Source organism: Gossypium arboreum, chromosome 7, assembly GCF_025698485.1.
Source record: "Gossypium arboreum isolate Shixiya-1 chromosome 7, ASM2569848v2, whole genome shotgun sequence".
Lineage (NCBI taxonomy): Eukaryota > Viridiplantae > Streptophyta > Magnoliopsida > Malvales > Malvaceae > Gossypium > Gossypium arboreum.
This window is the reverse complement of record NC_069076.1, coordinates 96,001,464-96,145,642: the sequence shown is the minus strand read 5'-3', so window position 1 is coordinate 96,145,642 and position 144,179 is coordinate 96,001,464. Positions and strand designations below refer to the sequence as shown.

The window sequence follows — 144,179 nt, the reverse complement described above, 5'->3', positions numbered from 1 at the left end:
TTGTTGGTTTTTAAAGATTGTTAAAAAATATATTAGTGAAGACTTCATGTGGAAGAATCAAATGAAGCAACGATCAAATTTGGACTTTAAAAACAATTAAAATTACATCAATTTAAATATCTAATGATTAAAGTAATTTGACTTTGAGAAGATGTTTACGAGTATGAAGTATAATTAAAAACCTTTTTAAGTGGTTATTTTAGAGAGATTAGTGATTGCCTTTTTTGTGTTATATATTGTAGAACTTGTTTAAGTTGGAGGTGAGAGTTAGAGAGCAATTTGGAAGTGTCTTTTGAGTGCCAAATTTGTAAGTAAAATATACGAAGGAGACTTTGAACAAAGTTTTCTTGGAATTTGGCATTGTAACATAAAGATGGACTTTCAATTGATGGATTAATAGTTTTGATTCTTAATCCAATCAGTATACTAACATTGGTTACTTCTCTCCCCTTCTTTTACTCTATTTCTTGTGTCGAAACTATTTTTAATTTGAAAAATTGAAGTCGACCAAAAAACAAAAATGGAGTTGCCACCGATCTTTTTCAAGGTGTAATCGGATCACCTTGAAATTGATTATTTTAATAAAATATTTTGGTTTATTAAAACAATGATTTTGGGTCTACGAAATTCGAGGAAAAAAAGAAGGTTCAAGAATCGGTTACGCACGAGGAAGGATTAGCACCCTCGTAACGCCCAAAATTGTTACCAATTGACTAATTAATGTCCTAACGTTGAAAATTTGAAAAAAAATGTTAAAATACGATCCCTTTAAAAATGTATGAACAATTCGAGTTGGATTTTTAGGATTCCCTCGTCTCAAAGGAATAAAATACCACGTACAGCACGTTAGGATACGATATTTTAAGCCTCCAAAAACTGAGATCATCCCATTATTTCCAAAACACGCAACGAAATTTCGAAAAGGGTATTTGGTTATTTGGTTCAACGATAAATCGAAACCCAGCACGTTAGGGCACGATTCCTCGAATTTCCAAACACGAAACGTTGCCTTGTTTTGAGGAGTTTCCAAATAAACAATTATAAAACGGGCTCAAAATATATTCGTTTGATTTACTTAAGGGTAAAAAGCAATCGATATTGTGCGAAAATTTGGAATTTAAAATTCAATGAAATAACAAACATACAAGCATAGTATTGAACATGAGATGAGAATACGTGGCAATAATATTACATTGTACAAATACTAATATTAACATTTAAAGGCTAATGAATTAAAAGCAAATTTAAAGACATACTAACACAAATAACATGTGGCCATTTTTAAAACAACTAAACAATGATATAAAGGAAATGCAATTTAGAAACATCAATATGCAAACAATCAATCATATATATAAATCTTGAAGAAAGTAATTTACATGAAAGTTTGAACAGACCAAGAAAATAAAATAAAATAAGTAATGTATGAAATAATAATGTATAAATGAAATTTTAAAATAAATAATGAATATAAAAAAAGGTAAGTGATATACAAAATAATATGTCAATCTAAATAAATAATATACATGAAATGAGATAACTTAATATAAACAATATATACAAAATATATATATATTAATAATTTATGAAAGTGTTTGAAAAAACAAATGTATGTATATATATTTATGTACGAAAAGAAATAACATATAAATCTCTAAAGTATAGAATTACAAGAGAGAATTTTAAAATCAGTCAATCATATAACGAATCAATATAAATATATACCAAAAGGAAATAAAAAAACTTAACAATATATAATTAATTAAAACGGTACAAAATAACATGTTAAAATAATAAATGGAAAAAGATGAATAGTAAATAAATTATAAAGAATATAAAATATGAATTAAAACTTAATTGAAAAAAAGTTAAAATCAAAAGGATAATTTGTAAACCAAAAAAAAAAACTGTTAACACTAAAATGCGAGGTGCATAAACCAATAGGGATCAAAAAAGAAAATAAACCAAACCCCAAAAACGGATCATCTCAGCGCAGACTGAAATGAGCATACGTGTAAATTCCAGGGATAATTTAAAAGATTAAAGAAAGCATAAACATGGCTCGATCGAATGCTAGCGCGAAGGAGGGGGACTGATTGCGTAAATTTCCCATTTAGAGCCAAAACGCGGGTCCTGCCCCCACCATACGGCGTCATTCCACTCTTATCACTTAAAAACATTGCACCCCTTGTTTTTCAAAAGAAACCCTAAAATTTTGAGATCCCCCTCACTCTCTTCTCTGTTCTTCGCCGAAAGGCTAATGCCCCAAGCCTTCAATCGCCCGCTTGCGACCAGTGACACAAGGCCCTCCGGCGGTGCAAGCATGATGCATGGTAAGCCTCTTCTCCTCTCTCCTATCTTTAGTATGTGTCGTGGATTCGAATGAAAAGGGAGAAAAAAATGAAAAAGAAGAAAACGGAATAAAATTACAGTAAGTAATTCACATTCAAAATATTCTTTTAGTTGCTCTTTATTGATTTTTTACACTTTGTCTTTTAATCCGTATTTTATTTCTCTGAAGTAAAAGGGTAAAAAAAAAGGTTCGTTTATAATCGAAACTTGAAGACTTTATAGCCAAATACAAGCAGTTTCTTGCTATTCTTTTGCTCAAATCGCAGGTCGTGAAGGCGTGAAGGGGCGCACGGACGTGAGGCATGTGACGCTCGAGCTTAAGGTCGTGCTTGGCGTGCCAAAGTGGGACGAATGGAGACTGCGGTGCAAAAGGGTAGTCTAGGGTTTGCTGTTTCTAAAAAAAGATTTGGGCCATTGGGCTTGTGTAATCGGGCCTGTTTAATTTTAGTGATTTGGGTCTGTATTTTTGGGTCGGGCAAAATTTGGGTCTTACAGCTGCCCCTCTTTGCTCGTTGTTGTGTAACGAGAATGAAGCAAATACCACAAAAAGGCCAATTTTGCCTGGTCTTGCCACATCTCGACCTTTTTATGCTCATCTTCTTCAAGTAGCCCCATTCCAACCCATTGCATCTTCAGGGGTATAGGAATTGCGCTTTCAATCCACTATACATCCTCGATCTACTCTATTGCGACTTTAGGGAGATAAAACTTGTAATTTCAACCTGCTTCACATTTTGGGAAACAAGATTCGTTATATTTGATCTGCTCCACTGCTATCTCAAGGAAATATGGCTGGTGACTAAAATCTGCTCCATTGCCGATACATGGAGATAAGATTCACTGTCTTCAATCTGCTCTACTATTGCTTAGGGAGATAAGATCTGTAATTTTCAGTCTACTTCCTTGCTATCTCAGGAAGATAAGACTTGTATCTTCAACCTACTCTCTTGCTACTTCAGAGAGATAAGACTGGTGGCTAAAATTTACCCCATTGCCGATACATGGAGATAAGATTCACCGTCTTTGATCTGTTCCACTACTGCTTAGGGAGATAAGATCCATAATCTTCAGTCTGCTCCACTGCAACTTTAGGGAGATAAGACTTGTATCTTGAACCTGCTCCACTGCAACTTCAGGAAGATAAGGCTAGTGGCTTAAATCTGCTCCATTGCCGATACATGGAGATAAGATTTGTCGTCTTCGATCTGCTCTACTACTTCTTAGGGAGATAAAATCTGCAATTTTCAGTCTACTCCAGTGTAACTTCAGGGAGATAAAGCTGGTGGCTTAAATCTGCTCTATAGCCACTACATGGAGATAAGATTTGCTGTCTTCGATCTACTTCACTACTGCTTAAGGAGATAAGATCTGCAATTTTCAGTCTGCTCCACTGTAACTTTAGGGAGATACGACTTGTATCTTGAACCTACTCCACTGCAACTTCAAGGAGATAAGGCTTGTGGCTTAAATCTGCTTCATTGCCGCTACATGGAGATAAGATTTGCCCTCTTCGATCTGCTCCACTATTACTTAGGGAGATAAGATCTGCAATCATCAGCCAGTTCTACTACTGCTTAGGAAGATAAGGCTAGTGGCTTAAATCTGCTTCCCTACTACCTCGGGAAGATAAGATTCGCCGTCTTCGATTTGCTTCACTACTGCTTAGAGAGATAATATCTACAATCATCAGTCTGCTCCACTGCTGCTTAGGGAGATAAGGCTAGTGGTTTAAATCTACTTCCCTACTACCTCGGGAAGATAAGATTCACCATCTTCGATCTGTTCCACTACTGCTTAGGGAGATAAGATCTGCAATCTTCAACCTGCTTCACTACTGCTTAGGGAGATAAGACTAGTAGTTTAAATCTGCTTTCCTACTACCTTGGGAAGATAAGATTCGCCATCTTCGATCTGCTCTACTACTGCTTAGGGAGATAAGATCTGCAATTTTTACCGGTGTTGCTACACCGTCCTCTGGGGGACATGTCCTGTAGACTCAGTTTCATATGCCTATGTTTATGCCAAATGATTAGGATACTATGATCAGAATGAATCAGATGCTCCTAACCAAAATGCGTTATGAATGATATGAATGTAGAAATTTCATGAGAATGATTCCTTTTTAAATGCTTAAGGTGTCATCACTCGTTATTCATCAGAGTTTTATCACTGACGTATTATGTTTCCTTCTTTACTCAGCTAGTATCTTCGACAGAAAATCATCTTCTCCAATCCATCCCACTGCAACTCAGGGGTATAGGATTTGAATATTTCCATCAATTTGGTCTATTTCACCATTCCTCGAGTGTCATGACCAGATGTGTACACCCGATATTTGCATGAAAGAGGAATATCATTTCTCTTTTCTCAAGAATAATCCCTTTTATGCTTGGGTTGACCTTGCTCGTTTCTGTTATTGATGCTATATCTTGTCTTCTTGTTCAACCGATATCTTTGACTAAAAATTAAAAAAGATAATCTCAATTTGGACTCAAATATTTTTAACCCTTAAGTTGGGTAAGTTCTAAACAATAGTCCTAATTCAGGTTCCTACACTGTTTAGAAACTTCTAGAGTAATATGCAAAATTCCTTTTGTGAAAGTGTTATTAATCCATTAATCCTTATTTCAATACGAGTGCTTGAGAAAGATTATAAAGATAGACAAAATTGAAATTTATTAAGAACAAAATTCGAAAAGAATGGATTAATCAAAGAAAGCAAATATTGCCGAAATACAAAAATAGGAAAATGAAACAAATAAGATCCCTAGATATCGTAGCCTGAGCTTTTCCGTACGAACTCTTCGAGGACCATTTTGAGCTTATCATGTGCATGAAGATCTAAAGTACTTTGTTGATGCTTCAAAACGTAGCATACTTCCTATTCGTTAATTCAAGCAGAGCAAGACTACCACATGCCTCATTTTCGATCGAAATTTGAACTATTTTTTTCGGGTTTTCAATTCAAAAATACTTTGGTTTCAATGCGCCCTTTGCGGGTTTTCACCTTAGCCTCTTCTTTTAAGCGAAATACCTCTTAACTAAATTCGAATTCACTGGGTTAGACAGGCTCTTGCCGTCCATCTCAATTAATATCAATGCTCCTCTAGAAAAAGCCTTCTTTACTACATCAAGTCCTTCCCAGTTTGGCATCTATTTCCCTCTGAAATCTTTTTGCATAGGGAGGATCTGTTTCAATACCAAGTCCCCCTCACGGAATACTCTGGAGCGAACATTTTTGTTGTAAACTCGCATCATTCGCTTCTGGTACATTTGTCCATGACGAATAGCCTTCAACCTCTTTTTTCAATCAAGTTTAGCTGATTATACCGAAACTGGATCCATTCTGCTTCGTCTAGCTTCAACTTTAATAAAACCCAGAGAGAAGGAATTTTGACTTCAATGGGCAAATCTGCCTCCATCCTATAGACAAACGAGTAAGGTGTTGCCCTGGTAGAAGTTCTAACAGATGTCCGATAGGTATAGAGTGCAAATGGTAACCTTTCATGCCAATCCTTGTAGGTCTCAGTCATTTTCCCCACAATCTTTTTGATATTTTTATTAGTTGTCTCAACTGCACCATTCATTTTTGGGCGATATGGCGACGAGTTGTGGTGCTTAATTTTAAACTGTCTGCAGACCTCTACTATCACGTTATTATTCAAATTTAACGCGTTATCAAATATGATCCTCTCTGGTATGTCATATCGACATATGATCTCTTTCTTCAAGAACTTGCTGATCGCCGACTTTGTAACGTTGGCATATGAAGCAACCTCCACCCACTTGGTGAAGTAATCGATAACTACAAAGATGAAACGATGTCTGTCAGAAGCCCTCGGCAAAATCGGCCCAATGACGTCCATCCCCACATTGAGAAAGGCCACAGAGAAGACATAACATGAATAGGTGATAGAGGCACATGAATCTTATCTCCATAAATTTGGCACTTATGACATTTCTTGGCGTAACTGATGCAATCTCCTTCATCGTGGACCAGTAATACCCGAATCTCATGATTTGCCTGGCCATTGTGAACCCATTGGCATGAGTCTCACAGAGATCTTCATGTACTTCTTCTAGGATTTTCTTAGCCTCAACAGCGTCAACACATCTTAACAGCACCTGATCCCTCCTTCTTTTATATAAGATCTCTCCGTCTAAGATTCTCGGCCTCAAGTTTCTGGACATCGGCATCTAACCTCAAATGCATATTTTCCTCCTTCAATCGTTCTATCTTTTTCCCTAACTCCAGATTTCTCTTTTCGAAGTCCTGTTTTATGATTTCTAACTCAGAGGAGATTACTTGCAAATATTCTTCCATCAATCGAATGCCCTCTAAACTCGGCTCAGGGATATTATCATTAATCATTTTATTCAACCACCCATTGTATTCAAGAGTCGTCTTGAACCTATAGAAATCTCTTTAATCGAATCTATTTTCTTCCACGCATCAAAAATCTCTCAAACCTTCTTCTTGTAATTGTCATCCCCATACGAGAACTCACACTGAACTAGCCCATGTGTCATCGGTATAAATTGTCTTGATCTGTACTATCTTAAAACAAACAAAGAAATATTTTCAATGGCTCCTCAAATTTCAAGCAGAGGTACCCAATCAAAACTCCCACACCGATAGAGGATCTCATCGAAAACCAACCAAGGAGCTCTCCACTCAACATCCTTTTCTTGGAAATTTTGAAGGAGCGCGATCCAATTCTCTTCTGATATGTCATCTCTGTTGGGCGTGACTTTATCTCCTTTAACAGAGAGTAATTCTCAGAGAAAACTCGATAGGAAACTTTATCCACCTTCTAGAAATAGCTATGGAACCAAGCCGCCAGTAACTGCCCACACCCTATAAGTCTACCTTCACTTGCCCTCCGACATGCACTTAAAGATCTAAACGTCTCGGCTAGAATTTCCGACACCAGTGTGACCTATTTGTCAAGTCGATCAAATAAGTGAGCAACTGCTTCATCTATATGCCTTAAAGCTTTGGGGAAAATTACCAAACCATAAATACTTAAGGCGAAGACATCAACTTTCTTATTTATGTCTGGATGTGCTACAATCAGGTCCCTCAAACTCACCCAAAGAATGCATTTACCATCACATTTCTGCTGAATTCGGGCTGTAACCCACTGTTCACTCATCCCAATGATACTCATTAATTTCTTTACAAAAGTTGGAGCATTAGCAGCCTTAGAATAAGCTTTGTTGACTTGAACCATTGGAAAACGAAGCAAAGCTGTATACTCCTCCACAGTAGGCACCAAGTCCACCTTCCCGAAAGTGAAACAACTATATGCAGGGTTCCAAAATTGAGCCATAGCTCGGAACAAGTGCTTGTCTGCCTTGATATTGAGCAATTAGAGTAAGTCACTGAAATTTTGATAGAACAGTTACTTAGTCACATCATCCCAACGGGCCCATATATCCTTCAACTCTCGAAACTTATTTTGTGTCACACTGATACGAGTGAAGTCCCACAACTCCGACGTATATCCTTCAGCTAGGTTATCCCCTTTCTCAAGTTGCATCTTCTCTGACCACATACGGACAGTCGCATTATCCTCCACTTTATCAAGGAATTCACTTTCCATGACAAGCTTTCTAATTTAGTAACTGAACAGGAATCGACACCTCTTTAATATGAAATGGCATGCAATCATAACCACAACAAAACACAACAAGTTAGTATCGAATAATAAAAATCAAAGCAAATAGAAAATAATCAAACACCTATCTGGGTAATCGCTAGGGTTCAACATAGCTCTATCTAGGGCAGGCTCTTAGAGTTCACTATATATGGCTCGGTTCTAAGAAAGGGTATCTGAACTAACAGATTCCTCAACCCTCACCCATTATAGACTCATGTGGATCGAGTTCAGTTCAGGGGAATACATTTCCCTATGGCCATGCGGAGGTGAAAACCTCACGAAAGCATAGTTTCTCACTCCCACTTAAAAGGTGTGACCACAACGGTCATGCAATACAATGTAAAGGGATATAAAAACTCAAGACACAAAAACATGAATAAAATAATGAAAACCATAATACCAATGAAATGTAATGAAAGTATCGTATGTTAAAAACCAAAATTTTAATTTTCGACAAAAGGACAAAAAATAATCAATTTTACGGCTTGACTCTCTTATTGGTCCCAGTGGAGTCGCCAAGCTATCGAAACCATTTTTAATTTGAAAAACGGAAGTTGACTTAAAAACAAAAATTGAGTCGCCAGCGATCTTTTTCGAGGTGTAATCGGATCACCTTGAGATTGATCATTTTAATAAAATATTTTGATTTATTAAAATAATGATTTTGGGTCTACAAAATTCGAGGAAAAAAAGAAGGTTCGAGAGTCAGTTACGCACGAGGAAGGGTTAGCACCCTCGTAACGCCCAAAATTGCTACCAATTGACTAATTAATGTCCTAACGTTGAAAATTTGAAAAAATGTTAAAATACGATCCCTTTAAAAATGTATGAACAATTCAAGTAGACTTTTAGGATTCCCTTGTCTCAAAAGAATAAAATACCACGTCCAGCACGTTAGGATACGATATTTTAAGCCTCTAACAACTGAGATCATCCCATGATTTTCAAAACACGCAACGAAATTTTGAAAAAGGTATTCGGTTATTTGGTCCAACTATAAATCGAAACCCAACACGTTAGGGCACGATTCCTCGAATTTCTAAACACGAAATGTTACCTTGTTTTGAGGAGTTTCCAAATAAACAATTATAAAACCGGGTCAAAATATATTCGTTCGGTTTACTTTAGCGTAAAAAGCAATCGATATTGGGCGAAAATTTGGAATTTAAAATTCAATGAAATAAAAAACATACAAGCATAATATTGAACATGAGATGAAAATACGTGGCAATAATATTACATTGTACAAATACTAATATTAACATTTGAAAGCTAATGAATTAAAAGCAAATTTAAAGACATACTAACACAAATAACATGTGGCCAATTTTTAAAACAACTAAACAATGATATAAAGGAAATGCAATTTAGAAACATCAATATGCAAACAATCAATCATTTATATAAATCTTGAAGAAAGCAATTTACATGAAAGTTTGAAACAGACCAAGAAAATAAAATAAAATAAGTAATGTATGAAATAATAATTTATAAATGAAATTTTAAAATAAATAATGAATATAAAAAAAAGGTAAGTGATATACAAAATAATATGTCAATCTAAATAAATAATATACATGAAATGAGAGAACTTAATATAAACAATATATACAAAAAACAATATTAATAATATATGAAAGTGTTTGAAAAAACAAATGTATGTATATATATTTATGTACGAAAAGAAATAACATATAAATCTCTAAAGTATAGAATTACAAGAGAGAATTTTAAAATCAGTCAATCGTATAATGAATCAATGTAAAAATATACCAAAAGGAAATAAAAAACTTAACAAATATATAATTAATTACAACGGTACAAAATAAAATGTTAAAATAATATATGGAAAAAAATGAATAGTAAATAAATTATAAAGAATATAAAATATGAATTAAAACTTAATTGAAAAAATTTAAAATCAAAAGGATAATTTGTAAACAAAAAAAAACTGTTAAGACTAAAATGCGAGGTGCATAAACCAATAGGGATCAAAAAAGCAAATAAACCAAATCCCAAAACGGATCATCTCAGCCCGGACTGAAATGAGCATACATGCAAATTTCAGGGATAATTTAAAAGAATTAAAGAAAGCATACACACGGACCCTTCCTGCGGGTCAGGTAAACGCGCGAGTCCTCCCCCCACCATACGGCTTCGTTCCACTCTTATCACTTAAAAACATTGCACCCCTTGTTTTTTTAAAAGAAACCCTAAAATTTTGAGATCCCCCTCACTCTCCCCTCTGTTCTTTGCCGAAAGGCTAATGCCCCAAGCCTTCAACCGCCGGCTTGCGACCAGCGAAGCAAGGCCCTCCGACAGTGCAAGCACAATGCTCTGCAAGCCTCTTCTCCTCTCTCCTATCTTTAGTATGTGTCGTGGATTCGAATGAAAAGGGAGAAAAAAATGAAAAAGAGGAAAACAGAATAAAATTACAGTAAGTAATCACATTCGAAATATTCTTTTGGTTTCTCTCTATTGATTTTGTACGTTTTGTATTTTAATCCATATTCTATTTCTCTGAAATAAAAGGGTCCAAAAAAAAAAGGTTCATTTACAATCGAAACTTGAAGACTTTATAGCCAAATACAAGCAATTTCTTGCTATTCTTTTGCTCAAATCGCAGGTCGTGAAGACGTGGAGGGGTGCACGGACGTGGGGCGCGCGACGCGCGGCCTGGGGTCGTGCTTGGCGTGTCGACGTGGGACGAACGGAGATTGCGGCGCAAAGGGGTAGTCTATGGTTTGTTGTTTCTGAAAAAAGATTTGGGCCATTGGGCTTGTGTAATCGGGCCTGTTTAATTTAGTGATTTGAGTCTGTATTTTGGGTCTGTATTTTTGGGCCGGGTAAAATTCGGGTCTTACATCTTGTTTTAAAATAATAATTTGAAAATTTCCAGTTTAATAAGATCAAACTTTTTTAATTAATTGACGATTGCCCAACCAACAACGCCTTACAAACTAAATTTTAATTGGAAAATTTAAAATTTTAATTGAAATTCTTTTAGTATTTTTTTAAAGGTTAATTCATTCTATGAACGAAACCATATAATTCACAAAGAAAAAAAAATAGTAAACACTCATCATAGATAGTAAAGGATAAGCTCCATCAATACAATAAAGGTTTTAGCCTCAGCATCAATAGAACATTATGACACATTAATAATTGGCTTTGTCACAACTCAAGTACGACATATCTGGAGTGATTGCAAGCACTTAATATGATAAAAAAAATCAGTCTCGGTTGGTCTAAAGTAGCGAGCAAAAATCGACAAAAGAATCGAGCATTCACTAAACAAGAGAGGACGACAATAAAACCATCTCTAAAATCACTTGTAAAACTAAGACTACCTGCATAAGCAAGACTAAAAAACGTGCTACAAGAGCAGACAAAAACTTCTAAAATTGAAGACTTGTTAAACAATAAAAAAACAAAAAAAAAAATATAAAACTTGAGACAACACGAGTCTAAATCGACACGTGAAATAATTTTTTTTTCTTAAATACTTTTAAACTAAAAACAAATTAAGAAGTTGACGAACAGCCATCCACTTTCCAAGAAAAACTACTGGTGGCTGATGGAGTTTTAACGAACGACAGGCACCATCATTTGTCCATCACAACTTGTAAAGATAACAAAGATATTCACAAAATAGATCTACAAACTAAAAAGAGAGAATGCATAAATAGTGAATGAAAAGATAAAAAAAAAAAAAAGGTTGATTGGAAAGAAAATAGCCAGGCAATAGCCTCTTTTAATATTTTTTGAAATATGAAATGATTCGATATGAGAAATGAAAATTAGAATACAATTGAAAATTTTTTAGTCATATATATTAGTTTGAAAAAAATATTTAATAAATTAGTGGAATTAGGAAATTATTTATTGAAATAGTGGAAATTGGAGGAGCCTAGAGAAAACGTCATCTCTAAATGCCCACTTCCCCTTCCCTTAATTTTCAGTTTCATGCCTGCTCCATCTTATAAAAGATGATATATTGTCATAAATTATCCTTGAAAGTTCATCAAAATTTCAATATAGTCTATCCATTTGTAGGTCTAAAAGTAAATCATAACATTATCTTAAAATAATACTAGTAAATCTTAGATTTCCATGTTTTATAAATAACTGTATTTCATTACTTCAAATTTTAATGTCTTATAATAAATTTTAATTTAAATGAAGATATAGTTTAAATTTTTAAGTCAAAACAACAGTTTTTGAAATATAACTTTAAATTGAAGGAACGTATAGAAATTTGATAAATTTTAAGGACCATATTGAAAATTTTAAGATGAAACTAATAAAATTTTAAATATAATTTTGAACTGGATGACCTAAATCGAAAAGTTGATGAATTGTTAGTGATCATTTATAATATTCTTCAATTTTTAGACTATGGAGGGAAGTCAGTTCCTCAACCACCAAATTTCATTTTTATGAATAAAAAAGGGAATAACATCATACTTGATCACTGAAAATTCATTAACTTTTCAATTTAGCCCATTCACTTCAAAATTATCTTGAAAATTTTATTAGCTTCATCTTAAAATTTTCAATTCAGTCCCTAGTAATTATCAAATTTTTATATGTTCCTTCAATTTAAAATTATATTTAAAACTGTTATTTTAATTAATAATTATTATAACACTTTAAAAATTAAAGCAACGGAATACGATTATTTATAAAATATGAAAATCTAATATTTACTTGTTAAAGAAGTACAATTTTAAGATGAATTTTATGATTTACTTTTAAACCTACAAAATGGATAGACTATATTGAATTTATGAACTTTCAAGGATTATTTATACAGTATATCATCTTTTTATAAGATGGAGCAGGCATGAAACTGAAAATTGGGGAAGTCGGCATGTGAAGGTGCCGTTTTCTCTTAAGGGATACCAACTGTATAGTCGACTCCTACATATTTCAATAAATAATTTACTAACTTGACTAATTGGCAAATATTTTTCAAACTAATCTATATGTTGACCATTGAGGTACATAAGGAGAAGAAGATGGTAGTAGAATGGAGGAGAATAAAGTGAAGGCTGGTAAGGATTTAAACTTTTGAGAGAGTTAAGAGATAAGGAAGAGAGAGTGTCTACGTGAGTGTGTGAGTTGTTTGTATAGCTTTTTATGGTAAAAAGTGGGGCTAGATACGTGTCATAAAATCACTGACGTGGAAGTCTAATTTAATACTCTTGGCAATGATGGTGATGTAACGTCTTAAGATAAGATGTCTTAAGGCGATGAATAATCAATTATTTTAGCTCTCCATATAGTCTCAGTGGAGATGCCTTGTTCTGAAGTTCGTCAAGTTGATGTTCACAAATTAGACTTGAGATTCACGAATTAACTCTAAATTCGTGTTATCATTTATTATCATTGAAAAATACGTGTCAAAATTCTTTTATAAGTACTTTGTGAGTTCCGCAAAATTGACTACTCAAAGTATAACAATATATGGATTCACTACTTCTATAAAAGGTAATTTAATAAAGAGTAGTTTTCTCCCCCTTAAATCCTTGTTAAGGTTGTTTACCAAGTTGTTTAAGCGAACGTCAAAGACAATGGGCGAATTGATGAAGGTCAAATGATTGGTGAAGCCGAAGCCAAAGCCAAAGCCAAAGACACAGCCAGTGTGTGGTCGCGCCAACGGTAAACAGCTCATCTTTGTACGAAAGTCAGCAACGATTGTTTTTTTTTTTTGAAGCCTCTTTTACCTTGCTATGCCAAATTCCAACAAAACTTTGTTCGATAACCGAGTCCAAAGCCTCCTGTGGTTGTCCAATGGAGAAGGTCGATTAATATTTATAACACAATTAAATTGATTTTTGTAACTTTGATATGAATATATCATAATATGATTTTTTTAATATTTTAATATTTTAAATATAATCATATTATATAAAAATAATTTCAACATGAAAAGTTATGATATTTGGGATAATAGTGAAGACGGAGCTGTATGTAAATTTGTGGGGAATACTGGAAGTAATTAGGGCAAAGTTAAGAATTATGCAATGAAAAAGTTGACATAAAACTAAAAAGTTTTGAAAGACAAAAGTTAAAATTTTTTGTGTTAAAGTTACTTGAATAGTATTTTAAAAGGTGGTCAAAATTACAATCTCTGCCTACTCCTTTGACTACACCATTGGTAACCAACATAACAAGGGTCATTATTAGCAGAATAACCATAAAAAAAAAAAAAAACCATACTCTGACCATAAGGTGGTCTGGCTTCTAACCCTTGGTTAGGCTTGTTTGATTGGATATAGATATGGTTTCTACTTTGATTTTCACAAATGTCAATAATTGATGAGGTCGAAAGAGGTTCACACAATAATCTCAAGAGTTGAGAGTATTTGGAGAGTTATAGAGATATTCAGGTATAGCTTTGATAGTTTTAAGTATAAAGTACACCAATAATTATTTAATTTTAGTGCTAATAACAACATAATTACTCAACTTTCAATTTAATCACTAAACTTTATTAAAAATGACAAATTAATCACTAATAGAGATTTTCCGTTATAGAAGTAACAGACGTTAACTAGCTGCGATGGAACCCCAAGTCAGAACCCTAGCTGCTCGAAGAAAAAGAAGAAGAAAAAGAAGAAGAGAAGAAATGAAGATATCCACTGTTGATTTGAATTTTTTCTTTCATTTTCTCTGTTGATTTTCTCAGCATCTAAACAATGGAAAGTTTAGCCCTCTACGCCGCGGCTTCCTCTGGTTTCTCTTCAACCACTTCTTTTTTCCTAATCTCTTCTCTCATCTCCTCATTTTTGGCAGCCAGCTTTTTCTATTCCCTGCAATCCATTCCAGCCCTAAACTCTCGGCCAAACAAAAGTTGTACCTCGTGAGGGAGTTTGGTGCGATGCAGATAACAGCGGTTCTTGGGTTGCTTGTTATAACAAATTCTTGTTTTGGGATGTGCCAAGGTAGTAACACAAATGCAGGAGGAGATTTTGATTTTTGGAACAGGATTTCGGAGGAGCGCTTAGCAGAATGGGAATTAGAGGCAATGTTGGCGGTGTTGTTAGAACGACAAAGGTCTTCGAGGCGACGCTTCTCGATTTGCTTGGCTTACTCAGAAGCGTCAGTCATCTAGTGGATTAATATATGGAGATAACTCAAAAGATTGAAAATTCAACAAGATTAAAATAACAAAAAAATGAAAGGAAAAAAAATATGGTACTTTTATTGTGTTTTTTTTTTTTTTGGTATTTTGTGCTCTATTTGGTTACTGAGAAACTGAGAGGGGAAAATATAGTGGAATTAGAATAGTGTAAAAAGTGAAAGGAGGAAAACCTGAAAGGTTGAGAGAATGCTAGAAGAACGAGGGCTTTTTTTGTTTTTTTTTTAATTTGATTAAAGATGATTAAAGAAAGGAACCTAATAGATCTAATGTGACAAGTTAATTGACTATGCCAACTAGTTAATGAGTCACTCACTTACTCCGTTTTATAATAAAAAATATTAATGAGTAGTTGATTTATCACTTTTTGTAATGTTAATAACTAGTTTATTATCTTTTTAAAATTTAGTGAATGAGTTGAAAGTTAAATAATTGTTTCATTGTTAAAATTAAAATTGAATAATTATTGGTATAATTTATCCCAATTATAAATTAAATCGGAGACTTCTTGAATATAGGCAGATGCTGAATTTGGTGTGGCCCCTTTAGATGTTTTGTCGTCTAGAAGAGTTGAAGAGTGCTAGAGTAAAATCACGTAGTGCTATGCTAGGGTAAAATCATGTGAGAAGCACATAGGAATTGTCTGCCCACATATAAGCATGGTCTTTTTTGACAAAGCGATCGAGTTTACAAGATCTTCTTAAAGTGGTAAGTGTAACAAATATATATGTAAGAAAATTTTTATAATATGATGTATTCATGGGTGAAATCAGAAAATTATTTTAGGGAGTTGAAATTAAATTATAATTTTATAATAGAAGATATATAATTTTATTATTTTAAAATTATATTTTTATAATTTTAAAAATTAAATTAAATTTTTATATTTTTAAAAGGGTCAAAATATAATTTTAACTTTATTAATTTAAAATTTTAAAATTTTAATTTTTTTATTTTAGGATGCCGGCCCCTGTCAGTACCCCTAATTTTGCCACGGGATGTTTTGGTATATCCGATATTTTAAATACAATTATTTGTAAAAAGAAAAAAAAGTAACATAATAGAAGAAAAAGGATTACCAAGTCATTGCAATATGCAATTTTCATTCTTCCTTTTCTGGTATTTAATTTTGTTTTCAGAACTTACATACATGAACAAGAACAGTAGTTTCTAGATCCCAATACAAAACATTAGGATTTTAGAATAAAACGAAAAAGAAAAATGAAGTATCTGACAGAGAATTTGATTACACTGTAAAAAGGAAAAAGAAAAGCTTGATCTGTACCCCATGTATGCATGTATGTACCTTTATCTCTCGGAAGTTGCTTGGTTTTCAATTCAAGCAACATGAATGAATCTTGATTCTTGAATACAAATTATTATCTGTATGAACATATTTTTGTGTATTATGTGCAGTCTTTAGTTTGGTTTTTGGATCAATTTCTATGGCAGTCCTTCAATATTCTTCAGCTTCACACAATCATCTTCCTCTGCAATTTCAATCCCGTAAGAACATTTACCTTCCTGGTTGGTTTTGCAGCTATTGAAGAAGAAGCAACTCACAACAGTATCAAGAACAACGATTATGGAATATAAAAAAGCAATGAAAATCGCTTCCAAAGCCATTGAAAAGCAGTTGAAATCACCACAATTACTATAAGCTCTCACAACATGGTAATGGAACAGTGCTTCAATGGCTGCCATGGTTAGATTCAGAGGTAAAGCCAATGTCAAAGCGGTTGAAGTTCTTCCTTTTATAAGAACACAAACTTTTAGAATGGACAAATATCCACCAGATCCTTGGATTCCAGATGAAACCAATGCAAAATTGGAAATTAAAATGGTATTGGCCACAAGAACCGAATAAAGAACAGCCCCAAAAGCTGACATCAAAAGAATCCAATTTGGGGATGAAAATCCCAACCCATCAAGGAAATTGAACCCAAACAACAAAACAGAGAAAGCTGTGGCGTTGGCTGAGATGATTAAGAAGAAATTGCAGATTAGAGTTTCGAGGAGAGGTTTGTAAAGTGAAAGAACCCAAGAGAAAGAAGGTTGTTTGAAGCTTTTCCCATGGCGAAAACAACTGATTACGGAGGCTTTGGATAAGAGGAAGAAAGAGAAGGTGAAAGGGAGTGCAAAGACAGAGAAACAGATGGTTTGGGAAAGTTTGGAACTGAGAAATGTAAAGGAATCTGATGAATAAGGGAACCCAGAGGCCTGGAAAACAACACTGAGACGGCCATGGATTGATTGAAACAAGGAAGAAGATGGAACAAAGATTTGGGAGAGAAGAAGAGAAAGTGAGTAAGGGAAAGCAAGAAGTGCAGGAGTTAAAGTGAAATAATGATAATTTTGAAGGAATGTGAAGATTGATCTTCTCATAATCTTGGTTGATTTCTCCATTTGAATGATGAGGGATGAAGAAAACATGAAAGTATATGCAAACGTAGCCTCAACTATGCCCCCTTTTATTCAAGTTGGGTGTTAATAGAAATGAATAAGATTGGCCAACCCCTAAACACCAAATCAATTTGTAGAGGGGGAGAGACATTATTATTATTATTATAGAGGGTAAGTTGTTTGGACATTGTTTATAACAATGAGATTCTTTGGACTCATTGGGTTTTATTTTTTACCTTTGTAATCTCAATCACCTAATAAAACAACTCATGTGAAAAAAATAAAATATAAAAATTTGGTTGAAATTAGAAGTTTTCATGGGACCTTTTTTTAATTGCAAGTTTAACTTGATTTCATTTTATCAGAAACATCACATGTTTGAATGACTATTTTCTTAATATAAAATTAATCTTAAATTATACGTTAACCAAATCAAATGTAAACATATATATATATATATATAGCTTGGTTTTACTCCTTGTTAAAGAAAAAGTGTTGATTGCTTATTTAAAACTCATCACTCTATGCATCAATGCAAGTCTTCTTCTTATTTATACAATCTTCAATCATATGATATTTCATTCCTTTCATGTGCTCTCAATTCCTCAATCAACCTATAATTTCTTAACAATTATTAAGATTTCTGCCATTTTCAAAATTAATAAAAAATATTGAGCAAATATAAATTTGTCAAATATAGGAAAGGGTTTGAGAAATTTAAAGTAATAAAAAGTAGTACCTTACTTTAGGAAGATTAATTATTGGTTTGGTTCTATAGATTGTGTCTAATATAAATAAGTACTTGTAAAATTTAGTATTAAAAATCTTACACTTAATTTTTCGGTTTATTAAACAACATTTAGGTTTTTATTTTAAATTTACGATAATTTATCTAAAAAATTTATTACTAACTTTTATTTTTATTTATTTATAATTATAAAAAAATATTTAAATATTAAGATTAATTTAATATTTTATTACTTTTTAAAATAATAATATCCTTTTAAACTAGTTCAAACCTAACTTGAGATGAATTTAAATAAAAATAGGAATAATATTTGATACATTGTTGATGCATAAATCTTATACACCATACCATTAATGAATAATAACATGATACATTATCATTAAATTAAATAAAAAATGGAGGACTTGTAAATAAATACTAATAATTCCATTTAAACATAATTAAACACTAATCGTAACTATTATAGATAAATATTAATAACTCTAGCATTTAGGATATTGAGTTTTGAATTTAGAATTTAAGTTTTAGTGTTTAGAGTTTTAGCATTTATTTATAATTAATTATTATTTAATCATGTTTAAATAAAGTTATTAATATTTATATATAAGTCCTCCACTACCTTTTGTTTTATTTAATGGTGAGGTATTATGTATTATTTATCAACAATGAATGAGATTAAATATTCTCCCACAAAATAAAAAACTGTGGTGGTCATGTTTATTGAATTTGCTGTCAAGAGATTGATAATTTTCTCTTTTTTTTTTTTTGATAAAATAAATAATAATAATAACTATACAAAGAAAATGAAATCACCTAAACATTTAGTGTAAGGAAAAAGAAAAAATTGTTTCCCTACCTACAAAGTAGCCAAAGTATCTAAGCCGGCGTCGTTGCACAATCATGAACCTCCTCTATCCAATAAGTTACTTCATTTCTTCTAAATGAGCCACTTTGTTACTCCCTCTATCCACATGCATGAATTTACAAATTTCAAATTTTAGAGAATTTGATTTTTATTTTTTTTTATTTTTTGCATCAGCAATAATATTACTGATGGTTGAATGATCTTAGTTATTTGAGCTAAGGTTTCGAATCTCCTTTCACTATCACCTTGCGAAAACCCAATGAGAACTGCTTGGAGGCATGCCATTATCTTTAGCTGCCAAACAATCAGGTACATCCTTGAAAACTTGTACACTTGAGTGCAACACAAATGTCCCAATATCTCTAATCACTATACCTGCACTTGCTTGTTTCAAGGATTCTTTGAAACCCGCATCAAAATTGATTTTTATTAAACAGTCTTGCGGCGGTCTCTCTACTCATTGATTCTCAGTCCCGGGTAATTTCTCCTTCGAACATTCTAACTCCCTTTCATATGACTTCACCGTGGTCACAATGTGTTGCGCATCCTTCGGAACACCATCGTGAACTAACTTACTTCCCGATGACCAAATTGCCCAGATTCCAATTGATATATTCTTGCATTTTGATATATTATTGTTAGCAAATATGAGCATAAGCCAATCCTGTACCGCATAGTTTGATACTTTAGTAGGCCAGCTAATATCCAATGATCTCCACACATCTAATGCAGTATTACACTTTGCGACCACATGAGAGACATTGCAGACAAATTGATGAATATACCAACCTCTTGACATGGAGATTAGCCAAAGAAGGAACATAATTGTGAAAGAAATGCCAAACTGTAGAATAGGCATTTGCCATAATTTTCTATAAAAAGGCCTATAATAATTTGCTTGAGTAGTAGTAGAGGTGTAGATATACCCCCTTGAAAAAAAAGCTTGTATCCGCTCTGCCCACTATACTCTCCGATATACATTCCCTTTTCCACACCAAGCAATCCTCAATCCAATGTCACACAATAAGCACACAAAATTCTATATGTTTCCCTTTCAATAAAGAGGTTGAGTATCCAATCCTCCCTCCACATATGAGTATGATGATCAATAAGACTAGCTATCATATTCACCTCATCTGTAACCATTGATTCTTTTATCATTGTCCGAAAACCATGCATCATTCTAAATGGAGACAGTATGCCCTCCTCTCTAGTTCAAATTAAAAGAAGTATACTTGTTACATTGGTAGCATCACCCTCCTCTCTAGTTCGGACCATATAGGCTTGTGTAGGAGCTCTAGCTTCAAAATGTTGTGCCACAGAATCAGCTTCTTTTCCTTAACTACCCCTTGTAACTGAGCCACTATGGGTAATTCCTTGACCTCTAGCTGCAAAAGTAGATCTCTAAGTTGCGACAAGAGCATCACTATTATTTTTTGGGCAATCCCGAACTAAATGTTATAGGGATCGGCATCGGAAGCATGCTTTTATCTTTTTCCAGTATTCACTTATGTGCTTCTTTCCACAATGCTCACAATTCGGGATGCTCACAATTGGACCTATATTTCAACTAAGGAAGGATTGACACCTTTCAATCCTTTGAATTTCATTGCTCTATAATTACGCCCTCTTTTATCGAGGTTTGTTGAGTTGTAGCTATCGGTGCAGTTTGCGAAGTAGTGGGAGCACTTCTGCTATAATGCAGAGTAAATCCTCATCACTTCAACTCTCATGGTGAGGTCTATTATCTCTATTTCATCTAGCACCGACTTTATCAACATCGTGTGTAACACCCTTATGCCTTGCTCGACCCAAGGAACTTGATATAGGAATATTACATTTGGTGCCAAAGTGATTTTGACTAAACACTAATATATTTGAACATTAAAAAAAAATTATAATTTATATTTTAGTCCCTACTACTTGGAACATACTTGATCTTCCTAAGTACATTTCATTCTATTCAAAATATTGAAACATACCCTTTTGGCACTTAGAGATGTGATGAGATGAATGCTCATAACATCTATTACAACTCTTCAAAATCACTATACCTAATCTGCGCACAGAGAACAAACCATACGCTAAGCAAAAGCTCAGTGTTATTTCTATAATCCAAATTTAAAAAAAAAATATATAATATAATAATAGGCACAAATAAATTTATAAGGACATATTAATGTCTAGTATCATATCATAACTATCATTTTGCATTTATTAAATAATATCCTAATTCACACAATTGCTATATAAATGATTATTCACATATCAACCATATTTATTCGTACAACGGCATCAGTCAAGTAGTACTCAATTCATGAATACATCATTTCATACCGTACTTAATTCATGAGTATATAACTTATATATATTTCATGTATTGTCAACATGTTTCACATTCTATTTTCAATTCACTATATCACTTCCATTTCTCATATCATTTCATTTCAATATCAATTGTAAAACTTTATTATTCATTTACCCCTATTAATAAGACTCAGACTTGGACGGATACACGGATCCAACCAAAACACACCAGTTTTGCACCCAGTGCCTCATCGGATAATTCGAAGTAATGATTGACACCCAATGTCTCATCGACCATGCCAAAGTAAGTTGGTACCCAATACCTCATCAAATTTATCCGAAGTAATACACTCAGTGTCTCATCGACTTATAGTCGAAGTATCCCTGAACTCTTCCAATCATATGGCATGCTAACTATATCGACTCAACCCGATACAGTTAATAGGGTCTCCAATTACTTTTCAGACACAACCAATATTTAGTATTCCATTGTCGCAAAATTCACATTTCAATACTATTCAATAATTTCATCAATCACAAATTCATATAATCTCAATTCAATATCAAGATAATAATAAACAACACTCACCTTAATTACTTACCATACGCATTAATTTAAAATACAACAAATAAAAAATTTCTAAATTCGGATTATAGAAATACAAACCGTAATTCTCGAGCTACTCCTCGTTAATATTGTCTTTTCCTTTCTTAGTCAAGGTCTCCGGCACAACATTAGCTACAGAAATTAAAACAATTTAAAATTATTAATACACACAATTTCACATTGAATATTTAAATTTTTATTCAACTTTTGCTCACATTTTAATTTAATCCTTAATCAAAACTAACTTTATTTTATTTAAAACTAATTTCATATTTTCATTCAACTCCCACTTTAGACTAATTTCAACCTTCAAATTTCACCATAAACCCTAATTTTAAAATTCTTTCAATTTAGTCCCTATTACTCAAAACTTATGATTTATTTTATACTTTAATTATAATATAATAATATTTTCTTAAATAATAAGTAAGTATATATAATTATTATATGTATAATATTGTTACACATGTAATTTACTATAGCCATACAATTGTAAATTTTATAGTTTATTTGCTTAATTAGTCCCTTTACTTTTCTCTATTCTATTATTAAGCTTTCACACTTTTTTCAATTTAATCTTTATACCTAATTAACCTTAATTTAAAAAAATTCACCTAACTAAAACCTAATTAACTACACTACTAATTGTCGTAAATATTTTTAAATAAATATTTACGAATTCGTTTTTCGAAAATGGAGACCCGAAAATACATTTTCCGATACCCGTGACTATCGGGTCACTACAACGTGTGCCTCGATCTCTACCCGATTCTCACCCTCAATGGAGTGATCACTGCTGTTGATTCCTTCTTCAACAGCATTTCTCGATTCCTAAGACATTTTCAACTATAAATCAGCTATAAATCGACATCCAAACCTATACTCAAACTCGACCTGACCTTAGCATGTACCTCTAGATTCAATTTCGAGTGATTTAGTTTGAGAGTCAATTAAAGTTGTTGCTCTAGTACCACTAAACGTAATCGTTGGAAAATATCATGTTTGAAAATGATTTTCTATCACAACGAAAAAAATAAAAATTTGAAAATTGAGTCAGTTTGTGACATTTATAGCAATAAACTTTTTTCTAAAAAGTACATGTGCTTTGTACGAGACGGATCCTAGATGTTTTCGGCTTTCAACCGCACGATCTTCTTTGCTATTCTTGTATCACAAATTGCTTCGACTTTGGACTCGAACAATCACGAATCAAACACAGAACCAAAAATAATTTTATTACTTTCAGTAGGAAAGTAAATCTCTTTCTATAGTAACTAGTAGAATTGTTATTTCCAGAAATTAGAATTTATACTAAGAAATAAATTCTGAATCTTTTTGGGCAAAATAACATTATCTCAAAGTTGTATATTTTTAACTCTACCAGTGTCATTTATTTATAGGGAGAGGTTGGAGAATCCTGGTTGAATTAGTAGAATACTAAATAATACTTATTTGATAGAAAAATAAGTTTCCTAGTTCTACTAAGAGAGAGTGACAGTTAACCATAGTTAATTATACTAAGGTTGTCACCCCTCATACTTATTATAAGGGGTTTTGGGCCTTCCTAATCTTGTAACCCAACATTTTATGGTTTAATTCAACTCCATACATGTTTTTCTATTTCTCAAAATAAATATTATTTACTAAATAAATTAATTTTTCAATTAAATAATTTTTGAACCAATTCTAATTTCGTTAAAGTCATGACAACTTTATCGTAAAGAATCTATAAGAAAATATATATGATTTCGACATCCAACGGATTCACAATGACCAATTAATTTAATTTAATTTTTGAACTTCAATTATTTACTTAAATAAGAAATACTATAAAATGTTTTATCTTTTTATATAAAATTAAAAAATAATATAAACATAATAAGATTTAATTTTAACATCTCAACTTTATTATTTTAACTAAAGACATTATAATTTTTATAAATATATTTATTATGTAATTATAAATGTGTTATAATGTGTCATAATTATAATGAATTTAACGTAATAAGGGAAGACAAGGTTGAGGTGGGTTTGGAACCGACGATTTGGCTTAGGTCCATGGGTCCCAAGCTGTTGAGGTTGGTGCGCTGTCGTTTTGACTGTTGGTTAGTTAGGAAGGATTCATATCCTCACAATTCAAATAATAACAATCATTTATTATTATTATTATTATTATTATTATTATTATTATTGGTATTGGTATTAATTATTTAAGATTTTAAGCTTAAAAGAGTAGCTGTTTTAAGTTGGAAGGAATATATATTGAAAGGAGAAGTATTAAGTGACTTTCTAACTACAAACTTATATAAGCATTGGTTATGAAGTCCATTTCTTAATCATAAAATTAAAATAAAAGAAAATTCAGTTTTCAAGTTTTCATTTAAGGCGAATCTAGAAAATATTTTTAGGAGATGTCAAAATTAAATTATAATTTTTACGTTAGTAAAATTGTAATTTCACCATTTTAATAGCCTATATCATTATAATTTTAAAAGATTAAATCAAATTTTTATTACTTTTAGGAGGGTCAAAGTGTAATTTTACTTTTACTAATATAAAAATTTTTAAATTTTAAAAGACTTAAATAGAAAATTTTCATTTAGGGGCCTAGGGACTAGCTACACCCTTGCGATGCATATACTAATTGTATGTATTACTCAATTATATTATATAATTACCTTATAATTTATTTTTATTTTTAAGACTAATGATTATGAAAATAAAACATAATAATATATAAATTAAATCGAATAATTTTTGAGAATCATGTTTTATCACAAATCATCATAAATCAAAACCATGATAAAATAAAGTTTACTATCATTGAATAGTAATGCAACTCTAAAATGGCCTTTCGAATGACATTCCTCGGAGGTAATTTTGAGAAAAGTAGATTAAATTTCAAAATTAAAAGTATAGAAATTAATTTATAGCATATTTTAAATAATATATATTCAACAGATCTTCACTTTTCTAGTTGATATAAAATTCAAGGATTTCAGGGTAACAATCTATGTAGGTTATGTAGCAATCCCTATTTTTGAGTATAAAATTTAAATAAGAAAACAAAACACAATTAGGAAATTAAGCTACATAATATTAGTGAATGAGATTAGTTGGAAATTACTCGATAGATGAAGTTAAACTATGGGCTCAAATTAAGCTCTAAAAGATACATAACTCTAAAATAAAGCAAGAAATGTGATAATAGATAATAGAGTATCAAGAAATCACTTTTGCCAAAACTATTTAATAAAAGTTGAATCAATTTTTTCAAACTTAGAATTTATTTGTTGCAATTATCCTTCAAATAGATTGACTTTTTTTATAAGTTGAAAATTTGGGTTTGTTACTCAACTAGTTTGAGAGTGGACTTATAAATAATGTCTTGAAATATGGAAATTTTTCTTAAAATTTTACCATAATTTTTATAACAACAATGCCAAAGTAAGAGATTCGTTGAAAACCGAGAAAGAGTTTTCAATTGAATTGTAGCAATTTAATAAATTTATTTGTACAATTAGCTAAAGAAAAGGGGCATCAACCATCTAAATCCTTTCATTCTTTTTGTACGGATTCACAAAGTCTTTTGCTTCAAATATTTTATTAAATAATTGAACAACCAAGTTTTATTTTTATTTTTTTATTTATATAAATAATTAAAATATAAAGCTCAGTTTGGTTTCAGAAACTAGAGACCATTTTTTATTTTTAAATAAAAAATAAAACAATTTAGTTTAAAATTTTAAAAATAATTTTTTAAACAGAAATTAAAATACGTGTAAATTAGATTTCATTGTTCTCACTAAAAATGTTTTATAAAACGAAAAAAAAGTTATACACTACTGTAAGTCAATCTCTCTCCTTTAAAAATGTATATGAAAATTTGTTGCAACAAAAGGTGACAACAATAAGATGAAAAGAAGAGAAGTCCCTAGCTTGTGAGGATAAAGAACTTGAGAAGAGCATATAACATGAAAGTTGATACAAACCATGAAAATTAATTAGTGATTCATAAGGATTATTTTATTTGCTGACCGAATTATTAGAAGCAAGACGCATCAAATGAAATCTTTTTGTTAAAGCCTTCATTTCTAACTAATTTAACTTGGCTCTAAATATACAAGAAGGAAGTTTATTGGATGAAAACTTTCAATTTGGGGCAAAACTTTTACATTTTCACAACTTTCATTTTTTATTTTGTTATTATTTCTAGTAAATTTTGATATATTTCCCTCCTTTTTAGAAACATTTCTTGTGGGAACATTTTCGTGAAAATTTATTCACTTTCAATTTTTAAGAAATCTATTTTTCGGCCTCTCATATTTTATTAAAAAAAGTGAACAATTCTTCAAAATCGTATTGAAAAAAGTTATCCACATATCCACTTTAATGAAAAATCTGAAAAATATCTAAAATTAGTGTTTACTTAGTCATTTCTAGGGATTTTCTTTTTGAAAAAAATCTTGATTAGTTGTACTTTTCCAAAGAAAAGTCCAAGGGGCCCTTTGGCATGAACACAAGTTTTGAAAGACTTGCATGAGCTTAAGTTTTTAAGATCCTGGCATGAGCACGAATTTTTGAAAGTCTGGCACCAACATAATTTTAAAAGCCTCTCACAAGCATAGTATTGGCATGAACAAGCTTTTAATACGTGGAGCAGAAATTTATTTTTCAAAATTTTATATCTCATGAGTGTGGAGAAGCATGACATACTGTTTTGTTGATACACCCCTAAACTAGAGGTAACTATAACCACTTGGATGATTGAATTTCGAATTTGACAATATTCGACTTTTATATTAGATTCAACTGAATTTTTTATTTATTTAATTCTAAGACCAAATTTGATTTTTCATTTCATTTTTAAGAATTAAATCGAATTTTAAACATTTTATTTAGGTACTAAATTGAATTTGCTGAAAATGTGCCGCGATTTCAACTCCAATGCCCGTTGCTCCAACTTTCAGGCCACAAGTACAGCCCAAATCTAATTTAGGTTCAAGGTCGTCCACGTTGAGCCTCAAGTTTCCATGTTTTAGATTGGATTCTTTTCTATGATATATCAGCCGCACTACCTATGCCTTTGGTTTCCTTGGATTTTTAGCTTACTCTTTATTAGTTGTTATTATTAGTCACATGTATTAATTATATAATTTTGGAAATAAAAATTAAAATACAATTTTAAAAGACTTTTTGTTATAAAATAAAGAATAGAGTATACAACAAGAGAAATAGATTTATTTACAGTGTTTTTTCAAACCTATATTTATAGATATAAAAATATAAATGAAATAAAATTCTACTTCTAATAAACATTAGAGTCCTAAAGTATGTCAAACTTATTATCTTAATAGACATCCACTTCATAATAATAAAATATTTAAACATTCTTTCGGATATCTATAAATAGATAATGTGACTTGTTAAAACTTGATTAAGATAAAAAAAAAAATTTGTGGGAAAAATTTTTTTGTGAAGAAAAAAGAATTTAAATATCTATAATATGCATATCATGCTGGTTCTTTAGAAACTTTATCAAGAAAGCCCAATGGAGCAAAACTTTGGTTAAGGGGAAAAAGACTACAACGTGTATTTACTTTCCCTCATAACAATATCACATAATATATCACATTCTCTTTATTCAATCTTGAATACTAGTTGTTCAAATGATCACTTGAACGAATTTGCTAAATGTGTGAATCGTCATTCTTTTAGAAGTCATGAATGAGAAAGAATTTTGTGAAATATATTTTTATCTCTTTAGGAGTTCTAACAATAATTAATTAATCATAGCAAACTTTGATCATAGTCTTTCTATAATAATACATGTTAGAGCTATGTGATCCAAATCCCATTTGATTGGCGTGAAAAGTTCAAGGTGCGACTTGCTTGTTAAAGAAATAAAATAAAAATGCAAAATTAGGGATTTGTGGGGGCAAAAGTCCGAAGGCTGAAATCCACCACTACTCGCAATACAGATGTTGATTAAAAAAAAAGTTCGTTTAACCTTAAAAATTACGCGTAGCTGAAAACTTCTTGTATTATTATTTTTCAACATTAGTGAATTTCTCCTCCTCTACTTGTGATTTTTCCCGATAAGGGTTTTCCACGTAAAAGTTGTGTTATTATTTTTCTTTCTTATTGCTTTGCGATCATTCCTATTGCCATTATCAACGTATAGTATAACAATACATATATGTCCAAACCAAATCAATAAATATTTATGTAACGACCCGAAAGTCGGGGTTGTTGAAAAACATACTCCTGGGACCCCACCTTAGTGTGTCGGGTTTTTAAAATATATATATTGTTTAATATTATAATGATTGGAGTTCTTTTTATAAGTTAATTTAATAGTAAAGTAGTAATTCTAATTGATAGGATTAAATTAATTATGAGAAAGAAATAACTACAAGGACTAATTGAGTAAATAATCTAATTTTATGTTAGACAAAGAGAGTTAGTGGATATGTATGAAACTAATTTGACCTATGGATGATATCACTAATAATTATAATAGGATAGCTAATATTTATATATGTGTGTAAAAGAAATAATAAATAAAAGGAAAGAAAATAAAGTAATGAATATAATAATAATAATAGAAATAAAGGGAGAGTAGGTGAAAATAAGGAGAAAAGTAGGGTAAAAGTTTTCAATTCATTTTGCTGCCGAATATTTGAGGAATAAAAGCAAAAATGTGCTCAGCCATGGGGGTTTAATATTTGTGTAAAATTGTAAGTTTTGGTTATTTTTGCATTAAGTTATGTTTTTGAAGTTATAATGTTATGAGTGAGTTTACCCATGTGGAAATTTTGAGAGTGAATAGAGATTTTGAGAGTTGCCATGGATGAGAAAAGTGAAGGTTTGAGGTTATTTTGTTGAATAATAAATGTTTTTTATATGAAGATTTGAGTATAAATTTTGTAGACTAAGTGTGAAAAATAAAATAGAATAAAATAAATAAAAATAAAGAACACATAAATTTTACGTGGAAACCCTTTCGGGAAAAAAATCACAGGAGGAGGAGAAGAAAATTTACTATGTCGAAAATTTTTACTCAAATACAAGAGGAATAGACTATGTCTATTTATAGGCTTGCAAAGCCATATTCTAGTAGGATTGAAACACCTTATCCTAATCAATATAAAATAGATGGAGTTTAATAAGGTTTAAAACCTTATTCTAAAATAAAATAAAAGAAGTCTAGTTCTATATGGATTTTACTTTTATTTTATTTTCCATCGTATTTTATTTAAATAAGAATTTGGGTCACTTAATTCTAACAATCTCCACCTTGACACAAATTCTCAATGAACAAGTTCTTCATCGCGAACTTTCAATAAACAAGTTCTTCACCTCTTCCAAAAACCCTTAAGGGTTTAACTTCAACAATGAACACCAACCAAGTCTAAGCAATGCTCAAACTTGGTTATAGGAAGTGACTTAGTCATCATATCTGCAGGATTTTCATGAGTGCTAATTTTGCTCACAACAATATCACCACGAGCAATAATATCACGAACAAAATGATACCGAATATCAATGTGTTTTGTTCTCTCATGAAACATTTGATCTTTTGTAAGAAAGATGGCACTGATTGTCACAAAATCATCGTGCTGATTTGAAGGTCTTCATTGAGTTCACTAAATAGTCCCTTCAACCAAATAGCTTCTTTACAAGCCTCAGAATCGCCATGTACTCAACCCGGTGGTAGACAAAGCGATCGTAGTTTGCAAAGTGGCTTTCCAACTAATTGCACAACCTCCGATTGTAAAGACGTAACTCGTGAGAGATCTTCTTCTATCAAGGTCTCCAGCAAAATCAGCATCAACATACCCTATAACTCCATCTTTAGTTCTTCCAAACTGTAAGCAAACATTAGTAGTGCCTCGTAAGTATCTTAAAATCTCTTGAATCGCTTTCCAGTGTTCTTTACCGAGATTCGCCATGTATCTACTAACTGCTTGATGCATATGATAAATCGGGCGTGAACAAACCATAGCATACATGAGAGATCCCTCTGCACTAGAGTATGGAACATGTGACATGTACTCAATCTCATTATCGATTGAGGAGATAAGGCCGATGAAAGTCCGAAATGGGTCGCTAAAGGAGTACTAACAGCTTAGCACTCTGCATATTGAACTCCGCAAAGAACTTTCTCAATGTACCCTTCCGACTTAGGTACAATTTACTTGCTTTTCTATCTCGAGAATCTCCATACCAAGTATCTTCTTTGCTGGTCCTAAATCTTTCATCTCAAATTCTTCACTTAGTTGGGCTTTAACCTTTCTTATCTCTCTTTATCTTTTCTTGCTATCAACATGTCATCAACATAAAGAAGTAGATACACAAAAGAACCATCAACATTTTTCTTAAAGTAGACACAACTGTCAAAACTACTTCTTTTGAAATCATGAGAAGTCATAAAGGAATCAACCTCTTGTACCCTTGTCTTGGTGATCTGTTTCAAACCGTAAAGGGACTTTTTCACAAGCAAACATAGTCCTCTTTTTTCGAGACTATAAAACCCTCTGGTTGTTGCATGTAAATATCTTTCTCAAGTTCTCCATGCAAAATGCGGTTTTACATCTAACTGCTCAAGCTCCAAATCATGCATGGCCACAATACCAAGCAAAGCTCGAATCGAACTATGCTTAACAACTGAGAGAAGACATCTGTGAAGTCCACTCGGAATTTGATGTAACCCTTTGCAACAAGCCTTGCTTTATATCCGGGTTCTTCAACTCCTGAGTCCCTTCTTTCTTTTAAACACCCATTTACAACGAACGACCTTTTTACCTTTAGGAAGTTTTACAAGATCCCATGTTCTGTTTTTGTGGAGTGATTCCATCTCCTCTTGCATAGCAAACATCCACTTTTCGAGTCTTCACACTAATCGCCTCGAATAATTAAATGGCTCTTGATTCGCATCTATATCTTCAGCCACATTTAAAGCATAAGCAACTAGATCAACCTCGGCATACTTCTTTGGAGGTTTAATTTCTCTTCTTGTCCTGTTTTTGGCGATAGAGTATTGCGGTGAAGAAGCAACTCTATTCTTAATTTTGTCTTGGCTTGAGGAGTTGATTCGTATTAATCGATGCTCCACCGCTTTTGGTTTTCTTTATTGGAAGAGTCTTTAAGAGATAAGTTAGGTAGCATAGCGGTTTCATCAAAACAACATCTCTGCTAATCACAACTTTTCTATTTTCAGGACACCATAACTTATAGCCTTTTACACCAGCTTTATAACCAAGAAAAACGCATTTAATGGATCTCGGTTCCAATTTTCCATTATCAACATGAGCATACGCAGGACACCCAAAAATCTTTAAATCAGAATAATTAGCGGGATTACGGACCATACCTCTTGTGGAGTCTTTTTCTCAATGGCAAGCGGATGGAGATCGGTTGATCAAAAACATGCAGAGAGGTCGCTCTGCCCAAAATGACTTGTAAGTTGGCATTTGACAACATACATCGAACCTTCTCCATGATCGTTCTGTTCATTCGTTCGCAACGCCGTTTTTTTGTGGAGTATGACGAATCGTCAAGTGTCTCATGATCCCTTCGACTTGCACAATCTATTAAACTCATCGAGCGAACTCTAAGCCATTATGCATGCGGAGGTATTTTATCATTTTTTCCGTCTGTTTTTCAATCATAATTTTCCAAGACTTAAATGTGGAAAACACATCGCTTTTCGCTTCGGAAGAATGCCCAAACTTTTTCGAAAAATCATCAATAAAGGTTAGCATATAATTAGCTCCACCTCTCGAAGGCACTCTGGACGGCCCCAGATCGAATGGATATACTCCAATGTTTCCTTCGTGTTATGGATTCCTCTAGTGAATCGAACTCTCTTTGCTTCCCAAAAACACAATGCTCACGAAATTCGGTTTGCAAATTCCTTGCCCATTAAGAAGTCCTCTTTGCTTAATTTCGCCATGCCTTTCTCACTCATATGCCCTAGGCGCATATGCCAAAGTTTAGTAATATCATCATCGACAAAGAAGAGGAAGCGGCAATTGCATCACCGATATGATGAGAACCACAGTAAAACATATAACTTGGCAATCTTTCTTTGCCCTTTCATCACAACAAGGACCCTTTGAAATCTTTAAAACCCCACTTTCACCGTGTATCATGCACTTTTGAATCAAGAGTACTCAACGAAATTAAATTTCTTTTCAATTCGGAACATGCCGCACGTCACTAAGTGTTCGACAACTCCATCAAACATCTTAACTTTAATTGTTCCAACACCTGCGATTTTACATGAAGCATTATTTCCCATCAAAACAACACCTTGAGACATTGTTTCATAAGTTGTAAACCAATCCCGATTGGGACTCATGTGGAAGGTGCAACTGAATCAAGTATCCACTCTCGCTTACTTTAGAATCATTGATGAAGCAACTAGAAGTTCACCATCATTGTACTCTTCTACAACATCGACTTCACCGAAATTTTTCGTTGTTTTCCTTTTGATTCGCACCTCCCTTTTAATCTTATTTTGTAGCTTATAGCACTTTCAGATTTAATGTGCCCTTTCTTCTTGCGAAGTTGCAAGTTTTACCTCTGTTTGAAGATTTCGATCTACCCTTAGATTTACCACGAGGATTCCGTTCCTGTGTTCTACCACGATCATCATCAACATTCCGGTCTTGTCTCCCACGAACAATGAGACCCTCTCCCTGAGAGTTGGGTTTAACCACAAGATGCTTCATCTTATCATACGAGGTTAAAGAATCATAAACCTCATCAACTGTGAGAGACTCATGGCTATATAAAATCGTGTCTCTAAAGGTTGAATAAGACGGGGGCAACGAACAAAGTAGAATCAACCCTAGATCTTCCTTATCATACTGAACCTCCATGGCCTCCAAGTTTGAGAGAATTTCTTTAAACACTGTTAAGTGTTCGTGTACAAAGCACCTTCCTCCAAACGATGAGCATAAAGACGCCGCTTCATATGCAACTTGCTTGTTAGAGTTTTCGACATACATATTTGTTCTAGCCTCTTCCATAATGCGTGGCGGTTTTCTCTTTCATCACATCCCGCAAAATTTCGTTGGACAAATGCGGATGTAATTGTGTTAATGCCTTTCGATCATTACGCTTCTTCTCTTCATCTGTTAATGTCGAAGGCATCTTATCTATCCTAGCAGGGCATCCTCTAGATCCATCTGCAAGAAGCGCTTGCATCTTAATTTGCCACAACGCAAATCTGGTGTTGCGATCCAACAATGAATTTCATACTTCAAAGACGCCATTACCGTGATCGAGATGAATAACCCTAAGCTCGATACCAATTTGTGAAAAATAAAATAGAATAAAATAAATAAAATAAAGAACACATAAATTTTACGTGAAACCCTTTCGGAAAAAAACCAGGCAGAGGAGAAGAAAATTTACTATGTCGAAAAATTTTACTCAAATACAAGAGGAATAGACTATGTCTATTTATAGGCTTGCAAAGCCATATTCTAGTAGGATTGAAACACCTTATCCTAATCAATATAAAATAGATGGAGTTTAATAAGGTTTAAAAACCTTATTCTAAAATAAAATAAAAGAAGTCTAGTTCTATATGGATTTTGCTTTTATTTTATTTTCCATCGTATTTTATTTAAATAAGAATTTGGGTCACTTAATTCTAACACTAAGTTTGTAACACCCCTATCCCGTAACCGCCGCCGGAATAGGACGAGGCGTTACCAGAAAATTTGGAAGCAGATCAAAATAGTAAAATTTTGAACATTTTTTTTTCGTGAATAAAGATTATTCATTTAATTAAATTTCTAAACACAAACAAAGATCAAACTTATAACTTATAAAAGTAGACTTCCAAAGGATGCCATATTCGCATGGCTTATAAACAATAATTATGATATCATTCTAGTATAATCTATCCTATACATGCCATAAGCTAAATCCAAATCACAAGGTTTCCATAATAGTAGATAGTGTGATGAAGTGTTGACGATCCCCGAGCTGGTAATCAGAGTCCACAATCTATAAAACAAAGACAAAAGACAAATGGAGTAAGCTTACATAAGCTTAGTAAGTCTTAAGTAAAACGATAATTTTGCATAATCAAATTCAATTATCATTTATCACTCGATTTTTTTCTAATCAATGAAGTCGCTCTAGAGCTCCATAACGAACTATAATTTCAATAACCACATCATTTAGTTACCACAAAGTATTTCATGATAATGACCAAAATGGTCAAATATTCGTATGCTCACAAGGCACACTTAGCTCATAATTACACTCCAATCTAAATGCCTCTATTATAGTTTAATCGAATACATTCTTATGGCATAACACATTGGCCAAATGTATCATAGTCACATGGACTGTGGTCACATTTGCATTCATACACTTATTCACATATGCATCGCTTTGTATACTTTTGATCTAATCCGAATTGAAAATCACATACAAGTACCTGATACATACTTGGCCAACTTAATGTACTGAACATCTCTAACTGTCGTTTCATTACTAAGCCTCATCGTCTTAAACCTTGCAGAAACCCCGTTTAACAATATAAAGAGATCTCACCATTCCGTCATATAGTTCAAACCTCATGCACGCATATATAGTTTATCTATTTCTTCCAATTTTGATTTACATAGTCTTTCGCATCTAGAAACCTCATATCTACTTCTAATTCAATCAATCAAACTAAAACAGAATACTTTTACCACGTTTAGTTTCCATATTTAGAAGCACATAGTAATATCATAATCTATCATGAATAGATTCATAGAGTCACTACTCATTTAGCATAACATATACTCTTTCAATAATCATAATCACTTGCTCAAACGTACTCGTTTCATGCACATACATGAATATATATATATAAAAAAACTTAATTCCTTATTTCATAATCGCATTAAAACTTTCGAGTATTTCAAGGTGGCATGTATTGAATTACAGTATGGGTACGCAAAGAACCAAACATAAACCTTATCACATATACGTAGGTTGACAAAATACAATCCTTCCCTTGCATTTGTACATCTAGCCGAATACAATTTATTCTCAATTTATAAGGCCTTTTTGGCCGAATATGCTCAATTACATATATAAATCTCAGCTCATACTTTTCTTTACTTAAAGCTCATACGATAAATTTAAATCAAATACTTTTTCATACTAACAACCATTGACCGAATAGATTATTCCCTTATTCAAAGATATAATAATCATTCCCACAGATGTATTGTTCTTTAATATTAATAATTCACCGAATCGTTGGCCGAATGTACACGAGTACATACATGAAAGCTTAGTATATACTACATTATACAAGTATACCAAGACTGATTAGGTCATCCTCATTTTCGCAATATAATAATCAATCACATATACGTTTTTCTTGAATGCTAGTGATTCACTTTAAGGTAAACTTACAAATGAGGAGGTAATATGTATCTGAACATCTTAAATGTATAGTACTTACTTGATGGTAGCTCACTGCGAACATTCAAGATCATAATCTTACTTAATTCACCAACATTAAGCTGCGGGACTTTAAACCGGATACAATCCCAAAGATGAAGCCAGTGGTCTCTAACCGGATACAATCTCAGACAATTCATTTAATATATATTTATATTTTTACTAACTTTGGCCTCATTAAATATCTAATATTGCACACTTTTCACAATTGGTCATTCGGCCTTATCACATATTCACTTACACATATATCACATTAACCATTCGGCCTTATCTCATGTATGCACTTTCACAGTCATCACATTGGCCATTCAGCCTTATCACATATACGCACTTTCACATTCATCACATTGACCATTCGGCCTTATCACATATACGCACTTTCACATTCATCACATTGACCATTCGATCTTAAGCTAGATATTACGCCTTGTCATTTTATTTCGTCTTAGGTACAAAATCACATTAGTAAATTGATTCAAATACGTAAAATTTTCCATTCGGCCTTAGAACATATCATGGCCACATCATATTTTTCAATTTAGCCATTTCTATAATAGTATCCATTAATCAAAACTCAAAATAGGTTTAATTACTTAGAGACTTACCTCGAATGTCGTCGAACGACTACGGATCGGCTATTTGGTTAGTTTAGCTTTTCCCCTATCCTAATTAGGCTCCTTAAGCTCTTGAGCTTAATCTAAAACAAATTTAACTTATTAAAATCCCATTGTGCTTGCTTATGGCCGAATACCACAAGAAATTTAATAGGCCATATAACTACTTTTAGCTCAATATAAAATAATCGTACACATCTTTAATCACCTTAAACAAATTACTAAGTATTATAGAAAATTAAAGCATACTCGTCGTTAGCCTTATTCGCCATCTCAATACGTTCTAAGTGACCATATGTATATATCGTCTATACTAAAGTGCTTTACATTAATAACACCATATCAACAATGTATAATGCCAACCCTTTAAACCAATTATCCATACAAATATTATTTGTACATATTTCCTTACCTAAATTTCACATTCGGCAACCACTTAATCAACTTAACAAATTTTCTATACTTCAAAACCACAAGTAAATATCATAATTTGTATCATTACATCGATTAAACTAAATCATGCATTAGCTTTTAGCACATTCGGCAATTAAAGAGACAACCCAATTAACATTCAAACCTTTTTAAATTTAGATTTCCCAAGGCCGAATATCACATAAAAACCTTTAATACACATGCAAAGTTTACACTTTAACTAATTATACATATACTAATAAACGGAATATTATTTAAACAACCATTTGAATAATTCTTTATCACATGTTCACAACCGGCATAACCATGTTACAAATTCAATACATAAAAATCTTCTTATCCAAGGCTATATTTGACCTATATGTATTTTCTTTACAACCATTCATCAACAATTAAGCACATGTTTAATGGCGAATGCACTTACCTCTTACTCATCCTTAATGAATTTTTTTTATCAAGTTTCCATTTCCACTTAACTACGAACCATTTAAAACAATCAATATTTTACACATTGCGAATGTATATATATATATATATATATATATATTCATCAAACTCATAATTTCACAAGCTTAGCCTCATTTAATGACTACTTGTTCATCAAGACATTAAACACATCATGCATAACATACAAAGCATCCTTAGCCAAAAAAATACTATCACAAAACTTCCTTGGCGAATGTCATCTTTTTCCATTAACTAGATTTTGCCATGGGCTTGCTTCAATACTTGAGACCACTCAAATAAATATTCAAACTTAATCCTTCATTTCATTTCTCATTTTAGCACATATTCGGCTAATATATAAATATATGCTATCAATTTAATTACAATTATAAATTTTCAACTCAAACTCATTCTTTACCTCGTCTTTCACCTTAATTCAAATTCGGCAAGTATATAAACATATATTAGCAATTTAATTATAGCATTCCACAATTAAGCACAAGTTTCATACTTCACTTTAATTTTCGCATACAATTTGCTCATTTTAATCACCTATAACCTCACTTAACAAAATTGCTAAAACCACATGCACTCATTTAACCACCTTTTTATTCATCAAGGCAATTAACACTCAATTTATAACATATTGCAAATTCACGGCCGAATGCATCAATATTTTAATAAACAATAATTTAGTTCAATTCCCCATTCAATTCCTCATTCGGCATCCGTATAATTACAATCTAACATTTAAAATATAATTTCCAAGAACTTGGCACAACCTTACTTTGCACTTTAATAACCGAATGAAATTTTACTCAAACTTGCCCCTGATAGCAAATTTAATTAGTCTATCCTCATCCATAAACACTTATCATCAAAACATCCACAATCTAATCCTTGAAGCCATGACCGAATGCTTTATGAAATAAATTCACAAAAATTAACATATGGGTCATGTTGTGAGCTTCAAAACTAACAACATTTCACAAAAATTAAAAATAAAATACATGAAATCTCACCTTAATTCCCAACACCAAGTGACCGAGTGCCTTTGGTGTTCTTTCCTTTCTTTCTTGCTTAGTTACGGCAATAAGAGAAAACAAAGAGAAAAGTTTCTTGGTTTTATCATCATTCTTTTTATTTAATTCATGTTTTCAAATTATAAACTATTAAATATTATTTACTAAATATAATATACACATAATGCCAAAATCATAACATCATTATCATCCACTAATGTTAAAAGTGGGCCATTTGACATGCAAGTCCACAACTTTAGTAATTTAACATTTCAATCACTTGGACATTTGCCTATCATATTTTTAAAGTTTCTCAAATATGTCCTTTTTAGCTAATTTCACATCCAAATGACAAAATTAAAACATGAAATTTTTACACATACTTATTCACAAATAATAAGCATAGAATATAACAATTAATTATTTTTGTGACTCGATTTTGTGGTCCCGAAACCACTTTCCGACTAGGGTCAAATTAGGGGTGTCACAAAGTTGGTCATATTGTGAGTGATTTTATTGGTAATAGTCCCTAGAGATTTAAATGTAGTAAACTCAAAGAGACATAGTTAAATAGTTAAGATTTTTGGTAAAAAAATAGTGGATTGATTTGGATGGGTTATATTTGGTTGGAATACTTTTAAGTTAAATGTAAATGGGGATGATTGAATGTGGTTAAATTCTATGTTGGTATTAAGGATCAAATTCAACAAGTGATTAAATGTTGGGACAATGTTTATAATAATAGTAGAATAATGTGATTGTATAAATGTAATTATTAAATTGATGGAATAACATTTATTGAATGAAATTATGAACTTTGTTAAGGAACAAATCAATCAGACGTGAATCGAGAAAAAACGAAGGTAACAGAGTAGCTATCGGCCTCATAAATACGACTATTTTGTTAAGGTAAGTTCGTAGACTCGAACTTGATTTTACTTCTAATTACTATTTAGATTAAGAAATGTTAAATTTGTTTATGATATAAAATGTATCTGTGTTGTTGAATAATAGTTAAGAAAATAAGTGATGAAAAACGCTAAAGTAAACAATGGTATAATCATCAATGTGTTCGACTAGCGCTAGGCGCAACCTTCGTCAGCTTGTCTGACTAGTGCTGGGCACATAACTGTCGGTTAATCTTACTAGCATTGGGTGCAATTATCGTTGGTTTATCCAACTAGAGCTGAGCTCATAATTATTATCGTCGATATATCCAACTAGCACTAGGTGCAAATATTGTTGGTTAATCCAACTAGAGTTAAGCTCATCTTCATTACTGTTTGTTAATCCGGTTAGCGCTAGGCGCAACCCCTTTTTGCAGTTTACCGCTAGGCACTGGGTGCCACATCGTTAATTGATTTCATGATAAAGTTACCTGAATTATTAAGAGAATTGAAATCTTATTTGACTAAGTTAAAATTTCATATTAAGAGAGGTTGTTTATCTAATAATGGAACCTATTAATGATAATTTGATTTACATGTTGCAGGTTAGATATATATAGTAGAATTGGACTCGGCATCTAATGAGAATTCCATACTCAAAGTTGGTGACGTTTCTTCTTTTTTTTTGTGTGTGTTTTGGCATGTACTTAGGATGCAATTTAATGATAGTGTCCTTTTTGTTTAATGAATACTAAAGTCTTTTTTTTTTTTTGCAAGTGTTTATAATTGTAAATACTTGTTGTCATTTTATACCATGTCAAAAGTGATGTTTGCTTAAATGAGTTGAATATGAATGATAAATGAAGAATGTGCATTTAGCAAATTTAATGTTGTATATGATGATAATACATGTTTTAAGTCTATTTTTGGATTGGTTTGAATATCTATTATTTCATGGTCTTATGCATATAGTTGAAATTAGGTTGGTATCTAATTGGATGAGAAATAATGCTTGGAAAATAGCCTATTGTTGTCCACACGGACGTGTGTCTCAACTGTGTGTGACACATGGTCATGCACACTGGAGTGTGGTTTGGCCGTGTGTCCTCTGTATCCTTAGAATGTAGAAACAGAATACTCAGGTAGTTTCACACGGGCAATGACATGGGCGTGTGACTTGGCCGTGTGGCCTCTGCACCTAAATTGTGAATTTTATATTGTTCAAACGGCCTAACACACGGGCTTGTAGTTGGCCGTGTGACCCAAGTCAGAGAGTTACACCGGTATGGACACGGTCTAGGGCACGGGCCGTGTGCCTCACATTGAATGTCCACACGGCCTGGCCACAAGGGCATATGTCCTCTGGTCCTTTGAAAAATTTACATGTTTTCCGAAAAATTTCCTGAGTATCTGGTTTAAACCCGAACTAATTTTAATGATCATTTTGGGTCTTGAGGGCTTGTAATTGAGATTATATGAATGTTTATTAATGCAAATTTTAATTGAATGAGGAATGTTTATGAATGTTCGATTGATTGAGTTGTAAGTCTGGTAATGCTTCGTAACCCTGTTTCGACGACAAATACGGGTTTAGGGTGTTACAATTTATGCAAAGGTATTGAATAATTTTTTGAGAATTTCTATATGCTTCCATCATTCTAAATTCTTCAAGATTTTAATATAAACTTTACTGTATAATGATTCATATATAGGTTGTAACAACAAACATTAGATGCATACCAAGTCTTTTATGAACTACCAGACTAATAAGATATCTAAAGGTTTGCATCCACTACAAAAGAATATTATAATTTATATTTAACATGTGAAAAGCTGGAACTTAATTATAAATTATTTTAGCCTTAATTATATATGTCCAATGGGTCCCACGCTAGCTCATTCAAACCATAAATGAATTGCATATAGAACCAAATCGATAAAAATAAATGGAAATGATGAAGTAAGAGAAATGGGTCATATTCACAAATAAATACATTTTCTCGCTAAATACGAAATGACTTGAAAATTAATTTAAGTTTTTTAAATTTATTATTTAATTAATTATAATTAAATAATTGAAATTGAAAATTAAATTAAATTAATTAGTCATTATGAAAATGTTGAATAAGGAAATTAAATATATTTTCTCATAGATTCTTTTATGGTCAAGTCGTCATAATTTTAATGGAATTAGAATTGGCTTGAGAAAATTATTTAATTAGTAATTAATTTATTTAATTTAATTAATTAAAATAAATTAATAATATTTTATTTTAAAAATAGAAAACAAATATTGTGTTGAATTAAATTATAAAGTGTTGGGTCAAAATTTCAGTAAGCATATATAAATAGACCCAATGCATGAGAGGCACAAATTCCTCTCATAAACAAGTGAGGGGCAACAATACTAGTGTTATTAACTAGGGTGTGTTGCCCACCTCTCCCCTAGTTAAACTAGGGGAGTACTTTCGATTTAAATAATAATATTTATTTAAGTCTCATTCAACCAGGATTTTTTTATCTCTCCCTATAAATAGATGACAACAATTGACCTGAAATTATAAATTTTCATCGTTATTCTGCCAGAAAATAATGATAATTTATTAATTAGGAATAAATTATACTTTCTAGGAATTATGATACTTATCAGTTTCTATAGAGGGAGTTACTTTCCTACTGAAAATAATAAAATTGATTCTTGTTTTATGTTGGTTCATGTTGCTCGAGCCCACACTCAGCGCAATTCGAGGCACAAGGATAGTTGAGAAGGTTGTTCGCTTGAAAGCCAGGATCGACTCTAATCCATGTCGCACAAAGCACAAGTACTATTTGGTAAAAAACTTATTGCTATAAATATTACAAACCGACTCGATTTTCAAAATTCTAAACTTTCATTGTAACTAAAAACCATTTTCTTAACTGGATTTTCCAACAATTTCAATAACAACATTATAAGCAAGAACATTATCAACAATTTTCTCATTTTAATTCCATATTTTCTCATATTAACATAACTTATCGAGATCTCTTTAGTTTCATCATTTTTATTTTCACTTTCAGGTACCTAAATTTTTTCTTGAACTTTATAATTAGTTATGTCGTGGGTCTCTTCAGGAGCCCTCTCCTCCACTATATGACTATCTTGAATTTTTGCTCCTCTCTTTTTGTGAGGATTTTTATCTTTGGAACCAATCAATCTACTATGCTTCAAGCATGCTTTATTGTCATTTACTTTAATAAGTTGTCCTACTGGGACTTCAATTCCTATCAAAACACTAGTTGGTATATAACATTTAATTATTCTAATCAGGTTGGTAAATGCATCTGGAAGTTTATTTGTAAAATAAATTATCTGCTGAACTTCTAGTTCACATTGCTTTGTACAAGGATGTTAGATAATGATAATTCATTCCAAGCATTTTATTAATTCAACTTTTTATTCTCTCCCTCTAATATTGGAAAATGTATCTCATAATAATTGACAATTAATGTCATAACTAAATCTCCAATTAATAGCTTAACAATATTTAATAATATAAGAAGACTCATATTAATGTACATTCTCAACCTCTTATGATGACTCATCTTTGTGCATTGTTGTGGAGCAATTGGAACAAAGATCGCACATATGAAAATTTTAAGATGGGAAACATTTAGCTCCTAACTAAAAGCCAATTGTAATGAGGAGTATTTATAACTTAATGGCTTAATATATACAAGTTTTGTAGCACATAAATGAACATAACCTTATATTGACTTGATGGGATAAGGCTGTTGAACCCACATGGTGTTTGGTGACCAACAACTTCGTGTTCCTGATGAAATTTAGGAGACTCGGGTGACTGATGGTTTGCACTTGTCTCGATAGTCATTCTAGAAGGGAGACTTATGGACAACCTCTCGATTTGCTAGTGGTTGGTTTACTGTTTAGGCGTCTTTCTGATTTACTAGTGATTGGTTTACTATTTAGGCTCCTTCCATCATGCCACGTGTCCTGGCACAGATAGAGATATAACAACATTCCCCCCATTCAAGTCAAGAAATGGTTATAAAGTGGCCTTCCTTGAGATGTTTTGATCTGTTAGCTCTAGATGGTGGTCTTGTTTTGTGGTGAAACATTATATCGAAACCTTTCAGATTTTCCATGAATGTACTCTAAGGACTATGTTCCTTGGGAGTTGTGATAATTGTGAACAATAACTTTTTGAAACAAGTGGCGAGTTTCCATTAGATGTCTTTTGTTCTTCAAAATGATGTGTTTTGGGAGATAAATCTATATATTCTCTAGATTTTCTTTTTATTGACGTTTCAGTTTTTCTCATATTGGGACTTAACTCAGCAGTGAGCTACTTATTTTGAAGCAGCATTCTTGCTAAAAAATTGCTCTTCCAAATGTTGCAGCTTTTCTAGGTTTCCAAGTCATCGGGTTGAGGATTTTATGCTTGTTGGTGAGAACCTTGTTCCACTAGGACAAGAATCATGGTTGGAGGTTGTGTGGCTGTGAGGCAAGTTACAACCTCTTGCGAACAACAAGATATGTTGTCAAAAAGCCCAAGGGAGCTACATTAGACTACTATTGAGTTGTTGTCGAAACTAGGGGAGTCAAGGCAGTTGAAGGGGTAGTTCCTATTAGTGCATTGAGAATGACAGGGTTGGAAGCCAATGGATCTTTCAAAGCTTTCACCAACTACTCCAAAGTGGGGAGGAGGATGCTTGTATACTGTAAAGGGGTTTCTACAAGGGTGGAAGAGGAAAAAATTTGAGTGGCATTCAAGCCAATGGAAACTCTTGAAATGGGTCGGATAAAAGTGTTGGATGGAGTGGAGGAGTTGATCTGACTGGTTGGTTTGGTCAGTAAGGGTGCCACTTTGGGATTGTGAAGCCATGTTATCCACGTTTACCACACAAATTGTTGATACTGTGATGCAACAAGGAAGGAGTATGGAGAAGAGAGTGGTGGTTCTACAGAAGTTAGTTCACCCAGTCAGGGCTGAGAGCCGAATATTATGAAGAATAAAGGTGAGGAGAGTATAAAAGCTGAGAGTTGAAGGTAAGTTGACAAAGTGTAGGCTTGGTAAAGTTGATCCCTTCTTCATCGTTCCTAGAGGTATTTATAGGCAAGGGTCACGTGTAAGATGGTGTTAACATGTTAGACCTTGTCATTTAATCATCATTACGGGACACGTAGGGGGATGTCTTCAATAGGAAGAGGATGTCTGTGATGGGACAAACCTTGTCATTCAGTTTGGCTTGATGGAATAAGGCAAATAAGCCTATGCGGTGTTTGGTGACCAAGAACTTCATATTCCCGATAAATGTTAGGGGATTCGAGTGACAGATCACTCGCACTTATCTAGATGGTTACTTCGAAAGGAAGGCTTATGGCTGACCTCTCGGTTTACTGTTTGGGCGTCCTTCTATCTTGCCACATGTCCTGAGAGGGATGGAGTATAAGAAATCTCAAATTTGATCCCTTTATCCTTAATAAAATAATATTAGAAAAATGGAAATAAAAATTCAAATTTCAAAATCCATCGGCGGCCAATGATGATAAGGTCGATAGAGAAACTGCCTTAACCTTTTTCTTTCAGTTGTTCATTCCATTACTACCTTACTTAATTAAGCCAAGTTTAAATAAATATACACGATGTTGTTATTATACTTAAACTCCATCCAAATCTAACTTTGAATCCCACCAAATTCCATGGTTACTTCTCTTACGGTTGTCAAAGTTGGAATTACAATGGAACAACAAGGTAATGTTTTTATATTTATATATTTATATATTATTTACGTTACCATTAAAATAATAATATTTGAATAACTATCGGGATTAATTTTACATAATCCCAACTTAAACCAGAAATTAAATATAAAGAAAAGGGAGGTCAAACTCGTATTTAATTGATGCATATTATATAGTATATTTGATGCCTTGCTTTTATGTTTTTAGAAGGAAATCGTTCCAATTTCAATTAAATAATTTATTAAAAATTATAAAAAATTTGAAGAAATTTAAATATTGGTTCAAGTAATTTTTGTCTCGATTTAATTAATTTGGAATGATTAGTTCAAAATCGATCCAATCCTCTTATTTAAATTGATATATTAAATGATTCTCGTTCTAATTATTTCTCATAATCAATTCAATCCAATTCTAATTATTATGATGGTATGTTATTTAATTATTTTATATATTATATCAAAGCCAAATTTAATGGATGCATGGACCTTATCCCGAGCACAAAGGAGTAGAAGCTAAAGTAATCTTCAACTCTTTCAAGTTAAAATGTGGATATTATCCATGGAACGTGCCTGCCTATTTATTATTCAGCCAACACCCCGTACAAACCACTCATTCTTTCGCCAAACTCAAATTATTTTCTTACATATTCAATTTTAATTTTAATTTTAATTTTAATATTTTATTATCTATATTATATATAACATATAGTCTCACGTATTAACCAGATACTAACTTAGTTAAGTAATGATTAAAACTCTATCTTTTTTATAAATTAATATTATTTTTAGGGTAAACTATATTAGTAATCACCTTATTATATATTTTTTATCATCTAACTATGAAAAGTTACAAAATTATCATTTAACTATTTAATTTTATCTTTTTGGTCACCAGTTGGTTGACGTAAAAATAGAAACACTGAAAAATCTAATATAATTAGGTGACTAAAAAGATAAAATTAAATAGTTGAATGAGCGTTTTGTAATTTTTCATAATTGAGAAATAAAAAAACATAATTGAGTGACTATTTTTAACTTTTTATAGCTAGGTTATAAAAAAACATAGTGGGGTAATTACTAATATAGTTTACTCTATTTTTTGTGGTTTTTTTCTTTTTATATTTCATATAAAATCTAAAAAAACATTTTAAATCAACATACAATGAAATTTAAAGACAAGCCATTATAATTTACAAAAAACTTAACTTTTGACAAAAAATAGCTTAACTTTATCCATTCAACCAAACTGTAATTTATTTTTAGTATAAAATTTTTAGGATAATATCAAATATTGTACCCGTATTTTCATAACATGTTTAATGTGATACTTGAACTATTAATTTTTTATTATTTGGTACATATACTTTCATAAAATGTCCAATAAAATACCTATACTTTGAAAATATCTAATATGGTAACTTAACTATAGATTTGTACATTATTATGGTAATTGGAGTCAACACCATTAGTGAATTCTAAACCACCAATTAAAATTCAACATGTGGAAACTTTTCTTTTTTAAATCATCAATTCTACATAGATAATATATCTTTAGGTGAAAAACTAAATAAAACAAAAGATTAAACTAAATTTAAATTTTTAAAACAAATAATTAAACCTAAACCACATATAGTTAATAAAAACAATACTAAATTTATGTAAGTAAAAAGTCATATTTTCCGTTAAAGTAAATGCTAAAATCATTCTCCAAAGAGTTTCTCATTTGAAATCAAGTTTCTTTCATATGACACCTTAATTGTAGAAATTTGATCTTAATTTTCTTCAAAATTTCTTTCAAAACTTTACTTTCTTAACTTAATGAACCCAAACATTTCAAATGCAAAATTTGAAAAATCTCATGATAATCAAAATCAAGTTATTCAACCTCTCATTCAAGCTCAATTAATTATACAAGAGCAGGGGCGAAGCCAGGGGGCTGGCATGGGCTCCGGTCTCCCCTAAAATATAAATTTACTCTTTTGGCCCTTAAAATTTTTTAAAATTTTTAAATTAGTAAATGTAAAATTACACTTTGCCCCCTTAAAATTATAAAAATTCGATTTAATCCTTTACAAGTTATAAAGATATATACTACAAAAAATTAAAATTTTATCTGGACTCCCCTAAAATTTTATTCTGGCTTCGCCCTGTACAAGAGACATAAATTTTAGGAAACTTTACCTTGTATGAATTTGAGAAATTTTGGAAAATTTAAAGCTTTTAAAATTTTGAAGAAAGTTTGAGTTAAAAATTGCTAGGCTAAACCTAATACTATTTTGCTCTTTAAATCTCCTTTTAAGAAAATCTCAACCAAACAAATTGATTTTTTAAAAGTTATTTATGTTTTTTAGGTTTAGTTATTTTTAAAATTTAATTTAATTCTATTCCATTTTTTTATTTTTATTTTACATAATGTTATATTATTCACGTGGAATGATGATTAGGAAAAAATTCACGTGTCAAATCTTCATTGATTGGTTTAACATTTACTAAATGTGTTAACTTCAAATACCATAATAATATACATATTGATATTTCAGATATCACATTAAATTTCTTTGAAATTATAAGTGTCACGTTAGACATTTTATGAAAGTACAAGTATCAAATAATATACAAATTGATAGTTCAAGTACCATATTAGACATTTTATGAAAGTATAAGTACCAAATAATATACAAATTGATAGTTCGGTATCATATTAGACATTTTATGAAAGTATAAGTACCAAATAATATACAATTTGATAGTTCGGTATCATATTAGACATTTTCAAGTATTAATACTATATTGAAGATTTTATGAAAACACAAGTACCAAAAATGACATTATCTCAAATTTTTATAAATATGTTTGTTTAATGGCACTAACTTTGGGTCACCCTGAATCTAGGGCGATTGGGATTTGATTTAGGGATCAGAATAAATTGAATATTTATAATTTCTATAATTTTGAATTTGAATCTGTATCATTACTTTAAAAATATGATATATATTATATAACTTGTTATATATTTCATTCTGTTAAATATATTAATCTATTAAAGTAATAAAAAAATAATGGTTAAAATGATCGATTGAGTCTTAATTTAATTGATATTGATATTATTGCTAGTGTAAGAGGACGTGAGTTTAAATGTGCTAAAGCACATTATTCTCATGTTCAAGGGGTGGGAAGAGGCTATGTGTAGTTTCTAGGCACTCTATCAAAAAAAAAAAGATATGATACGAACCCATAATGCGATTAATGTTGGAAAAAAAATAGAATGAAATTTAAAAATAGATTTGAAATTTCAAATATTCAAACCCATTATTTAAAAAAATTTAAATAAAGAATATTTAAATGCAAATAGTAAATAAAATATTAACATCCAAATCCGTAAAAAAGATTGGTTTATAATTTTAACCAAAAAAAAAAAAAGAAAAGAAAAAACGATGGGAGTAGATCATGGTTACGTGCTGTGAGTACAAATAAAAAAACAAATGACATAAGTTGAGTTAATAAAATAGTTAGGAAGTTCGTTTTAGTGATTGAGTTTAGAATCTTTAGTCGTCGACTAATCAGTCCCCAATTATTTTTGTAAGCAACCAACGTATTGTTTAAGAAGATATGAAAGCGGAACATATTAAAAGCAAAAGCCGAAAAGCCATATTTATTTAAGCTCTTGTTTTGGCATTTGGTGTTTGTTATAATGGTGGTCTTATTAGCCTCGACGGTTGCCGATCTTCACACTTTTTCCCTCTTTCCACCAATATTACCACGCTTTCCTTGCTTTGTTTATGTTACAACTTTTTGGTAAAAATCTTCTTTGCTCCCTCTTAATTTCAATATTGAGCAAGTTGGTCATTCTTAGAATGATCGTAGCAGTTTAATTCTTGTCAATTTTAAAAGTGAATAATTAAGGATAATTAATCACGATGTTAATGTTATCCATGAATTGTATATAATTTTGATTTATATGATAACAAATTTAGCCATTAATGTTTACATGTTCTATTAATTTGGTCATGATTTAACAAATTTAACCTGTAACATTTATACATTATGGTAAATCTGAATCAAATTGATAGAATATGTGAATTTTGAGTGCTAAATTTGTTATTATACCAATCAAACTTATATACAATTGATGAAAAAATACTAAAGTCGTGATTAATTATTTTAAGTTGTTCATTTTCAAAATTGATAGGGATTAAATTGCTTTGTTTTTTTTCTTTTTCATTTTTTTTGAAAGAAATCAATTTGCTCCATAGAGAGGCCTTTTCACCAAACATTTTGTAAGGAATTAACATAAAATTTCAATATTTTTACCCAAATTAACTAACCAAATAAATTTAAAGGAGAACCAATATATAATTTATACATAATAAATTTTGAATCTATACGCTTAAAATTCCATAATCAATTTTTGTCAACATAATTAGTTTCATTAGTTAATATTTTGAAATATATGAGAGGATATATCCTTTTTTAGTTACATCAACTTAATATATTTTAAAATTTGAATTGGTGTTTAGAAGTTTTTTTTTTTTTTGGTAAAGGGTAGTACTTAAATTATTAATTTTGTTTCATTTTATCAAGAAAATGTATGCATCTAATAATCATATGTCATGTGTTACATTCTTAATTGGTATTATTTTTTTAATAAATTGAGACAAAATTTGGTAGTTTACGTAGTTGATATAAATGCGAAATTTTAGTCTTTTGAACCTTTTAATTTTGATAGTTAAATTCCTTTATCCAAGATAAATAGCTTATTTATCATTATGTATTCATTTATCTCTTTTATTTATGTATCTTTGGTTCTGTAAGTTTTATCATTATATTTTACGCCACACTTATACTATAAACATGTGATTTAAGTGATCAACAAGAAAATATAACAACAAAAGTTATTTTCTCCATTAATTTTTGTTCTTTTTATATTTATTGCTAATTTTTTATTTTATAATATGTTATTAACATGATTATGATCAAATATAAATAATTCATGAAATACTTCACCTCAGTATTTGAATGAAAAGATGATAGTGAAAGATTTAATTTCAATATTATAGATTTTAATTATTTTGTTGATCTTGGAACTTATAATTGTATAAGCAAGAACAAAATTTAGTGAGTAGTTTCGATATATTAGATATATCTTTTAATTAAGATATGAAATTAATTATTACAAGTTGATCCAATGTGTATGCGATATTTTAATTAATATTTCCACCTAAAACTAGCATTATAAGAAAATAAATAAATTTAGAAAAATACCATAATTATTTTGAATAATCTGTTTTAAAATTAAACCAAAACTTATTTAGTATACCGGTCAAAATTGAAATTTAACTTTGTTTTAATGTACCAATAACTCAAAAGACGTTTTAGTCTCTAAGATCCTTTTATATTAAAAAGTTAAAGATATTAATATTTGAATTAACTAATAATATTAAAATTTAAAAGATAATGATTAAATATCAAATTTAAGTATAATAGAGGATAGAAACTAAAATTTAAAAAAAAAATCATACCAGCCTTCCTTTTATATTTTATTAAATCAAATGACAAATAATTGGTTTATGCATGCGTAGATTTTTTAGTTATGTTCCTTTGTTATATTTAAATTTATGATTTAGTACATATAATTTAATTTAACATCTATATTTTGAAATTGAATTTTTTTCTTAAAAATATTTATTCTAACTTCTCATATTGAAATATTTTGATGAGAAGATTTTCACGTAATCATTTTATCCTGAATTATTATGGCTAACGTTATAAAATATAATATATGAACGAAATTAAATTCAAAATTAGACATAATAGAGGAAATAAGAAAGAGATTTGACTATTGTAAAACAAAAAATCTAGTAAAAATAATTAGCAACTGTCTAGAGAAGAAGCTTTTCAACTTTCGGCATATACATCAAACAAATCCTATTCAAACTAAATTCCATTGGTTGGATTCATCAAAATTTTAAAGTCTAAAAATATAATTATATATACAGTTAATTTTCTCTCTAACAATCCTATTTATCTCCTTAGTTTTCTCTATTATAAAAAGGTGATTATTATATATCTATAATAGTATATTGTTATAGAGAGATAATCGTTGTGAGTTTACAATAAAATTTATATCGTGAATTTTTATCAAATAAATAAAGTGAGAATTATATTAAAAAAGAAAGGAATGAAATCAACAAAATTGAAAGATGTATAACATGTGAATATATTATTACTTTTATGCATCTTTTATTTTATATTATTTCATATGATTAATTATAAAGTCCTTAAATCTAACAAGTTAAATTAATCAATATGAGTTATCAAATTAAATTAATTAATTTATCATGAGTTACTAAATTGAAGTAATTAATTTATAAGTTTATGATATTCTAAATTCATGGTAGAATATTTAATCATATAACTTAATAATTTATTGAATTGATATTTTTTGATGAATTATTGAATTGATATTTTAATTCCACTAATTGAAGATAATTTTCATTTAACAAAATATGGTTAATAGATTTCTTCACGTGGAATTTAATCATTTTATTGAAAAATATTTTAATTAATATTTTCATTTAATAAATGATAATTAATAGGCTTACTTATATGAAATAGTTATAATTTTAGTTAAAAGTTTAGACCTTATACGGTTATAAAAACTAATTTAATAAAGAACATACTTGATGTTGTTATTATAAGAGAAAAGTTGTTATAGAGGGTTAAATAATACATAAAAAAATGGTTCTTCTAAAAACTTGGCTGTGATAGCAGGTGACTGTTATAGAGAGAGCTAACTATAGTATCTTCAAATAACTGTTTATTATTTTAAAAATGATATTTATTTTATTATTATAAAATAGAAAATTAAAAATAAATATTAGTTCAATTCAAATCGTTTTAATAAATTTTCAACAAGTGGTGGAATAAATGGTAGTAGATTTTTCCTTAGTCATTTGAATCAAGTTCGAATATTAAAATCATCATAGTTAGAAGATTTTCACCGAATACTATTTCTGCTTAAGTAAGATTAATCTTATACTGTAAATTAGATTATGACATTTATGATTATACCAAAATAATAATAATTTAACTTCAAAACCAAATGAAGTATATTAATTATAAGACATAATAACTTATTTGGCCCTTCAATTTTACAAAAAATTATTGTAGCCATCCATTTAATTTTTTACCTTTTTTAGTCTTTAAACTTACATTGTTTGTTAAATCAAACCAAAAATGGATGGAAAAGAACGTTAACATTACTAATATACATCCATGTAGCAGTCCACTTATATACCACGTTTGTAATTAATTAACTTTTTAAAATTTAAAATATAAAAAAATTTATACTTTTTAGGTTTTAAATTTTTAAAATTAAAAATTAATTAATTGTTGATGTGAGTCAAAAAGTTAACAAATTAATTTCTCTATTCATTTTAAATGGTTTGAGAAACTATCGTAAATTTAAAAATATAAAATTAATGGACAAATAAATCATAATATCTAAATACAAATTAAACCAAATTCAATAAAAGGGAGAATTACGCCATTTTATTTTGCGAATTACGCCACTTACACGACAGTGGATTTGAAATGAATGGGTATAAAATTTAAGATTCTATCTTTGTAGTCATAAACCTCTTCTACCTTTCCAACGGTAATTACTTGCAACAAAAATAAAAAATGATTGATGGTATTTTCATCCGAAATTGGATGGATAGGCTTTTGGACCTTCATAAACCTTTGCTTTTTACATTTTTGTGTAATTGAATCGGATCTAAGTGGTGCATGTGCAGCCACCACTGACAAAAATCAGGGGTGTAGATCACGCGCTACAGAATCGCGTTTTCTCTCTCTCACCTACTGCTTGCGTCCACACAATATACAGAGCGCAATCAACTCAAGAGTAATAAAAAATTACCCAATCAAATACTCCCAAGTGTACAAATCCTTTTAGTATACATAGTTGATTCTTCTGTGGATCCACCAATCAAATGATAAGACTAAAACACTGGATTGAATCTCCTTTACATATAAAAGCCGGCCCTTAGTCAAGAAGATTCTTTCTGAAATGAAAAATGCCGGGGCTGGGTTACTGAAGAACTCTCAACCTCTTAAAAAAAAAAAAAAAAAACAGAGAAGATTTTATACTTAGAAAAACGAAACGCGATGCAGTGGAATTTCTCTTTGGATTTGGTTAAATTTGAGTTTCCCTGTTGATACGTAATTTTTTTCCGTATATTTCCTTTTTGTTTCGTGACAATGTCCGGCGAAACGGCATCGTCTTCCGGAATCATCTTGGAAGGAATTGATGATGTGGAGGACTACGTTTGGGTGAGTACTTTTTGTAGTTCTTGTGATTGTTTGGATGCTGAGAAAATGTAGGAAAAAGAGTATGAATACTGAGTACCATTGCATTTTTTTTTGTTTTTTCAATGATTTAATTTAATTTTGATCTAATCAGAAAATTTTTAGTTACTTTCTTTATTAAGGACTGAATTTAGGGTTACAAAGCAAGTTAAAATTTACTTACTATTTTGAGTTTGAACAACAGCGCGTAAAATCTTAGTATTAAACGAAGTTGATCCCTTTTTTTGAGGTCTAAAAATCTACGTGTATATTTTCTGTTGTGTTATTGTTCTAAAAGTTTTTATACTTTTACTTTTTAGAAATTAGAGAGCTAAGAGTGAAAGAAATAATGAACTTTTAGTTTCCTCCATTTTCTTGGAGATCAAACAGTTGTATTCTTTTCTTTTTCATTTAGTCCGTTAAAATTGTTTGTTTTGATTGTGGTTATCTTAGATTTGTTTGGTAGCTTGACAACTATATGTGAAAAGAACACAAATTGTATCTGTCTTATTTATTTGTTTCCTCTTTTACTGTCTGTTTGGTTGCTGAAAATTCCTATGAAACTGGCATGGTAATTGAAATTTCGTTTATTTACTCTATGAATATGTTACTGTCAACTGGAAATATGTTTTAACATTATTAACACATTAAATTTTGGTAAAAAAAAAAAAAAAGGTTTATTATAGGTTACAATGGCTGTAATGACTGCGTCATAGCCAAAAAAAAAAAAAAAGTGATGATCTGCTCCTTTGATGTTTGCATTTGGTTGGCAGACCTTGATAAATATAGGAGTTGAGGTTTTAGTTTTATCTATGTGTTCTCATACAATTTATGAAAATTATACTGTAGGTATTGTGCATATTTGCAGAGAGTTTTTGGTTTTAGGACTATATTTGCGAATTAAATTAACATTGACTGACATGTAGGCCAATGAAGGAGTGGGGTTTTGGGACCGATATCGTCATGTTTATGATCATGTGGAGAATGGAAATCAAGCATTCCGAGAGAATCGTTTTGAAGAGGTTAAATTTCTCTTTGCTTAATGACTCATTTTATTTTAATTTCTTTCTTCCATCCTGTTGATGGTTAATTAAATTTATTTCATCTGGCATGGTTGTTTCCTTCTTTGAGTTTCTTTGCATTTTAAACTAAAAGATATCTCCAGTAAGGTACTTTTATCTCTTCAGTTCTTGACAGTGGACATGCAAAACCAAATAGTTTGAACTTTGAAGGGCTTTCATGTAGTTTTGCATGTCTTTGGGTATGATTGTTGAAATATGGACTTGTGCCTGTATCTTGTTGTGAATGTCTCACGTCTCTAAAGTTACAAGTTGCTGCTATAGAAAATATAGATTTTCTAAATTTTCATAAAGAAGATTTGTAGAATTGCTTGGACTAGAATCTTTAACTTGTGACTATCTAGCATTGTTATTTCTATGTTGGATTTTTTTTTTTTTTTTTGGATTTGAGTTTCATTTAGATCTCTGGTTACATAAACTGCAGATATGTTAAGCACCATGGGTTGGCTTCTATTTTTCTTCCATTAGGCTTCTTTCTTATCATCATTTGGAATAAAAATCTGCATATATATGACATTAAAAGTTTGCTCATGAAGTGCCCTCAGTGTTGTTGACTAAAACAACAATAGCTAAGTTTTAATAAGAATTATATCTCTCTTTACTTCTTATTGTTGTTGTTGTTGTTGTTGTTGTTGTTGTTATTATTATTAGTATTCCTTTTCTGACAATAGTGCACTTCATATAGGCAATCAACAATTACACAAGGGCCAGTAACATGAAACCTGGTGATCCTATTATTCTTGGTAACAGAAGTGCTGCCTACATGAGGTTAGGTTTTTTCAATGGTTATTATCACTGTGTTCCAGAGAAGTCTACATAAATAGATACATTATACAAGAATAAGCATGTATATACATTTCCCTTTTATTTTTATCCGATATTGTTTGGCATTCTTTTAACAAGTTGTGTCCTACCTACTCAATCACGGTTGAGAATGCAGGATTAGTCTATTTCTGAAACACAGATCTCCGACAGCTTCTGAATATAGACCATTGAGTGGGCTGGATATGACCACACTAGCTGAAGTATGCCTGTTGCATTTCTTTTGGTATTTTGGATTATATCACCATTACGGACAGTTTGAAAGAGTGGAACTTTTTGGCATGTATTTCAGCTTGCTCTTAAGGATGCTGAGAAGCTAATGAGCTTGCAGAATGATGCAGTGAGGTCCTACATCCTAAAGGCCAATGCTCTCATTTTGGTAATTGATAGATTGCATTATTATTTTTTCGGGGACAAGATGTATAAAAAAGTGTCCAGGATAAAGTCATAAGGGCCTCTTCTTTACATCTCGTTATACTTAATTTACACATGCATACACATATATGCCTATTCTGTCTTGGTTTCTGCAGCATTTTATTTTTGTTTTGACCATGTAGTTTAGACATGCACATACGGGAATGTCCAGGCTAAAAGTCCTATGGGCCTCTATATTTTCTTCTAATTTGCTTAACTTATGCTGTCTATGTTTTCTCAGCAATTGGTGTTTTTACCATGTAGTTGGAAAGATACGAGATGGCACGGGATATTATTCTTTCTGGCCTTCAAGTTGATCCTTCCAGGTAGTTTACAATATATTTAAATTTGACATCTATTGACTAGAAATTTTACTTGCGATTCTGAATGAAAATTTTCCTGGTAATGCATAGTAATATTCTCCAGGCTTCTCTTCGGAACTTAGAGAGAATGCCATCCAGTTTGATTCGGACTAGAGGCCATGATCGGCTGGAACGTACTGATGACTTTGATTGCACACTTTGTCTGAAGTTACTATATGACCCTATAACTACACCCTGTGGGCATTCTTTCTGTCGTTCATGTTTATTTCAGACAATGGATCGTAGTGAGTATTTGCAGTTGTTGATTATGAATCTATCAGTACTTTTTTTATGACCATTCTATATTACTTGACGTTGTACTAAAATGATAGGCAACAAATGTCCATTGTGCCGAACAGTGCTCTTCATTAGTCCTAGAACATGTGCTATCAGGTAAGCTGCTCCCCTGCAGTTATTGATTGAAGTGCCTTTGTTAGAATAATGAAAAGGAACCATGAACTCCTTCTGATGCTGTTTGCAGCTAGCTCATGTAATTTGTTGAGAAGCAACCATTAATGCTTCTATGTAATGACTAGTTTAATATTTCCCTTTTATGTGGAGGCTGCTGTTCTTCTCATATATTTAATTACTGGTCATATCCGCATAAGGTGTCAATACAGCTTTACCAAAGTTTCTATTTGTTTGACTATTATTAATAATTTTTTATAGTGTAACACTAAACAACATAATACAAAGAATCTTCCCTCAAGAATATGCTGAAAGGAGGTCAGAGCAGGACAGTCTGATAAATTTTGGTAATGATCTGATTCCTCTTTTTGTCATGGATGTTATCATCCCTTGTCAGAAGTTTCCGCTTCACATATTTGAACCACGCTACAGACTTATGGTGAGTTTCATAGACTTTCTAATCTTAACTGTTTATTATAATTTCAAGAAAAATGGGCATGTTACCATGTTGGTAGTGCAAAATGTCTTTGATGCATATGAGCCATTTGGCAGAGTTACCTTTGTTCTAAATTTAAGTTGTGTTGTGTTTGCTAGCAAGTTCTGTCTGTCTCACAACCATTGCCTCTTTCCTTTTAACATGTTTTGGCAATTTTAAAGATATGAGAAAAACTCTGAATGTAACCATTTGGAAGGAAAAAATTTGTCAAAAATTATATAATATTTAATATGGCAAGGCTTACTGCCTAGTTAGCCTGGTAGTAGTTTCTTTATGATATATTTAATTGTTCTGTTTTTCTAGTTTCCTCTGGAGGAAAGCAATAGCCTTCTGTCTAGGTAGATGCTCAACTTAGTAATAAGCTGTATGAGTGTTTTGGTTAGCGGAAGTATAAGTTAGCAATTTTAATCACAAGGTCATTTGAAGATGATTTAGTTCCTGTGCCTAGGGGTTGCTTTTGGATTTGGATTTACTTTTATTTGCTTGGAAACAGGTCAGGAGAATAATGGAAGGGAATCACAGGATGGGAATGGTGGGCTCTTTTCTTTTTGGTTCTTTCTTGTTGTTAAGGCATGTTGGATGGCCAAAACTTCCTCACATTTTTTTCCCTATGTTTTGTTGGTCCATTATATTTGTAGGTCATCCGTGATCCTGCTACAGATGCAATTGCTGATTTTGCTTGTGAAGTGGAGATCACAGAGTAGGTGGCTTGTAGGCCTTTTTTTATTCTTATTATAATGACCCTTGCTACATTCGTTATGCTGGAGAATATTTTGTTTTTTTAACCTCATGCTCTTGTCACATGCTCTAAATATGTAGGTGTGAACCTCTTCCTGATGGACGCTTTGTTTTGGAGGTGAAGCATTTTCAACTTTTGTTTGCCTTTGATTCAAAGACATATTTTCTGCATTATGTGTACATACAACTTTTATTTATGTACATTCCTCCATCCCAAAATCTTGTTCACCTTGGTAAGGAATAAATTTTAAAAATAATAAAATTAAGTCCATAAATAAGATGTTAATTCTAGCTTGGTTGTAGATGGGGTTTTATGTTGTCCACAATAGGAGAAATGTTTAAAAGTTGTTAAATAAATGTTTCATGACTCCTCATTGTGGACAAGTAATTTTTGGATATATGAGCAAATAATGCTGTATTAGTTTTCATGCATCTAAAAGAGAGCATCACTTCAAATCGGATGACTGCGCTTGTATATTGGCTGCTTACTAGCTTTGGTTCAGTTATCAAGTTCTTAAAATTGAAGTTCCTTCTGTTTTTAGTTCTTACTTCTGCATCGTGACAAACTTTTTTCTTCTAAATTCATAAGAGTATTTACTTATATAATTACGATAAGCCATTTCCTTCCTTTTGATGCGTTCTACGAGTCACTTTCCTTTCATTTGATGTAACAATAACCATAGCCAATTAGCCATTGCACATTTGCCAGGATTTATGTGGGGAATCATGGAATCTGCTGATTGTTTTGGAAAGCTAAGCTACAATTGTGTTTTACTAGATACAAACTTCTGTAGCCTCTACAACTTTCCCAACAAGGGTGAAAAATTTTGATTGCTTCTATTTGAAGGGTGCTTGGAAGCATAAACTATATTCTAGTTTGGCTCTAATGGATATATTCACCAAGGAAATACATGGAGTTTTACATATTACAGCCTGCTTTAGAAATTTCTGCAGGTCAAAACACTTCCTATGTTGCTTTTTGACAGCTAGATTAGATAGTCATGTCCTACAACAGCAGACTTGTCTCCTAGAATTGTCTTTTCATTTTTATAACACATTACTACTATAGATTTAGGCGTACTAGATCATTAAGGTCTTTTAGTGATGAGAATCAGAAAGAAATCGTGATTCTTTTTTTGTTCCAAAGATAGATCGAATAATATATTTGTATCTTTCTGATTCTCTAGATTATTTAGGTAGTAGCTGAGCCTGTAAAATTAAGCTTTTTGTTCTTTTGCAAAACGATTGATGGTTCAGTCTTGTGACAGAACAGTCTCCTCTTCCATGCTTATGTTGGATGATTGGATCTGAACTCTTTAGAAGTTTCTTGCTCTTAATAAATGTTCATATTATATTCTGGCAAAAAGAAATGATACAAGCATATTCATATTTATATAAACCAAATGGTATGCAGATTGAAAGTCGACGGAGATTTCGCATCCTCAGATCCTGGGATCAAGATGGGTTAGTTTTCTCATCATTGGGTCATGTATATTGCATGCCTTTAATCAAAATTTCCAATTTTCATGCCTACTTGAATTTGTTGTCAGACTTCATACGTTTGCAATGTTTAAATGCAGATATCGCATGGCAGAGGTTGAGTGGGTACAAGACATTCCACCAAGAGACGCAACTGATAGAGAAGATGTAATATTATCTCTGTTCTTGTTTCCCACCTGTATTATTTTATCTAATTAGTTTCTGAAATGATAAAATGAAGAAAGAATATTAAATTACAGAAAACAATAGACTGCAAGAGGTGAAATTTTCCTCTTTTCAGTTTGCTCTTTTTACATTAGGGAAGCATCTTGGGAGGAATAGTAGCCACTTTTTACCTCCAAAGGTGTGTGGATTTGTATTTAATAGAGCTTGTAAGTAAGGTAGCAGTGCAATTGTTCGCCATCTTCTTTTCAGTAGCCTCATGGTGAGACAGTTGTGGTCTTAGTTCATGGTAGTGGTTGGTTTAGGGCTTGGAATGGTTGATGCTTATACATACCGAATTAAAGTGGTAGATGACATTTGCTCCCAAATCCAAGTAACATAGAAGAGCATCTGCTGGGGGATAGAGTATTGCTTAGCAAAGCTTTTAGATACATGAATTAATAACTGTTTGATGCCTTATTTTAACTCTTCACTATTTGAAAGTAAATATATTTTTCATATTGATTTGTTACTACTGGTTTTAGGATGAGGTCATGTCATTTTATGCATTAAATTATGATAACCTTTAATGTCTCGATACAAACACACTCACCTTGTGTTATTCATATTGGATTTATATTTTAAACTATGTATATAATCAGAATCAGTGAAACGTTCTTTGATACTTGCAGTTGCAGGAGTTAACAAATAATGCAGCAGCACATGCTCGATCATGGTTAAGTACAGTAAAAGCATCAACACGTGGTAAAACTCTTTTCATATAATATTTTTAGAATTAAAAATCCTAAATCAATTTGTCATTTCATTATTGTTAGTTCTCCAGTACAATCCATTTAAATACAAATTTATGGGAAATTGGGCTATGGTCTTTTGTCATTTTCTACCCCGTTTTTTGTGGCAATTTATGCGATCTTTTACCTTCTTATCATGTATTAAGATGGGCAAAAGTTCAAATACTTGTGTCAAAATTAAGATTTAGTTTTTTTTTTTTTTTAATGATGCTTTTATCTATGCAATGCGTGTCTGATTTGGATATGCTTAATCTTTTCCGTGATTTCTATGTATTTGGAGGGTTCTTGAGGATCATATCTTAGTACCCTTATCGAAGTGACATAGGTTTTCACCTTGTTGATAATCCACTTTCTTCGGAGTTTTTAAGTGATGTTTGAAATGTTATGGTTAAAAGATTTTTCTTTATTATTACTGCAAGTTGATTTGAATTACTTGACACAGATCGAAGAAAGCTTGAGGCAATTTATAATGTCGAAGCAATGATGCCCAATCCACAAGATCCAGAGCGGTTCAGTTTCTGGGTAAGTTCTTTCTCCCATCAAACATTCTTTTAGATAATTATGGTTTAGGATTTAGTTACAATTTAAGGTAACTTATACCACTGGTGCAGCTGGCGACTTTGTCTAATCGGAGGCCTTCAGAGAGATTAGAACTCCTTCGAATCAGAGACACAGCAGAGGTAATGATTTTCAACTATAAATCTTATATGGTAAAACCAGGTTTGCTTTACTAAATTTTGTATATTTGGAAAATGAGGATATGCATTTGAAAAATTGATGCATGATGGTTTTGGTAAATTAGTTGTTCCGCTCCCTTACATTTAAATTTCTTTGAAGTTGTTAAGACGGGCTAACCAGTTAAATTCTTTTAAATCTTGCAGAGGATAAGGAGGGGTCTAATATACCTGGGAGCAGAATCACCCGGTTGTAGAGTACAATAAGTCAGTTGTAATTTTCTATCAATACATTTCGCACAATATTCTACCTTATTAATTTAAATTCCATTCAATATTCTTTGGGGCCGCATAATAAAAGATGGTGTGTGGAGCCCTTCTTTTTTGTTGTAAAATCACTATATTTTGAACCCAATTTCACTAATATCAGTTGTAGTAAAAATAATAGTATGATGATTATTTGTCTACTTTTAAACTCTTAACAATAAGTTCTAATTTTGTATCTGTTGAGAATGTAACTCTAAGCTGTCATCAATCTTCTTCACACCACTTACGCTGCGGTTTTGCTGAAGCAAAACGATTATCGAATGCGTAGAATTGGATATAATTATGTTTTTTGGAATTCGACAAATGATGTTATCTATAGTAGTTCGGTTCGGTTCAATTACTAGTTTTATATTATGTGTATAGTTGTAGATTTATTTCATATTCTCCTATAGATCACTTTAAATTCTTTTACTTTTTGAATTTTTGAAATTTAAATTTTGATGTAAATGATAGTCGTTATTTCGTTGACTGAATTTTTAGTTGAGTAATAATTTGAAAATAATAAACTCACATGGCATTACATTTATAATTATATATTTGTTGTATCAGATTTTAGAAATAATAAAATTTAACTGAATGAATTTAATAGTTATCATTAATATTAAAAATTTTGAAAAGTATATAGGGACTAAAATGGTTAAATTAAAGTTCAAAGACTAAATTCATAACTTTCATGAAAGTACAGTGACTAATAGCAGAATTTAAAACAAATTTATATAAATTTCAAAAGTAAAAAATTATTTAAAAATTATAAAATTCGATTCAATCGGTCGGTTCAACCAATTTTTATCCCAATTCAATTGGTTCATACCGATTTATGGTTCAACTGATTCTTTCATTTATTCCAAATTAATATATTGATATATTCTCAGCTCAATTAATTCATCTAGTGAATCCAATTCAATTTCCATAACTATGACTAATTGAGTCAATTTTTAATTTTTAGAAAATTAAATCTATCATAATTGAATTTTTTCGGGTTATAGAAAAAAAAAAGAAGAAATGTAGTTAATATGGAATATTGTTGGTTCAAATTCATCATAATTCAATTTTATTGGTTGAAATTGATTTCTTTCATTGGTGTTTTAGATTTTTAAAATATATTTTTATATAATATAAAATTATATTCTATATTATAAAAATTATAAATTAAATTAAAATCTATGGGTGATTACATTAAAATTTTTGTTGATTTAGTAACACCATCAACTATACTAGTTTAAATAATTCATGCGAAATAGATTCGGTTTAATGTCTTAGAAGTAGAAGCTTACTACAAATGAAGAGTTCCTTTGCCCCCAAGTTTAAGTGTTCCATGCATCCATAGACACCACCTCCTAAGTCATTAATAGCATCGTGATGTCAGATTCTAAATTTTGTAGCTCGAGATATGATCATTTTCGTAAAGTAGTGTAATTTCTTACACACAGTTTGATTTTGATCACAAATCAACTACTCCAACTTCTAAAATTCGGTCAAAACACATTCTGGTACTAAATTATTGATATTTATTATTCTTAACTAACCGAATTGATCTTGATTTGTTTAAGCTTTTAAATTAATTAGCTTTTAGGAAGCCTAACAAACAACCTAATTTAAGGTTTCTAAAACCGATTTTAAGGTTTAAGAAGTCCAAAAGTCGTCACGAAGTTCAAAAAAAAAAACTTTAACAATATTAATAGTTGGACTTGAATTTTGAAATTTGAAAAGTAAAATGTTAGAAATACAAAGACTATAAGCATATTTTGTAACATTCCAAAATCCCTTGGTTGTAAACAATGTGATAGATTCTTAGTGAAATAATGTATAAGATTAATAAAAGTGAAGGTTGTTGGATACCCAAAGAAGTGGAATCAAGAAGTATGACATGAAACATTAATTTAAGATAGGGACGAATCATAAAAACATGAAAAGTGTTGTGGTCTTATTGTAAATATTCAAAATTTATGGGGTAAAAAATATAAATATGGAAAAGTTAAAAATACCAAGAGTGTAAATACCCCAAATAAGGGGAAAGACTAAAGGGTAAAATAATTTGAGAATTAGGACTAAATTGAATAAGTAGAAAAATAAGAGGGACTAAATTGCAACTTTACCAAAAGCGAGAAATGACACAAAAGTGAATATTGAGATATTACAAGGACCAAATAATCATTTCTCAATCAAGATAATTAGCATGAATTATCATAATAATAATTGGTGAAAATGGTATCAAAATATAATTTGTTAGAGTATTTTATTATTATTTAATTAATAAATATATTTTTATAGAAACATGAAGAATTTTCTTCTTTATCCCAACGTCACCATCATTATAAATAGAAAGGAAACTTTGTCTTTCTTACAATTTGGTTCCTTGTCATGTAATCCCACTATTTCTCTCAAATTTCTTGGAAATTTCCATAGTAGAGGAAAAATGAATTAGAGACTCTAGAAAATATGTTCATCAATTTAAAAGTAAGAAATTAGTAGATGAGAGTGAAAAAAAAGTGGAAGAAAAGGGAAGAAAAGAAAAAGGGAAGAAAATTCTTGATAAAAGAGGTAAACTTTCATATAAACTTTATTTGTATTTCAAAGAATTGAGTTAGATTTGTTGTTGATTGGAATGTATGATATGTAGATTTAATCAAAATACTAGAGATAGAAAATATTTTTAAAATGAATGATATATAAAGACATTAAGGTTATATGAGAAAAAAAGAGATGATTTGTATCATGAGAAATTTTAAGGTAAAGAAATGACCATGTTATTAACATAGTAATTTATATGACTAAATTGAGTGATAATTAAAACTATAATGATTATATACATTCAATTGAAAGTTAATACAAAGAACCATGGATAAGTAAATATTTTCACTAAAACAGTTTTTGGATAGCAACCGTAGCTCAATTTTGAGAATTAACTAAAAATTTCAAAAATTGAGTTAGAGGTTGAACCAAATATGAAACAAAATCCTATTTAGTCTAGTTTTGTATAGAAGAAACAATGTAAACAGTGGAATTGTAGATTATGAGATAAATAAATTTAAGTGAGATAATATCAAATTGATTTCGGGTTCTCCTGTTCTGGATTTGAAAAGTTGGTAAAAATTGTACAAAAATATTTAAGAGATGAAATTTGGAGATAAAATTTATATGTTTAAAATCTTAATGAAACTATTTTCAAGAGAAACAAGCAGAAACATTATAGGAATTATGTACTGAAAGATAAATAATTTTTAGTGTTGAAGAGTCAGAGCTGCCTAGCAGTAGAACAGGGGAAGAAGTGAAGAAAAGAACTATATTAATTGGCATATGTGAAAATTTTGAAATTTTTATGGTAAAAATCTTGTTGAGCCTAGTTTAAAAACAATAAGCAAATCTTAATTTTGAATTCTATAGGCTAATATATAAATAATTTAGTGATGTTACTCAAGTAGACAAATATGTTTGTAATTATTTAAAGAATAATTAATATTACATATAGGTATGCTATACTAGAAGCCAAATGTTCTTATATATATACATGTACATATAGGATGTGAAATGGAAAGGAGGAGGAGGAGGAAAATAATAGAAGAGTTGTAATGCTAAGAAGTTGATATAAATGATGAAATTGCTAATATGTAAGAGAAGTTTAAATGAAATTGTCGGGACATTAAGTGAGTAATTGTTATATGATGATTTAAAAAGTATTTGTTAATAAATATATGTATTATATGGGTTTAAGTTGATTGGTACATGTGTTGGATTATGTGATTGTTAGAATTAAGTGACTCGAATCCTTATTTAAGTAAAATACGGTGGTAAAATAAAATAAAAGAAGAATCCATATAGAATTACACTTCTTTTATTTTATTTTAGAATAAGGTTTTTAAACCTTATTAAATTCTATCTATTTAATATTGATTAGAATAATGTGTTTCAGTCTTACTAGAATATGGCTTTACAAGCCTATAAATAGACATAGTCTATTCCTCTTGTATTGGAATTCGAATTCGACATAGTGAATTTTCTTCTCCTCTGCCCGTGGTTTTTTCCCGAAAGGGTTTCCACGTAAAAATCTGTGTGTTTTTATTTTATTTTATTTTATTTTTTCACAAATTGGTTACAGAGTTTCTGGGTTGTTCATCTCGATCACGGTAATGGCGTCTTTAAAGTATGAAATTTCGCTGTTGGATTGTAACACCAGATTTGCGTTGTGGCAAATTAAGATGTAAGCAATTTTTGCACAGATGGATCTGGAGGATGTCCTGCTAGGGATAGATAAAATGCCTTCGACATTAACAGATGAAGAGAAGAAGCGTAATGATCGAAAGGCGTTAACACAATTACATCTGTATTTGTCCAACGAAATTTTGCAGGATGTGATGAAAGAGAAGACCGCCGCTGCATTATAGAAGAGGCTAGAACAATTATGTATGTCGAAAACTCTAACAAGCAAGTTGCATATGAAGCAACGTCTTTATGCTCATCGTTTGGAGGAAAGTGCGTCTGTACACCAACACTTAACAGTGTTTAAAGAAATTCTCTCAAACTTGGAGGCCATGGAGGTTCAGTATGATAAGGAATATCTAGGGTTGATTCTACTTTGTTCGTTGCCCCCGTCTTATTCAACCTTTAGAGACACGATTTTATATAGCCGCGAGTCTCTCACAGTTGATGAGGTTTATGATTTTTTGACCTCGTATGATAAGATGAAGCATCTTGTGGTTAAACTCGACTCTCAGGGAGAGGGTCTCATTGTTCGTGGGATACAAGATCGGAATGCTGATGATGATCGTGGAAGGACACAGGAACGGAATCCTCACGGTAAATCTAAGGGTAGATCAAAATCTTCAACAAAGGTAAAACTTGTAACTTTTGCAAGAATAAAGGGCACATTAAATCTGAGTGCTATAAGCTACAAAATAAGATTAAAAGAGAGGCTGCAAATCAAAAGGGAAAACAACTAAAAAATTCCGGTGAAGCTGATGTTGTAGAAGACTACAGCGATGGTGAACTTCTAGCCGCTTCTGTCAATGATTCTAAAGTAAGCGAGGAGTGGATACTTGATTCAGGCTGCACCTTCCACATTAATTTCTGTGAGCACTGTGTTTTTGGAAAGCAAAAGAGAGTTCGATTCACTAAAGGAATCCATAACACGAAGGGAACATTAGAGTATATTCATTTTGATCTGTAGGGGCCATCCAGAGTGCCTTCGAGAGGTGGAGCTATTTTTCCAGAAAAGTTTGGGCGTTCTTCCTGAAGCAGAAAAGCGATGTGTTTTCCGCATTTAAGTCTTGAAAAATTATGATTGAAAAACAGACGGGAAAATAGATAAAATACCTCCGCATAGACAATGGCTTAGAGTTTTGTTCATATGAGTTTAATAGATTGTGCAAGTCAGAAGGGATCATGCGACACTTGACAGTTTGTCATACTCCACAGCAAAACGGCGTTGCAGAACGAATGAACAGAACGATCATGAAGAAGGTTCGATGTATGTTTTCAAATGCCAACTTACCAAAATCATTTTGGGCAGAAGCAGCCTCTACTGCATGTTTTTTGATCAACCGATCTCTATCAGTTGCCATTGAGAAAAAGACTCCACAAGAGGTATGGTCTGGTAATCCTGCTAATTATTCTGATTTAAAGATCTTTAGGTGTCCTGCGTATACTCATGTTGATAATGGAAAATCGGAACCGAGATCCATTAAATGCGTTTTTCTTGGTTATAAAGCTGGTGTAAAAGGGTATAAGTTATGGTGTCCTGAAAATAGAAAAGTTGTGATTAGCAGAGATGTTGTTTTTGATGAAACTGCTATGCTACCTAACTTATCTCTTAAAGACTCTTCCAATAAAGAAAATCAAAAGCGGTGGAGCATCGATTAATCTGAGTCAACTCCTCAAGCCAGAACAAAAATTGAGAATAGAGTTGCTTCTTCACCACAATACTTTATCTCCAAAAACAGAACTAGAAGAGAAATTAAACCTCCAAAGAAGTATACCGAGGCTGATCTAGTTGCTTATGCTTTAAATATGGCTGAAGATATAGATGCGAATCAAGAGCCATATAATTATTCTGAGGTGGTTAGCTGAGAAGACTCAGAAAAGTTGATGTTTGCTACGCAAGAAGAGATGGAATCACTCCACAAAAACAGAACATGGGACCTTGTGAAACTTCTTAAAGGTAAAAAGACTGTTCGTTGTAAATGAGTGTTTAAAAAGAAAGAAGGGACTCCAGGAGTTGAAGAACCCAGATATAAAGCAAAGCTTGTTACAAAGGGTTACAGATCAAATTCCGAGTGGACTTCTGATGTGTTCTCCCGGTTGTTAAGCATAGTTCGATTCGAGCTTTGCTTGGTATTGTGGCCATGCATGATTTGGAGCTTGAGCAGTTAGATGTAAAAACTGCATTTCTGCATGAAAAACTTGAGGAGGATATTTACATGCAACAACCAGAGGGTTTTATAGTCTCAAAAAAAGAGGACTATGTTTGCTTGCTGAAAAAGTCCCTTTACGGTTTGAAATAGTCACCAAGACAGTGGTAGAAGAGGTTTGATTCATTTATGACTTCTCATGATTTCAAAAGAAGTTGTTTTGACAGTTGTGTTTACTTTAAGAAAAACAGTGATGGTTCTTTTGTGTATCTACTTCTTTATGTTGATGACATGTTGATAGTAGCAAAAGATAAATGAGAGATAAGAAAGGTAAAAATCCAACTAAGTAAAGAATTTGAGATGAAAGATTTAGGACCAGTAAAGAAGATACTTGGAATGGAGATTCTCAGAGATAGAAAAACAAGTAAATTGTACCTAAGTCAGAAAGGGTACATTGAGAAAGTTCTTTGCAGGTTCAATATGCAGAGTGCTAAGCCTGTTAGTACTCCTTTAGCAACCCATTTCAAACTTTCATCAGTTTTGTCTCCATAATCAGATGATGAGATTGAGTATATGTCACATGTTCCATACTCTAGTGCAGTGGGATCTCTCATGTATGCTATGGTTTGTTCACGTCCAGATTTATCATATGAAGTCAGTGTAGTTAGCAGATACATGGCGAATCCCGGTAAAAAACACTGGAAAGCAATTCAGTGGAGTCTAAGATACTTACGAGGTACTACTGATGTTTGCTTACAGTTTGGAAGAACTAGAGATGGAGTCATTGGGTATGTTGATGCTAATTTTGCTGGAGACCTTGATAAAAGAAGATCTCTCACAGGTTATGTCTTTACAATCGAAGGTTATGCAATTAGTTGGAAAGCCACTTTGCAAACTACAGTTGCTTTGTCTACCACTGAAGTTGAGTACATGGCGATTACTGAGGCTTGTAAAGAAGCTATTTGGTTGAAGGGACTCTTTAGTGAACTTAATGAAGACCTTCAAATCAGCACAGTATTCTGTGACAATCAGAGTGTCATCTTTCTTACAAAAGATCAAATATTTCATGAGAGAACAAAACACATTAATGTTCGGTATCATTTTGTTCGTGTTATTATTGCTCGTGGTGATATTGTTGTGAGCAAAATTAGTACTCATGAAAATCCTGCAGATATGATGACTAATTCACTTCCTATAACCAAGTTTAAGCATTGTTTAGACTTGGTTGGTGTTCATTGTTGAAGTTAAACCCTTAAGGGGTTTTGTGAAAGAGGTGGAGAACTTGTTCGTTGAGAGTTCGCAATGAAGAACTTGTTCATTGAGAATTCATGTCAAGGTGGAGATTGTTAGAATTAAGTGACTCGAATCCTTATTTAAGTAAAATACAGTGGTAAAATAAAATAAAAAAAGAATCCACATAGAATTACACTTCTTTTATTTTATTTTAGAATAAGGTTTTTCAAACCTTATTAAATTCTATCTATTTGATATTGATTAGAATAAGGTGTTTCAGTCTTACTAGAATATGGCTTTACAAGCCTATAAATAGACATAGTCTATTCCTCTTGTATTGGAATTCGAATTTGACATAGTGAATTTTCTTCTCCTTTGCCCGTGGTTTTTTCCCGAAAGGGTTTCCATGTAAAAATATGTGTGTTTTTTATTTTTATTTTATTTTATTTTTTTCACAATGGTATTAATCTTAATACAAACATAAAGAAGTTTTGACTTGTTTAGCATAAAAGGATTCGGGGTCACAACACTGACCATAAGATGTCATGAAATTAGTATCAAAGAATCTAGTGTTGCGATACTGACCCCATGATGTTGCGACACTGGTCTTGTTTTCCTCTACCTTGTTCTTTTTTATCAGGAAAAGTTTCGAACAAACCTTAGATGCAATCATATTTTAGAGAAAACCTAAAAATGGTCTATAAAGCCTAAAATGACTTTAAAAGGGTACAAAAGATGAAAAGAGCTTAAATAATAAATTTTGGTTCTTGAATAAAGTATTTGTCTTGAAATGTAATATTCCTTACTCGGGTTTAGGTACTAGCTTGGGTAAGAGGGTGTTGCAATTTTAACGTTATTACCATTAGTATGAGTGATGGTATAATCACAAGGTTTCTCTCTACTACGAAATGACAAGCCAAGGTACTTGGTTCTTTCATCCTAGAGGAGTTCATATTAACCGTCCACACTAGCATTCTTAGCATCCCCAAGATTTCTAACCATGTGAAGTCATCGAAGTAATACTCTAAGTTCCAATGGTTCCTCCCCCTCGAGGCGTCCAAGGAGACCAGAGGCCTTCTCAAGGTCCCTTTGTCGTCCCTTCGGTGTTTAGTATCAGCCCATAAGGTTTCCTTTGGCTCATGTCTTACTAACGTCATAGTTACACATCCTATAGACCCAAAGGATTTTGAAGGGTCCACAAGTCATCTATAGGGTCTTCTTGACTATCCCTCATAGCCTCATCCAACGCCACACCCAAGGTAACCTTGACCTATCTTTCTTTTTGACACTAAGGGCCTTTTAGATTCAAATGCACATATGTTTTACAGCTTTACATGCAAATTTCTCTTTAACTGGAATTTAGTGTGCTATTTGGGTCTCCCTAGTGAGGTGAGATTGGTAAAACGTGCTGGAGTTTTTTCATTGGACCTTTAAGCTTCAGTCCAAATCTTAAAGTTGCGTTTGCAGCTTAATTTCCTTCTTTGTCCTTTTCTTTACCTTTTTGTCAACGTCCTTTTTATTTGTTGATGTATTTTTGTTATTGATTCTTGATTTTCTTTTTATCATTTTTAGAAAGGCATATGTGCTCATTAAGTTTTAATTTAATTGACATGGGTATTGTTGCCTCATGATATGGGTTCAAGTGCGCTGAAGTGTATTAATATCCTCTTATTTATGGGTTGTAAATGGGCTCTAGGTGGTTCTAGGTATTGTATAAAAAAGAACAGATATGATAAAAATCTGTAATGGGACTAATGTTAAAAAAGAAGCATATGTAAGATTCATAATCGATAATGACTTTAATATATAAATTTAATATTTTTTTAATATTAATATAATTTTAATATCTAATTTCAGTTTTTTAAACTATTATTTAAAGTTTATATTATTTTATTATTTAATATAAATATGTGTTAATAATTTTTACCTATATACTCATTTTAGTATGGTGTGGTTTGTGGCCAATTTTTTACTTTCATTATCACTGCGATTAAATTCGTTGTTTTTAATCTCACCATCGCCGGCCATCCCTTTCATCTAACAACCCAACATTTCCTGCAGTTGAGTATGAACACTTTTCTGTGCAGTTGGAGAATTTTTATAGGCACAACACATTAGAACCAAAATGGAAAATAGTATCCAAACTGAAATGGATCCAGATTAAATAAAATTGAAGGGTATACAGTTTATTTGTTAAAAGATGGTGAAGAATTTGGTTTGAAGGCCCAACGCTTAGCTCGGGATTTGTTAATCTTAAAGTACTTTTTATCTAATCTCTCTTCTCCTCTTTATTTGTTGTTTAAGTCATTAAACAACAACATAAGCTAAACAAAAAAACTTGTTACCATTAAACATCACATTACTGCTTTGCACGTTTCTCCCCAACGTGATTTCAACAAACTAACCATTTTTTTTTACGTACAAATTATCAAATTCCTTTGCCCATTCATCCCACCAGCTACAAGCATGTCCAACACCACCGCCACCATCGCCGCTGCGTTAGTGCTTTTAGCTACGTAAATGGGGGAAGATCATAATATGCCATCATTTATGCCTATTCTGTCCCTTTCACTTTACCTCCTTACGTTAAACCATGCATATGCTCTTTTGGCACCCGCTCCTTCTCCTGTTAGCATTTCTTCACCTCCATCGGCATATCAACCATATGATAGCTATCTTATTAATTGTGGATCTTCTACGGAAACAAGGCTCGATGATGGACGAATATTCAAGTCAGATACTCAAGCACATATTTATCTATCAACTAACCAAGATGTCAAAGCCTCCATGGATTACATTCCCAGCGATGCCTTCTCCAATTCCATCCCTTCATCAACAGAGGGTTTGTATAAAACTGCAAGGGTTTTCCTTCATCGTTCAACATATACGTTTTACATCTCAAAACCGGGGAAACATTGGGTTCGTCTCTACTTTTACCCTCTTCATCACCCTCACTATGATCTTGAAGCTGCAGTTTTCACTGTCCATACTGAAAAATTCGTCCTTTTACATGATTTCTCTGTGAGGGATGATTCTAAAGTGGTTTTCAAGGAATATCTTGTTAATGCTATCGAACTTTTCTCCCTCATTTTCGAGCCAAAAAAGGGTTCTTACGCATTCGTTAATGCCATCGAGATCGCGGCTGTCCCTGATGAATTTATATCTGATTCGGCATCTTCAGTACCGCAAGGTGAGACCGTTAATGGCTTGTCGAATTATGCTTTGGAAGTGTCGTATCGGTTGAATATGGGAGGACCAATATTAACTCCCAAATACGATACATTGTCGAGGACATGGATGCCTGATACCCCATACAGTGTGTTCCCACAAGGAACTGAATCTGTGAGAGGTTCTTATATCAAATACCGGCCTGATAAATGGATAACTTGGTTAATTGCTCCATATTTGGTGTACGAAACCGCGCAAAGGATGAAAACCGAGGCGTATGCTCAAACCGTGGAGCCGAAGTTCAATCTCACTTGGGTGGTGAACGTCGATGCAGGCTTTTCGTATCTCATCAGGATGCACTTTTGTGACATTGTAAGCAAGTCTCTCAATGATTTGTACTTCAATGTGTATATAAACAGCTTAATGGGGTTTTCGAGTCTCGATCTCTCAGCTGAAACCGGTGGCTTGGCCACTGCATATTACATCGATTTCGTGCTTAATGCCTCTGCCATCACAAATGGTTCCATCGTGGTTCAAGTTGGTCCGGCCTCGACTGGCGGCCTACCTAATGCCATCCTCAATGGCTTGGAGATCATGAAGATAAACAACGTTGCTGATAGCTTGGATGGTTTATATGCTGTTGACGGTTCATACGAGGGGAAATTTATGAAACTCAAAGTGCTTGCAATTTCAGGGATTTTTATGGCCTTCTTGGCCATGTTCTTCCTCGGAATGGTTTGTGTTCGGTGGAAAAAACGGCCTCCAGATTGGCAAGAACGAAACAGCTTCTCGTCCTGGCTTCTACCAATCCAAGGCAGTAGCCGTAAGAATTCCTTGAGCAGCTCCTGGAAATCTAGCATCTTTGGCTCAAGAAAAAGCAAGAGTGGACACTCAAGTTATTATTCTATTCAAGTTCTGGGCAGGTTCTTCACTTTGAATGAGTTACGAACTGCAACGCATAATTTTGATGAGAAGACGGTGATTGGCGTTGGTGGGTTCGGAAACGTATTTCTCGGGGCCCTAGAAGATGGAACCAAGGTTGCAATAAAAAGAGGAGACCAAGGATCAGAGCAAGGCATAAACGAATTCCAGAATGAAATAGAAATGCTTTCAAAGCTCAGGCATCGACATCTCGTGTCACTTATAGGCTTTTGTGACGAGGAATCGGAGATGATACTGGTTTACGAGTATATGGCAAATGGTCCGCTCCGCAACCATCTCTATGGCTCGAACGACAAACTGACTTTGTCTTGGAAACAACGGCTTGATATCTGCATTGGTGCAGCACGAGGATTGCATTATCTTCACACTGGTGCAACAATAGGGATCATCCACCGCGATGTAAAGACCACAAATATTCTCCTAGATGATAACTTCGTAGCTAAGGTATCCGATTTTGGGCTCTCCAAAGCTGCCCCTATGGAGCAAGGCTATGTTAGCACTGCAGTGAAGGGTAGCTTTGGGTACCTCGATCCTGAATACTTCAGAAGACAACAACTTACTGATAAATCTGATGTTTACTCGTTCGGTGTCGTACTTTTCGAGGTTTTATCAGCAAGGGGAGTTATTTGCCCCAGACTTCCAAGGGATCAAATTAGTTTGGCTGAATGGGCAATTCAGTGGTACAGAAAAGGGATGATTGAGAAAATTGTTGACCCCCAAATTGCAGGGAGTATCAGTGAAGGATCATTGAAAAAATTCGCAGAAACTGCTGAGAAATGTTTAGCTGAATATGGAGTTGATAGACCAAGCATGGGAGAAGTCTTATGGAACTTGGAATATTCATTGCAACTTCAAGAAGCTACTATTGCTTCTTCTTCTTCCTCTTCTTCAAATATTGATGATTTATTAGAAGAAAAACTAAGTAGAAATGTTGTCTCCATTGCTAATATTCTTTCTGATGATGACTCTGATAGTACTGTTGGCTCTAAGTTGCATTTTCCAAACGTGGGAAATATGCAGGGAAGGTAAACAAATGGTGAAATATCATCAAATGAGGTTTCAAAGGAGCTTTTCATCCTTTTCACAACTCCTAAAACGTTTTTCAAAGAAAATGTTGTGAGATTGGAGTTGAACAATTATTGTAATTTCATGAAAACTTGATTACTTAAAATAGACTTCAGACTGATTTTATAATAGCATAATTTGTTGTTTGCCTGGCTTAGTAGCTCTATTTACCCAATACCTCCAGATAATATACAAAAATGGAGGCTATTGACTGCAAAATCTGTATTATACATCCCAGGGATATACCAAATTATAAACACTATCTCATATTGCAACATTGAGGCTTAGCCTGCCTTTGAAACTTCTTCCACAGGCATATCATCTGTCTTGGTGACTGGTAGTGAGCTGTGTAATAATCTTCTATGCATCCAAACTGGCAGAACTTAATGGTGTGCACATAATCCACAGGTTTTAATCTGTTGAATCTCTCCACCCACATTCCCATGCTCACATCTTCCATCTTGAACAACTGTGGTTCGTAAAATTGTTCAAACATTAAAAAATATCATGTCAAACACCGAGATCTTCAGGTGAAGATCAAGAAGAGAAGGGAAAAGCGTTGGCTCACTCTTAAATTGTGTCTTTCAAACTCAAAAACAATGAAGAGTGCAATGTCGGATGATAATATGTATCCTGGTCCATCTGCATTCGGTGGATACTTTTCTTCAGGCCACTCCTGAAATGTCAAATACATGGGTCGGACCAATAAGAATATATCCTCTATGAATTGCTTACCAAGGAAACCACAAAATTAAGCATTGGCATAGATTACCATATACCAATAACAGAAATTCTGTAAGTGAGCGAAAATATCAGAAGAAATAGCAGAATTGTGCAACTGATATAGATTGGTCTTTCCTACAAGCCAAAATCGTTCATCTCCTTTTGATTTGTTTGCCTATGCATAAAAACTGAAATAAACTACAGGAAAGATAATCCCTACCTCATATGTTACTGCCCATTTACCAAAGCGTAGTGGTTTATGGTAATAGTTGATGTTACCAATATAGAAGCTCCGATCCCCGTTTACTTTTTTTGCTTCATTCATAACTGCATCTACTCTCACGAATGTGTCATCATCACATTTCATTATAAACTTGGCAGACACTGTGGGGGCCTGTGAAAAGCAAACCCCTTAAAATAATCTCAAAAAATGTTTAACTAATCATTTCTTCAAATTGGGAAAAAAATTCACTCACCCCATATTCACAGATGGAAACAGTTTTTAAGACAACAAGGTCGTAATTGTCCATATAAGGCACAATAACAATATCTCCAAAAAATTCTGCTTCGTTTTTCAATTCCACATTCACCTCCTTTCTTGGATGCTGTTCGAGCACATGGAGATGGTGGTTAAGTACGGGATTCTAGGCTTAAACCATTAAACGTGAATTGCTAGGATGGTCTTAACCTACCACTGCCACAAAGAAACGAACATGCACAATTGAAGATTTAACAAGATTGTGCTGCATCCAAGACTTCCTTATAGCCATCCGCTCAGCAAAATGATTGCCTGCCGAAAGTATACCAATAAAAAGATCCACAGGCTGCTCAGGAAGGGGTGGAGCCTTCCATTGATTAGACATCTCAAGATTCTTTTGAGTAGCATCACTAGGATGTGATGTAGGCAAAGATGATGCAAAAACAGCATGGACATCAATGTCCCCATTCAAAGTTAGTCCAGTGGCATCCTCTAGGGTATACCCCTGCAACATTGTCAAATCATATCAAGAACGAATCAAGATGATAATATTAAGTTTATTATCAAGTTTACATTATAACATTATATAACTCACAGTTCGATAAGGAAAGGAAGTAATATGCCTCCCATCGACATTAACATGATATCCCTCCATGCCAGCACTAAGGGTAAGGACAAAAAGTTTGTTCTCAGCAAATGGAAAGGGCCAGTTAACAGTCAAACTTTTTTTTTGGCCTACTAATCGTTGCAACCACCATGTTAGCTTAGACTCATCAGAGAAATTATTATCATCTCGAATCCACTTCTCACACTTGACCTCACCATCAACTGCAGATATAAAGAAGTAAACACTTCTGTGCCATGAAAATGAATTGTGAAAATAAAGAAGACCAATACAAACAAATATGAAAAAAAAAAAAGGTCTACACAGAAGGTATATGATTTAATTGCAGAACAAATATAATAGGTTTTAAAAAGGTTTTGTGGGCAATCTACAGCCCCCCAGACACAAGAGTACAACTCCTTGATACTTAATTTGAGTTTAAAGATTCCCGTTTGCTTCTAATATGCATGCATAAATAGCCTATATTTTGATTAAACCCAAGTAAAAGTGGAACCCCCATCAAATTTGGAAAGGAGATTTTAAAAAGCAAATCCCAGCAAACTAATATTTCCTCACAGCAGAATAAGTCGAACATGCTAACTATAATATCACAAGTCACAAGCAATAGCAAAACTCAAATATCACCAGCATGCATGCCATGATCCAGCAATTAAAAAAAAACAGAAGAGGAAAAAACACATTCGGGAATTGTATTTACAAATCAACATGGCAACTTATCCTTTCATCATGTAATTCTAATGAATGAATTGACAAAGAACTTCCGTTGGATATGGTAATTCTAGACACAGCCCACGACCAAATAATTATTCTATTCATAAAATTCTAAGAAAATAAACAACGCTAGACGAATTAAATATGTAACAACGAGGTTCCAGGATGTCTTCCCCACATCACCTTAGATTGGTTTGATGGAAGGTGCACCTGCATTGTATGTGACAAATTCTTGAAGGACCGATGGATGCTTAAAGAGGACAATACCTTTGATGTAAGCGAATCCTAAAACCTGGTCTTTACAAAATATTTCCTAGTTTCAAGAAGGTAAATGTTACAAACTATCAACAAAGTAAGAATCAAATACTGAAAAAGCAAATTCAACAAAATTCTTTTGATCATGAAAACCAATTCTCCCCCTATTAGTGTGTGAATCAATTCAGTTTCCTATGAGTTGCAAGTACAAAATAACAATCTATTAAGCTAAACACTACTAAAAACTTCATCTCTAAGCAAGTTACTGAAATACAAGTTGAATCAAGTAAAAGCTAAAAAAAGAAAAAAGAGAGAAGTGAAATCACCAGTCTCATCATAAGCCTCAGATTTCCACCCTTCACAAAGTAAAGCAGATCCCCACTGCATCCTAAAACAAGTGTTTAGCTCAATCACCGGCTTCCTATTCCAATCCCCTTTCAACCTGGGATTAAAATGAAGAATTCGCGGTGGTTCCTCCCCGTCCACCGTCCTCAAACCCTGCAGTTCCATGATAAACTGCGAAAAAGCAACTTTTGATTTCGTCCTCGGATGTGTTCCTCTCGGTTTCCCCACTACCGTTACGTAAGACCCTAAAGTAAGCCCGCAAGGCAGCTCCATGACGTTGCCATGGTCCAAAAACTCCGACGCTGATAAAGAAACTAAATGCGGACACCGTTCGGATCCATTGTTAACGTTCTCGGTAGAGTCAATTACAAAATTCCTTGATTCGAGTTCTTCCCAGAGCTTTCTCCCTAGTTCCCAAGCGAAGCAGACTTATGGAGCTCCAAAGACCTGTCTTTGGTAGTCGGGTCGAAGGTTTTGGCATCAAAAGACAAATTGGAAATGAACCGACCCTGATATTTGAGTTGTCGACGATGATGTAGAAATTGAGCTGGGGGAGGGGAGCTTTTGGAAACCCAATTCAGAGGACGAATCGGGGAGTCTTTTTCTTGAACATTAACCTCGCGGGATAGTCCGGGAAGCCGAGTAAACGATTCTTGAGACAAACTACCGAACTCGGTTAAGAACACGAACGGGATCTCGACACTGACCAATACTATGTACAAGAAACCAACAATTATTAGAATCTGAACAAATCGTTGTTTTGTCAATGAAATGAACATGTTGAACCTGTTCTATTTGTCTAGCTTGGATGATCTTAATTTCTTCGTTTCTCCGAAAAAAAATCCCCACCAAGAAAACAGAGGATCAATATACAGAGAAAAATATGAAAATTTTAATAGATTTCTTTTTTTTTTTTGGGGGAACGAGGACAAGCAAGGAATTAGACTAGCAAGCAAAGGCGAAAAAAAGACAGCGGGAGGTCGATCGGTTCCTCCAGGAAAAAACCAGAGGTTGGTTATCGTAATAATAAATAGAATCAAAAGTATTAGAGGGGATTTGGTACGTTAGAAACTTCTCATTTTTCAATAATTTAATTAATTGAATTGTGATTTTAATATTTAATTTCAAAAAATGATTTTTTTTTTCGAAAAGTGATTCTTGATAAAGTTAAATTTTCATGTAAATGGAAATAAAAAATAAATTATTAAGAAATAATTGGTTAAATTTGAAGTAAATGTCTAACTTGAAAAAAAATTGAGTTTTAGGTCATTTTTGTGATATTTAGGGAAATAGACTGATTTGGGAGAGAAATGTATTTTCAACTTAGGTGGCAAAAAGCATGCTCTACTAGACATGTTTTTCGTTTCTCTCTATTTTTTTTTTTGGTGATTTTGATAGTTTTAAGATATATTTGAGTTCACGATGATACGATAGCACTTGGAGACCCATATATTTTATCTATCATGTCGAGATGGAACCATCACCTTAGAAGTCTATCGCATTGCAACTCAGACTCTGAGCTCAAGATGCTTATACGGTCACGGGTTGAAGTATAACTATAACTCCTAATTGACGGTGGTTATGCAGTCACGAGTTGGAGTATAACTCAGGAGCCTAGTTGATAGTGCTATGCGGTCCCGAATTCAAGTTTCATAATATCGGAAAAAGATGCTTCATAAACCTCATACGTAAGTTTGAGACCATAATCATAGTGAAAAATAAAATGGGTTTTCCAGTATAATCAACTTATTCCTTTTCTCTATCTTCACCAAAAGAAGTATCATTAACTTAATTTTCTACAACCTTTAGCAAAGTTGGGGGCAAAAGGACTTTTAGGAGGTGAGTAATTATGACAGTAGAGAGAAAGTTAAAACTCAAGTCGAGGTAGTTGCGGTTGTATTTATTAAAGAGTTCTTTAATCATAGCAACCGCTATCAACCAGAAAAGACTTTCAGCTTCTCTCCATCGTAACAATCACTCATTCCCCTGAAAGTCCTCTTTCCCTCAACTCTGTCACAGGTTTCGAATAGAGAAGTTAAGGATACTGCTTTGGTGGAGATGGAAAGAAAAAATAAGTTGATTATACCATAAAGCTCCTTAGTTTTTCCCTATGAATATGGTCACAAGCTTATGTATAGGGTTTATAAAGTATCATCTTCGGGTGTAATGAAACTTGACCCCGTGACCGCATAACCACCATCAAGTAGGCTTCTAAGTTATGCTTCAACTGTGACTGCATAACCGCCATCAATCAGGAGTCGTAGTTATACTTCAACCCGTGATCGTATAACCACCGTAAATTGGAGCCTGAGTTGCAACGCAATGGGCTTATAAGGTGATAGTTCAATCCCATGCCGTAGATGAATTGTAGGGGTTTCCGAGCGCCATCGCATCACTGTGAACTCAAATACACCTTAAAATTATCACATTGGCTCCCTCAAACACAAACATAAGTACAGATAAATTTTTCTGTCCAAAAATTTCAACATTCAACAAATAAACTATTTAGGAAAAAAAATTATTTTGTAAGGGACAATGGTTGAAAGAGTTGATGGGGTAGAAGGGAGCAAAATCTCCCTTTATATAGGCAACCAAGGGGGAAAATTGAAAAAAAAAACAATGTGAAAGCTTAATCCAAAAATTATTTCTGGATTCCCAAGTCACGTCAGTTGAAAACGCATTCTACAAGGCACGTTTTCTTCCCTTCTATTTTCAACCCTAACCCTAAACCAAAGGTTCGCAGGCCAAAAAATCCCGAATAAAATTCATTCATCACATCCCAAATTTTTTTTAAAAACGCTTCTAACAATATGCATTTTTTTTAAAACTACTTAGACTGGTAATGTCCAATCTTTTCCAACATTCTGAAGTTATGTTTGATATCTGGGGGTAGTATTTGCTATAAAACGAGCCACCATTCTATTGAAGAACTTCCATACTGAAATTTTGAATAGATTATTTTCATAAAAAGATTTGCAGAAGGAGAAGATTATTTATGTTAAATACTTGAATTTCAAAAATTGACCCAAGAAACTAAATTAGTTCAAGTAAGTTTCATTGTTGTTGTTTTCAGATAATTCACACTTTTTTTTCTACATAATGCTTTTTGTTTTAAACATGTGAAACAAGTTATTTGGTTGAAGACGAATAGATAGATTAGAGTCGTTATTTATTACGACAATCAAATTTGTGGCACAAAAATTAGGGTCATTTTTTCATCAGCCCAAACTACATAATTGGCTTTCAACTAGAGTATAAAATTGCACGAGCTTCAATCAAGAATTAGAAGGAAAGTGGCAAGTTCAAGCCGGAGAAGAATTTCAAGCTTGAAATATAAATATCCAACGTCATTGAACCCCGTTAGATATGATTTATTTGAGCTCAGAGGCAACATGGAGGTCGAGATGATGCTCAATTCATATTGCTCTACTGGATCAACTATACTAGAGTTATATGCCTACTTTGTTGATGTCGATGAATGTGCTCCAAGTTTGACAACAATTCCAGTTAAAGCCAAAATGGAACAATAAGCAAAAAGTCCAATCACACAATTGTGTGGTGGGTTCACAACATTGTTACAAAGATCCTATCATGAAATCCCAGAATCATCAACGGAAAGACATTATTCGGTTTCAACTTTGGCACACAGTCCATCCAACAATCCAGGTTTGTTGGAAACCCACACTTTGAAACTTTGATACTACATTCTATGAATGATTTTGGTTTCAACTTCCAAACACTAATTTTTTATGCCGAAAAAACTTATACGGGTATGTCATCAAGTTACACCAGTGGAAAATCTGCAAGTGATTTTGGTTTTCACATAGGGTATACAAGAACAAATAATGTACTCCTTATAACCTGTACTAGCCAATGGACATCTAACCCTGGACATTGTTGGAAAAAATCTAGTTTGAAAATGGTTTTCTTATACAACAAAAAATTAAAATTTTAAAAACTGACCCTATTTTTGATATTTATAGTAATAAACCTTGAACCGAAATCATACTTGTGTTTTCGGATAAACAAATTCTTAAATTTTTTCTGCTTTCAACCAAACGATCTTCACTGCTATTTTTTGTACCACGAATTGCTTCAAGTGTGAGCTCAAACCAATTGAATCAAAACACAGAACTAGAAAAAGTTTTCTTTTATTTTTGATGTGAAAACAAGTATTCTCCCTTCTTTAATAAAAACCGGTTTAATTGTTATTCTGGAAAAATATATTTAATAGAAACTTTAAGAAAACTCAATTTGCACATTTTATTAACTAAATGAAAACTTTAAGAAAATATAATTAAAACTTAATAAAACACTTGTCTTCAAGCTCCTAAAGTGCGAAAATTAGTTTAACCTGCTACACTGAATTACAGCAAATCATTGGTCTGACTTTCTCCAGCATTTGAAAAGTGAATGACCTTTTCTTCCACAACGTTTATAATGAAGGAAATCAAATTTTGTTCATGTACTTGTAATGGAAGAATCAGAACCTAAATTTCTCTTCTTGTTCTTCTCATGTTTCTTTCTCTTTCCTCATCAATTGTACTGAGCTTTTGCAATTAATGCACTTTCAACAGACCCTTTAGATCTCATGAGTCTTTTCTACTCTTGTACCTACAAAGCATGCATCAATTTTACCAAACTAACCTGTGACAGGTCTTTAGTGTTTTCCAACGAAGAGATGGTAGCTTCAAATATTTCAAGAACAATTACAAGAATTTTTTGAACTAATCTGGAATCAAGAAATTCAGATCCTAGTAATCTTACTTTGTTTGCGATTCCAAGTAATTTTTCAAAGTAATCATTAATCGTCTCGGAGTCCTTCCTCTTCTGGAGTTCAAACTCTCTAACAGGTTCAACATTTTCATTCCTTTAATCCTTTCATCTCATTCCTACTCCTTTAAGAAATTCCAGACTTCAAAGGTTGACTTCATTATCATGATTCTAAAAAAGATTTCAGATAAGGTGGCAGTAAGTGCATAGCTCTTGCCTTTGATTTTCTTGGTTTCCTCTCATTTTGATTCTTGATTTGTACCATATTTGAATTGGCAAGTAATTAAAGAACTTCGTAGTTCTACTCCACAGCTTCTTAGAGACCATGCCTTCTAGATGAGTCTCCATCCTTGCTACCCAGACATAGTAACCTTCACCATTGAAAACGGGTGGTACAAGTACAGTAAAAAGGATCTCTGAATCCATAAAAGAAAAAGAAAGACAAAATATTTTTTCTTAATTACATGTCTCTTAAGAAGATAGTTCTGATACCAATTTGTTGAAATAAATTTTGCTATAACTTAAAGAAACAAAGATAGAGACTAGGAAAAAAAAGATAGAAATAATTGTTGGTAAAGTCACTTTTTTTATTGAGCTAAAGTGTTGTTTAAATACATGAAAAAATAACAACCACATCTTAGAATTTAGTAAGTACTAGATTTCATGATCAACAAACTCCAAAAATTAGGAACAATAAATGAAATGGTTTAAAAAATGAGAAAAATAAGTAAAATTTATTTTGACCAAATCTTGCAGGAGTTGAAGCATAACTTCAACACATAATTTGAAGATGTTTTTCAGACTCCTAAGGAAATTCCTCCTCATAAACTATAGGACCATTGAATTCCCTCAAAGGATGAAAGTCTGATAGTCAAGATCGGACCATATAGTTACCCCACAGTCCAAAAGTGTGAAATAGAGAGACCGATTCAGGAAATGCTCTAAGCAGCCATTATTAGAGACAATTACAACCCTTTTGCATCTCCAATTTTCATGGTGAAGAAAAAATGGCAATCGGTGCCTCTAAGTGGATTACAAATAGCTCAACTAGTACATAATCAAAGATAAGTTCTCAATACCTATTATAAAATAGTTATTTGATGAATTGGTATATGCTTTATACTTTTCTAAGCTTGATTTACAGTCTAGTTATCACCAAATCCGAATGTGGGAGAAAGATATCCATAAAATCACATTTAGGACTTATGAGGGCCACTATGAGTTCTCGATTATGCACTTTGACTTAACCAACGCCTATTCTAGCTTCCAAGCATTAATGAATATTGTCTTCAAACCCCTTTAGAGGAAGTCAGTATGGATGTTTTTTGATGATATTCTAGTATATTTAGAGAATTGATCATCCCATATGGCACATCTCAAAGAAGTTTTGTAACTCTTGCAAGAGCATCAATTGTAGGCTAAGAAGGCTAAATGTAGCTTTGGCACCATTGAAATTAAGTATTTGGGCCATATAATCTCGAGGGGGTCAGTGGATATGGATGTCATAAAAGTAGATGCAGTGTTTACTTGAACTACAACCTATATCTATTAAGGAACTCAGAGGATTTTTGGGGTTGTCTGGCTACTAGAGGCGATTCATTATACATTATGGCATACTATTTAAGCCATTAAATACCTTATTAAAGAAAGATATAGGTTGGAATTAGTCTCAAAAAGCCAATGAAGCCTTTCAACAACTCAAGCATGCAATCTGCCAAGCGCCAATGTTTGCCTTGCCTGATTTCCAAACTGAGTTTTGCATCGATATTGATGCTAGTGGCAAAGAAATTGGGGCAGTGCTATAACAAAAAGGATGACCAATTGTGTTTTCCAACAAGGCCTTGAGAGTCAAACACCAAGCTCTTTTCATCTATGACAAAGAAATGTTAGCAGTTCTATCAACAGTTAACAGGTGGCATTCTTACTTGGTTAGAAGGAGATTTCAAATCAGAACTGACTACAAGAGATTGAGGTTTTTGTATGACAGTCAAGTTATTGCTCTATACCAGTAGAAACAGGTGGCCAAGATGTTTGGCTATGATTATGTGGTCACCTACCAAAAGGGTACTTAAAATGTGGTAGCTAATGCTTTACCTTGAAGGCTACAGGTGTAGGAAAGTTAACTACTTTAGTGCACTGGCAGCACTGTTTGGTCAGAAATGTGGACTAAGATGATGGGTTCTTGTCTCACTAATCCTAAGCTTCAACAGCTTTGTTTGGAAGTGCAACACCGACCTTACATGCATCCCATATATTCCTAAAATGGTAAGGTTCTCAGAAAGAAAAAGAAGTTAGTGGTTGGGTGATAAACCATAATTTATACATATTTTTATCCCATGCTTAGCACATTTATGGATGATTTCTCCTTAGATTTAGTGAATCCGATGCTCCTAATTCTTTAATTTCATGTTTTATACTTAGGTGAGCATAGGAGAGTAAAAAGAGCGAGAAACGGGCTGAAAACGGAGAAAATGGACCCACATGAGAAATTAACACGGCCTGGACTTCCTCACACGGGCGTGTCACACGGCCGTGCCCAGTTGGCAGGATCGAAGCATGATTTACACGGGTAGACTACACGCCCATTCCTATTCAACAGCTTTGACCACAGGTTGGAGTAATCGCACACGGGCGTGTCCCTGCCGAGCCCAAGTATAGTCCTATTTGGAAAAGGCCAATTTTGAGGGCTCTTTGGCATTCTAAAGCCTATTTAAACACCTGAGGAGGCACGTAGAATGGACACACAGAGTAGGAGGCAAGGAATTACTCAAGAAAAGCCGATTGGTTTATCTTAGAAGCCGGATTCAGCGTTAAGATTGAAGATCTCCCTTCAATTTCCATTCAGGGCTTTAGGTTTTCTTTATGTTTTGTATTCATTATTCTTCTGAGATGTTTTCTTTTATAATTATAAACTAAACCCCCTAAATACCTAAGGGGAATGAAACCTAAAACGGATCTAATTATTATTATCTGAATTGTATGATAAATATTTGACTTGTTCTTAATAATGTGTTCTTAATTCTTGTTTTAATATTCCAGGATATCGATTCAAGTTAATGCTCTTATTTAGAGGAGGAAAAGACCCTATCTAAGAGTAAATTTGTCGTAATTAAGCAGAGTTGATTGCACTCCTAGAGATAGGGTGACAAGATTTTGCCAGATTAGGGCGAAACCTAATAAAGGAGTCCATAGATCTAGTTAATGCAACACTAGGTGTTAATTAGAAAGAGATTTCAATTAATCAACCTAGGGTTAGACGATATTAGTCTCGAGAGAGATATTAATATAACTTAGGGATTTCTACGGATCAAGTCAAATGAATAAATCGTCTGATTCAGAGTCAAATAACAAGTGAAGTCTAGGTGGATTTGTCCTTGGGTATTGTCTTAATCAATCGAGTTTTCTCAAAAGCTTTTCCCAATTTTCTCTTTGTACGTCCTTAGTTTAGTTAATTAGTTTAGATAAACAAACCCCTTAATTTTTAGGCTAGATAATAAAGAGAAGGTAATTACTAGTACCATTAGTTCCTTTGGGTTTGACAATCCGGTTTTACTAAAGCTATACTACTGTTCGATAGCTACACTTGCTTTTATCGTGATAATAGTTAGTTTCAAGACGATTAATTATAAAATTTTAAAACCTGTCACGAATATCACGTATCAAGTTTTTGGCGCCGTTGTCGGGGAATTAAGATATTAGGAACACTTGATTTTTATTACTTTATCCATTTTACTTTATTTGCAATTTAATTTTTTTCTTTTCTATTTTTTTCTTTTATTCGCTCCTGGTAGGTTTTTATAGTGTATGACTAGAAGAAACGCATCGGGACCATTACTGTTTGATAATGAGATTGATCGCACAGTTCGCAGAAACCGAAGAGAAATAAGGCAAAGCTTAAGATACACAGAGGAAGAACAAGAGGACGATATTTTAGCCACAACCGAAGAGATGGCTGAAAACCAAGAAAATTCGCTACCTCCTACGATTGCTGCTAATCAGAATCCTGCTCCACGTACTAGTATGATTATGCTAAACCTTCTTTAAAAGTAACTGAATCGAGCATAGTTAGACCTGCTGTTGCTGCAAATAATTTTGAACTGAAACCTAACACCATTCAAATTATCCAACAGTTTGTTCAGTTTGATGGTTTGCAGGATGAGGATCCCAACGCTCACTTGGAAAATTTCTTAGAATTTTGTGACACTTTTAAAATCAATGGCGTTTCTGATGATACCATTCGCCTTCGGTTGTTTCCCTTTTTGTTAAAGAATAAGGCTAAACAGTGGTTGAAATCGTTACTATAAGGGTCAATCACTACTTGGGAATAAATGACTGAAAAGTTTTTATTAAAATATTTTCTGCTGGCTAAAACAGCGAAATTACGTAATGATATCTCCTCTTTTGTGCAGATGGATTTAAAAACACTCTACGATGCATGGGAGAGATACAAGGATCTGTTGAGAAGGTGCCCTCACCATGGGTTACCACTTTGGCTACAGGTTCAAACGTTTCACAATGGCCTGAATCCTTCGACTCGACAGATGATTGACGCAGCCACTGGTGGAACTATAAATAATAAGACACTTGAGGATGCTTATGAATTTATGAAGAGATGTCACTGAATAATTACCAATGGCAAGTCATGAGGACAAAACCAACGAAAACAGCCAGCATTTTTAATGTCTATTCGGTTACCATACTCTCTAATCAGGTAAAACTTTTGAATAGAAAAATTGATGGTTTTCTTGGTTCTTCATATGTTCACCCAGTAATACAGTGTGAAGCATATAGAGGTGGGTCAAGCAATTAAGAATACCCACCCTATGGCCACAACATGGAGAACGAGCACTTAAACTACATGGGTAATAATCCTTGATCTCAAAATAATCCTTATAGTAATACTTACAATGCAGGATGAAAGAATCACCCAAATTTCTCATTGGGAGGCCAAGGGAATCAAAGACCACCACCGCCTTCAGGCTTCCAACAACAACCTTACCAGCAAGAGAAAAAGCCAAACCTTGAGGAGATGCTAACAAAATTCATCTCAGTGTCAGAAACTCATTTCCAGAATACTGAGACAGCACTTAAAAATCAACAAGCGTCAATCCAAGGGCTCAAAACTCAGATAGGTCAGCTCACTAAATTGATATCTGAACGACCACAAGGTACCTTGCCGAGTAACACTGAATCTAACCCAATGAGCAACTCAATGCAATTACCATTCAAGATGAGGAAGGGTCAGTTGCACCTGAACCAAAACCAAGGCAAGAAATTGTGGTAAGTAAAGGTAAAGGTGAGGTGGACCACAATGACCAGAAACCAGTTAGTAAAAAGTACAAACCTCGTGTGCCATACCCCAACGCGACAAGGAAAGACCGCACAGACGAACAATTTGGTAAATTTCTTAAATTATTAAAGAAGTTACATATTAACTTACCGTTTATTGAAGCTCTTTCGCAGATGCCAAACGCAATCAAATTCTTAAATGAGCTTTTAATAAATAAGCGGAAGTTGGATGAGGCGTCGCATGTGGAGCTAAATGTAGTTTGCTCAGCCATACTCCAGAATAACCTGGCCAACAAATTAAAAGATCCAGGGAGTTTTACAATTCCCTTTTTAATTGGTAGCCTAGATGTTAATAATGCTTTGGCTGATTTAAGGGTCAGTATCAATGTCATGCCTTACAAAATGTTTAAGCAAGTAGGTCTTGGGAAACCCAAACAAACTAGGATGAGTATTCAATTAGCTGATAAAACAATCAGATTTCCTAGGAGAATTGTTGAAGATGTACTCGTTAAAATTGACAAATTTATTTTTCCCAGTTGTTTTCGTTGTTCTAAAGATAGAGGAGGATAGTAACGTTCCTTTAATTTTAGGGAGGCCCTTTTTAGCAACCACTAGAACAATAATTGATGTTGGCACAGGTGAACTTACACTTCGTGTAGGAGACGAAACAATCACTCTTCAATCTCGTAATACAAGTAACACATCAAAAATTGAAGGTGGTTGTATAAATCATTCTACTAAAACTGACCATGTGGTGCAACCTACTTTGCAGGAAATAAGTTCGAAGAACCTACATGAGCTATGTTCAAGTAACAAAAAATGACCTATCTATGAAGAACGAAGGCTGCAAATCGAGGAACTAGATGAATGGTGGACACATAAACCAAGGACACACGATAAACCAAAACCACGCCATGACGAGCTCAATGTCGCACCAAATCAACTTAACGTTGGACACAAAGTACTACTAGATGCAGAGACCCTCGTATTGCCACTTCTGAACCTAACGGAGTAATCCCTCTTACGTTACTCAGTATTTTCCTATATGGTACAGTCGAGGTAATTCATCTTAAATTCGGCACTTTTAAGGTAAACAGTCCTCTTCTTAAACTTTATGTTGATAAAATTGATAACAGGGATGAGGAGTGTAAACTCCTCGCACCACTATGACCATGCATTAGAAAGGTAAGTCGAGCTTAGACTATAAATAAGCACTTCTTGGGAGGCAACTCAAGCACTAACGATGTTAACCTTTTTAAAATTTTAGTTTTTAACATCTAACCACTAACTGAGTCATTGAAACACGGGTTTTCTAATCCACAAGGCCGGGCACACGGGCGTGCCTTAGGCCATGCCTACACCACAAGAGGAGACACAGCCGTACGAAACGGCCGTATGAAAACAGGGCAAAATTTTTCATTAACACGAGATGTGATAAGTGTCCACAACCATGCGACGTGGCCGTGGGCGAGTCTATCAAACCAACACGGGCACGCGACACGTCCGTACCTACCACCCGTGCTCAAGACTCAGAAAACAACACGGACGTATGCCTTGGAACACGGGCGTAGAAAAAGCGAACGAAGTAGGACACGGTCGTGCGATACGGCCGTGTGCACCAACACGTCCAAAGAGCACAGGCGTGTGCAAGTCCTAAACGCGCCCAAATTTAAAAAAATTACGAAAAACACGGGTAAATATGGCCGTGTACGCCAAAATCTATATAAACTCCTTACTATTCATTATCCCCTTCCCCAAAATCCCTAACCCTAGCAGCTGCAACTTCACACGCCCAACCTGCCACGCCTATGCGCCGACTATAACACCACTTTCGACGATCTGAAGCTCCTCTCTCTTGCGTTTGTTCATATTTTCCCTCTATTTTCTTTATTTTTTTTACTTATTTGATGATATTTTATTTTATTTTGAGCAAATAATCGTAGTTATCAGGATAGAACTTTGCCAATTTAGTCAATACATTAAGATACATTCATCCACTTCTTTTTGTATTTCCATGGATTTAATGCTTACCTACACCATATTTCATATTATCAAACCCACATGCATTCAATTTCTAAATATTTCTGTTTGCTTTACTGTCGCAGTCCTACTATGATAATGACTTGATATATCTGCTTTGGTTGTTTTAGTCTAGTACGTGAGCCTAATGAAATATTCTTATTCAGTTTTAACATGTGTACATTCTTGGGGAGTATTTAACTTTGACTCTTCATTGCAGATATATAATGTCAACCTCACGTGGTAAGAAGACTGTTGTCCCTACCTCAAAGAAGAGGAAAGGAGCAGTGTCATCCTCGTGTCCCACCGCGGAGATTAGGCACCCTTTCTTCTAATTCTCCTTAGGACCCCAAGAGGATCTATTTCAGATATTACAGGCCCGAGCCCTAGGTGTGGGCCACTGCATTGACTGGGCTGTACTTGAACAAATTCAGATAGATGACGTGGTTCGAGCCCTCCTGACGACTGAACCGTGGGGGCTCTTCTTTGATATCATAGAGCCGATATACCTCGAGCTCACGATGGAACTCTGCTCGACCTTTATTTCCAAGTCGTCATGACAAACTTCGACGATCCTGGAACGGTCTAGTTCCGCCTTGGTGGTCTAATGCACCAGTTGAGCATACCGGAGTTTGGAATTGCACTAGGTCTGTACACGGAGGAGTTCATGGACGACAATGAACTCGACACCCTCCAGTGCCACATCCACTACTGCCGCTCAAAGTGCTGAAAGGACCTCGTCCCTACCTCGGCCACCTATGATCCTAGCCGTTCTAAGGCGTCGGCCCTCGCCCCATCCCTGCGATACCTACACGCCATCTTGGCCCACACTCTGACGGGACAGCGAGAGAGCATAGGAGTCGTCAACACTTACGACTCCTATTTCTTGTGGAGCATGGTGAATGGGCACGTCTTCGACCTTGCCTACTTCATTACCCTCGCCATCCGCCATCAAACGGAGCGACATAGGAGAAAGGTCATCTCTATCAGGCCCTATGTGACTCAATTGGCTCGGCACTTTAGGCTCCTCAACACAGCGGCACAATCATCCTCCCTCACTCTCATCGGCCAAATATCCCCCCAGGGCATCTCGAGCATGCTACATACGAGGATGATCGAGAAACGACGTGGCACCTACCCTCCTCAATACCGCCTCGTCCAGTCCACCGAGGAAGAGGACCTAGAGGACATTACCGATAATGTCCCTCCAGGTCATAAGGACCCACCGTCTCAGCCACCACCCATCAATTGTCCAGTTCATGCGGCGACTTCATACTCTGACATCTCTGAGCGCCTTACTCGATTTGAGCAGTAGTATTTTCAGCGTTTTGATCACATTGATGCTACACTTCATCAGATTTTTCATCACCTTCACATATCATCACCACCACCACCTCGCGAACCATCCGACGGTGACAATGTTTAAAAACTTTTTATTTATTTTTTTATTTTCATTTTTATCTTTATTTATCTTATTTAAGTACTTTTTATTTCATTTTCCTTTAATATTATTTTAATTTTAGTTTTATCATTTTTATTGAATAATTTATAATTTCAGCTATTTCATTACGAGTAATTATGCTTCCTGATATTTCCTAAAAAGTTCCCGATTCTATCACAGTTATAAAGAGCTCCAAAGCTCATCATTGTATAGGAACTAAAAACTCCACTGGCAAAGGTTCTCCAAGACTGCCATGTCTTGCTCGACCACGACCATAGCTACCATCAGATATAATATTCTTTTGGCGCAGGACTTATGGACTAATGAACCTCTACCACCACTGGAGTATTCTCCTCCCCTCTCATCATTGCCTTGGCCGATTATTCTTCATAACTCCAATTCAAGGAGTTCATTCATCATTCAGGAAGTTTCACTTCTCTCCCTATCTTATGATTATTTATCTATATTTTTCAATATATTTATCTTTGTACATTGAGGGCAATGTACATCTTAAGTGTGGGGGTCTTTTATATCATCATCAGAAATCCCTGAATTTTATCTTATTCTCATGTAAGAATCACTCATATCACTATTAGAATGAAATTTAATTAATTTATGATTTTTATTGATATGTCTTGAATTAAAATATAAACATTTATGCATTGATTGTTTAAACTTTAAGACATTAGGGAATCAAGCATGATAAGTTGATTTTTGAAGAATTAAAAACTTTTAGGTTGTTTCCCTAAGTTTAGGTATTATCGTGAGTTGAAATTCACAAGTATAAACATCAAAAAGCCATAATTTTTGTGAGATCTTGAGCCTTTAGAACATATTTTATTTCTTTCGTGCTCACTTTTATTATGAGTGCGTCAGTTTTGATTTGTTATTCTAGAACTTGCTTGATTATGCATGTCAAGACCACACCATTTGATTTAATATGTCATGATGATAAAGGCACTTTTGTTTAACCCACTCACTCCACAAAAGCCTACCTTCATAATTAACCCTTAGTGATCCCCTTTGAGCCTAACAAGCCATTAATTGATTTATCCTCAATATTAACCCATAACCCATTATTGTTGAAATCCCCTAATTTGATCCCTATTTTTGTCGAGATTTAATTTGAATTAATTGCTTAGTTATGTTTTATTCGTCGTTGCAATAATTAAGTTCTATGTTATTTAACTTATTCTTAAAAAAAATACTTCAATACATATTAGTAGTAATTCGTCGTTTTTGAGCTTGAGTGTTAATTCCATATTCTGAGAAGAAGCTCACTTGTATTCAACTGATGACTAGTTATTTTTCTAGCTAGGTAATTTTTTGATTCAATCTCGATTCTAACCTTTTCTTCCAGCTTGTGACCACACCCCCTAACCAAAGCCACATTACAACCCTCTAAAAAACCTTTTTGATTGATGTATCAGCTCAATATATAGTGGTGAAGATTTGATTTTCAAGCAAGCCTATGGTAATAACTTTTCATATTAACTAATGAGTGTTTTATTTGATGTCTTTAAACACCTCAAGTGATTTGAGTGAATCTTTAGTGAGAATGTTAAACTCTATGATATTTTGATCAAAGGTAATCACTTAGATGAGAGGAGACACCTATGTTTTCGTGATAAAATGCTCAACTTAGAATGTTTGAAACTTTGATGTACTTTTAGTTGAATTTTCAATGTATGAATACTTATGGATTATTTTGAGATATTATTGATAGGGATTATAAATTGAGAAGAATTTATTTTGATTGTGAGTTGAGTATTTTGCTTGAGGACAAGAAAACGCTTAAGTGTCGGGGTATTTGATAAACCGTAATTTATACATATTTTTATCCCATGCTTGGCACATTTATGAATGATTTCTCCTTAGATTTTGTGAATTCGATGCTCCTAATTCTTTAATTTCATGTTTTATACTTTGGTGAGTATAGGAGAGTAAAAATAGTGAGAAAGGGGCCGAAAACGGAGAAAATAGAGAAAATAGATCCACATGGGAAATCAACACGGCCTGGACTTCCTAACACGGGCGTGTCACATAGCTGTGCCCATTTGGCAGGATAAAAGAACGACTTACAAGGGTAGACTACACGCCCGTGCCTATTCAACAGCCTTAACCACGGGCTAGAGCAATCGCACACGGGCATGTCACACGAGCGAGTTCCTGCCAAGCCCAAGTATAGTCCTATTCAGAAAAGGCTAATTTTGAGGGCTCTTAGGCATTCTAAAGCCTATTTAAACACCTGATAAGGCACTTAGAACAGACACACAGAGAAGGAGGTAAGGAATTACTCAAGGAAAACCGATTGGTTCATTTCAGAATCCGGATTCATCGTCAAGACTAAAGATCTCCCTTCAATTTCCATTCAGGGGTTTTGGGTTTTCTTTATGTTTTGTATTCATTATTCTTCTTAGATGTTTTCTTTTATAATTATGAACTAAATCCCCAAATACCTAAGGAGAATGAAACCTAAGACGGATCTTGTTATTATTATTTGAATTGTATGATAAATATTTGACTTATTCTTAATTATGTTTTCTTAATTCTTGTTTTAATATTCCATGTAATACCCCTACCCGTATTCATTACCGGAATAAGGTACGAGGCATTACCGGAGTTTGCGAATTAATTTTTTTTTATATTCAATATAGCCCTTTTATAAATATCTAACCTTCCTGTAATATTAAATCGAGACCAATCCACATCAACCAAATCAATTCAACATATTTTCATGATAGATTCATGCATTTATATAAGATAACGTCATCACATATCTATAACTGTGTTTGTTAACCATACTAATGGCTAACTTTACATTCATTTCACGTTAATATTTACTTTGTTAGCTTATACATGCCATTGATTTCCAAAATAAAGTTTCTTTATATACCGAAATCCCGAGGTTGACGATGTGATGTGTCTCCACCAAATCCGACTTCCGAGCTCTTAACACTACAAAACAGGAAAAAGGAAGCGGGTAAGCACTTTGTGCTTAGTAAGCTCATGTAACAAGAATTATACTTACCTAATATTTTCAATACAATATAATAAACATTCATATATCCATTCAATGCATTATTACCCTAACATGCACAAACTCAACATTCAAGTTAGTACAATAATTTCCATGTATCAATAATATATATACCATGATTGATGAGCTCGTCAATACCATGATTTCCATTTCCTTGTTATTTTTCCATATTTATCCCGTTGAATTTCTTGGAATTTTCGATGGATTTTCAGAGATACACTTTTAGTGTACATTTCCGGGTCCGTCAATTCATATTCATGTGCGCACATTTCCATTTCAGAGAGCACACTCCCGCGAACCTCAACCTTGCAGCGGGATTACCAGTCCAGACTAAATCCCCTGCAATATAAACTCATAGAGTATTGTCGGGATTACGGTCCAGCTAAATCCTGCAATGACAATTACTCTAATGAGCTTGGATCCGAATTACACCAAAGCTAAATTCAGACGCTAATTCGGATTACCAGTCCGAGCTAAATCCATTTTACACATATTCTTGGAGGGCTATATCAGATAGGATCACCCGTCCGGGCTAGATCCTTTTACCGTCAATTCCTTTTCGAGATCCATCGAATTTTCCTTTCATTCAACCGGATTTCTTCCCATTTTATCAAATATATCAATGTTTCATTAATTTTCATACAATGAACATTCAAATCATATTCACATCAATAACATACAATCTCAAGCATTTAAGAATATAATTCAAGTTACACGAACTTACCTTGATACTTGTTTGTAAACAATAAAATCTACTAATCCCGAACTTTTTCCTTTCCTCGATCTAGCTTCAGATTTGAATCTTTCGGATCTAAATAAATAAATTTAATTATCAATTTAATACATTTCATGTTCATATGCAACATTCTTTATAATTCAACTATTATTTATAGTTCATTCAAAGTTGTCTACTTGAGTCATAGTCACTAAATTATTTATAAACTGAGCTACGGATCTCCAAATTACGATGCGTTAATTTTCCTAAAACTAGACTCATATATATTTTTACCATGAAATTTTCAGAATTTTTAGTTTATCCAATAAGTACAGTTTATTCTTTAAAGTCACCCCTGCTCGTTGTCAATGATTCGACCCTTCTTCACTAAAAATAAATTCTCTTTATACGAATTCAAATGATGTTCTCATTTGTTTTTATTAAAATAGACTCATTTAGAATTCTAGACATATAAATTTAAGTCCCTAATTATTTTATTCAATTTTTTATAATTTTTCAAAGTCGAACAGGGAACCTGAATTCATTCTGACCTTGTCTCACAAAATTCATTATATCTCAAAATTTACAAATCCCTTGCTTACAATATTTCTTCTATGAGAAACTAGACTCAATAAGCTTTAATTACATATTTTGTTCATCTTCTAATTCGATTCCTACAATTTTTGGTGATTTTTCAAAATTAGTCTACTGCTGCTGTCCAAACTGTTTTAGTGCAAGCTGTTTATTACCATTTTTCCCCTAAGCTTTTAATAAATGATAATTTCGTCCCTGCTCAATTAGCCTCTCAACTGAGCTGATTTTTCTCAATTAACATTTTATTCTATCACCTTAAACTAATTTACAACCTTTAGGAATCAGAATTTCAGCAATAGACTTTAATTCCAAACATTTTCACAATTAGGTCCTAAAAATCAATTTCCATTGAAATTGCCTAACAAAATCATCTCATAAACAAATTAAAGCTTTAATTTCATTCTATTTCATCATAAAATTACAGCACTTAGCCATGGTGACTTTCAATTTCATCCATGAAATCAAAAACTAATGAATTTAATAGTAGGACCTAGTTGTAAAAGTCTTAGAAACACAAAAATTACAAGAAAAAGGCAAGGATTAACTCACTTGGTGAAAAAATTATGAAATACCAGCTTAGAGAACCCTCCTATGGCGTTTTTAGCTGCTGTAATTGAAGAGAAATGAAGAGAAATCTAGATATTTCCTATTTAGTCCTAGCTTTATTTAGTTAATTTTGCAATATTCCAATTTTACCCTTAATTTATCAATTTTTCTGCTGATTTCATACCCTTGCCGTCCAGCCCAAATAACTTTTGGGTCTAATTGCCTTTTAAATCCTTTCTCATTAGACTCTTAAGCTATTTAATCACTCTAGCAACTTTTACACCTATTACAATTTAGTCCTTTTCATTTAATTGACTACCCAAACATTAAAATTTCCTAACGAAATTTTAATACCACATTAATAACATCTCATAAATATTTATAAAATTATTTTCGACTCGGTTTTACGAGATAGAGGTCCCGATACCTTATTTTACCCAATTTCTTCAATAATTTCTTTTTCTAACTAATCACTAAATCGATAAAATTTTCCTATCAATATTTTCATACGATTTTTCTATCATATCAATTTTCAAGCAAAAATATTGAAATAAATTTCTCTTTAAATCGGATCTATGGTTACGAAACCATTGTTCCGATAACCTTGAATTTAGGCCATTACAACTCTCCCCCCCTTTAAAGGATTTTCGTCCTCGAAAATCTTACCAGTAAAGAGGTATGGGTACTGTTTCCTCATTGCCTCCTCCGTTTCCCATGTTGCTTCCTTAATCCCGTGCTTTTGCCACAATACTTTCACCAAATTTATCTTTTTATTTCTAAGCTCTTTTGTCTCCCGTGCCAATATCTTGACTGGTTCTTCACTGTAAGTCATATCCGATTGAATCTCTACTTCTATCGGAGAAATAACATGTGAAGGATCTGATCGATATCATCGTAACATAGATACATGAAAAACATTATGGATTCTATCAAGTTCCAGTGGTAATGCCAATCGATAAGCGACCGGTCCAATTCTTTCTATGATTTCATAGGGCCCGATAAATCTTGGACTCAATTTACCCTTTCGACCGAATCGAAGAACTTTCTTCCAAGGAGACACTTTCAGAAATACCTTGTCACCGACTTGAAATTCAATCTCTTTTCGCTTAAGGTCGGCATATAATTTTTGACGATCGGAAGCTGCTTTTAGACTATCTCGAATAACCTTTACTTTTTCTTCTGTTTTTCGGATCAAATCAACCCCATGTATCTTCCTTTCACTGAGCTCTGTCCAATATAATGGTGTTCTACATTTTCTACCATACAAAGCTTCATACGGAGCCATTTTAATACTAGACTGATAACTATTATTGTAAGCAAATTCAATCAAAGGTAGATACATCTCCCAATTACCTTCAAACTCTAGTATACAACATCGGAGCATATCTTCCAATACTTGAATTACACGCTCAGATTGACCATCTGTCTGAGGATGAAATGCAGTGCTGAAATACAGCTGAGTGCCCAAGGCTTCTTGCAATTTGTCCCAGAAACGAGACGTAAATCGGGGATCTTTATCTGATATAATAGAGACAGGCACTCCATGTAACCTGACAATCTCAGATATGTACAGTTCAGCTAGTTTATCTAAAGAATAATCCATACGTATCGGAATAAAGTGAGCTGACTTTCTTAATCGATCAACAATCACCCAAATAGCATTTTTTTTCCTCGGAGACAAAGGTAGCCCCAATACAAAATCCATAGTGATTCTTTCCCATTTCCATTCCGGTATAGTAATTGGCTGAAGTAACCCCGAAGGTACCTGATGTTCAACTTTAACTTGTTGACATATTAAACACCTTGATACAAACTCAGAGATATCACGTTTCATTCCCGACCACCAGTACATCTTTTTCAGATCATTATACATTTTATTACTCCCCGGATGTACAGACATAGTACTATTGTGGGCCTCGCGTAGAATCTTTTGTATGAGCTCTGAATTCTGAGGTACACATACCCTACCTCTGAATAATAAACAATTATCAGAACCAATCTGAAATTCGAATCATTACGACTCACACTTGTGCCTGTTTAACTGTAACTTCTCATCATTCTTCCGAGCTTCACATATTTCTTTGTAAAAATGTCGGTTTAGCTCTCAATTCAGCTAGATTAAACCATCATCACCAATGATAACCGGGTATTCATAGCTCGTAAAGCAAACAGAGATTTCGGCTCAAAGCATCGCTACAACATTAGCCTTACCGGATGGTAATCAATAATCAAATCATAGTCCTTTATCGATTCAAGCCACTGCATTGTCTCAAATTCAAATATTTCGTGTCATCAAATATTTCAAGCTTTTATGATTAGTATAAATATGACATTTCTCACCGTACAAGTAATGCCGCCATATCTTGGTATAAATACAATATCAGCTAATTCAAGATCATGTCTTGGGTAATTTCTTTCATGTGGTTTAAGTTGTCTTGAAGCATAGGCTATTACTTTACCTTCTTGCATCAAAACACAACCTAAACCATTTAATGAGGCATCATTGTAAATAACAAATTCCTTACGGTTCATTTGCACTAATACAGTGCTTTCGTTAATAGGTCTTTCAATCGGTTGAAACTTTGTTGACATTCATCAGTCCACTCGAACTTTACATCTTTCTGCAATAATCGAGTCATTGGAGAAGCTATCATAGAGAATCCCTGTACAAATCTCCGATTATAACCAGCTAAACCCAAGAAACTTCTAACTTCAGATACATTCTTCGGTGGACTCCAATTAACAATAGTTGAGATTTTACTTGGATCTACCATGATGCCTTCGGCAGATACAATGTGTCCAAGAAAACCCACTTCTTGAAGCCAAAATTCACATTTACTGAATTTAGCATACAATTGCTTCTCTCGTAGAATTTGCAACACAATTCTCAAATGTTTCGCATGTTCTTCTTCATCCCGAGAATAAACCAAAATATCATCAATGAATACTACTACAATCTGTCTAAATACGGTCGAATATCCGGTTCATCAAATCCATGAATCTGCAGTGCATTAGTTAGCCCAAACCGCATAACTAGAAACTCATAATGCCCGTACACGGTTCTAAAGGTTTTTTTGGCACATCGACTCCTTTACCCGTGAATCGATAATAACTCGATCGAAGATCAATCTTTGAAAACATAGTAGCACCTTTCAGCTGATCAAATAAATCATCAATCCGGGGTAACGGGTACTTATTCTTTATGGTTACTTTATTAAGCTACCGGTAGTCGATACACAATCTCAAAGACCCATCTTTCTTTTTCACAAATAGAACCGGAGCACCCCAAGGTGAATGACCCGGTCGGACAAAACCCCTGTCAACAAGCTCTTGCAACTGTATCTTTAACTCTTTTAATTCTATAAGAGCCATCCGGTACGGAGATATGGAGATCGGAGTAGTTCCCAGAATCAAATCTATAGAAAATTCCACTTCTCTTTCTGGTGGCAATCCTGGTAATTCTTCTCGAAACACATCGAAAATTCACATACCATCGAATCGCCTGTATCTTTGACTCGAGATACCTTGGTGTCGAGTACATAAGCCAAGTAAGCATCATACCCTTTTGACATACCTGCATCTGCGCCATTATGAAATCATATCGATAACCCTCTGTTCGATCAGATTTAACCCGAGCAACTCACCATTCGACATTTTAGCACAATATATTTTTGTTTATAATTTACTATCGCATCATCTTTGGGTTAACCAATCCATACCCAATATCACGTCAAATTCATCAAATGGCGGTAACATCAAATCGGTAGGAAACAATAACCTCTTACCATCAATGGACAATTTTACAAATTTTATCCACTAACACGATCGCCCGGGGGTTCGAGACTTTAACCACAAATTCAGAGGTTCAACAGATAAATTTTAACAATTGCAAGTTTAACACATATATATGAATGCGTAGAACCGGGATCAATCAATGCAAGAATATCGATTATCAAGTAAAAAAATGTACCAATAATAACATCGGGTCTTTGAAGCATTTTCTCTCGCACGAATGGCATATGTCCAAGCAGGTGCTCGTACCTCAGGCCTACCTATAGTATCTTTTGTAGCTCCTCGACTACCACTGACATTACCGGATGGTCGAGGTGGTCTGCCCCTCGAAACTAGATTACTCGGCTTCGATATATGTTCAACTTCTTTTTCAACCCTTTTAGGACAATCTCTGAGGAAATGGTCAAAAGAACCACATCGGTAACAAGCCCCACTCTTAAATCGGCATTCACCAAAATGAGCTTTATTACAGTACTGGCATCTCAGTTTAGGAGTGCCAACACTGCCAACACTGGTCACTGATGGAGTAGAAGGCCTTGGATTAGTGCGTTGAGAACTTCGCTCTTTGCCCGAATACCCAATGGCTGAAGTAGAACGATCCTAATATTTCTTCAATTTCTTTGAAGCAGAAAACTGGGATTTTCCCATCGGTCTTTTACTAAAAATTCGAGCTTCCCTCTCAGCCTGTTTCTTTTCTTTACTCAATTCTTCTGCTTTATAAGCTCTCTCTGCCAATGTAGCAAACTCTCGAATTTCAAGAATTTCGATCAGTAGTTTAATGTCTTCATTTAACCCTTCTTCGAATCGTTTGCACATTTCAGTTTCTGACTGTACCCATTCTCGAGCATATTTACTCAATCGAACAAATTCTCTTTCACATTCAGATACTGATCTGTTACCCTGTTTCAACTCAAGAAATTCTTTTCTTTTCTGGTCAAGGAACCTCTGGCTGATATATTTTTTTCTGAACTCGGTCTGAAAGAATTCCCATGTAATTTCTTCTTTCGGAACAACTGAAGCTTTAGTATTCCACCAATGGTAAGCTGTGTCTTTTAGCAGTGAGACGGCACATTTCAGACACTCTTCTGGTGTACAAGATAATTCTTCCAGAACCCGATAGTGTTTTCTAACCAGAATTCAGCTCAAAATTCTTAGGCCCCATATTTTCGAATTTTATCTCTGGAGCTTTCCTTTCGACGTGATTCATGCACTGCCTTGTGGGATCTCGGAACCGTGGAGGAGCAGGAGGGGAGCTTGAACTTGTGCACTACTGAGGTTAGTTCTTAAGTATTGATTAAACCATTCATTCATCATTTGAAAGAAGGTTGTTTTTGCCTCCTCCCCTCGACCCTCTGTCTCGGGCCTTCTACTACTAGTTTCTTCTCTTTGTACTGAAGCCGGAGCATGACTCCCAGTTTCCTCAAATTGAGCTCGGTCGGATGACATTACTATAAGAAAAACACATTTTAAATGGTCAGGAGATATCACACTATCAATAATAATTTAAATGGCATGTATAGCTAATCTCGTATTTGCTACATCGGTTCTAGAACCAGCTAAACCGTAGCTCTGATACCAATAAATGTAATACCCCTACCCGTATTTATTACCGGAATAGGGTACGAGACATTACCGGAGTTTGCGAATTAATTTTTTTTTTATATTCAATATAACCCTTTTATAAATATCTAGCCTTCCCTGTAATATTAAATCGAGACCAATCCACATCAACCAAATCAATTCAACATATTTTCATGATAGATTCATGCATTTATATAAGATAACGTCATCACATATCTATAACCAGGTTTTTTAACCATACTAATGGCTAACTTTACATTCATTTCACGTTAACATTTACTTTGTTAGCTTATACATGCCATTGATTTCCAAAATAAAGTTTCTTTATATACCGAAATCTCGAGGTTGATAAATGTGATGTGTCTCCAGACCAAATCCGACCTCCGAGCTCTTAACACTACAAAAGCAGGGAAAAAGGAAGCGGGTAAGCACTTTGTGCTTAGTAAGCTCATGTAACAAGAATTATACTTACCTAATATTTTCAATACAATATAATAAACATTCATATATCCATTCAATGCATTATTACCCTAACATGCACAAACTCAACATTCAAGTTAGTACAATAATTTCCATGTATCAATAATATATATACCATGATTGATGAGCTCGTCAATACCATGATTTCCATTTCCTTGTTATTTTTCCATATTTATCCCGTTGAATTGCTTGGAATTTTCGATGGATTTTCAGAGATACACTTTTAGTGTACATTTCCGGGTCCGTCAATTCATATTCATATGCGCACATTTCCATTTCAGAGAGCTAAATCCAGTCCAGGCTAAATCCCCTGCAATATAAACTCATAGAGTATTGTCGGGATTACCAGTCCAGGCTAAATCCCCTTCAACGACAATTACTCTAATGAGCTTGGATCTGAATTACCAGTCAAGGCTAAATTCAGACGCTAATTCGGATTACCCGTCCGGGCTAAATCCATTTTACACATATTCTTCGGGAGGGCTATATCAGGATAGGATCACCCGTCCGGGCTAGATCCTTTTTACCGTCAATTCCTTTTCAGAGATCCATCAAATTTTCCTTTCATTCAACCGGGATTTCTTCCCATTTTATCAAATATATCAATGTTTCATTAATTTTCATACAATGAACATTCAAATCATATTCACATCAATAACATACAATCTCAAGCATTTAAGAATATAATTCAAGTTACACGAACTTACCTTGATACTTGTTTGTAAACAATAAAAATCTACTAATCCCGAACTTTTTCCTTTCCTCGATCTAGCTTCGTATTTGATCCTTCCGGATCTAAATAAATAAATTTAATTATCAATTTAATACATTTCATGTTCATATGCAACATTCTTTATAATTCAACTATTATTTATAGTTCATTCAAAGTTGTCTACTTGAGTCATAGTCACTAAATTATTTATAACTTGAGCTACGGATCTCCAAATTAAGATCTGTTAATTTTCCCTGAAACTAGACTCATATATATTTTTACCATAAAATTTTCAGAATTTTTAGTTTATCCAATAAGTACAGTTTATTCTTTAAAGTCACCCCTGTTCTGTTGTCTGACAGTTCTGACCCTTATTCACTAAAAATAAATTATCTCTTTATACAGAATTCAAATTATGTTCTCGTTTGTTTCTATTAAAAATAGACTCATTCAGAATTCTATACATATAAATTTAAGTCCCTAATTATTCTTATTCAATTTTTTTATAATTTTTCAAAGTCAGAACAGGGGAACCCGAATTCATTCTGACCTTGTCTCACAAAATTCATTATATCTCAAAATTTACAAATCCCTTGCTTACAATATTTATTCTATGAGAAACTAGACTCAATAAGCTTTAATTACATATTTTGTTCATTTTCTAATTCCATTCCTACAATTTTTGGTGATTTTTCAAAATTAGTCTACTGCTGCTGTCCAAACTGTTTTAGTGCAAGCTGTTTATTACCATTTTTCCCCTAAGCTTTTAATAAATGATAATTTCGTCCCTGCTCAATTAGCCTCTCAACTGAGCTGATTTTTCTCAATTAACATTTTATTCTATCTCCTTAAACTAATTTACAACCTTTAGGAATCAGAATTTCAGCAATAGACTTTAATTCCAAACATTTTCACAATTAGGTCCTAAAAATCAATTTCCATTGAAATTGCCTAATAAAATCATCTCATAAACAAATTAAAGCTTTAATTTCATTCTATTTCATCATAAAATTACAGCACTCAGCCATGGTGACTTTCAATTTCATCCATGAAATCAAAAACTAATGAATTTAATAGTAGGACCTAGTTGTAAAAGTCTTAGAAACACAAAAATTACAAGAAAAAGGCAAGGATTAACTCACTTGGTGAAAAAATTATGAAATACCAGCTTAGAGAACCCTCCTATGGCGTTTTTAGCTGCTGGAATTGAAGAGAAATGAAGAGTAATCTAGATATTTCCTATTTAGTCCTAGCTTTATTTAGTTAATTTTGCAATATTCCAATTTTACCCTTAATTTATCAATTTTTCTGCTGATTTCATACCCTTGCCGTCCATCCCAAATAACTTTTGGGTCTAATTGCCTTTTAAATCCTTTCTCATTAGACTCTTAAGCTATTTAATCACTCTAGCAACTTTTACACCTATTACAATTTAGTCTTTTTCATTTAATTGACTACCCAAACATTAAAATTTCCTAACGAAATTTTAATACCACATTAATAACATCTCATAAATATTTATAAAATTATTTTTGACTCGATTTTACGAGATAGAGGTCCCGATACCTTATTTTACCCAATTTCTTCAATAATTTCTTTTTCTAACTAATCACTAAATCGATAAAATTTTCCTATCAATATTTTCATACGATTTTCCTATCATATCAATTTTCAAGCAAAAATATTGAAATAAATTTCTCTTTAAATCGGATCTATGGTTACGAAACCATTGTTCCGATAACCTTGAATTTAGGCCATTACATTCCAGGATATTGATTCAAGTTAATGCTCTTATTTAGAGGAGGAAAAGACCCTGTGTAAGAGTAAATTTGTCGTAATTAAGCGGAGTTGATTGGATGCCTAGAGATAGGGTGATAAGATTTTGTCGGATTAGGGTGAAACCTAATAAGGGAGTCCATAGGTCGAGTTAATGCAACACTAGGTGTTAATTAGAAAGAGATTTCAATTAATCAACCTAGGGTTAGACGTTGTTAGACTCGAGAGAGATAATAATATAACTTAAGGATTTCTACGGATCAAGTAAAATGAATAAATCATCTGATTCAGAGTCAAATAACAAGTGAAGTCTAGGTGGATTTGTCCTTGGGTATTGTCTTAATCAATCGAGTTTTCTCAAAAGCTTTTCCCCAATTTTCTCTCTGTGCATCCTTAGTTTAGTTAATTAGTTTAGATAAACAAACCCCTTAATTTTTAGGCTAGATAATAAAAAGAAGGTAATTTACTAGTACTCTTGGTTCATTTGGGTTCGACAATTCAGTCTTGCTAAAGCTATACTACTGTTCGATAGGTACACGTGCCTTCATCGTGATAATAGTTAGTTTCAAGACGATTAATTATAAATTTTTAAAACTTGTCATGAATATCACGTATCATTGGGGATTGTAGCAACCTTAGGAATGATCTTTTTCAACATTTCCATGAAGGGGTAGTGGGAGGTCATTCAGGGGTTTATAATACTAGACATAGAATGGCAGGGCTTCTTTACTGGAAAAGTCTCTCTAAGGAAATCAAGTATTGGGTAAAGGAATATGGCTCTTATCAGAGCTGTAAATGTGACAATGTATCTCATCCAGGGTTCTTACAACCTTTAATAGTGCCTAATCGAGCTTAAACAGTAGTCAACATAGACTTCATAGAGGGTTTACTGAGTTCAAAAAGGAAGAATACCATTGTGGTGATGGTGGACAGATTGACCAAGTATGGCCATTTTTTGGCCTTATCTCATCCATTCTCAGTTTTGACAGTGGCTCAAGTATACCTTAGTCACATTTACAAGTTACATGGCATACCTAATTCGATTGTGTCAGATCGAGACAAAGTGTTCATTAACAAATGTTGGAAAAACTCTTTAAGAGGCTTAGCACAAGCCTGCACATGTCCACAGCCTGCCATCTTGAAACAGATGGTTAGATAAAGGTTCTCAATAAATGTTTAAAAAGATACTTGATATGCATGACTGGTGAAAGGCCTTAACACTAGTCCCTGTGATTACCTTTAGCTGAATTGTGGTACAACACCACCTTTCATTCAGCCATTAGATCCACACCATATGAGGCCCTATATGGACAAAAGCCACCACACCATTTGCCCTACTTAGCTAGTACTTTTCCTGTGGACCGTAATCTCCAACAAAGAGAGGCAACAAGGCAGTTTCTCAAGTTTCATTTAAAGAGGGCTTAAGATCAAATGAAACAGACAACTAATCGTAGAAGGGGTGATAGGGAGTTTCAAGTTGGGGATTATGTATACTTAAACCTACAACCTTATCGACGACACACTATGAGGAGACAGGTGAAAGCTCTTTCCAAATAATTTGGTCCATATGCTATAGAAACTCAAGTTGGAAAGGTCGCTTATCGATTTTAACTACCAGAGAGGTCTCGGATTCACCCTACCTTCCATGTTTTCCAACTCAAGAAATATATTGAGAAGGCCCTAGCACAAGTTAATCTGCCACTGGTAGGAACAGATGGAGCCTCAAGGAGCCAATTCAAGTGGTGGTTAGAAGGACAGTGAGGAAAGGGAATAGGCTGCAACTGAGGTTTTAGTGGAATGGGCCAATACCTTCCCTACGAATGCTACTTGGGAGAATTTATAGGATCTGTAGCAACAATTTCCACTATTTGATCCTTGAGGACAAGGATCCTTTTTGAAGATAAGGTAATTAATACAAGAAGAATGTTTAACGGGCTTGTATTTAAATTTTTGTTATGTTTGTTAGTTTTCTTTTTGTTTCCTTAGTTTAAACGTTGCAGTTTTTATGTTTTAGTTTTAAGTAAAACAATGCGCTTTAGTCAGTTTGTTTAGTGACCAAAACGGTGCGTTTTAAGTCTGTATCCGTTAAATGAAACAGTCGTTTTAAACACAACTGTCAACCAACAGCTTGCTTAATTTTTTCTCAAAATCATTATTTCTTGTCCCTCTTAAGCAGGCTTGGGGAGGAAAAGTGGTTATGAAAACTCAATCTGCTTCTCCAATTCTCTTTTCCGTTCATCTACCTTTCTTCCTAATGTATTTCTATGTAAGTGCTTCCATATCATTAAATTTGTTGACATCCTATTTAAAGGAAAGTATAGCCAGTAATTAAAGTGTTAAATTTAGTTTTGTTTTTCAATAAAATTACTTTAATAGAGTTTTTTTTATCTTCAAGATTATTTTGTTGTTTTCTTCTTGATAGTAATTTCAACACAAATCCTTTTTCAAGAATTATTTGATGAAATTTTTCATAATTTCAACTTACCAAGATCCACTCCTTGCAGGGTTGATTAACAGTTGCTTGAAGATTCTTGTCGGGTTTTCAATTTTTGCAGCTCCTAGTATCCATCCAGCTATCTCCATTCTTCCATCATTCTTTTATCAATTCAATTTATTCATTCCATATTCCATTTTATTTTTGTTTCCTGTTTAATTTATTTTAATTTCTAATTTTATTGATTTTAACTCTTATTCTTATTCAATTTTTTAAAATTTCATTCCTTTTTCTTCAAGTAACTTGGAGCCCAAAAAGATCCAATCGTTTCAAAAACACAAGGATGCTTCTTCCTTGAAGTATTTTGATTCTTGATAGTTTACATCTTTTCTATCTTCTAATCTATCTTTTGCTTGCCGGTAATTCTCGAATTTAATCAAGATAACTTGTGCATAAAGTAATCTCAAGAAACCATCTTTTCGACTCACTTTGAATTGTCCATTCAAACTTCAAATTGTTGATCTCAAGTTTCCGCATCATCATCATCATCCTGACAATACCCTATTGAAAGCTTGTGGCCTCTCCTTTTCTCACTGTTTTCAAAACCAAATTGTATCAGAAACCGATCAAAATACCGTTCCAAAATAAGAGATTAGACCAGACAAACCGATCAAACCGAATAAACCGAAAACTGATTATCTAACCGGTTCGACCATCAATTCAATTTTGAAAATCTCGCTGTTTCTGCCTCTCCTCAAATGCAAAATAAGATCATTATCCTTTTGTTTCACTGTTGGTTACCAATTATGATCCATCATTTCCTTTCAACCTTTATTTTCATGCAGGTGCAGACTGAGAGTGACAAAGATTTGTTCAGAAGCAAGTGCCAGCAATTACAATTAAAAGGAAAAAGGGTGCACTTAGTTGCCAAACTTTGTACGGCAAAATTAGTTCTGAGTTTTCATAACCACTTTCCCAATTAAAAAGCAGAAAAAACATGCAGAAACCATTAGTAGAGTAAATTAACATAAGCAGATACATAAAAATAACTAAAATACGACATTCGCAGATCTATACTGAACATTAAACAGCAATAAATTTGTACCAAGCATAATGAAACAAAAATCCTGCATGGTAAAGATATGAAAACTATAGGCTAAAAGCTTATACTGATAGTTGGTAAATTTTCATTGAATAGCTCTATCTATGAAAGGAAATTCCACCATAATGAGGGAAAAGAGGGCAATTTTCCATCATAAGAAATCACCTGTAAACAAGCATCTAGGACTTAGCCAAAATGGTTCACCAACCTTCTTAAAGTAATGGATTCTCGCAAAGCTAATATCCAATCCTCAGCAAAATTTTCTTTTGCTTTGCATCAAAAGATTACCTGTAAGCATTTATGTATGTAAGACAACTAAATTCCTTTTCGGCAGCTTATCTTCAGTCTTCTCATGTGCATTATAATACCATCCAACCAGCCATATACCCGAAGCTATGTTACACGAGTTCATGTGTGAGTAGACACGGATATGTGTTCTAGACGGCTTCTTTAAAATTTTCCCATGTATTTGGAGTATCCTTGTAGAGTTGTATCCTCGTACCTATGTCCGAATATGCATAGTACAAGGATGTCAGGTACGGGTGCTTCAAGAAAAATCAAGAGCCAGAGCAACATAGATCCCAAGTTTTCTAGTTTGTTGTCATATACATCTGATGCCCAAGATCAAAACATGAATCTGCAAAAGAAATGCAAATTAATGTTACTTTTAGTAATATAAATATAGATCAATAGCAACATAAAGTAAAAATAAAACTGATATATACTTCTTAGGATGTTGATCTTCTAACTGTTTTCTTCTCTTTCCCCCGGAAAACACAAAAAACTACAGGTAAATTGTGAAAGAGACAGCACCAAGCCCTTTGCTCTTGTGCACGCCTTTAACAAAAATCTTCGTATATAGGTATAAGATATCACTTTGCAGTTGATTTGCATTGTTGTTCATGCAAACTTCCTACTTTGAATTACAACTCTTGGAAGGAAAAGGTGCATGCTGTTCAATCCATAGAACAGAAACAGATGAACTCACCATCTTAACAAATCCTCAGCTTTGATTATGTTCCAGGAACATAGAAGGAAGAAAAACTATAGCATCCCGACTCAGTGCCCCAAAGCAAATTCAGAAAAAAAAAAAAGAGAAAGTAAAAGAGGTTTTAATGAAAAAATACAGAGTTAACAAACATCTATAAAAGTTTTTTGCATTAGATATAGTTAATGATGGGTTTATTCATGGAAATTGCTTCCAGATGCATCCCCATGTAAATGAAGATTTATACTGAAAGATAACTAAAAGCCATAAATCCATGAAGCAAGCAATCTATAATGCTTTTACCATCAATTACGGATAAAGAAACAAGCAACCAAATAGAACTTAAGCAAAGTATAATGCTTTCAGTATCAATTATGGATAAAGGGCAATGGAACCTAATAGAACTTCAATGAAATGTGAACGTTTGTTAGGAATATGAAGTGCAAGCTCACAAAATATTAGGATCCGAATCCATCTAAATGTTTGCAACCAAAGGGTCAATAGAAACGTGCATATATGGAAGCAATAATGGCTGCAAGCTTCTAAATTCCAGAGAAAATTGATCAAAGAGAAACTCTTCTTTCCAAATATGTCCAATCAACAGTATCACAAAGCACAATCTGCTGTAGGTTCATACATCTGCAGGAAAATCATGAAAAGGTTTTCTGTATCTTGGTGAACCGATATAAAAGAGAAAGCCAAGCCATTGAACCTACTTGGAACAGAGTGATAAAGTACAATGTTAGAAGTTGCATACTGTGCACAGAAATAAAATACAGTAGAAAATTTCCTTGACTATAACCATATCAATGCTGAAATAAGAATAAATTATAAGAATTGCCGTATAGTTTTCATTGAGAGTTGACACGTTATTTTCCCTTCCTAACGTATTTTGAGCTAAAGAAAGTTTTCACAGGCATGCTTAATTGGACAAATTCATAGGTCGTACCAACAAGGTTATCCATCTCGTATTGACCAAATGTTCATCCCCATTTTTCAAATTAACGAACCTGATTTACTTGTTGATCTTAGTGATATATTTTCTACTTTGTTCTATCAAGCTCTTAAAACTGATCAAAAGATATTTGCAGACCATATGAATCAAATTAGAGAACAAATAATGTAGCTCAGTATTTCTCCTACAATGTATTTCTTATTCACAGTCATCGTCATTAACGAGTTTAAAATCTACTAATCTATCAAGAAGTCATTTACCTGGAGTATAAAAACTTCATAAACAAAAGAAGCAGTAGTTAGTTAAAAACCAACAGACTAAACCTTTTTAGTTTTGTACGATAACTTTTCCCTTCCTTTTTTTTACTTGTTTTTGAATGGGGTCTGAATGTCATTATTTATAACTTTTAACATATTAAATAAGTAAGCAATCAACATGAGAGAAACAATACTTAGCGAAAGAAACTTGGTGGATATTGAAAACGACCTAAAATGTACTGGGACTTGAAATTATTTAACTGTGCATGTTCAACCCAAAACCAACCTTTGACAAACCCTGAAATAAAAGAACAATTCTGTGACCCCAAAAAGAAAAAGAAAAAGAAAGGGGGGTCAAAAGCAACTAAACATGATAAAACTATAAAGGCAGAGAAATCTCCAGACCTTCTCCATCTACATGAAGCATGAAATTTCCCACAAAAGGAAGGCAGAGATTACCCAGAAGACATTCTCCTTGAAGGACAGAGCTGTAAGTTCCAGTAGAAAAAGGACTTGTACAGCATCACAGTGCCACCAAAACTGGATGCACATTTCAGCATCCCATCACAGCACAGTTATAAACAAAACTGCCAGAGGGCTTTCTTGCAAGCAAGTTCCATTGTGGTGGGCCATCATTTGGAACCCAAGAGTTTAGCTCGATCATCCCTTCACCTAAAGCCCTAGGTCCGCCAATAACAATTAGTCGATCCCCACAGGCCCTAAACGCTAAGCCCCAACCATTCATAGAGACTGCTCGGTCAGGTAGTCCCCCTAGTGCGACCCACAAGTTCTTCTCTTTGTCATATTTCCTCACCTCTTTATCTGCATAATCAGCTGCATACAGCTCATTATTCACAACTGCCACTAGTGGAGGCGCCTCAGCTGCGGCAGGTGCTTCAGTTGCTCCAGCCACTCCATTTCGTGCAGGATACATGTTAGGTATCTCATGCCACATCTTCGTCTTCAGATCATACACCTCCCCACATGTCAGCGTTTTTGCACTCCCAACCCCAATTCCACCAATAACATAAAACTTCCTATCCATAAATACAGCAGAACACATTTTTCTTGCTTTAATCATGTTTGGAATGGTCACCCACTTGCCGGTTTCTGAATTATAAAGCTCTGCAGAGCTCAAAATATTCCCATGTGGATCACAACCACCAGCTAGAATTGCAATTTCGCCCAGGCTGGCAGATCCAAACAAACACCGGGGTGTATTCATCTTCATCCCAGATGACCACGTGTTAGTCAAAATGCTATATCTATAAATAACATGGAATGATATTTCCTTTCCAAAAACAAGAAGTTCGGTCCCAACTGCCAATGACTCCTTATCTGAACACATGAAACATTCATTAGAGGTCATTTTGGGCAAATGCATCCATCGATGACGAATTGGATCAAAAGCCTCCCATTCCAAAAGGCTGCAAGAAAAGTAAATCCAATGTTCAACAATTCCCATTTCACGCCTCAACTTGTACAGTTCACCACTCCGAATAACAGAGCGGAAACCCTTATTCAAAGATGCAATGGCACCATAATCAGACCTTGAGCAGCGGAGGAGACAGTTAATTGAGATGTCTTGCCCAAGCTGCTGGATCAGTAAACTTGTTTCTGAATGATCACCTGCGTGGCGGTGGTTATCTGGACAGTCAAACTGGGCAAGGGACATATCCTCCTTTTCCCCCTTGTTTTCATCACCTTCGAGTGGCTTGAGAACTTTTCTCATCATCTGGTCTTCTCCATCTTCCATCTGGCACTTGCTTCTTGCGAGCTCGGTTACATGAAAAGTGTTATAAATCCACTTGCTCTCTTGCTCGCAGGAGCTTGGAAAATCCCTTGACACAAGATATGATGGACCCTCCAACATGATCTTGGTCAGAATTAAGTAATCTGAGCATCAGGACAGTTACCTTTCTTCTTCATTATATGCAAAACTGATCAGTCAATAAGGAAAATAACAACCCTCAGTTACTGCATAATAAAGATATACTTATTTAGCTACATGTTCATTTAAAAAAAAAGAATGATAGCATCACAAATTGTGATTTCAGATATCATAAAATTCCATAAAATCCAATAAGTAAATGAATGTGTAGTTCCTGTAGAAACTAACAGCTGAATATCTCACAAAACCCTATTCGTATGTAGCACAAGGAATTCCAAAAAGAACTCAATTTAAAAGACAAAGAATAGGACAGTTCTATCAACCCAAAACTAAGAAGGATCATAACTAACAAAAGACAAAGACAAAACAATGCAACCATTTTCAAGAATGATAGATCATAAGTCTTGTTTATCATCTGAAACAACTTGCATAATAAGAACAATCTTGTAATCAAAACCAAGAATATTTAATAAATTAATAAACAAATACACAAAACATTTAGTACTCATAAGCAAAGCTGAACTCCACCACATTAGTAAGCAATGATAATTATCTAGAATTCAGATCTTTTCAATTCACACCTATGGTGACTACGGAGACATGAAAAGATAAGAAGTACAGAAAAGCAGAGAAATTCATTAAGAGGCAATCACATGTTACAGTTTTCATCAAATCAGCAGTGGAAACCAAATCTAAATTTGGCTCCAAAAAGGCCAAAACAAAGATCTACCCTTCACTGAAATCAATACAATTGGACATTAAAAAAATCACCTTTATTTCAAAAAAAATGACCACTACCCAGAAAGGAAATAAAAAAAGGTAGCATAAATAAATAAAAACCCATAAGCTTTAACAATGAAAATGAGAAAAAAGAAGAAAAAGAACCAAGAAGCCATCGTAAAAGAGAATGAGAAAAATGTCTTACAAATTGGATAAGAAAGAATGAAGATTTTAGCTTGTTGCCCTCCGATTCTCTCTGTAAATCAGATTAACAAAAAATTAAATAAATAAAAACTCAATTTGCTGCAGATTATCTCTCACAAAGAATAGCAGATAATAGTTTATATTCGCTTTGTGAGAGAGAGAGGGAGGTTATATAAAAAAAAGGGGGTTAAGGGAAGTGGATTTACATAGGTAAAAGGAAAAAAAGGATTAAAACTTAAATAATATATAATATTCATTTAACAGAAAGGGAAAGAAATATGGGGTCTACAACGGCTAAGGAAGAGGGAGTCGCCGTTTAAAAATTGCGGCCCCAACGCCAAATCAACCCAAACCCAAGGTCGACAATTCGAAACCGCTAACGGCCGTTTCTGCACGTGTTTCAACTCCAACCCACGCTTTGGACAAGTACACTCCTTGCGTGCGTGCGTGGCTCTTCCTTTATTTCTTCTCTCTCATTTTTTTCATCCTCTCTTTCTATTTCCCTTTCTCTTTTTCAGTTTTGTTTTTGTTGGGAAGTAAACTAACCTCGATATAAATCCGAAGGATCAACCCGAAGCTAACGACAGTAGTCAAGAAATCAGCCGAAACATGCAAATACAAGAGAGCAGTGCCGTAACTATAGATCCTCCTATATCTATATATAAATGTTGATTTATCAAGAATAAGTAAAAGAAAAATTACTTTAAATTATTAATTCATCATCCGAGATGGCTTAGAGCCAATAGTTCATTATTTAATGGATTTTTTTATTTTAATTTTCTATCCAAGAGTTATTAGTATTTACTAAATCTATTCTACGAAAGGCTATTGGATCAAATAAAAACACAATCAAGTTATTTATGCGATTCTTTTACTCAGAGAGATAATCTATTTTTTTAAACATCTTACAAATAGTTATTTAAGTCCCATCTCACACACTTAGGATCTAGATCTCTTGCTATTAATCTTAAGCATCATACAAATAATGATTTAAATCTCATTATACACACTTAAAATCTCTTTTTACAAAACGTGTTTTTCAAGTCCCGATTAGCTACTCTCCAATAATGGATCGGATGATATGGCATTTTAGTTCAGATGGCAAATATAGTGTAAGGTCGGCATACTGTGTTGCTCTTGATATGTGGTTGGATCAATCGTATCAATCGTTATTGGATGAGAACACAATTTGAGCAAAGCTATGACGATGTAAGATTCCGTTAAAGGTTAAAGGACTTTGTTTGGTGTTGTCTGAAGCACTTTTTACCTACACAAGTTCGTTTGAATGAGAAGGGTATTTTGTTATTTTCCTCATGTAACTGATGTGGTGAGGCTGAAAGTATGGATCACATTTTGCTCTTTGTCTATATGCGCAAGCAATTTGGAGTGCAGTTGGTTTTTCATCCAGTCAATCAATAATGATTGACATATTTTGCAAGCTTCTTGACTTGGCAACTCTTAAGCATCTACAACATGTATTGATGCTTTCTTAGATGATATGGTCTAATCGCAATTACTTTGTTTGGAAAAGGGAAGATGTGGTTGTTGCATCAGTCATTCAGGTTGCTGATGCTTTTTGGATCCATTGGCAATAGTTGATAGAGGTGTTTGTTGCGGCTGATGCAAGTGGTGACCAAGTAACATCCCGAATTAAGGTCTAGTTGGAACAGTGGTTTTAAAACCACAAATTCAAAATGGAAATAATTATTTTATGATTATTTGATGATCTATGATATGACTGCATATGTGTGTGAAATTTTCATGAAGAAATTCTATGCTTAAGATGTCCAATTCGACTTTAGGGACTAAATTGAATAAGTTGTAAAACCTGTGTTCTAGAAGTTTCAAGCATGAAATTGCATTAGATTATTAATTAGAGGTCATTAAATAGCAACTTGACCAAGTTCTAAAATTTTGGACAAAAATGGGCATGAATAGGAAAATTTTGAAAGAAATGTCTTAAGGGCATTTTGGTCATTTGGTTAATAAAAGAATAAAAAGGGAAAATCAAGAAAAAATGTTGTCCATCTTCTCTAAGGGTGCCGAAATTTTGGGGAGCTTCCATAGCTAGGGTTTTCAACATTTCAAGCTTGATTATAAGTGCTTCCAAGCCCTGTTTTTAATGTTCTTTACATTTTTGAAGTTGTCATCAACCGATATAGCTATTTCTACCATTATTTTGAGCTAGGGTTCATCTATGAAAATTGACCCATGTGTGACATGGTTGTATTTTGATGTTTAATAGAGGAATATGAATGTTTGATGTGTGATAAACATCTTTTGCTAAGTGATTTTTAGTAAAAACACCCAAAAAGGACTTATTTGTAAAAGATGTAAAAATGAGTAGTAGAAATGTGAAATAAAAGAAAATTTGGGCTGATATGAACATGGTGTAGGTTCGACTAGGCTTGGGTAACTAAGAAAATGCATGCATTTCATTTTACGAGCCTAGAGACCAATTTGGATAAGTGAAAAGTTAGGGGTAAAATGGTAATTTTACCAAAGTATCTGTTATGGGTCGATTTGACCAATTTATGTATTGAACAAGTTAAATTTGGCATTATAGATCAAGAAAAACATGATTCGGGTTTTGATCGGGGGAAAAATAAAGTTTACGAGGATTAGGCTCATTTCTATCATTTTGTACCGAGGTAAATTCATTTGCAAATAATGCAACATGTACCATACTTTAAATGCTTTAATATTGCATGTATGATAAGTACTTACATATTTGATATGTTTTTGTATCATGTGTTTATTGTTTAAATTTTATCATGAATTATACTTTGATTATCCCATGAATATGTGATTGGTGCTATGAGCACTGAAATCGATGTTACGAGCAAGTTCGACAGAAATGTGATATCGAAAAATCTCGTTTGAACCTTAGGAATAGTTTAGGATACAAGTGACATGTCACTAAGAACTATGTGATCTAAACTCATTAAGTTGTGGTCTCACTAGGAACTATGTGATCTAAACTCATTAAGTTGTGGTCTAAGTTCATGATATATCTGAGCTCATTGAGTTGTGGTCTGAGTTCATGATGTATGTGACACATGTTTTGGCATCCGAGTATTGGTCTCGCGTATATTGCCGATGGTGGGGTAGTCCGGCATGTATTGCGGATACCTAACAGCCTATATGAACAGACCTGTGAGTAGCTCAAAAGCGAGCAACATGTGATATGTGATTAAGTGCGAGATTTCGATGTATCTAATAGTATTTCAAGTGTTCAACGGGTAGTTCTAAAGGAAGTTCAACGAATAATATTGATGAATACGTCAAAGATGAGAAAGTAAGTTATGATATGCATGTGGCACAGGTATGTACATCGAACTCATGAGAATGACATGAGATATGATAAACTTGTGGTAAGAACATGTATATATATATGAAGAATAAGTTTAAGAGATTTGATAAAATGCAAGGTTATGTTCATTATGTTAAATGTATGATTATTGCTTGTTTAAGTTGCATCTTATTTGCATGTGAACTTACTAAGCGTTAATGCTTACCCCTTTTCCTTTCCTTTTCTTATAGTGTCGCCAAGCTAGCTCAGGGATCGGGAGACGTCGAAGACTTGATCACACTATCAATTGAACATTTAGGTATAGCTAGTCTTATCATTTTGAGTATGGCATGTATAGGGACTTGGTCTTTTTGTTATGTGTCATATTTGATTAGCCAAATGTGTGGGCTTATGAAAGTATTATGATTATTTTGTGTATGGCCATGAAAAGTTGCTCATATTGATTAATTGGGTTGTAATCCTCATGCATACAAATGTGTTTATGTTTTGATATGGTTTTGGTTGCTTGTAGATGATATGTGAGATGAATGGCATATGTATTAAATGAATGAATGAGGACTAATAGGTATGACCATATTTATGGTGTAATTAAGTAACTTGAAAGAATAATTATAAAGATGATATAATATGAAATTGGTGTGAAATGTCATATGGAAGTATGATGGTTAGAGTATGTGATATGTTCACATTATAAAGACATGGATTAATCATGATGGTGAATGCTTGTGTAGCCAAATGTGCCATGTTGTCTGCTATGAAGTAGAATTGAGTATGTAAGTGTTTAAAGGTGGCAAATGGCTTGGAAAATAGCCTAAAAATTGTCCACACGGTTAAACACACGGGCATGTGCCTTGGTCGTGTATGACATACGGTCTGCCCCATGAGCGTGTGATCCAGTCGTGTGTCTCTTGCACCCAAATTATGCAAAATAGAATTCCCAGTAGTAAACACAAGGGTAGAGACACGGCCTTGTGAAGGACACAGCCTTAGGACATGAGTGTGTGCCCAGGCCGTGTGAAGTCTGCACTTAATCTGTGGAATTTAATTCGCCCACGGCCTAAGCACATGGCCGTGTGACCCTAATTGTGTTGATGATGTCATAGTCAGAGAGTTACATGGGCTGCGAACACGGACGTGTCCCGAGCCACACGGGCGTGCGACTCTCTAAAACAAGAAAATTTTCTAAGTTATCCCGAAGTTTTGAAAGTTCCCAGTTTAGTCCCGAACCACCCTCAATGTATGCTTCGGGCCTCGTAGGCCCTTATAAGGGACAATTCGAATATGATTGAAAAGGTTTTAATCGGACAAAATTTTATGGGCTGGTTTTGTATGTATGTTCATGTTTAAGTCCGGTAATGCCTCGAACCTTGTCCCAGTGTCGGATACGGGTATGGGGTGTTACAGACCAAGACGGAGTGACTCGTTGTCAATGAAAGGTTGGTTGGGCACCTCCGAAAGGTGGCCTGCTAAAATGTAATATGGATTCTATCTGTTTCAAGAAAGAAGGGGCTACAAGGTATGCTATCGTAGTTTGGGACTCTTCGAACTGTGTGCTTAAAAGTTTTTCTGGTTTTATTTATGTTTGTTTTAATGAGGCATTGTCATGGTTAAAATCTTTGGCTTTTGATAATGTAATAGTTGAGTTGGATTGTTTGCTTGTAATTTCGGCTTTGTCATGCCCATCATCTACTTTTCTAAACTAGATATGTTGTTTCGTGATTGTTTACTAATGAAGAATCAATTTCAGCACCTATCCTTTTGTTGAACTCGTCAGTGTATTAACAAGGCAACTCATTCCGTAACTCAAACGGCTTTGTTATATGCAAACCACATGGAATGGGATAGTTTTCTCATCGTTTCTTTTAATAATAATATTTTGTCTGTAATTGAATATGGTGTGGTTGGGGAGAGTGAATGATAGGTTCGAATGTATAGGGTGAGCATGTTGGCTCGAGTTTTAGTTTGTTTGTATCCTCAGTCTGCTTGCTTTCTTCAAAGATTTGCAGCACACTATTTATCTTCAAATATGTGGCAACACATGTCCATAATATCATCTAAGTCATAGCCCAATTGTTTTGGTACAAAGGATTATCATTTCCAATTTAAGGAAGTTATCTATGCTTGATTTAATAATCCCAGCTTGATTTTGGGATCATTAGAATAATATGATTTTCACAAGTTTAAGAAATATCTGATGCGGAATTGGAGTTTACCATTAGACATGACGAAGAGAATAATATGATTTTCACAAATTTAAGAAATATCTTATGCGGAATTAGAGTTGACCATTAGACTTGACGAAGAATGCGAAGAACACCCGATAAATTGATATTTTCCTCTTGATCTCTTCCATTAATTATACAAACCTTAAGCGATGGCAATTATAATTTTTAATGTGTAATTTTTTATGCAACTCTAATTGATAGAGGGAAGATCAATTTATAATGATCAACTTTTGATTTGGTACGTTCTATCAAGTAAACGAATGAACAAATAGAATTTAACTTCTATTAAAAGTAAAACTCTTATCCCCTTTAAACCAGGCCACATTATTTCTTACTTAATTGAGTTCATATAATTGGGCTAAAATATTACATTCTCCCACTTAGCCTAATGAGGCAAACATAACTTTTAATAGAATAAAAATTGAGTGCGCATAAAAATAACACTCATCAAAACTACTACATTATAATGAATTACAAATGTAAGTTGTAGCGGTCATACATAATTTAAGTCACATATTCCCTTCCATATACTACAACATTATAACTCAATATAATAGGTCTTTGAGTAACTATAAATATTTTTTTTAAATAATTCCAAAAATTATGTGCACACAATCATAATAAATAGGAAATATGTCCATTTAATTTCAAAAACACCATAATTAAGCTCAGAGTGTCATAATGTCATAAAATTGCATTCATCAACACAATCAAAACCCATTCTATGTATATGTTCTTTAAGTGTCATAAAATTTCATATGTTTTGCACATTTGGAATATTTATCGTTTTTGGAGAAAAATACTGCTGTAAAATTTCAGCAGCTTGGTAAATGTGTCAACTAACCTAAGTTCTGAAATAAAGTTCCTTAATCATAATGCACGAATAGTAGCCTCAAAACATACTACAAATTTTACTTCAATTGTAGATGATACAATAACAATTTGTTTAGCATTTTTTTCATAATATGACTCCTTCAGCAAGTAAAAATAAATAGCTAAAAGTGGATTTTCCACTGTCAAGACATCCGGCAAAATCTAAATTCAAGTATTCAATCACTTCCAATTGATTAGATATCTTGTACATAAGCATGTAATTATTTGTTCCTTGTGTTGGAAAAAAATTGATTTGAAAATGGTTTTCTTGTACAGTAGAAAATAAAAATTTTGAAAGCCGACCCGGTTTGCGATATTTTTAGCAATAAACCATAGCCAAATTTGTACTTGTGTTTTTGGATAGGCGGATCCTTGTCGTTCCCAACTTTCAACCAAATGATCTTCTCTGTATTCTCGTACCACAAACTACTTCGAGCGTGGGCTCGAACAAATCAAATCAAACACAGAATTAGATTTTTTTTTTTACTTTCTGTGGGAAAGTAAATTTCTCTTAAACAGAAATTGGTAAAGTTGTAATTCCCCAAAAATATAATTTATTCTTAAAATAAATTTCCACTACTTTATGTCAAAATAACAATATTGAAAACTTCAGAGAAACTTGAGTTTTTCTCTTTCTGTTGGTGTGATTTGAAGCCTACTAGTTCCATCTATTTATAGGAAGAATTGATAGAATCTTGGTTGAAATGGTAAAAATACAAATAATATTATTTTGATAGAAAATATCTCCAACTCCCACGATCATAAGAATATATCATTACAATTCAATCCCTTCAATGACTTTTAAATTTGGATATTAAGTCTGTTTCATCACATTTTCAAAATTTTAATTTAATTTATAACGTTTCGCTCAATGAACCCTAGTAAATGGACTTGGATACAAAGTTAAACTACACTACACCAGTTGCTCGTCCAAGCTGAGTATATATATATGTCAGGTTACCCGTCCGGGCTAAACCTTTATAACAACACATCAGGTTAATCATCTGAGCTAGACTTGTGTCATATAATACCTGAGAATCTACAACGAATTTTGGATCTCGTTAACATCTATAGATCTCATACAAGCACGCATAAGACCCTATTGGCATATCAATTGTATCCTAACTTTTATTAAGTTCACACGAACACCAATTTTCACATATTTTAATATAATCCCTATAATCAATTATATATGCATATCACACCCTGTGAAAAGGGAAACATTTTTTATTCCATATCATGACATCATTCACATTACCACATTTGTACCCTGAATTATTTCATAATCATCAATCACCATACAATATTTCAATTTAGTCCATTACTAGTCAAATGTGTCAAATTCCATAATATTGCAACCATATGGAAACATTCATATATTAAATTAAACACGAGCATGCAATTATAATACAAAGTGAGATAGTAATTACTTGTTAAAAATGTGAGAAAAGTGAATACTTTAGGGATTAATCCACAATTTTAACTTTTTCCCTATTAGCTCAAATTTGATCTAGATCTTGATCTATACAATTATTTTATATAACCAATTAATACCAAACATTTTTCACACATGCCATGATATGCATGATCCTATATAATTTCATTTTTCAATTTTATTCATATTTTACACTTTATTCAATTTAGTCCCTGAACTTGAGATAAGCATAACTTTAAATTTCTAGTTTCGGATTAAAATCCAATTTCAAATACTTTCATTAGGGACCTTATACTTTATATTTTTAATGTAATTTTATAAAAATGAATTTTATTCAATTTGGTCCCTATTGTAACAAAGTTAACAATTAAACTAAATTAACATTACAATTTAGTCATTTTAATAATATATCAATTTCAAGTCTAATTCTTTAAAAATCAACAGAAGAAACTTTCTAAAACTTTAGCAATTTTATGAATTAGTATATGGGCTAGCTAAATCAAGCTCCCACAACTTCAAATCTATAAAAATTTCAAGAAAATAATAGAATGTCCAAAGTTTAAAAGAATTTTTCTCTTTTCTCTCGTATGAAGAATCGGCCATGGAAGGAAGAAAAAGATGAAGACTTTCTCTTTCTTTCCACTTATAAGTTATTTATATGATAATTTAATGCTCAATTAACTTAATATTTCTTAGCTAATTAACATAATCAATTTTAACTTCAATTAGTGGAGATCATCATCATCTCCCACTAATATTCACTAAATATTGGTTTAATTATAGAACTTTTGGTTAATTTTTATTTCAATCCCCAATTCTTTTTAAATTAAAATTTATAAAATTGAAGTTTATAATTTAGTCTCTAAATATTAATTAACAATTAATTCGGTTAAATTAATCGACCAATATTTAATATATTTTATATTAGCTCCGTAAATATTCATATTTAATATTTACGGACTTGATTTACAAAAATGAGATTTCAAATCATGTTTTTAACATCACTAAAAATTGGGCAATTATACTTTTCCCATGCTTGGAACTCTTTTCTCCATTTATTTATTTTCTTTTCATTACCCATATATATATATATATATATATATATATATATATAACATAATTCTCATCATAACAATATTTTCATATTTTTACGAATAAAATCTTAAATAAACATGAAGAGTTTCTTCTTCATTTTCTCTCTCAAGCTTAAGTTTTTTTTTTTTTCCATTCGAAAACCTTAAATTTAAGATGACAATAAGATAAATGTGGTTCGAGAAACATGCTTTTACGAAGATTTTCAAGTAAATTTTCATGAGTTTGCATGGATTTAGCAAGAATCCCACCTTAGGATTCAAATGAGGAATGAATGCAGATGAGAAAGAATGAAAGAAAGCAAAGAATGGAGAGTTTTCCTCTCCTATAGCTGCTACCGGTTTTAACAAGGGGAATTGGAGGATTTTTCTCTTATTTCCATATCTTAATAGTCAAATGCCAAATGATCTACGCTTACAAATGACTCTTAAAAATATCCATCTCCATCCAAAATTAATGGCCAAGATTATACATTTGATTTTAAATCAAAGATTTAGATTAGCTCCTACAACTACCCCTTACAAGTTTGAAGTTACCATTTTGCCATTTATTAATTCGAAGGGCCAAAACCAAATCATAGGGTATATTCCAATGACTTAACCCATGTTTTCTCCTATCATCTTTTATTTTTAAATTTGGAATTCACCACTATTCACATGGCTTTTTAGTCCACAGGTCCATGAATAATTTATACAGCTTTCTAAATGGAAAATTATTTCAATAAATCCTTCAACTTTCTAAATTAAATCAAATAAAATAGATTAAAAAATTATTTTTATGCACCTTAAAACCAATAATCATTTTTACGGCATAATTCCATCTTAAATCCTTATCTTTCAATTTAGTATAAATTCTTATGTAATAATTTATCACACATCATTTTTAGTGATTATCTCTGATGCCCGGCTACCGTCTCCATTTACATTGATTAATCATAATTCTCTTTTTTTTTTTTAAATTGCTATGTACTTTCCTTATAATAATACCATTTCCAAAATTGAAAATTTTGAGGTCTTACATAAACTCATCAATTGTGTGTAAATAGTTCCATGCCCTCGTCTTTATCTTTGGAGTTATGAATAAATTACATTAGTAGTCACTCAACTATATTTTTTTGAGATAATGACGGAAGTTATCCTTATATTTTACAAAATTTGTCAATGTGGTAAATGAACTTTCAATTTGTTCAATTTGGTACTTATATTTTTGGGTAAACTACCAAATAGTCACTTTTGTTTGACTCAGGTTACATTTAGTCACTTATGTTTGAAATGTTACGTTTTAGTCACTTACGTTATCGTGTTATAACATTTTAGTCATTGACTCGTTAATTGCTGTTAATGATGTATCGGTAAGCTAACGTGGCACGTTAAATCATCATTTCAAACAAAAAATTTAGGTTAAATTCTACAATTGGTCCCTATATTTTTTTTTCATTTCGAGCAATTTAAATTTTTTTCTTTTATGTTCTTTTAACTTTCTTCTTTTTTCTTTATTTTACATTCTCTTATGTTTCTCTCTCTATTTTACTCCCTTATTCATTTCTTTTAACTTAGTTTTTTTATGTTTTCCGTTTGTTAAAAATTAGTCCACAAGCTCGCCTCACTTGAAAAAGTTAAATTGTTCAAAAAAATAAAAAGTATAGTTTTAATAAATGAAAAAAATAGAAAAACTACGTTAAAAGAAATGGAGAAGGGAGGAAAACAGAGGGAGAAGCAGAAGAGAATGGAAAATAAATTTTTTTAAAAAAAAAGAATAAAGTTAAAAGAACATAAAAGAAAAAAAATTAAATTGCTCAAAATAAAAAAAATATGGGGATCGATTGTATAAATTAACCTAAATTTTTTGTTTAAAATGATGATTTAACGTGCCACGTCAATTTGCTATTACACCGTTGACGGTTCAGTGACTAAAATGCTACAACGCGATCACGTAAGTGACTAAAACATAACATTTCAAACATAAATAACTATAATGTAACCTGAAGTAAACAAAACTGACATATGATAGTCCTATATTTTTTTTTCGTCTACCACTTTGGTGTTTCGTCCGAATAAGTCATTTTAACACGTAGACCTCTAATAAAATGATATGTAGGATTTTTTAATGTCAACAGTCAAATAAAAATAAAAGTAATTTATTACAAACTTTTTTTCCTGGGTAATGTTCCATTTGTATATTTTTTTCTCCCCCATCATCCAACGTAATTCCATTTTGATTTTGTATTTTAATTTCTTTTTCGAATTTTTCCTTCAATCTTAATAATTTTAATTCCAAATCCAAAATTGCACCAAAATATAGAGTATCAAAACTGATATTTGGGTTTCTAGGCATTTCAAAACTAATTTCTAAGTTTAAAACAAAATACAAGGGTTGAAAATAAAAATCACTCAACTTAAAAATAAGAAATGAAAGTGCAGATGCTTATCAACAAACCAAACTAAATTCTCATTAAACGAATATGTTGGATTCTAGATTTGATTATCATAATTACATGGAAACTCTGTATTTATGTTTCACACCTACAAAGACTCACCACTGGAAATTCCATTGCATGGACCCAAATTACGCGAAAATATATCAAGAAAACTATAATATCAATTACCAAAACAACATTTTCTTCTTGATGGTTTTTAAAGACCAAAATGTTTTATTTTCCGAATATTTGTGGGAAATAGAAAGAAAAAGGTAAAGAGAAAGAGGAAATCAAAAGCCAAAAAAAAAAAAATCCATGGATAGATTTTTGGGAACTTTTTGTGAGGTTCGGGGAAGTTGTTGAAGTTACAAGACAACTGGATGGTCGGATTTTTAGATCGGGGTTAGAGAAGTTCGAAAGTTTTGAAGCACTTTCATGACTTTTGAAACGTTTTTTAAGAAATATATTTTGAGCAGTTGAAAGAGTGAATGAGAAGCTACACTCTAGTGCCATTTTTGGGCAAAAAATGAGGCCAATCACTGGCAGCGACGAAGGCAACAACTTGAGTTAAGGGAAGAAGACGAAGAAACAAATGAAAAACAAAAAATGAAATTAATTATAGGACAAAAAAATTGGAGGAGAAAAGTCAAAAGTTTTTTTTTTATTTTCACTTTAAAATAAATTTTGATAAAATTATTTTTAAGTCCTTGAACTTTGACTGTTGATTTTTTTTGACACAGTGCCAAGTGGCAACCTATTATTGGGTTGTGTGTCAAATTATGTGAGTATTACCAGCTAGACTTGTCCCTGGGCCGAGGCCTGCCCGAAAAGTGGGAGGGTTTGGATAAAAATATAAGCTTAAAAAATGGGCTTAGGCAAAAAAAGCCCGTTTGGAAAATAGGTCGGGTCTCAGGTAAGACTTTTTGGGCCCCAAGCCCAGCCTAACCCGAATATGAAAACAAGAAAACTTGTTGCTTTTTTTTTTTACCATTTTTGCTGTTTTTTTAATCATTTTCTTGTTTTTTTTCACTATTTTGCTATCATTTCACAATTTATGCTACTACTATTTTATTGTTATTATTTGAATATTATATAAGTCTTGTTTTATTGTTAATTTTGTTACTATTTTTCACATTTGCTTTGTAACACCCCTAACCTGCATTCGTCACCGGAACAGGGTTACAAGATGTTACCGAAGTTTACGGAATAATTACACAAAAATTCCATTATTTTATTATATTCACATCAAAACTGTCCACTCGAGTTATAGTCACTAAATTATTTATATCTGGAGCTACAGAACTCCAAATTAATATCCGTAAAAATAATTTGAAACTAGACTCATATATATTTCTATCATAAAATTTTCAGAATTTATGAATTAGCCAAAAAGTACAGTTTATTCTTCAAATTTACCATTGTTCTGTTGTTTGACAGTTTCGACCTTTCTTTACTAAAAATTAATTATCTCATATTACGAAATTCGGGTGATATTCTTGTTTGTTTCTTTTGAAACTAGATTCATTAAGGATTTTAATCATACAAATTATAACCCATAATTATTTTTGTACAATTTTTAATGATTTTCCAAAGTCAAAAAAGGAGAGCTCGAAATCACTCTAACCTTATCTCACAAAAATTCAAATATCTCCTAATATGAAAGTCTTTTGCTTACACCGTTTCTTCTATGTGAAACTAGATAAATATGCTTAATTTCATATCTTATTCAATTTCTAATTCGATTTCCATAATTTATGGTGAATTTTCAAAGTCGAACTACTGCTACTAACCAAAAACTGTTTTAGTACAAAATATTGTTAACTAGTTTATAACATCTTTACTTTATTTCATTTAAACTCTATACATGCCATATAAGTCTTTAAACATAAAACAAAAACTATTGGAATTGATATGGATAGTGTGCCTTGTTATGTTGATCCGATCTACCAACTTCACTTCAATTCAATCTACATAAAAATACCAAATACACATAAGTAAGCTTATTGAAGCTTAGTTAGGTTTAAAAGTAATGCTTATCAAACATAATATTTCCAAATAATAACAAAACATTTACTAAAGTTCCCTGTCATTCACAACCACTGTTATAATACTTCACATAGTTGAGCTTAACATTAACAACTACTCAATCTCTTTCACTTGGTTCACTTCTCTTGTATTACTTATTATCAAATTAGGAAACGGCTTACGAAATTGAGTATGTCGTTACTCAGTGCAGCGATTCACAACTCAATATGATTTTCCTCATTGAAATACCATACCTATATTTTACAACTCAGTATGGGAAATGCCATTCCTACGTTTTTAACTCAGTATGGATTTGATAATACAATACCTACGTTTCAAAACTCAGTATGGTTAATACCATACCTACATTTCACAACTCAGTATGGATGATACCATACCTACGTTTCACACTTTTCCATGGATCAACCATGGTCTTATCTGTCAATTCATCACATGTCACGATACAAACGTACTCAATCCTGTGTTTTTCCTAATTTGAATTTCCACATTTATTCTTTCATTTTAACATAATTTTCACAATCCCACATCAAATTCATATATAACAACACATTATATCATTCAATCATTTACAAATAAACATGTAAATTCAACCATATGAACTTATCCAGCTGGTTTGTAGAAGATATTGAAATTTAGGGACTATTTCGTAACTTTTTCTTTTCCTCGTTCTTCTTTGGATTCTTGATCTATAATGTAAAATATTTTCACTCATTAGCATTTATTTCCTTTCTATTTCAATTCACAATTTATGCTCTTCAATTTTTAAAATTACATTTTTACCCCAAAATTTATAGTTTTTACAATTTAGTCCCTACATAATTCACCCATCAATTGAACTAATTTTTCTCAATTAACACTTTATTTTATCATTATAAACTATTTCACAATCTTTGATATTCTGAATTTCAACACCAACCTCTAATTCACAACTTTTCCACAATTATGTCCTAAATACCATTTTCTATCAAAATTACTTAATAAAACCACTTTAATATGAAATTAGAACTTAAATTTCATAATAATTCATCATAAAATTCCATTAATCATCTAGGGTAACTTCCAATTTCACCCAGCAAATCAAAAACTAATGAATTCTATAAGTGGACCTAATTGTAAAATTCATAAAAACATAAAACTTATTAAGAAAAAGCAAGAGTTAAACTCACATGACGTAAAAATATGAAAATCCAGCTTTCTCCAGACCTCCTATGGTGTTTTGGCTGAGAAAATATGAAGAGATCTCTAAATTTTTCAATTTTGTCCTTATTTTATATGTTAAAATTGTTAAATTTCCAATTTTGCCCTTATTTCCCTTATTTTCTGCTGATTTTCTTGCCCTTGCCGTCCAGCCTATTCACTTTTAGGCTTAATTTCCTTTTAAATCCTCTTTCTTTTAACACTTGAGCTATTTAATCCTTCTAGCAAATTTTGCTTTTGTTACAATTTAGTCTTTTTTATTTAATTAACTACCCAAACGTTAAAATTTCTCAACTAAAATTTAATACTAACTTAATGACACTCCATAAATATTTCTAAAAATATTTATGGCTCGGATTTCAAATTCGAGGTCTCGATACCTTGTTTTTGACCCGTTTGACCTAATAAATTCTTTTAATTTACCAAATTCACCTATTCACAAATTCTTCTAAATTTTTACTTGACTCATAAATATTAAATTACTATCTTGTTCAATCTTACTTGTCGGATTTAGTGATCTCAAATCACCATTTCCGACACCACTAAAAATTAGGCCGTTACATGCTTGTTAAGTTACATTTATCTTAGTGTTATTTAAGTATACATATTTTTTAATTTATTTTCAATTTTTATTTTGTTGAGAAACATTTATTTTAATATTTTTAGTATTTTTGATATATTGTATATTTTAAAAAAAACTATATAAAAAATTAATATTAAAAAAATAATATGGACGGGTCGGGTCCGGAATTTTTTTTTATCCAGGCTAAGTTTAGGCAAAATTTTAGGCCCATTTTTCAGGTCAGACCCAAACCTAACAAATAGGCCTAATTTTTTTGTTGGTCTCGGTCCGACCTATGGACACATGTAGTACAAGCGAAAATTAAAGTTCAATATCATTGACAAATTTTGTAAAGTACAAGAGTAATTTATGCCATCATTCATTTTTTCTTTTTAGTGAATAAAAAGTTACAAAATAATCATCTAACCATTAGTAAATTTATTTTTTGGTCACCTAACTATCTTAATTTTTTTTTAACATTAACTAGCTAGCTAGTGACAAAAATAAAAAATAGAATAATTGTATGATAAATTTGTAATTTTTCATAATTGTGTGATAAAAATCACAATTGAATGGATTCTACTTAATTTATCCTTTTCTTTATCTCACCTTCGAAGAATCTCACACACCAACAATGTGGAAAACTAATTTTATTAATGTTACGTAATAAATCATTTTTAATCATGTGTGAAAATTACAAAAAATTATCATTCAATTTAACTTCTTACATTTGAATCATTATTAATTTTGACTATATATTTAACATATATAATTTATTTATTATATTAAAAACATTTTATATTCATAATTAACGTTTTCGAAATATTTATTTTTCTAATGTTATTAAATATTATATTAATTATCAACGTATATCCTACCTATTGAATTCTAGATTTGAGATTTTTTGAGTTTTAGGCGTGGTTTGTTTAATTGAAAATATTTTTAGAAAATTACTTATTATTTTTTAAATTAGTATTTTTATTGTTTAGATAAATTTGTATAAAATATTTTCTATCTGAAAATATTTTATAAAAGTTGTTTTCAATGAAACAAATATACATATGAGATTTTCTTATTTTTTATTGTTTAATTAAATTTATATTATATCTATAAATTTATATTTTATGATTTTCTTTGTACAACAAACACGAAATAAATATATTTATTGTAAAATTATTATTTTTAAGATTTATTATTAAAATAAAACTAAAATATTAAATAATTTATTAAAATACAAAATTATATCAATAATTTATTATATGATTAAAGATAGATAATTAAATATCTATATTTAATAATATTGAAAATTATAATATTTTATATTAATATTTTATTAATTTTAAATATTTTTAAAATAAAAATTTATTAACAATATAATTTATTGTAAAAAATTTCTCTGAAAGTTATTTCTTGTGAAATAAATAGAGCCTTTAAATTAAATTTATAAAAAAATTATTTTGATAAATTTAGATTTTGGAGACTTAAATTTTAGGCTTAAATGTTTACAAAATGGAATCAGCAGAACAAAATTTGGGATTTAAACTTACTTTATCGATCTAGATTTAACTCCTTTTCTTTTCTTTTAAGAATTCACGATGAATCAAAAACTCTAGGCTTTCCTTTTCCTAGATTTTTTTCCATTAGACTTTTTCCTAGATATCTTCACAAGAAAAGCATAAAACTTATTAGACAACCATAAAAATCATAAAATAAACAAAATTACAATAACTTTGAAAACTGAAAATAATTGAACCAAAAAAAGAAAAACTGAAAAATAAATACTAGTTTCTCTCGCTTTAACTAGGGTTTCGCTGTCATTTAACTAACAAGTTTTCTCTTCTGTCTCGAGTCAAGCTCGATTACACCTGATTTGTTCCTTTTTAGTTTCCAGGTAATTTACTTTCTTCTTGACTAATAATCTACCTTGGCTCTTCCATTACTTACTAAAACTGTTAAAGATTCTTCTTTTGATTGGTTGCTTGAAATTGCTAAATCCTCTGTTTGGTTATACTTTCCCTCATCACCGGATGCAACTCTCTTCTTTTAGGTAAAAAAGTTAAATTTCTTTCCCGGATATCAAAATTTTAATATCTTAGAAAAACGCTGGATTTTTTTAATACTTTTTTAGTTTATTAACTTTTAAAAAAATGTTGTAAGTGGATAATTTTAGATTTATGAATTTTTATAGTGTATTTTAGACATTTTCATTTCTAAGTTTTACGATACTTTTTCTTATGGATGTTAGCTATTGTATAGGATGATATTGTTTCCCGAGATGAAAGCGTGGTGGTTTGCTATTCTGTTGTTTATTTAATGTTGTCATGGATGATGCAGAGGTTTATAAAAAGGATAGTCCTCGAGTTAACAAAGACAAAGTGCTATGCCAAGTATGGATAATGAAAGTTCTAATGTATCACAAGCCGAGGAAATAAAAGTCCAAGCAAATGAAGCATTTAAAGGTACTGACATGACGAGAATACAGTGCTTCAATATTGCGGCTTTTTAATTGTTTATTGAATATTGATGAGTTCAAGTGTCCAATTTTGTATAGAGAGTGTGTTGATAGTTTAATGCATATATGTTTGCAATTTCATTGTGTTTAATTTGTGCTAAGGTTGTTGATTTGATTTGCATTTTTCCAGCCCACAAGTATGGTCAGGCCATTGACTTGTATACACAGGCAATAGAGCTAAATAGTCAGAATGCAGTATACTGGGCAAATCGTGCATTTGCTCACACCAAACTGGAAGAGTATGGTAGTGCCATGCAGGATGCTACGAAGGCAATTGAAGTTGATCCTAAATATTCAAAGGCATGCTTTTTCTACTGAAACAATCAGCTATGTGCAGAATCTATTTTTGTTCTTTTTCTAATGGTTCTTGAACTTACAGGGTTATTACAGACGTGGTGCTGCTTATCTCGCAATGGGGAAGTTTAAGGAAGCGCTAAAGGATTTTCAACAGGTATTATGTCTTCCAAGGTTGTAATATTGCAAAATATGCTTGTTTCATGTCTCTGTTGAAGTTCTTGCATAAAGAGGTTGCCATCTATTATTGTAGAAAAATGTCCCCTTTCAATAAGTAAATTTCACTTTATTAGATATTATGTTGGCTTTTTGAATCTGGGATTATTTCGGAATTTTTCTTCTTTTATGACAGAATTTATCTAGTTGTTCCCCCTTCCATTATTAGATATTGTTTGGGGTTATGGAATGTGCTTGCAATCTAGATTTTAGCTTCATCAGAGTCATTCTCCATTTTACGAGCTTGATATATGAATGCATTTGTTCCAAGTGGCCAAACATCTATGGTTGTGTTGTAGCTGTTTTACCTGAGATCATTGTGAAATACTGTGATTAATACACTAGCAGAGGGATCCATTTTTCCTACCTCGTGCTGTCTGATAATGGTCTAGTGAAATTTATGCCTTGCATGTGGTTTATTTGATCTAATTTAAAAGTCGATAATATATGGACCTGGAGGGGTTTATTGCAAGTTAAATATATACTTCTGAAGTTTTCAGAAGTTGCTTTCTGTATTGCGTATACTTATTTTGTGTCTTCTGTCTATATCCTTCTCTCTTTCTCAAAGGAAAGACGAATAATTGCTGAGCATTATAACATGTGAAATGTGGTTTGTGTTGTCTGTAAATTGTTTTCCCCATTTTGGACTCAGGTCAAAAAGATTTGTCCCAATGATCCTGATGCTACCAAGAAATTAAAGGAATGTGAGAAAGCAGTAATGAAATTAAAATTTGAAGAAGCAATTTCTGTACCTGAGTCTGAGAGGCGTTTTGTAGCTGACTCTATTGATTACCATAGCATAGGTAATTTCCCTTTCCCTTTACTTCTTCCATTTATTCCCTAATTTATGTATTCTTAGATGTCTTCTGTAAATGTTCTTCCATGTTGATATGATATTCGTTAGGTTGCTGTTTATTTTTTGCAATTATGGGTGATAGAAAATTTTAAAATAAAAGATGCTCAGATATCTATAGCATACTGTGAGTTGTGGTTCAGCTATTTAGTATAATTAATTTTCCCTGTAACATATATGAACCTGGAATGGTTGAAAGGAGTACTGCCTTCTGAAGTTATGATTTTACCTTTTTATCCTCTTCTTTCAACTACATATTTCCTATAAAAAATTTCTCTGCTTCTCATACAACTTAATTGGTAACATCATTATTAGAATTATCTAATCTGCTGCCAGTGGAGATTAAAAACTTTGGCAGGTTAGCCGTCTGACATGTCCTTCTAGGGTATGGTAAAAAAATAATATAACAGAAAAAACTTGCTTGCTTCTGAAACACTCTTGTGAAGTTTTTACATTTTGATTAGCAGGTGAGTGGTCTATAGAAAACGTACTCTTTTTATTGTTTGTTATGGATAAGTGAACTGGTTAAAAAAATTTGGTTATTTCTGGGCCTATTGAGGCTGGAATTTTCTTGTGGAAGTCTTTTGTCGTTATTGATAAAATATGGACTTGAGCTGAATCTTTTTTATGATTGTTATACTCTCTGAATATTATAGTTTTTCTGGTTCTCTACTTTAGGTTGTACGTGTGTGATCTATATTTCTTTTTTCAAAGCTAACAAAACAAGCTTCCCCTACCCCCTCTTTCAAATGATAAGGAATAACACATTTCTTTAGATGGCGGAATCCACATGCTAGTTATTGTAGATCCTAACTTTCAAGGATTCCTAATATATTTAAGTTCTCTGTGGGCTGTAAACTACTTCGGTTTTGAAATATTTTATTTTTGCTCCTCCTTGGAGGTGGAATGTTGATCAGTTATACCTTTAGGTTTCTGGTCAAGTTTTATGTTATCTTTACTGAAGTGGTTTGGCCTGCTGGTCGGCTGTTTATGATTCCATAGTGGCTGATTCTGCAAGGCAGTTTTATTATTAAAAGGGAAATTTATATGTTTGGCAAGTAGTGAAGTTTAGCATCATAACATAATTTAATGAGTAATTTGAAACTATATTAATGAACAATGTTATTAAGGGCACAAGTTGCAAAAAGGCGCTCACCTGTGCGAAGAAATGAAAAATACGTTTATCTATGTGTTTTTGTATTTGTATGTAAAATAAGCTTAAGGTATATAATTCTGATAGTGCTCCAGTTTATCTTGGATTACCAGCAAATTTTTCTTGTTTTGTTGGCCAATATGTATGATTTCTTTATGGTCCTGTGTTTGCTGCTGAATACTACAATCATTCAGAAATACAGACTAGAGAGTTTGATATTGTCTCTTTGTGTTTCTACTAAAGGTACATTTAATGAGAACAATAAAAAAATTAAAGAGAACTTCAATTAGAGAGGCTTTTTTTGTGCTCAGTGCCTTACGGAAAAGCATTTCTAAATGCACTTGATCAAATGTCTCACCTGAGGGGTCTATGGTGTGACATAGTGCCTCTTTAACTGTGCTGATTGTGAATAAAATTGTGAGGTGAGATTAGTCTGGTATTGAGTTTGATTGCTTTCATTAATGATAAAAGCTTAAAATAGTATTCATTATGAGAAAAGTGGTAAATTGACAGAACGGCTGATGCTGCTCTGTATATTCTTCTGGTTTAAGATCCAGAATTTTTGCGAGGTGGTTTGTACTCTCTTTCTATAACACAACATAATAATCTTTAGGTAACCAGATTATGTGTTCTTACTGATTAGGTCTGCTGGATCTCCAATCATTTCTGTTAGAAGTCCGCCTACAGGCTTTTGCTAGTTTTAAGGTTGATGTTGGGCTTTGAGATGTTTCCGGTCAGCTTGATCTGCTTTAATTCTAGGATTAAATTTACAATGGGTACCTTTTATCAACTAGTATAAAATTTATGGTTAATCATCATTTATATTATTTTAACATATTGTATCATAATAGGGACGAGTCCCAGGTCATCATCCATGCCCACCCAAGTGGGCATAGCGGCAGTTGCAGTAGCATTTGTGGCAGTACTAGCGATGATGCTGGGGGCAGCAGCAGCCACAATGGTGGCAGCAGTAGTGGTGGTGGTTCTAGGGACATGGTGGTGGGGTGGATCCACTGGTAGTGGTGTCTTTACTGAGAGTTAAATGCTTGACATAGGTTTGACAGTTTTAGCTCAAAGTATAATGTTGAAGTTCTACAACAAAATCTCATATGTTTCAGTTACCAGTCAGGAAATCTGTTCTTCTGGAGAAGTAGTTAACCACGCTTAAGGATTATATTGGTGAATTCCCTAAAAATATTGATGCATTCTCGCTCGGCAATTTAGTAGAAAATCTCTCTCTCTCTCTGCCCTTTTATTTGTTGAAAAAATTAATTTTTTCTTTTCACCCTTATAAGAATCGTCTTAAGAAATCCTACCTGACTTCATTTATTTTCATAAGGCAGAGAGGAGTGGACTTGCTTAATCTATTTACATTTTAATAGATTGCACTTCGCATGTATTATGTTGAAAGGATTTATGGACTTGAATTCAGATAAAATGCAAAATGTGGAAAGTAATTGTTTATCTATTTTGGAGCCGCTGAATGTTGTTGCTGTTTTCTTTGAATTCATGGAAGTTTATTAATAACAGTTTTGTCCCTGTGCATTAATGGAATTGTTATTTTGTTTCCATTATAGAGGTGGAGCCACAATATTCGGGTGCAAAGATAGAGGGAGATGTTGTTACTTTGGATTTTGTTAAGAAAATGATGGATGACTTCAAGAATCAAAAGTGTTTGCATAAAAGGTATGTTTAGCGAGTGCAGTTATGGATTTTGTTCATGCTATATTGCTAATATCTTTTGTTGAATAATGTTTTTGGTGTAGATATGCATTCCAGATTGTCTTACAAATGAGAAAAATGCTTCGATCTCAGCCTTCTCTTGTTGATATTAATGTTCCTGATGGCAGTCATTTCACTGTCTGCGGTGATGTACATGGCCAGGTAATTTCACAAGTTAATAATCTTTATGTTTTATCTGTAAGATATGTTTTTACCGGGTAAGGTCAATTGACAGAGTCTATACAGGTATATTACCTGTTAATAGAAAATAAATGCATGCACTTGAATGACATGGAGATGTATAACGCTACTATCCAGTTATGTTGAATGCTCACAGTTTGTTGCTTTTCTGACTTACCTCTCAGTTTCAGCTATGTTTTTTTTTTTTTTTTGGACAACACAGCTATATTAATATGTCTAATGGTGAGACATAATTAACATGCCTCATTTTATTGGTTATATTTTCTCTGCCTCATTTTATTGGTTATATTTTCTCTTTCTATTAGTTGTGTTTGTTTATTAATGTGTTTATTTTTCCTTTTTTTTTTTTTTTTTTATAGTTCTACGATTTGATAAATATTTTTGAGCTTAATGGTCTCCCATCTGAAGAGAATCCATATCTCTTTAATGGTGACTTTGTGGATAGAGGATCTTTCTCCGTGGAGGTCATCCTCACCCTGTTTGCACTTAAGTGCATGTGTCCATCAGGTGAACCCTATTTCTAATATTCTCTGCCTTATATTTCCTGCCTGTTATATTGTTTTCCCTTCGATTAACATTTTCAATCTTGTTGATTTCAGATATTTTAGATGCATCTTTTCCAATCTTCATTAATTCTCTTCCAATCTTACTTGCTTGCACCAAATTGACACTGGAATATTAAGGAGCTTTATCTGGGCACTTCTTTCAGGCCATCTATAATCTAAACTGATTTTTGTGATTGAACGCTTCTATATTGATCATCTTGACTAGACAATCTAAATTGATAGCTCTGATTGGAAGCTCTCAAAACTGGTCCTTCAGGGCTTGGTGTTCCCTATTAGTATGAAGCATATGCAACCTTTGTTTCACTTTGCTGCATCTAACTTGGTAATTTCAGCTATTTATCTTGCTAGAGGAAATCACGAGAGTAGGAGCATGAACAAGATATATGGTTTTGAGGGCGAGGTCAGGTCGAAGCTGAGTGAGAAATTTGTGGAGCTCTTTGCAGAAGTATTCTGTTGTTTGCCTTTGGCGCATGTAATAAATCAAAAGGTTTTTGTTGTTCATGGAGGCCTTTTTAGTGTTGATGGGGTGAAACTCTCTGACATCAAAGCAATAGATCGGTTTTGTGAGCCTCCTGAGGAAGGTAAACTCAACAGTGTTTTTTTGTTATTTTTCCTTCAGTTTCTGCAATGCTTGGTGCAATTTCTTGTGAGTCATGAACTATTGATTCTTTTTCTTAGGTTTAGCAACTAAGTTGCCTATGTGTATTTATTCATCCCCTTTTATTAGTAGGGATGTTTCTCCGATATAATCCATATATTTATCTGTACAATATATAAATGTGACTTACGAGGCGTGAAACTTGAAAGGCATAAATGGCTTTCCACTTTTTTTCCCCTAATAAAATTTAACTATAAAGGATAGATTTACTTCACATTGTGTTTTAATGTATTTGAATTTCCATCTTTTATTTATTGGTTTTTAATATTAATTTATTTGTAAAGTATAGATATGAATTATTTTCATGTTGAGTTTAATGTGGTTGAATATTTATCTTTTATTTATTGACTTATTTGGCTTTTTAATATTAATTTATTAGATGGAATTGAAGGGCGTGAAACTTTTGTGAAGGTTAAAATACCTTATTCCTTTTTTCTTTTTATTTCTAATTATTTTTATAACAAAGCTATGATTTTACTTGAATTACCTTGCAATTACCTAAATCACTATTTTTTAATTTGAAGCTTATCAATCTTAATTTATCATATAAAACTTCAATTATATTAGAAAATATAATTAAAATTGTAAATTCCTTTCTTTCAAATATAGATTTTTATTGATTTTAAATCATTTTAACACTATATATAATTTAATTCTCATGTAAAATAAAAGTATTATCTAAATTTGCAAATCTATGAAGAAATTGAAATAATTTGAGGAGCAAAAACGGTACTAAACCTAAATAATGAGATGTTCTATTATATATCTCACGCTTCTCTACTGATTTCATCAGGGTTGATGTGCGAATTGCTTTGGAGTGATCCACAACCTTTCCCTGGAAGAGGTCCTAGCAAGAGGGGAGTAGGTCTTTCTTTCGGTGCGGATGTGACGAGAAAATTTTTGCAGGATAACAATCTAGGTATTTATCTGTTAGTTTGTGTGCCATTTTGAGCGACAAGAAAGGAATTAGTTATTGATTTTGGTGATCTTGTTTGCTTAATTAACAGACTTGATTGTGCGGTCTCATGAAGTAAAAGACGAAGGTTATGAAATCGAGCATGATGGTAAACTTATAACCATCTTTTCTGCACCAAATTACTGTGATCAGGTAATTGAATCTTAAATTTGTTATAAATAGGATCATCCAGTAATGGAAAATAAAATTTATCCTTACTGCTTTCTATAATCATCTCATAAGGATAGTCTATGCACAAATAGCCGTTTGAGTTCTGTTATCTTGCCAGCTTCATTTTTATGAAGCATTCTGCAGTCTTGGATTACTTTAACTGCTTATCCTTAGTAAACTAGTATTAACTGTTGACTATATTAAGTTGCACCATCTTCTTGTACTTTGATCCCTCTTAATCTTAACCAAGTGTTATTAGATAATCAGAACCGACAATATTAGCTTATAACCGATATTACAAAGCAATTTATGTGGAAATTTGAAGTTTATCAGTCTCAGTTATTCTTTGGGTATGGTGTGTGTGGCTGCTACCTGACTTTCTTCTTTGTAATCTATGGTATGTATTTACTTTCATGTACAATGTGTTCTCTCCATTTTAATCTGCATTGCGTGGTCATTTTCAAGTGAACTTCTACATTAAGAGGGTTAATGAAAAGTTGCAGACAACATCAGTTGTATTGTATGAACATCAAGTTTGTGCAGTTTGTTGAAATTACTTCTGACAGTAATTTGTTCTTGAAATTTAATGTTTAGATTTTTGCATGAGGATTTTTGGCCTTTTCAAGATCCACAGCCACATCCGGTGCTTTCCCCCAATGCCTCTTTATCTTTTGATCTCTTTTTAATTCTCATTATGTTTGAAGATTAATCCGAATGGTTTGGTTGTTCTGTTTTAGGAATTGACACCCAATAAGTTTTGTTGTATTCTACTACAAGTCATCATTGAACTGTCTGAATCATGTTTTTCTCATTTCCATAAAATTTTGGTTGAAAATTTGATGGTTTCAGATGGGTAACAAGGGTGCATATATTCGGTTTGAAGCCCCCGATTTGAAGCCGAATATTGTTACATTCTCTGCAGTGGTTAGTAGTTTTGTGTTTCCTTCAACTTTCAACAACCATTTCCCTCCTAGAAAGTATGAGTTTGACATCATTACTTTGTGGTTTTCAGCCTCATCCCGATGTTAAACCGATGGCATACGCGAACAATTTCCTACGAATGTTCCAATAGTCATTCATAGATGCTTCAATCTTGCACGAGTTTCTTGCTGTCCAATGCCATTTACTGCACGATGGTAAGTTTCATCTTCAAAGCAACTTTAATGATTAAAGCAAAAGCCAGTTAGATTGTTAGGGAAAAAAGAACCCTTCCTGGTAGGCAGCAAGAGTCTGGTTCTGGTTTAGGGATTGTAAAATAGGTGAGACTCTATATTATGCCTTTGTATTTATGACATTAGTCCTCGTTTATACGGTCAATAATATTTGTTATATTCCTTTGTTCTTTGGTTAATTCGTTGTTGGCTGCCTCGTTACTTTGTAAAGTAACTCTTTAGATACTACACGGACACGATATGTACAAAATAGGATCATGAGATGATAGAGTTAATTTTATATAATGTAGTGTTGGTGTCAATTTGCATTATGTAGTGTTTCTACTTTCAAAATATCTATTTTGGTACATGAAATTTAATTCTGTTTATCAATGTTAAAGTCATATCAATTGACATTGCGTAATCATGGGTGTGTTACGAAAAATTAAAACAAAGACTTTGAAACAATTATACTTTTTCATATTTTAAAAATTAAAATAATAAAAATAATAACGAAGTTAATAAATCACATTTCTCTTCCTCTTTAGAAAGCAAAGCTTTTTTTTTTTTTTTTCTTTCACAATTTGACTTTGCCGTTGTTCCCGTTGGATTTTCGCACCGTTCAAGGTGGATGGTGGCAGTGAACAGTAGCCTTTGTCCCTTCAATCCCACTAGCTTATATCTCCTTATAGCAAATCAGAAACCCTTGAAGAGGTAAATGAAGCTTGCAGCTTTTCCTTTTTCAATGTGCTTTGCCGGCCGTTGGATTGGCCTTCAGTCAAGGCTAACTGTTTTTGTAGCTTTCTTTTCGTTGTCATTGTTCGGGTTTCTAGACTAGTACTTGCAGCCCAGAAGGCCAAAAGGGCCTAAGATGGGTGCTCGAACTCTCTCTTTTCCAACTTCTCTTTTCTTTTTGGTTCGATTTTTTGGGACTGTTGATTTTTTTTTATTTTTTGTTTGCAGGCTTCTTAGATACTTGGGTTTAAGCTTTGAAATGGCTTTGAGTACAATTATTTTTGGATGTGGGTTTGACTTGAATGAAATAAGAATGGTGAATGGTGCTTTGGCAAGGGGTTCGTTTGATGGCATAGGAGCTTGGCGTGCAAGGTGATGGTAAGGTTAAGATGTCAGCCATTGAGGCGTCAGCTAAGGTTGAAGAAAGGAGATAAGGAGAAAAAAAGGAAATTAACAAGTTCTTAATTTAAATTTAGAAGAAAAAAGGTATCAGTCAAAAGTAAACAAATTTGCCACGTCAGAACCCAATAAGTCATCCTGCCATGCCAGCAAAAAATACCTTGTAATTAGGGTCAAACATTAAAGTGGTAAACACAATCAAATTTCTGGTATCAAATTGCATATTTTGAAAATACAAATATCATATTTGAAGATCTGATAAAGTACAAGAGAAACACGTCGTTACCCCCTTGAAAGAAAATAAAGAAAAGAGAAGAGAAGAAAAAAAGGTGAGTGAACTTTGAAAAAAAAAATTGGCCAAAGCGAAATTTGAAATTTATCCATTAGAAATGAGAGAATGAAAACTTATCTTAATGCATAGATACATATTACCTCTGTGATATGCGAGGGTTTTAACTAATACCATTCGATCGGTACTTAAAATTATCGCATCAACACTTCAACGTTATAATTGAAAATTTTATCATGGTTTAACGAAACCTTATAAATTACTTCCACTTATTTTCATATACTAACATAATTTTCAACATTAATTTCACCTGCAACGTATTCACTCCAATAATTCCCATTTTATAAAAATTTTTAACATTCTTGTCAACAAATTTTACCTTAATTCTTGACTCGACCAAATCAAACTCATTCGTTAGTTTGATTAAAAAATCTTTATAATTAAATGTCTTTATAGTCTTCATCAAAGATTGTTATATCCATTTCTTTCATTTACTATGCATTTTCACTTAGTTTATTTAATAAATTACACATTTCATTAATGAATAATCTAAAGCAAGTAGGGATTCCATGAAACTTACTCAAAAGCTCAATAAAATAGGAGAAAGCTCACTTTCTCCTTTACTCCTCAATTCTCTCTTTTCCATTGCTTGAAGCTCCTATTTCAAGCTTCTTTTTTTTTATCTTCATTAATAAAAAATACCTATAAATGATAAGTCATAAATAATCATGGAATGGTTCAACCAAAAGAATGTATAAAAAGTGAGAAATATATATGATGATAAAACACATGAGTTCTTACTTTATTCAGCATTTTCTTACTTTACCTAAACTTTCTCTCACTAATCAACCAAAACTCTGAATTGTGGTGATGGAGAAGATGAAGAGGAAGGCTTAAATGAAGTTTTATAGGATGGGTTTTCAAAGGGAATGAAGAAAAGGGATGGAAATTTGAAAAAATGATGAAAAATGACAAAGAAAAGAAAATGAGAGTTCTTATCTCATTTTAATACAAGGAGGAAAATGGGGGTTTCTTTACCTTTTTTTTTTGTTCTTTTTAACAAATTTAAAATTCATGGGATAAATCAAAGGTCAAACCCGTAGTACAAAATTTATTTTTTTGATATCAAAATGAGAGTTAATGGTCAAAATTTCATCTCATCAACATACATATATACACTTATATATTCTAATATTTTAATATACGTATGTATAAAATGTCAAAAATACCCCTTTAGGGTAAAATTATCATTTACCCCTCATTTTAAAATCTCATCTGATTAAGTTCATGTAATAGTCCGATTTTCAGTGGCACCAAAAAATGCGATTTCGAAACTCTATTTTCATAAATCGAATTCATAAATATTAAATATGAATATTTACGAGAATAATATAAAAATATATTAAAGATTGGTTGAATAATTTTTTCGAAATAATAGTTAATTAAAGCTCAAGGGTTAAATTGTAAAAGTCCAATCGCTATAGAGTTTTAATTGATCAAAGGCTTAAGGACTTAATAGCAATTAACCAAAGGGCCGAATTTGTTATTACCATTTTTAAATAGGAGAAAGTGGATGACGATGGTAAAACCCACTAAGATTAAGTAATGTTAAATTAAGTTAAATAAATTATGTTTATGTTAATTAAACTAACTTGATTAAGCTTTAATCCATCTACATATAGGCTAACTTAGTGGAAAACTGTAATCTTCATCTTCCACCTATATTCTTGTCGTCCAAAAGAAAAAGAAAAACCTAGAACCATGGCATTTGATCATAATTGAAAGGTAAATTAAAGTCATTTTCTTGTAATTTTTATAGATTTGAGGTCATGTGAGCTTGATTTAACTAAATTCAAGTACCAATTTGTAAATCTGTTAAAATTTTAGAATATTTCCATTGTTGATTTCTTGAAGAATTAGGCTTGAAATCGATAGGTTTTAAGCTTAGATTATGAAAAGGACTAGATTGTAAAGTTAATTTAGCTTGTTTGTTAACTTTGTTACATTATGGACCAAATTGAATAAATGTAAAACTTTTCATGAAATTATGTTAAAGATAGAAAGCATAAGGTCCCTAATGAAAATATATTAAGTCATATTTTAATCCGCAGCTAGGAATCAAGAGTTATGCCTTTCTTGAGTTTAGAGACTAAATTAAATAAAATGTAAAATATGAGGGGAATTGAAAAATAGAATCATATGAGATCATGCATATCGTGGTATAGTATTAAAATGTTTGGTATTGATTGGTGATATTCAATGATTGTATAAAACAAGAATTGGATTGAAGTGGAGTTAATCAATGAAAAGCTAAAAATGTTGATTAGTCCCTAGAGAATCAACTCATTTTTGATGTTTCAGATAGGAAAGTTCATTTGGAGCTTACTAAATCATTTTTGTGATTTATATATATACTTGCATTTAAATTGATGTATTTATGTATATGTATGTTGAGTTTATATTGATATACTAGTAGTTTGGCACATATGCCTAGTATGGATCGAATTAAGACGTGTGAACAACTATAGGGTACAAATGTATGTAAATGGTCAATTACAGGAGATGTAAATGAAATATGTGATCATGTATTGGGTACAATATGAATTATGGACGATTACAGGGATTGGTATTGAAATATATACGAAAATGATGCCTGTGTGAACTTAGTGAAAGGTTAAAATACAATTGGCATGCCAATAGGGTTATGGAACACCCCTAGCCCGACCCAATTGCCGAGTTCGAGCTTTGAAATGCTACATTCGTTGCCGGATCAACTACAGTCAAGTTCATAGTAAAATAATCAATCATACATGTAATGTAATGTCAACCACATTCATTTTAGATTTAACAAACAATTTTGAGTTTTAATTGAGCTTATGAAAGCTCTTTTGTTAACCTAGGCATAAAATAGGACCAAATTATAGAGTTTTAGAAATTCAGGGTCGACGTCGTGACTTAATCTCCCCCAAGTCATGACGTCATCAAATAGTTTTTCAAATTGTGACCCTAGGCCACTTAACATCATGATGTGACTCACTATCGGTTGATATTGCGATGAGGTAAATTGATCGTTGGGGCGTGGGCCATTTTTTGGAAAAAAAAATGTGCAATTTTGTACTTAATTCATAATTTCCAGCCAAACCATACAACATATACATCATGTACCAATTCCAATTGAATCTAAACCTACTGATCTATTGTAATTCGGTGTAGTAGATTAAACTAATTTTCACACTTTAGGAGCTTGAAGACAAGTGTTTTATTAAGTTTTAATTATGTTTTCCTAAAGTTTCCATTTAGTTAATAAAATGTGCAAAATGAGTCTTTTATTGACCCTAGGAGCCGAATGAGGCCTAAAGGTTAGCTGATGAACTGTATAAGTGTGTATGAGACCACTAGAAGGCGTCATAGACGGATACTGGTCGCTATGTCGCAACATAGGGAGCAAAATAGAGAAATCACGAAACTGCCTTTAATGTGGCAACATAGACTAGTGGTGTCGCGACATACCCCGGAAGATATCCTAGAAGGAGTATACTAACTGCTTTGTCGCAACACAGGTCCTGGTGTGTCGCGACATCGACTCTAGACAGGTGATAAACACGAAATAGGGGCATTTTGGTTTGCACAATCAAACTCAAAGCTCGAGAATGTCAGCTAACCTGGAGTTAAGGATGACGACCACTGAGAATCTATAAATAGGCTCATTTGGCACATGTTATGGGGACCATTCATTCAATTTAGAACTAATCTTTTAATTTTAGTTTAGTTTTCTTTCTTTCTTAGGTTTTTATAATTTATTTTCAGTTGTTCTTTGTTTTCAAGAGATATGATGTAACACCCCAAAACCCTGCCTAGAAGTCTAGACTGAATCCCGGAGGTTACATTGATCACCGAAGTGATCGTAGGTAAATTTAGGATCAACAAATGAGAAAACAAACAATATTTAGGTTATGTAAAAATTTTCAGTTATCAAATCCCGACATCTCAAAATACAGTTGTTCAATTCAAATAACGTCTATTTGCATTTAACACAAAATTTCATACCACAGTATTTAAAAAAAATTTATAGTCCAAAACCGTTTAAATTAAACTCAAATTTATAGAAAACACTTTATTAACCAGTTTTTAAAACGTGACACTTAGAAACCTCCGCTTTGCACCGAGTCCATTCTGAAGCGTAAAACGAGAGTACGCAAGGGATAAAGCGAGAGGGGTGAGCTACACAAGCTCAGTGTGAGACCGGAACGATAGAAAAACAAAAATAAATGTCACAATAAGAAATATCACAATGGCAATCTGATATCCAAATAATCATCAAAATCAGAACAGATACACTAGTACTGAATATTACGATCTATATACAGTTAATCTCGCAATCAGATAGACAGAAAAAAATGAGGAACAAATGCATAAACATGAAACCCACCCATCCAGCCAAACACCTCTTCGTCTCCCATTCACACCACAAATTAGCTATAAGAAGCTCAACCAGCCCTGCACACCACATAGGACCTCGAAAGGCCCATCCAACCCTACACACCACGCATGTGGAACAAAGCCACGAATACATGATGCTAAATTTGCCGGAAGTATCGTCTTGTGCGAGAAACCACTATCTGATGTATTACAGTTGAAACTGTCAAATTAGATCAGACTTCCTTCTCTCCATATCTCAAACCCAAAATCATAATGCAAATGCAAGAATGCACACTAAATACTATCAATTACACAGACGCATAAGCTCATAATTGGTCAGTCAGTTACATAATCGATGTACACAATTTCTAAACAATCACACACACACACACACCTACATCACTTAACCACTTAAGCAGGCAAATATTTGTTAGGCAATATCACATTAACGAACCACTTAACTATTGCAATGATTGCATAAAATAGATAAGTCCAAGTTAAAATAGAGTTTCGACTACCCTTACTAAAACCTAGCCAAGGGTCGAAACACACAGAACCACAAACAGGTCATAAATCAACACAATACAAAAATTTGGCAAGGTAGGACCATAAGGCTATATGGAATTGCCTAGGCCGTGTGGGGGTCTACATGCCTATGTGGAGGCCACACACGTCCGTG

The 144,179-nt window shown here is 32.8% G+C and overlaps 6 protein-coding genes, 1 long non-coding RNA gene and 1 other non-coding gene across 14 annotated transcripts; 3 read left to right on the top strand and 5 right to left on the bottom strand.

Annotated features, from left to right (window-relative positions):
- Window positions 1-16,237: 16,237 nt before the first annotated feature.
- Window positions 16,238-17,714, bottom strand: LOC108482111 (uncharacterized). Its single transcript, XM_017785221.2, has one exon. It carries the CDS (start codon window positions 17,593-17,595, stop codon window positions 16,606-16,608), a length of 990 nt encoding a protein of 329 aa, XP_017640710.1. The 5' UTR covers window positions 17,596-17,714; the 3' UTR covers window positions 16,238-16,605.
- A 35,051-nt stretch (window positions 17,715-52,765) lies between these two features.
- LOC108450432 (uncharacterized) lies at window positions 52,766-60,967 on the top strand. Its single transcript, XM_017748058.2, has 18 exons — window positions 52,766-53,061; window positions 54,003-54,098; window positions 54,841-54,923; window positions 55,096-55,180; window positions 55,270-55,356; window positions 55,656-55,717; window positions 55,805-55,998; window positions 56,086-56,146; window positions 56,423-56,600; window positions 57,151-57,189; window positions 57,296-57,357; window positions 57,477-57,513; window positions 58,810-58,859; window positions 58,976-59,042; window positions 59,729-59,801; window positions 60,291-60,370; window positions 60,460-60,528; window positions 60,730-60,967. The coding sequence occupies exons 1-18, from the start codon at window positions 52,990-52,992 to the stop codon at window positions 60,787-60,789; spliced, it is 1,455 nt and encodes a 484-aa protein (XP_017603547.1). The 5' UTR covers window positions 52,766-52,989; the 3' UTR covers window positions 60,790-60,967.
- Window positions 60,968-70,726: 9,759 nt separating this feature from the next.
- On the top strand, window positions 70,727-73,863 carry LOC108476929 (probable receptor-like protein kinase At5g61350). Its single transcript, XM_017779305.2, has one exon. The coding sequence runs from the start codon at window positions 70,947-70,949 to the stop codon at window positions 73,563-73,565; it is 2,619 nt and encodes an 872-aa protein (XP_017634794.1). The 5' UTR covers window positions 70,727-70,946; the 3' UTR covers window positions 73,566-73,863.
- Window positions 73,673-77,778, bottom strand: LOC108450423 (hydroxyproline O-galactosyltransferase GALT6). The gene is given in 8 exon segments (XM_017748046.2): window positions 73,673-74,070; window positions 74,170-74,277; window positions 74,545-74,718; window positions 74,801-74,929; window positions 75,017-75,307; window positions 75,398-75,630; window positions 76,720-77,160; window positions 77,163-77,778. Coding segments are annotated over 8 exon segments (1,941 nt in total). The 5' UTR covers window positions 77,518-77,778; the 3' UTR covers window positions 73,673-73,860.
- An 8,109-nt stretch (window positions 77,779-85,887) lies between these two features.
- On the bottom strand, window positions 85,888-85,994 carry LOC128296183 (small nucleolar RNA R71). The gene has a single exon (XR_008286731.1). It is a non-coding gene; the product is annotated as a small nucleolar RNA R71 (small nucleolar RNA).
- A 20,190-nt stretch (window positions 85,995-106,184) lies between these two features.
- Window positions 106,185-112,749, bottom strand: LOC108453810 (F-box/kelch-repeat protein At1g74510). 5 transcript variants are annotated; one of them, XR_008285765.1, is made up of 5 exons: window positions 112,049-112,295; window positions 109,638-111,172; window positions 107,758-109,530; window positions 107,321-107,669; window positions 106,185-106,523 (listed from the first exon to the last, which is right to left on the bottom strand). XR_008285765.1 is itself a non-coding variant. In XM_053030771.1 (3 exons), the coding sequence occupies exon 3, from the start codon at window positions 111,103-111,105 to the stop codon at window positions 109,786-109,788; it is 1,320 nt and encodes a 439-aa protein (XP_052886731.1). In that variant the 5' UTR covers window positions 111,106-111,209; window positions 112,049-112,099; window positions 112,594-112,749; the 3' UTR covers window positions 109,427-109,785. The 5 variants fall into 5 exon arrangements, 4 of the variants coding, with proteins under 4 accessions (XP_052886731.1, XP_052886730.1, XP_052886733.1 ...); XM_053030771.1 differs by lacking the exons at window positions 106,185-106,523; window positions 107,321-107,669 and adding an exon at window positions 112,594-112,749 and having other exon boundaries at window positions 109,427-111,209; window positions 112,049-112,099; XM_053030770.1 differs by lacking the exons at window positions 106,185-106,523; window positions 107,321-107,669 and adding an exon at window positions 112,594-112,748 and having other exon boundaries at window positions 109,427-111,172; window positions 112,049-112,099.
- A 15,940-nt stretch (window positions 112,750-128,689) lies between these two features.
- LOC108452954 (serine/threonine-protein phosphatase 5) lies at window positions 128,690-139,046 on the top strand. 3 transcript variants are annotated; one of them, XR_008285735.1, is made up of 15 exons: window positions 128,690-129,097; window positions 129,541-129,665; window positions 129,849-130,018; window positions 130,098-130,169; window positions 130,881-131,031; window positions 133,086-133,250; window positions 133,812-133,920; window positions 134,001-134,118; window positions 134,517-134,664; window positions 135,056-135,304; window positions 136,175-136,300; window positions 136,389-136,489; window positions 137,357-137,431; window positions 137,520-137,643; window positions 138,622-139,046. XR_008285735.1 is itself a non-coding variant. In XM_017750777.2 (14 exons), the coding sequence occupies exons 2-14, from the start codon at window positions 129,587-129,589 to the stop codon at window positions 137,577-137,579; spliced, it is 1,623 nt and encodes a 540-aa protein (XP_017606266.1). In that variant the 5' UTR covers window positions 128,692-129,097; window positions 129,541-129,586; the 3' UTR covers window positions 137,580-137,964. The 3 variants fall into 3 exon arrangements, 2 of the variants coding, with proteins under 2 accessions (XP_017606266.1, XP_017606275.1); XM_017750777.2 differs by lacking the exon at window positions 138,622-139,046 and having other exon boundaries at window positions 128,692-129,097; window positions 137,520-137,964; XM_017750786.2 differs by lacking the exons at window positions 133,086-133,250; window positions 138,622-139,046 and having other exon boundaries at window positions 128,700-129,097; window positions 137,520-137,964.
- Window positions 139,047-139,593: 547 nt separating this feature from the next.
- LOC128295235 (uncharacterized) lies at window positions 139,594-140,087 on the bottom strand. Its single transcript, XR_008285579.1, has 2 exons — window positions 139,908-140,087; window positions 139,594-139,783 (listed from the first exon to the last, which is right to left on the bottom strand). It is a non-coding gene; the product is annotated as an uncharacterized LOC128295235 (long non-coding RNA).
- Window positions 140,088-144,179: the final 4,092 nt, after the last annotated feature.

Excerpts from the sequence above, each read along its gene's own strand:
- LOC108482111 (XM_017785221.2), bottom strand. The coding sequence starts at position 17,595 with ATGTTTTCTTCATCCCTCATCATTCAAATGGAGAAATCAACCAAGATT.
- LOC108450432 (XM_017748058.2), top strand. The coding sequence starts at position 52,990 with ATGTCCGGCGAAACGGCATCGTCTTCCGGAATCATCTTGGAAGGAATT. Across the intron at positions 58,860-58,975 it reads AGATCCTGGGATCAAGATGG|ATATCGCATGGCAGAGGTTG; the intron begins GTTAGTTTTCTC and ends GTTTAAATGCAG. Across the intron at positions 59,043-59,728 it reads ACGCAACTGATAGAGAAGAT|TTGCAGGAGTTAACAAATAA; the intron begins GTAATATTATCT and ends TGATACTTGCAG.
- LOC108476929 (XM_017779305.2), top strand. The coding sequence starts at position 70,947 with ATGGGGGAAGATCATAATATGCCATCATTTATGCCTATTCTGTCCCTT.
- LOC108453810 (XM_053030771.1), bottom strand. The coding sequence starts at position 111,105 with ATGTTGGAGGGTCCATCATATCTTGTGTCAAGGGATTTTCCAAGCTCC.
- LOC108452954 (XM_017750777.2), top strand. The coding sequence starts at position 129,587 with ATGCCAAGTATGGATAATGAAAGTTCTAATGTATCACAAGCCGAGGAA. Across the intron at positions 133,921-134,000 it reads CAAAAGTGTTTGCATAAAAG|ATATGCATTCCAGATTGTCT; the intron begins GTATGTTTAGCG and ends TTTTTGGTGTAG. Across the intron at positions 134,665-135,055 it reads TAAGTGCATGTGTCCATCAG|CTATTTATCTTGCTAGAGGA; the intron begins GTGAACCCTATT and ends TGGTAATTTCAG.